Source organism: Diadema antillarum, unplaced genomic scaffold (assembly GCF_040938485.1).
Source record: "Diadema antillarum isolate AM-2024a unplaced genomic scaffold, OU_Dant_1.0 seq00000367_RagTag, whole genome shotgun sequence".
NCBI classification, from domain to species: Eukaryota; Metazoa; Echinodermata; class Echinoidea; order Diadematoida; family Diadematidae; genus Diadema; species Diadema antillarum.
The window spans coordinates 1,505,001-1,611,574 of record NW_027271368.1 but is presented as its reverse complement, the minus strand read 5'-3'; the positions used below and the strand labels follow the sequence as shown (position 1 = coordinate 1,611,574).

General features: G+C 37.9%; 4 protein-coding genes across 4 annotated transcripts; 2 read left to right on the top strand and 2 right to left on the bottom strand.

Annotated features, from left to right (window-relative positions):
* Positions 1-21,224: 21,224 nt before the first annotated feature.
* LOC139731268 (uncharacterized) lies at positions 21,225-34,383 on the bottom strand. Its single transcript, XM_071642154.1, has 6 exons — positions 34,077-34,383; positions 32,246-32,411; positions 31,510-31,965; positions 26,679-27,416; positions 25,302-25,787; positions 21,225-22,063 (listed from the first exon to the last, which is right to left on the bottom strand). Exons 2-6 carry the CDS (start codon positions 32,346-32,348, stop codon positions 21,225-21,227), a joined length of 2,622 nt encoding a protein of 873 aa, XP_071498255.1. The 5' UTR covers positions 32,349-32,411; positions 34,077-34,383.
* An 11,776-nt stretch (positions 34,384-46,159) lies between these two features.
* Positions 46,160-49,920, top strand: LOC139731266 (uncharacterized). The gene is made up of 2 exons (XM_071642153.1): positions 46,160-46,658; positions 49,880-49,920. Exons 1-2 carry the CDS (start codon positions 46,160-46,162, stop codon positions 49,918-49,920), a joined length of 540 nt encoding a protein of 179 aa, XP_071498254.1.
* Positions 49,921-51,575: 1,655 nt separating this feature from the next.
* LOC139731243 (polypeptide N-acetylgalactosaminyltransferase 1-like) lies at positions 51,576-61,337 on the top strand. Its single transcript, XM_071642128.1, has 7 exons — positions 51,576-52,404; positions 56,321-56,504; positions 57,683-57,849; positions 58,342-58,555; positions 58,974-59,052; positions 59,772-59,984; positions 60,938-61,337. Exons 1-7 carry the CDS (start codon positions 51,675-51,677, stop codon positions 61,331-61,333), a joined length of 1,983 nt encoding a protein of 660 aa, XP_071498229.1. The 5' UTR covers positions 51,576-51,674; the 3' UTR covers positions 61,334-61,337.
* Positions 61,338-66,310: 4,973 nt separating this feature from the next.
* LOC139731265 (uncharacterized) lies at positions 66,311-69,998 on the bottom strand. The gene is made up of 4 exons (XM_071642152.1): positions 69,953-69,998; positions 68,287-68,323; positions 67,904-67,952; positions 66,311-66,463 (listed from the first exon to the last, which is right to left on the bottom strand). Exons 1-4 carry the CDS (start codon positions 69,996-69,998, stop codon positions 66,311-66,313), a joined length of 285 nt encoding a protein of 94 aa, XP_071498253.1.
* Positions 69,999-106,574: the final 36,576 nt, after the last annotated feature.

Below are 106,574 nucleotides of genomic sequence, written 5' to 3'. Positions count from 1 at the left end.
AAACGCTCATGTGTACCAAATTTTGATGCCACAGGTCATTCAGAACTGAAGATATGGATCTTTGAATTTGTTTTGTGATGGCGGCCATATTGGAATTCAAAATGGCGGCCGACCCCGTGGTCAAATCTCTTGGATCCGGCAATATTTGAAATCAGCGCCCCAAAATACCCCTATATGCAAAATTTCATACTTTCCGCCGGATGTGAGCATTTCGACCAATTTTTGTTACATATCTGCCCTACTAAGGAGGTTATATTTTCGTTACCGTTGGTTTGTTCGTTCATTCATTCGTTCGTTCGTTTGTCTGTGCGCAAAATAACTCAAAAAGTAGATAACGGATTGGGATGAAACTTGCAGGAGAATGACACAAGTAACAAACGATTAACTTTTGGTAGTGATCCGAGAATTTTGGGGGAATTTATGAAGGATTTTGGATATTTCGGCAGGTAGGGTCAATGAACTTGGGAGTTCAGGCTGTGCGTATTTGAGGTTTGCATGCGCGCACTAAAGTGCGTGCTCTAGTTTCTGCTAGGGTGAGGCGCACTGTGCAGCTGAGGGTTTATGACGTAACAAAGGCTTCTATATTGGGAAATCGGGAGACTTTCAGCACACTATTATAAACACTTTCAGCATGCTATAGTATAAGTACGTATGGGTGGAAATCACTGATATATGGAAGAACAAGATCAATGATGGAAATGAGCTGCATGCTTGGCAGAGGTCTGCGCTCTCAGAGTGCTTCTCTAGTTAAGATGATGTTTCAGGTTGAAACTGCACAACTTGTAATGGTCTGATTACCCTCTAAATGAAATTCGAGTAAAATTGAAATTATGAAAATCATTTCTTACATGCTGAAAATGTCCTGGAAAGAAAAAAAAGTAGAAAGAATTAAATACTTCAACAATCCACAAAGAACAGCTGAAGTTGATTATCGAATGATCAACCTGGCATGGCCATTTGCATGTATGCTGATTCAAAGGTCAGTTTACTGTATCCCTCATGGCACAAGCATTTTGACAATTGTCTCTGCATGTCATATGATTGCATGTTTTAATGGAATGGTGATGTAATGAAAATGAGTAAACCATTTGTTTACATGAATTCCCAATAACCTTGACAATTTTGTTGACAATGTGAAGTTTATATGTTACACGTGTATGATTTATGTGGTAACGAAATTTTAATGTTCAGTGGAAAATGCTGGTACAATGTGTATTTGCCAAAACAGTTGACCACAACTCACATATTTTTGTTTACGCTTTTTTTTTCTTTTTAAGTGGTAACCCAATAAAACCGATATTACAACAAAAATGTTTGTACTTCTTTACAGTGTTTTCCACTTATCTTAATGATCTCGACAATGTACAACTGTATAAAGTTATATAATGTGCCTCATTGCAAGGAATGTTTGGTAGAGTGTCTGAATAAAAGTACTACATGTACAAGTACAGCGTATAGTGCATTCCCATTAATATAACAAGCATGCTTGTTACAAAATTCTTGTTGCAAGGAACATTGTACAAGTACATACAAGTACAGTAAACCTCGCATGAGTCGAAGCTCTCGGGACTGACAAAAATGCGTCAACTTCAGTGAATTCAGTGAACTTCGACTCTCACGAGAGTCGATTTTTTTTTCGACTCAGTTATGTACATGTATTATAGTACATTTGCATGCATGTGTGTGTGTGTGTGTGCGCGCGTGTGTGTGTTTGCATTCAAATTTGTCTGTTCTTGAAGATAATGTTCTTATTTTGTTCTAAATTGAACATGGAATTTGTATCAATACTAGTGTAGTTAAACGTAATTCTGAGAATGTCTGCGCTAATGTGGCAATGTGCATGTGCTATGTCTATGATGCAACATATAGGTAGCCATCTCTGTCAACCTACCCTGAGACAAACACTCTGCCAGGCCCATCCCACCTCCATTGAACAAAACTATACAGCCAGCCGGGCAGCGTGTTTTTTTTTAGACGGCGCAGATTGGGGAAACTAAAAATCTATAGGGGACCCTATCCCTAAACCTAACCCTAATCCTAATCCTAACCCTAACCATCAAACCCTAACCCTAACCCTAACCCTAACCGTAACCAAAAACCCTAACCCAACGTTTTTCCCATAGGTTTAACACGCGCCATGCCCCAATCTGTGGCGTCTTTAAAAAAAACGCAGCCGGGCACGCACAAACAAGTTCCGCCCACTTGGCCTGTCACTAAAATATTAAAGCAGCAATTGGTTGACCAAGGAGTTCTGGCTTGACATGGATAAAGTATGGATGTGCTGTGTGTATGGATAAAGTATGGATCGATGTGCTGTGTGTATACATGTATACATGTGTATGTATTCAACACGCGTGCGGAGCAGTACGGTGAGTGTGCATGCTTACCTGCAGCAGGTCAGGGACGGGGTTCTGCGACATGCCGATTTTTTATTCTCCTCTAAATGTAATGAGAATGCCAGAGAAATCTTCTTTGGCTCAAGTGATGTAAACTACTTGTATTTCGTACAAAAGGGACTGAATGTTTTACTTCGACACAGCCGAAATTCGACTCTCGTAATAATAATAATAATAATAATAATAATAATAATAATAATAATAATAATAATAATAATAATAATAATAATAAGGTCTTATTTACCCAGGGTAGCCTCTTCAGTGTTGCCACTGCTCTACCAGAGGGCCCTGCTATTGTTATTACCCCAGCGTTGCCAGGTACCCATTTACACACCTGGGTCGAGAGGGACATTGTGGGTAAAAACATCTTGTCCAAGGATGTAAGCACTGGGCGGGATTCGAACTCGCGGTCCTCCGTTCGGGAGTCGGGAGTCTTATCCACTATGCCACAGCGCCCCCACACCCCTCGTACTTCGGCTTATCCAAATATTTCTCAGAGAAAATACATAGGGAAAAATCGGGACTTTTTATTTTGCTTCGAGTTAAGTGATTTTTGACTCACTCGACGTCGACTTATCTGACGTTTACTGTACCGGTATATCTTTGTTTGTACATTGCACACTGCACTGTTCAGCTATAATGGAAGAAAACGCTGGTTCTGAGGACGGGTCTAGGGCAATTACCCCCTGGGCAATTACCCCGCACCCTTCCCCTGGTCCTAATCCTAATCCTAATCCTGAACCTAATCCTATCCCTAACTCAAACTCCTAACCCTAATCGTTACTCTAAGCTTACCACTAACCAGTATTTAGCCGGGGGGTAATTGCCCTCTCGGGGTAATTGCCCGGATACGCTGAGGACTAGTAAATATGAGAGTGCACAGTACACATACAAAATACCCCACAAGAAAATGTTTATACACTGATCACTGTACACTGTATTGACTTTAATCTGCACCCATCAACCAAATTCCATTGAATACATTTATTCAGTAATAACAGTTTTTTAGATCATACAATATGTGTTTACAAAATGTAACAGGTAAGATTCAGAGAAAGCTTGAGGAATGTTTTAATAAAATAGAATACATGTATACTGTACCTATCAAAAATATAATTGTAGACCCTACACATTCGTACAGTGTATTGCAGTTGAATTGGAGCAGTTTGAAACGAATGTCCGATTCCACTCTCATAGCAAATCGGTTCCTTTCAACTGACAGCATCTACAGTGTATATACAGTATTCAGTTTAAATTTCCACTGCAAAATTCTCAATCTCACCTGCATGCCCTACATGCTACAAGTCTCTGATACTTTTATGTGAAAGTGAAAGGTCTTTGCAAGGAGAATACATGTATATTATTATCATTATAATTGATGTACATTATTCAGCATTTCAGACATGTGTACACAATTTGAAAAAAAAAACACAAACAAACAAACTTTATTCAGCATAGCAAATAATCAGCCCAGTGCACTCCCATTATGAGGAACACAGTTTAAAACGAAATTCTGGTTACAACAAATAAAAAATTCAGACCATAACATTATCAGCTCTTTGTTTTCTATTACATGTATTTACTGTTCTCTTATAATGAGATTTCGGTATGATGAAAGAAAACTGCCGGTCCCCATGACTCCATTTTAATGAGAGTCCACTCTATAACACACAGGTAAGGCACAAATGGACAGTGAACCTGTGAGGTACTGGATTTACAATGCATGTAGGCCTACTTTTCTCAAATACAGTAGCATTACAACAAACCATTATGAAAATGTTTGACACCATATTTGTTCTCATAAAAAAAAGTCTGTAGAGTCACTTGATAATAGGAAAAACTAATATGATGAAATGTTTTTATAATTGAAATTACCTTTTTTTTCAGTTTACACATAGTAGTTTTGTTGTAAAGATGGATACAAAAGAGAATAAAACAGAAAATTTTCCCACAGTCCCACTAGAGAATACAGTCTGTATTTCATACAAATACAAGTACCTGAACCCATAGGCCCACACCTTAAACTGATTAACATGCAACACTATTTTGTACAATTATTTTGTAGTTTTAGTGTCATGATGCCATACACTGTATTAAATATGCCATGCTCTTCTTGCACATGGAAGACATTTAAACATTAAAAGTGTACATGTATTCTTTGCATTACAAATGTGAACACGTATTACATAGTATCTTGACAGCATAATGCACACATTTTCAAGGATACATGGGTACACATGTACCCTGCATACCGGTACTTGTTTCTATTTATTGTAATCCCTCATAAGTCAAATTTTCTCTTTTAAGTCAAAGCAACTTCTTCAGTCCAAATACATGTATATTCGACTTATCAGAGACTCCAACCCCAGGCACCTTCTGATCTGGAGATTCTCCCACCTGAAACCCCTAACAAACGGGAGACTCTAACATTGATGTGCGCGAATCGCGAAGTTCCTTACAGCTGGGGTCCAGGGAGCGTTTCATCAAAGTTGTCAGTCTCTTACAATCACCATAGTAACAGACTCGGTGACCAAAGCTTCTCAGCCAATCAAAACCAAGGATTTTACTGATATTGTCAGGGACCGACAGCTTGTCAGTGCTGACTAAATTGATGAAACACCCCCTGGTCTAGGGTTCTAGATACTCTCTCGTGCTATCTAAGGCTTATTTGTCAACATATGATGACAATAAGTAAGAAATCATTTCAAGCGGGAGACACAGAGCCAGGGCGGGAGAAATTAAATCTCAAGCGGGAGAACGGGAGATTTTGCAAGAATGGGTTTTCGGCGGGAAATATCCCGTCGAAAGCGGGAGAGTTGGAGTCTCTGCTTTATAGGCAAGGTTGATCGTAGTATACTACAATAGTATATGTAGTCAAAAAGAGAATTCCATAAAATTATTTTATCATGAAAATTACACATTAACTTCCGACTGACATGCACGTATGTTGACAGTACAAATTGTAATAGGGCCTACATGTTACATGTGTTCTGAAAGATGAGTCATGTGCTCTTTTATTATGATAGGAAAAAGAAAATACATTGTAGGTTGAAAGTTTTTCATATGAATGTGAAAGGTGAATGAGTAACAGAATGCACGCTTCTATAAAGCATGCTTGTATTGTCACTGTGGAGTGTATCTGGCAAAGGCTTGTTTACTGTGATGTCAGAGTGATGGGATGGAACAAAAACTTCCAGTCAATCACGATTCAATGGATATTGATGACATCAGCCATGTGATATCCATTTTGCTAAAAGAAAGAAAGAAAAAAGAACTGACAGCAAAGGCATGCTATGGATCAAACTTCTAACTACACATCACGTAATGGGCAATCAACCAATCATATGTCTACATGTACATTCTTTTCAAATGTACTGTATAATCAGTGATAGTTAAAGAGGACCTCCGGATGATTTTCAGACTTTTACATTTGAAGAACAATTGTATATTAAAATGCTTGGGATAAGGAATACGGTAACAATGTTTTCAAAATTTGCAATGAACAAGGATGATAGACAATGATACACATTAGCAGCCTCACTATAAGAATGTGTGAGCTGGGGCTCAAGGAAGCAGAAAAAAAAGATGAAGGCATGCACAGATTCTACACAGGTGTACTGGTTAAGCAAGCAGTATTATGGAATTACACTGCAACATTTCTAAAATACATGTATGTCAGGCTCTTACAATGTATGTTATAACACTGTTGAGTGTAATTTGTCTAAGATTTTCAGATTATTGACTTCTCTGCTCAAGGACCACAATAAATTCAACAAAAACATGCATGGAGCTGTAGATTTGTGTACTACACGATGTGAAATTATGAAAATTGTCTAGAATGCCCCATTAAATAGTTTACAGTGCACCCCCGTTATAATGAACAAGGTTATGACAAAATTTGGGTTACGACTAAGTAAAATTCAGGTTGCAACATTATCTGGTCTATGTATTATTATTGCCTATTTGTTTGGTAGAATGAAATTTCGATACAACAAAAGAAAACTCCTGGTCCCAAGGACTTCATTACAATGAAGTCCACTGTACAAGCTCAAAAATTCTGAGGGTGTGTACTCTGTGACAGCTTTAATATCTAATTCCAGAGTCTGGCCACTGAGCCCTCTCATCTCCTCTCTATTCTGATTGAGATGGTTAAGGGGCAACTCCAGAGCCATTGCTGCGTTTCAAGTCCAAGACTGCTAAAAACTTGTCCAGCTGGTCTGACTTAGAGTCCTGGTTATCCATGAGAAATATAGCTTTAAGGATTTTGCTAACTGACTTGAGAAGAGGGAACACTACCTTCAGTGCAGCTGCCTTCATGCCAACACCTTCACTACCCTCTTCATGTACTGTGAGCTTCTCAACGGCATCTTCCAGGTGCCTGATATTTGACCCCTGAAATAAGTCTGACACATTCTGGGCATTTACTGGTAAAGGTCCAAGCTTCTCCTGAGCATCCTTCATGGCAAGGTAGAGCCCTGCCAGCCGCCTCATGTAAGCCATGACACATCTTCTTGCGGAGGTTGCCTTTACTTTTCTTTCCACACGCTCTAACCACATTCTCTGTCCGATATCAAGAAGAACCGGGTCTTGCTGACATAACAGGCCAATTTCATCTTTTTTGAATTTATCCACAACTTCACTGACAAACTGGGCATCCATACTTTTCACTGTCTTCAGAAAGGATGCTGGAATGTACAGGCTAGGCGACTTTTTGCAGCGGTGCATATGTCTCCTTATGTACTCTGAAGAATATGCACCAGAGCATGAGCCACAGATCATAATGTCTTTATTGAGTGATGACGATGTCCTTTGCGTCTCATACAACTCACCATCTCTTGCTCTCTGCTTATTCACTTCCAAGGTCCCTTCTTTTCTTATGCGTTCAAATTCTTCTATTCTTTGTTTCTTTGGGAGACGAAGGGCATTTTTCACTCTCTGTTCCTTTCGGTGTTTTCTGCGAATATGCTTGGATAATTGTGTCAAGAACCGTTTGCAATAGATACAATATCTCTTTCGTTTCTTATAGGGTGCTTTCTTACCACCGCATGTTTCTTGCCGTGCAGAGCTTTCAGACGTACAACTACTGACTGTAGAAGATTTTTGTTGCAGTACTTTTTCTTCACCGCTGACATCAGAGTTCTCATGAATAGTAGAGGATTTTTTAGCAGGGAAATCATCACTTCCTTGATCGAATGAATCAGAATCAGATGGAACATAGTCTGGATCACTGTCATCTTCATCATCATCATCATCGTCGTCATCATCATCATCATCATCATCAATGCAGTATGTAGGATCATTTAATCGCCTTCTCTTGGGTTCAGTAAGTGCATGTGAATCATCCCCTTTACTGCCACTACAAGACACAGCACTAGCATCACTACACTCATTCACTGACGGAGAAGAGCTCTCCTGTGGCTGGTCGGACAATTGAGGAAGAGTAGAAGATACTGCTGCAGAGGCATCACTGACAAATTGGGCAGCTGTAGGAAGGGACGTTGGGGTGTTATAACAGCTCAATGACTTTTTACACGTGAGCAGATGCGTCTTCATGTAGCTTACACGATAAGCGCCACAACATAATTCACAGATCATAATATTTTTTTTTAGTAATGCTCTTTCCATCTCATACAAAGACTCGTCGTTCCTCACTTTCCGTTCACTGACTTCCGAGATGCCTTCTAGTCTGATGCGATAAATTTCCTCTCGTCTTTGGTTCTTCGGGAGTTGAAAGGCTTTCCCTATTCTCTCCTCATCTTTGTGTACTCTGACAAGATGATTTATTAATGCTGATGTAAACTGTTTGCAAAAGATACAATATCTCCATGGTGGCTTGTAGGCTGCTTTCTTATGACTGGACGTTTCTTGCTTTGCATACCTTTCCGATGTGCAACTACTGACCTTAAGAGAGTCTGACGGATGAGAAGAAAATCGCTGGGTGAGGGATGATGCTGGAGGCTCTTCTGGCTGGCAAGATTGAGGAAGAGTTGGAGATACTGTAGAAGAGGCACCTTGTGACTGGTTGGATGACTATGGCAGAGAGAGGAGAGTAGAAGAGTAAATTACAAAACACAAATTTTAACGAGAAATCAATCTGTCACATGAAGAGGAGTCATAGGTGGTCCTCTCTTCTTTAAAGAATTGAAAGTGTGAAAGCAGAGGAAAGAGTGAAACATGGGTGAAACATGGAAGAAGACAAAAAGGAAGAAAGAGATGTAAACACATGTAATTCTACGCTCGTGGGAGAGACATAAAGATGACAAACATTGTATATCTGGCTTGACTTTTTGAAATGAGACTAGCATCATGAAACTGGAGCAATTTGATATAAATTAAAACATGCATTGGTGACTAACCTGTGTAAGTTTAAATTAAACTTACACAGGAATTAATAATTCATAATAAGGAATCAAATTTCCAATAGGGCTGACAAAAAACTATTTAACAGTTCTTTGCCATAGATGTAACATGAAATATTGGGCATTGAAATTAATGAAATGCACTGAAATTAATGAAATGCACTGAAATTAATGAAATGCACTGAAATTAATGAATTCTTGTGCTGAGTTTTCTACTATAACTGATTGACAAATATTTTATCTCATCTTATACTTAGGGTATAAAGGTGTCCTGGGTCCAGACCAGGGACATGGTCCATCACCATAGACAGAAGCTTTATCTCTACTAATCCACTGTAGATCTGTAATTTATGCGGTCATCCTCGGGCCCTGAACACTGGCTGCAAGGCCCAAAGTTTGGCAAAGCCAAGGGTCTTTGCCCTCATTACCTTGACCCCATGTCAGAACAACCTACTGTGAATAGTAACTACATTGTACTCTGACAACGCTGATTTATTCCACATCAATTTGTAGGATTACCTAGTACACACGTAGACTACTGTCAGTACTGAGTCAAACTGTAAGACTACTAGTGATACTGAGTGATATAGACCCTACTTGAATTACCAGACGATCTAAGTATAAGTGGAAATTTTCGCAACGTTGAAAATTTCACGCATTTTGCCCAACCAGAAGATAGTTGGAATAGAAAAACATGCAAAATATTTTTCCCTCTGAGACGGTACCTATAGCTTTAGTGCCATTTATTATGTCTTGATTGCAGGTAATAAAAAAAAAACAAATAAAAATTTATCTCATGCAAAAATATCCGCTTTTACAGTATCGGAGTATAGAACTTACTGGATAGTAGCAAGTGAGCATGTCATCATGTAGCAGAGGAGCCGTGGGATATACTGTACATGACGGGTAAAAATTTTCCAGCGCAAGAGACAGCAGGCTTACACTATAATTATGAATATGTGAACATGTACAATACATGACTCTACTCCTTGCGTGATTATGAGTAAGGGAAGTCCTTCCTGTAGAGTGATTTTGTTTCTTATAGGAGGGCTCATTTTAATATAATTCTATTCAAACTAAGTCTAGATTACATTGCAAATCCAAGTAATAGCAAGAAATGTGTCTTTTTGCAAACATGCTTTATGCAAGAAAAAACAGACATATCTTCATTCACCCATTAGCTGTTTTTCATACACACAAAACTATACACACAAATTTTTGCATCACAATCTCGACTATGTAACAGTCCTCAGACTACACATATTTGACCAAACATATTTTTCCTTTTCTTGCATAGCAAACACACGCTTGACTTGCCTCTTTCAGAAGCCAGGAGGGAATATGTCAGTAACAAGTTACGGGAATGAGCACTTTCTTCAAGAAAATGAAATTTTGTGAATTCTCTTTATACAATTGTATTTTCATTAAATCACTCAACGTGTGTGGCATCATAAAATGTAGTAGTCTTCACATCTAGCAGTGACTTCACATAAACTTTTAATTCCATTAACTATTGAACAGATTGTCCGATATCCCTCCACCTTTCACTGATGTCATACAGATTGCCCGATACTCCTCAAAATTTCACTGATTTCTTCTCTGCTGCATTCACTAGATCCAAATACACAGTATTACAGTGAACTTGTCATTTAAAGGTGCATGGTCGCAGTATTTTAGTCAAATGCATACGCAGGCGCACAGTGCAAGTTTCCTATAGAGACCTGTACTATCGACTCCTCTTTGGCACTTATGCTGTGGCCCACTTCCCCGAGTCCAAAGAAGTCTGCTTCACTGTAGTCAGTGGTCTGATCGCAGTTGGGCTCATGATTCGGCTGAGGGGGATGACAGCTTTAGCAAACTTCTTTTGTGATGTCATAATAAGAAGCACATATGCACGCATCCTGGCATTACTACAGACTGCGCGATGCGCAGAGAAGACACCGAAGGCAACTTACTTAGCAACACCTACTTTTTAAGTCTTGATGACAGCTCAACTTCAGTAATCTTCGTATCACTGCTAACGGTGATCGGCAGTATCATCAACAGCGCCCTCTACACTACCGGGAACATGCACCTTTAAATGATTTCATTGCTACACATGTCTCCCACTGACAGATACACCAATCTTCACATAAAAGAACTAGAAAAGCACCCTGAGAGCGCAGACCTCTGCAAAACAGTTACTTTCCATCTATTCTTGCTCTTCCCAAAGAAATTTTTCTCCTCTCCACCACTGGGAAAAAGCTCTTTGGGCTCTTCCACAGAGATCAGTGATTTCCACCCACAGGTATACATGCTGAAAAATCACCCGACTTCCCAATATGGGAGCCTTTGTTACATGTACATGTACAATTATATGTACGTCATAAACCTTCAGCTGCGCGGCAGACGCCTCGCCGAAGCAGAAACTAGAGCACGCACTTTAGTACACGTTTGAAAATCTCAAAAATGTGCAGCTTGAACTCCCAAGTTCATTGACCCTACCTGTCATAATATAAAAGATCCTTCATAAATTCCGCAAAAATTCTCGGATCACTACCAAAATTTAATCATTTGTTACTTGTGTCATTCTCAACCTTTCCTGTAAGTTTCATCAAAATCCGTTCACTACTTGTTGAGTTATTTTGCACACGGACAAACAAACGGTAATGAAAACACAACCTCCTCCCTTGGCGGAGGTTATCATTCTACACTGTACTTTGCATGCAATCACATCAAACAAATTTGTGGCCTTCCCATGAACTGTCTTACTTTCTGCGGTATTGCAAATAAACTGTAATAATGACATTCAGAAGGCCTGCCATACTGTATATGCCATATATTTCATGAGTCTAAATTTTCGCGCATCAGGAATTCTCGACAATTTCGCAAGTGGTTAAATTTGCGATCATGGAGTCCTGTACTCAACAGAGAAGTGTGCATGCACACATCACATTCACATTGGGATCAGAGTCAATATTTTCGTGTGTCTTTAATCTAACAAATAGAACTTGACTCGCGAAATTCGAGAAAATAAAAACCTCGCGAAATATTTGGCATACAGTATACAGTAGCTGAAAGCTGCCTAGTCATTGAATAGAAACATGATTACACAAGTAGAGTGAGAGAAAGTTCAGAGTACAAGTACAGTGTACTGTATATGACGTCATCTTATGCAAAGCAAATTTGAGTTTATTGTTGTGGCCTGTGGGATTCTTCTCATCTGAATTTGGTGAAAACATGTACTGGTAACTAAATAACTTCATTGCATCCAACTTTTATGACATTATAGGGGAACTTACCCTAAATACATATGTACACCATACACGTGGAAATTGAGTGAATGCAGCATATTACATAGTACAATACATCTGTGAAAGCTTATGGAAAATCAGACTTTTTGTTCAAAAGTGATGAATTTTTACAGTTTTGGTGACAGCACCACTGGATCATGAGACTACTACAGATCACGACATCACACGTGAACTACGCACGTACATGTAGGCCTACAATATGGGTCATTCCATGAAGTTGGGTACACAATGGGCAGTACTGTTCATCATGTTATGTATCTGTTTTCAGAGGTCCCAACAAAAGTTATTTTAATCTAATATCCACATTGTCTGATTAATGAGGAGTGATAGAATATATTATCAAAAGGGCATAGTTGAGACTTTATGAAAATCCCGTTTTTTGATGATTAAAAATGTTATTTTTTTGTAATTTTTGTGTTTCTTTTGTGACATCAAAACATTGTTTGTGTTGTTTGAATATTAAATAAATACAATTTACAGTAAAGAAAAATGAGTTGTGTATTTATTCACATTATTAACTCTCATAGTCGGCACTAATAGACAATTCCCCAATGAAGAGGTTTTTCTTGGAAAATTACCTCTTATGAGATCATGTTACTATCGTAACATTTCGTGTCCGCGAAATGGTAATGAGGATTAAATATTTGCGAGTGGAAAACTGCAGAAATACGAGAGAAACATGGCAAGAAATGTCTTATATATGTTTGTTGTCAATGGATCTTTAAAACTGTGAAAAGAAACAATCGCGTTTGACTGCTTTTGGAAAATACGGAGGAATAAGGTGCTTGTATATTTTCTTCGTGTCCGTGGAAAAAGTTACGATGGGAACAATTCTCCACGATCCATTCGGCAAATGACGTACGCTCACGAGTTGACGACACATTGCCCGGGTTTCCGGATGATGCGACTTGAATGTGACGAGTGCGATCGGCTTGCAGACGACCGGTTAGAACAGCTCAAGCCGCTTTTGTGTTTCGTGGGCAGCTGTTACGATGGAAACGACGTGTCGCTTTTGACAAGGTAGGCTAGCTATCTTTCTCATGTTCTGACATGATCGTATCGTACTTATATTACACTTTATGATCGATATTTCGTAGATTATACCCACAGTTAACGAAATTGTGTGGGCAGAGCCTCGAAGAATATTTCATTAAAAAAAAACCCACAATCGGCGCGAGTAAAGTAATTCGTAATGATATTGCATCTTTAGTCCCACTCGTGTCTTTTTATGTAAGTAAATACATGTAGTTGATTACACATGGAAGTCTGGTGGTAAACGACGACATCAGCGCCCTTTAGTAGTATCGAGTCTAGACTAGTATGACCAAGGAGGTACTACGCTTGCCTAGTACCTCCTTGGGGCTTGGTATGACCTCTTGCTGTAGTATAAGACTTCCTTATTGAGTTATCACCACATAAACCAAACGTAATTTATTGGTGAGATAGTTTGCTGAGAACAAGGTTCCACAAGGACAGGCGCATGCAGAAGAACGTCGCACGCTATTCTCGACGATATTTCCGTATGGGATGACCTCATCGAGAGTGTGACAACACGATGTCAATATGCAGGATTTATAGCACATTCTGAGCTAAATTTTAGGTCATTTAGAAAATAAAATATTTCACTAAGGAGGCTGACAATCGCTAGTTTACCGAAACTAGGGGCCCTCAACCATACAAGTTACTACTAATATGACACTAGTCTCTGTCTATCTTACAAACGGCAAAATTTGCACATGAAGTTTACTTCGCTAGTGTTTCTAAGTTTAAAAATGACCATTTAATCGCAGAGGGCACCCTTCAAAATACAATTCAAATAATGCCATTAATATACAACCCAATATAAATTTGAGGTACAGTGGAAACTCGATATAAAGATCAGTGTTCTACTGTTCTTTATAACAAGATTCCCCTGTATTAAAAAATGTAGTGTTCATATTTACCTAGAAGGTTGCCAGAATATATATTGTAATCTGCAAATCATATTTGAACTACATTTCAGTTTTAATTTTATTTTAATTTTAATGTTGTCTTTTCCCCCCTACAGCCCCCCCCCCCCCCTCCTTCCAACTTATGATTACTTCAAGTTCAGGCTGGTTAAACACCGATAGACATGGCTAAGAAAAAGCCTTTCCATCTTCGGTTGCGATGTAGTATTGATTCGGAGGCCCGGAAGCCCTCAAAAAAACAGTCAACAGTAAAGTTAGTAAACAGTACTGAAGCTGCTTCCCGAACAACAAAGTGGCGACATAAGTTGAAGGCCAACAACCCACAAGAATACACAAAATTGTTGAAAAAAGCTGCGGAATATAACAAGTTACAGAGGATCGAAATGTCCCTAGCGGAGTCCACCTTAAAGAAGAGAAATATCTCCACTGAAGAGAAGGAAAAGTCTGAAAAGTTCCTAGAACAAAAGAAGCGGTGTAATGCGACTGCAGCTCTGCGAATGAGGAAAATGAGAGCAAAGAAAAAGGAGGAGCAACTACGGCTTCAATCAAACAAAATGAAACAAACACCTAGCACCAGAGCTCAAGACAAAAGGCAAAAAGAAAAATTACAAGCACAGGCAAGAAAGAAGCGAGAGAGACGAGCAGCAATGTCAAAAGAAGAACATGAGCAATACAACGCAATGCGACGAGAGAAATACAAGCAGAAAAAAGAAAAAGAAAAGCTTATGTGGATTGAATCGCAGAAGCTCAAGGCTCGAGAAGCAGAGCTAAAGAAAGAAGAGGAACGTTTGAAAGAAATTGCAGAGGCATTCGATCAGAAACATGCGGAGTTGGAAGTCACTCGCAAGAAACTCTCATCTGCAGGATGTGACGTGAGAAGTTCTTCGGCTAGAAGAAAAAGTTTGGAGAGAGTAAGGGCAGTTATGCCACAAGACCGAGAAAAGTGTGTTTCTACGATGATAGATCTATTTCAGAAGTCCTCTCCAAAAAAGCGTGCAGCACTGAAGAAGAGAGGAATGCACACTGGCCTTGAGGATGCCCATCATGAAGTCCAAAATCTCCTGACATCAAGCATTAGTGAGGAAATGGGCAGACTAAAGAGGAGCAAGAAGAAGAAAGACCTAGAAAAAAGAAGGAATATTGCTGCATCACTAAAGATCTTGAGCAAGTACCGACTTCAGAAAAAAGGATCGGCTCTCTTGCAGATGGGCCGCAAGATCATCTCCTCGGCAAGCAAGAAGAAGCAAATGCACGACAAGAGAAAGCTGTCCCCAGAGGTAGCAAGCGCAGTCATCTCGTTCTACGAAGAATCAGCCATCGACCTGCCTGATAAGAAAATGGTATCCATGAAGACCATGAAAAATATTCGATATCTTCAACAGTCAGTGGCGGCTTTGTTCTTGAAGTTCAAATCACAGAATCCAGACATGAAAGTAGGTGCAAAAACATTCTACAGCCTCCGGCCACATCATGCAAAGCTCCAAGGATCAATCAAATTCAGGGCATGTTTGTGCGAATACTGCACAAATATTGAGTTGAAGGCAACAGCAATTAATAATTTAGCACACAGTTACGGAATGAAGTCCTTCTTTGATGGCGTTCACTCAGTGAATCGCGTCACAATGTGTCCCAAGTCTGAAGGAGCGAAGACGTACATGCGACATTGCTCCGAGAGGAAATGCAAAGAATGTGGTCCCAAATTGTTGAGATCTTACCTGAGACCGCTGGTGGAAAAACACGGCCCTAAGCATATGACATGGAAGAAATGGATTCGGGTCAGAGTGGACGAGAATGGGAAGACGATCACCAAGCAACAGATTGTCACCAACGACGGGACAGTATCTCAATGTCTGGAGGAACTTGAAGGGGAGACGGTCACTATATATCTTGAAGAATAGGATTAGTAGGACAGGATGCTGCATTTTAGAACAGGAACATGTATATGTGAATTAAAACAGCCTCAGGACAGCTTTGGCATTCTTCAAATTTTCTAAAATGTTTTATTGGAAGAGTATATGTAAGGAATAAAATACAATGTTTAATGGTGAAAATTCACCTTCCGTATCTCATTCCATTGTATGTTTGCCTTTTTTCATTCTTCCCATGAAAGATATTAAAATTAGCAAATGCCGAAGCCATAGTGTAATGCTTGATACCCTTTCCCCACAGGGTGTTGTGGAACCTGATTGTGTTCTTTAGTGTTTAGACCATAGTATAATACTGGAAACTTTTTGCCCACAGGGTGTTGTGAAACCTGACATTGTGTTCTGTAGTGTTTAAACCACAGTGTAATGCTTGAAACCTTTTCCCCACAGGGTGTTGTGAAACCGGACATTGTGTTCTTTGGTGTTTAAACTATAGTGTAATGCTTGAAACCTTTTTTCCACAGGGTGTTGTGAAACCGGACATTGTGTTCTTTGGTGTTTAAACCACAGTGTAATGCTTGAAACCCTTTCCCCACAGGGTGTTGTGACTTGACATTAAGAAACTTATGTTCTTTGAAACAACGCTCATTAGGTAAAAAAACAATTGTTTTTTACCTTAATTAGTGCTGTTTCAAAAAGCAAGTTTGTTAATTAGACGCATGATCTACAAACCAATCGTTTTTTACCTTAATTAGTCAAAACTAAGAACATAAGTTTCTTAACTAGACGCAAAGAACATAACTTTCAAAGAACATTAGTTTCAAAGAACATAACTTTGGGACAAATACATTATAATTATAAGAATAAAATTCTTATATATATCTTTATATAATTATTCTCAGTCATTACTTGAAATTTAAAAATGTTGAAAGTCTTATAAATCGAGAGACAAATTTATTGTTTCACATGTAACAGGACACCATAATCTCTGTGTAATTGTTACCTGTGAAACCTTAAAATGAAGTTTGGGCAAATAGTCATTTTCTGTATGTCCGCATCTTTACTCTCCGATCTTATTTAAACATCAACCTGTCCTCTTATGCTTCACTCTATTTCCTTTATTATTCATGCTACATTTAAAAGAATATTAACAAATAGGACACTATTTTAGTGTTTCACATGTAACAGGACACCAGAAAATCTGTGTAATTGTTACATGTGAAACCGTAAATGAAGTTTTGGGCAAAGTAGTCATTTTTGTATGTCATTTTGCATATTTATTTTCTGATCTTATAAACATTAGCATGTCCCCCTATGGCTCACCATATTTCCTGAATTATTCATGCTTCATTTCAAAGAATATTAACAAAAAGGACTATGTTTCAGTGTTTCACATGTAACAGGACACCGGAATCTTTGTGTAATCGTTACATGTGAAACCTCAAACAAGGTTTTGGGAAAATAGAGTCTTTTTGTATTTGTTAACCTTTTCACTTTCTGATCCTATTTAGGCATTAGCATGTCCTCTTATACTTCACCCTGTTTCCAGTATTAGTTGTGCAGCATTTCAAAGATATATTTACATTAAGATTGAATTTCAAAATTGACCCCTAAAACTGTCTGCAGACCTTTCTAATAAGAAAATGTTGTAGGATTTTTAAAATTTTTAACTTTCGATTGGTATTTTTTGCTGTTGCTGGTGTGGAAAGAGTCACAACATACTTTCCAAATATTTCTTGATTTATAAATATCTTGTGGCAAACTAAGAGAAAAAGCAGATTTTCTTCAGATCAAATTGGAAGGTTGGTGTCCCTGTTACATGTGAAACAAGTGGGCGTTATCTTGAATGTGTGATGATGTGTAGTGGCTACGCTGCAAGATTCAAACTTCTAATAGTTTGTTTGATATACTCCATGTATCTATGTTTCTTGAGATGACAATAACTAAGCTCTGCATTAGTTTTGAAATTTTGAGCCTCATGTCACACTTTGTGTACCCAACTTCATGGAATGACCCATATAGATAGAATACATAGAAGATTCAAAATATTTTCACTTTTCTAGCATTACGAAAGAGAACTACACTTTTAAAAGCAGGGGAAATGACATAACCTTTGATATAATCTTATGTCAGTAACAATTCTAGGGAATGTGTACTTTTCATATGAAATGACATTTTGTGGAATTTTCGTTATATTTTCTCTATACCGCCGCTCATACTGTATGTGATGTCATGATCTGTGGTACAATGTTTTTTTTTTTTTTTTTTTAATCCAGTGGTCTTGTCACCAAAATTTCAAAAATTCAAAAATGTTGAACAGATAGCCTGTTTTTTTTTTGGGTCAAACATTCACTGACGTGTTTTACTATGTAATTGCTGCATTCACTCAATCCAAATATATGTATAATGGTGTAAATTCTACTTTACACTTTATACCTTTCTGTGCCAGGGATTTTGGGTACTGTTTGCAACACTATGGGGTTTATAATACAAATTAGTGAATTCTTACACCAAGGTTTGCATTATATTTTTACTGCAACTGACAAATTGCCCTACATTAATGTGTAATATGTGTAAACATGCACAGAATTTATAAGTATTTAGTTCATGTAGTAGCTATGTATAGTGAAAAAAACAAACACACACACACAAAAACCAACACTGATTAATTCTGTTCAAAATTCTGTTGAAGTAGGGTGATTTGTCAATCAGCTGCAATAAAAACAACAGGACAGGATGTAATGATTCATTAAAACGTAGAATATGCAGTACCCGCTGCATTCTATAAGGATTGCAAATAGCAATGACTGTCAGGGCGGGGTAAGCTCCAGTGGATATGAAGAGAGTCCGGTTATCAGGATACAAAGTATCATACATTCGTAAGTTTAAATCCTGTCCAGGCACTAGTTAAGTATGAGTTGAACGACCATGATCTTTTTTATCATGGCTAATACTACACAACTCAATTCGGTGCACATCTACACCAATGAACAGCAATTTGTCAATCAGTTGCAATAAAAACAACTCAACACAAGAATTCATCCCTTTGTCTCAACTCCTGTCTGGTTATCACAGATCACAGGTTAGAAACATGTCTTGTCAGTGGTATGTATGTCCACATTAAAAAAAAAAAAAAATAGTAGTTCATGCTTAATACTATAACACTTATCAATCTCATGCACATATTTACACTGATGTATTGCACTTGGTCATATCAGTTGCAACTGTATTAGAGGTTTTCTGTGTCAATTAGTGTCCCAAGCACGCAAAGAGTTTAAGCACAGTTGATTTCAGACTCTGAAGCATTTGGCAAGGAATCTGTGCATTCTCCATATTGAAATCCATGTGTGATCATGTGTCTATGAAAGTTAGACTTTGCTGCAAACTGCCGACCACAGACGAGGCATGTGTGCGGCTTTTCTCCCGTGTGTACCCTCATATGACTAGCTAGGTAGTGTGAGTAAAGGAATCTGCCGCACACTTTACACGCTACCCGTTTCCGAAAGCGCACCTTTTTTGGATTGTCGACAGCATTGGGAAGTGATGCTACATAGTGTACCTCTGTCTCACGCACATCGGGACCCTTGCCTGGGGTATGCGTGCTCCCGCCTTCAAAGGCAATGGTACTCCTTTCCGTCGTTACAAGTCCACCTCCAGTCGTGGTGGCTCCAAGAAGACACTTGCTCTCCTCTCCCTCTGGTAAAACATTACCACTAGTGGTGCCTCCTTGCATTAAGCTTGTCTGGTCTCTCATATCAGCAGGTGCCCGGCACGACTCTTCTTCACTTTCAGAAGATCTGAGCAGCTCCCTCGAAGTGGCGGTTTCTTCAGCATCACTCTCTTGAGCTGCAAAACATTATTGTTAAAGAAATAATCACTGCCAAAACATGAATAGAAGGGATAAGCATCAAAGTTTTGGGATGGGGATTATTCTTCATTGTCAAAGGATGAGGAAAGGATAAAATGATGTTCTGTTTTCATAAGCATCATTCTTTTAAATCACTTCAAGTGTTATCTATTTTCCTTTTCAGGTACAGCACTGCCACGTACAAGTGTGTGGCTGCAGAGGTGTTTCCCCTATCCTCATGACTGTGGCAAAGCAACATTCTTGTAGATGCAAAAATAACATACCCGGTACCTTTCACGATGAAAATCCACAGCAGTTTTCTTGTACATACGACTGAAGGAAATTACTCCTCTTGGAACCAGGTACAAAGGAAACTCACATAAATCGTTTTCCTCTTTTTTTAGAAATCATACTAGTGAGATTTGGAAAAAGACTGACACAGACTGACTGACAGATGAACGGACAACCAGAAAACATTACCTTTCCGCTTAAACACAAGGTGCAATTTACAGAACTTTGTATTCTACCTGCTATGTAAATTCAGTTGAAATGGTATCTTTGCTTCAACTCAGCAAACATACAAACCATGAAACACACATGTACACCTGCGTGTAGCATTACAGGGTGCCATTTCACAAAAGATCAAAAAATCTATTCAGATTCATCACAATTGATAATAGGAGCAAATTTGGGGATCAGTCAGACCTCAGAAGTTATTAGCTATTTATCCAAGCCATTTGAGATAAAAAATGTAGCTTGTAACAACTTGCCACATTCTAGAATACAATATATTGCATACACCTTGAATATGTCCTTCCCAACTGGTAGATGTGGGGGAGGGGGGGGGGGGGGGCTGGGGGCTGTTTAACAGTTATAAAATCAAAGCCATGTTGAAACTAACTAATCTTGGAAACAATTTTGATATCAATCAATCCTCAGAAATTCGGAACTGGTTCACTTATACTTGGGAACAATACTATTACAAACCCACCTTGCCATGCTCTAGAATCCTTTCTGAAAAGGTCTGATCATAATCTGTTCCAACATTGAATGGATTTACATGGCTTGATTTACAGTAAAATAGGATCCAGAACTTATACTTTGATGATAAATTTCACTCTGGTTTGTTTCTGATTTTTTTTTCTTTTGTTTGTCTGTATTTTTGTTGTTTTTTGTTTGTGTTTTTTTTAAACACTATCATGTCATGTGATCAGATCTTACAATCTTGGATTATCATTCAATTACCTTCACCAATTATCTCACACATTACCCTATAAAAATAGCAAAAACCGTAGTCATAGCCTCTGTATTAGTAGTAGACAGTGACATTGTGATGCCCGACTGAGTGGTCTCACTTGCAACAAGGCCACATTTGGAGAGGACTTTTTTGTACATTTTTGGTAACTGTATTCCAATGAACAAGCTTCAAGTTGGCAAATGCACCAGGGCAGGTAAAGTTATCAATGGGGGAACACAAGGAATCTAAGTAATACCGATCCCTCATCAAAGATTCCCCTACAATGTTGAAAATTCGATAAAAATAAAGTTGAGACAAAAATTACCACTTTTTCTCATCAGATCTGCATCATGTCCCACTGCCTGGCTAAGTTCCTCGCTACTGTGTTTCTTCATGTGGTCACTGAACTTGCTCTGCTCGCCCCACGACTTGTTGCAGATGTGGCAGGTGTACTTGGTGTAGTAGGCGTACTGGGGACCATGCACAGACATGTGTCGGTGGAGGTTTGACCGCCTTGAGAAGGACTTGGAGCAGACTTTGCACTCAAATGGCTTCTCCCCCGAGTGGATCCGCATGTGCTCACTCATATACTGCCAGTACATGGACTTGCCACACACTTTGCACTGTTCACTTCTCCCCTTGGGTCTCTTTGATCGGTGTTGGTGTGACTTCACCGTCTTCTCTGATTCAACAAGGTGGGCTGCCATCATAGTTTCACAGGAGGAATCTGAGCTGCAGGCATCACTTGTAAAAAGGCTGGTCAAATTGTTTACTTGGTAAGCTGCAGCTTGTGTCAAACTCTCTCCTCCGAGACCAAGTGCAGGGAAAATTGGTTCTTCCTTAATATCTTCTGATGGTATGGCTTCTCCTGCCGAGGTTGCTGTGTCTGTAATCGTCTTCTCACCATCCACTGATGGTGTGTCATTCATTTCATCTGCAACTGCAAGATAATTCATATCCTTCACAGCTTGCATGGAGTAGTGATGGGGAAGATCTGAACTCATTTTCTGGTCAGATTCTGCTGTAGCAAAGTCTGTCGATATTTCACTTTGCATGACTGTGTCTGTTCCAGAAGCAGAATCTACATAATCTTGGAGAGGAGGGTCTTTCGTTTCACCTGCAGAAATAATAAAACAATACCCATCTCTCTGTATTTCAACACCAAATAACAGAAGTTCTCTCAGTAAGATGTACAGAATTCTAGCATTCATGGTTATCCTCTTTGAATGTAAGAATGTCATATAGCGGGTATGTAGTATCTGAGAATGTAACTATTCATGCAATTAATTATGTAGTTTTTGTGGTTGTAAACAGGTCACATCCATAGCTATAGGTCATACAGTGAAATCCCGTTATAACGAGGTCCGTGGGACCGGCGATATTACCTCGTTATAACCGGTACCTCGTTATAACCGTACGCATCAAAAACAAAGAAAAACATAAGCACAACATCGGAATATACCCATCAATGAAACTTGAGAACATCCTTTGCGTTGTTATTACACAATTATGGATCATTATTATTGAGATAATAAAGGGAAATTATTTGTGAATTAGACGAAAAAGTAAGGGTTGAAATGAGTTCATTCTTTATTGTAATTGTTGTTTGTTAATTTTTCCTAACAGCAGCGCAAATGGAGTAAAATACAGGCGTTGTTTACCGTAACTTGTGAGGTAGTTTTACGTTATTGGTGCCCAGCGGGAATGCTATGATTTCATAAACCATTTCGGATGTAATCTTGTACAATATGATCGTTGCGCTCGAAGGGATTAAAAATGTGTTCTTTATTTTCTTCCGAAAATCTCTTCGCGTTTTGTACATCCATTCTTGAAAAATATGCGACAGGACTGAATGTGGAAGGTTACGTTGTGATCCTTTTTACGCAAATCTGTACCTAATAGACGATTCTGAAAGAAAGAAAAATCTTCAATGTGAAATGCAGTCTTAAAATTGTGATAATGAACAAACCCAGATCTACTCAAACTAATAAATGCATTTGTTTCTTTTTCTGATTTAGGTTAACATGCGTTATTCAACTATCTTTACGCTACTGTCGCCTAGCGAGATCGCGATAATTTCAGAGTAACATACATGCGTTGTTTATCATTAACTTGCGAGGTATTTTACGCTGTTGGAGCCCAGCCGGAATTCGATAATTTCATGAGTCATTTCGGCTGTAATTTTATACAATGTATTATTGTTGCGTCCGAAGGGATTAAAAATGCATTCTCTATTTTCTTTCGAAAATCTCTTCGCGTTTTGTACATCCTTGAACTGTTAAATGCGTTTGTTTCTTTTTCCGAACACCGATTAAGTAGGTTAACTTGCGTTATTCAACTATCTGTACGCTACTGTCACCCGGCGAGATCGCGATGATTTTATTAATTGTTTCGGCTTTAATCTTACACACTTATATTTAAATTATCATTTGTTAAATGATAGGCCTAATGAACAAATCCAGATCTATTCAAATTAATAAATGCGTTTGTTTCTTTTTCTGAACACCGATTAAGTAGGTTAACATGCGTTATTCAACTATTTTTACGCTACTGTCACCCGAGATCGCGATGATTTCTTTAATTATTTCGACTTTAGTCATACACACTCATATTTAACTTATCATTTGTTAAATGATAATGAACAAATCCAGATCTATTCAAATTATTAAATGCATTTGTTTCTTTTTCTGAACACCGATTAAGTAGGTTAACATGCGTTATTCAATTATTTCTACGCTACTGTCAGCCGGCGGGATCGCGATGATTTCATTAATTATTTTGGCTTTAATCATCCACGCTCATATTTGCTAAGCAGCCAAAGAAATGGAAGTCGGAACTAAAAATGGAAAGGATATAATGATGAGTTGCACACGCATTCCAATTGTCCATTTTTGGCCACAAGTGTCGCTACATGAAAAGTTTTTGAATGCGTTATCTTTTTTTTCTCTCTCTCGTTGCGGTGTGGTCTGCCCTAATATCACGCACGCGTATCTCGCGAAAAAAAAAATTGAACGATTATGTTTTATGATTTATCAGTAACATCGGAAGGCATTCCTGTGTCTTATCGCGTGATTTAGAAGAAAACATGGAAGAAACGGTTCTCTGCAAAACGGAAAAAAGACGTGGATAGCGTGAATTCTATTTTCAGTGTTTCGTTGGTCGCGTGATTGAAAGCGGCAATTTAGTCAAGAAATGGAAACTCGTTATATCCGATCAAATTGCTTATGTTTTTCTTTATCATGATGCACTGAAATTGTCCTCGTTATAACCGGAATCTCGTTATAACCGAACTCGTTATAACCGATTCATTCTGCCATAGGTTTACATGCAAAGGAAAACGGGACTGACGCGATCACCTCGTTATAAGCGGTTCCTCGTTATAACCGAACTCGTTATAACGGGGTTTCACTGTATTAGGTTGGAGCAAGCACGGTCGAGAGCAGTACAAAATAAAGTCGCAAGAACCCAACAGAAATGTAGTGATTTGTCACTCATCATGGACTATATCCAGCTTCATATGTTAGAAATGTGAACAACATAACAGGTGAGGTGGCATCATACTTCTTTTTTTTTTTTTGTTCATGGAAAACCAATTAGGCATCAAAACAGACAAGACTATTGCAATATGTGTCCATCAGCATGCATTGCCCACAGTTCAACAAAGGATGACCACAACTTGCCAACAGGTCACCCAAGACACAAGGAATCTCACACCTCTGCATATCATAGCACCTAAATGTAGCTTCAAGTAATGAATTCTTGCATCAAATTTTATTGCAACTGATTGAAAACCAGCCCTTCATGGATAGAATACAGCACCAATCATTCAGTGTTTCTAGCAGTAGCCATTGTAAAAGTCATGGGTGTACGCACTCCTGTTGGATTCAAACTATCGATTCCCCTGACTACATAGCAGACTGCCAAGCTTCTGCCGGACAGTCAGCATTGACTCTAACCCTTATTCTTATAGTGGCTATTTCTAAACAAGAATGATAATTGGTGCTTCTTTTTGTCAGTGAAGGGCAGTTTGTCAATCAGATGCAATTTACTGTAGCCTGTTAGACTCAGTGTACCAGAGAATTTTATGCCATTTCATTTTTTCTGTTACATTGTAAGTTCATGAACACCTGCTTCAGTGTCCAAGACACAGTAGAGAAAATAGCCCAGTCTCATTTCAGGTGGGAGCTGATCCACAGGACACCAAAGACAAAACAATACTAGTACAGTGAGGCGAGTCAGAAGCTGCTTATAACAATGCCATACTGTGACAGGATTAAACATTACATACCCCCACTTCCCTTGAATTCTAAACACATTCATGAAAGAACGAATATCACATAGCAAATGTCCCTTACCTTTCAGCTGCCTCATATTGGGAGGTGACCATGAAGCAGTCTCTTTCACATTTTTGTGTGTTCTCATGTGCTTCAAGAACAGATGGCGATTTGAGGACCACACCATCTTGCATATTTCGCAGGTATAAAGAGAGTAGGAGCTATGCTTGGAACGATGAACCGACACGTGTCGTTGGAGTTGAGTCCTCATGGCGAAGTGCTTGAAGCACACTTCACACTTGTATGGTTTCTCACCCTTGTGGTGGATCATGTGATCTTCCAGCTTTTGCCTGGATACCATCCTGCCACAGACACCGCACAGGCACTCCTCCATGCATCGTAAAGGATCCACCCCCTGCTTCCTGCCATCATGAGGAGTTTCCACACGAATTTCTTCCAGTGTGTTGTGGCAACTGCTAATTTGGTGGCATTCAGTTGCTATCGCTTCACGAGGTGTGGGTTGAATATTTGAGCTCACTCTGTTTGCATCAGAATTCACCCCCAGTCCTGTTGTCGAAAGAGGAATAAAAAAAAAGGATGTGCCTACTGTCATTATTTTTTAGGTTTATGTACGCTTTCACGTAGGGCATTTCAAAAACAGCTACAAAACATTTCAGTGAACAACAAAAGAGGACAATTTCCCCTTTTTTCCAATCAAACAAACATTTGAAAACCCAGTCTAATTCACCCATAGCCAAGTTTTGAGCATGCTCAAAACTTGGAACGGGTGAGTCGCGGGGATTGCCAGAAGAGGTACAAATCTGATATTTCGTTAGAACTGTACTCTTAATAACAGGAGTGCACTGTACTGTCTCGAAAAGTCCTCAGACCACCTGCAGCTTGTACACATGTACTACACACCATTAGGCCTACAGCATAAAGGCATTATTTACAATGAAACAGAAACAAAGCTTTAGTGCTTCAAAATTCTTCTGAAATGTGAATTAAGGATAGAAACAACCATTGTGAAATTGTTCATCAGTGTAATCAATGTTTAGTATTGTTAAATAGACAAAATGTGAACAATAGTTATAATAAAATTGTTCTAAGAATAAACTGTGTACAGATTAACGTTTATTGAGAAAACTGGCGATATCTCCTTAAACACTGTATTTTAGGTTTTATGGCAAATCTTTATACATAGTACAAGTAGGATGTTTTGTGATACAGCTTTAACACCAACACAATGCATCAAATGTGATAATTCAAACATTTTTTTAAAGCACTGCTCCCAGTGGCAAACAGTACCTTTACTGGTAAACAGTCATGCCATTCCATTGCCAGCCTTGTACTGTAATAAATCAGGTGTGCTGTTCATGTACACACAAAATTTAGAAACAAAATAGTACAGTTGTAGGAAAACAGAGGAGATAGCAAGATTCTTTTTTCTTTTTTTACCTGTGAGAACCTCCGAGATGTTTGGTAGACCTTTCTCAATGTGAGTGTGCATGTGCTTCCTGAGTTCATCGGGTGTTCCACAAGACTTTTTGCAGATGTAGCAGACACAATGTTTTGGAAACTGCATTGGCACACTATTATGCACATCACTCTCTTTAGGGGCATGTCCAGTACGTTTTTTGAGAACAGCGTTTTTCCTGTGTGCTTCAAGGTTCCAGTCGCTTGGATACCACTTGGAACAGCAGCTGCACTTCACTACATTTTTCGAGGTGAAAGTTGATTGTGAGTGCAGCTGTCGGTGTTCGTTAGGATCCCGTTTCTTGGCAAAGGTCTTTGGGCGCATTTCACACTTGTCGGATTGTCCATTATACACAAACGTCAATTCTCCTGGATGTACTGCCCTCACATGCTTATTCAGGTCCCACTGTGTAGGGAAGCATTTGAAACATCGCTCACATTTGAATGTCTTTCTTCCCTGATGCAGTATCATGTGTCTTGCAAGATTAAGAAAATGGCCTCCACAAATATGGCACTCTCCACTGCTTGACAAAGTCATGTTCCCATTAGACTCGGAGTTGTACTCCCCTGGATTGTCTGCTTGGTCATATACATTTAGGACTTTGGCCATCGATGGTCTACCACGTACAATGGACTGCATCTGATTGAAGGCTGCTGATGTCACACTTTCCTGAGCCACGATCCTGTTGTGATCAACATGTAGACTGTCCAGAGTATCATCTAGATTAAAAAGGAAAAGATATACTGTAAAATGAGGAATGTTCGCATGCATTTCAATTTCACGAATTTCGCTAACGCCAAGATTCGTGAAATTAAAATGCATGCAAAATTTCTTGTTTACACTATATGCATTGAATGCCAGTGGCATTTCGCAAAAATTTCATGCCACGAAAAAAGGCCGTCAGCTCCAATTCGCGAAAATATCGTGCCACGAAAATATCATGTCTTACAGTACTCAAATGCTGGCTGCTTCATTTAAGCACCTGTCCAATTGCTCGGGGCAAGTGAAAATTAAAGTCTGGCAAAGTGCTTCTAGATGGAACAATGGCAAAAAAATGCTTGCCCGAATCAGGCAAGCAAATGTTTTGAAGCCAATTTTTTTTTTTTCACTTTTCCCCCTGCAACCCATGAATTCAACAAGAAAAATGCTCAAAGATGATTGTTTAGTGATACAACACACTAAAATTCATTTTAATAATCTTGCAACACTTACACAAGCAGGAATGCCCAATGTAAAACAACACCAACTATCCATTCAAACCAAGTCACTGTAATGTGTTTAAGCCTGTGAATGAATGCGCAATGTTTATTCAAATGATTGTGTATTAAGCCCTTGACTTTCAAGTGATTTTCTTCGTCACTTTCTTATATTTTTGGACTCTTTTTCAGGGCAAGTAAAATTCATGTTCCGGCAAGTGTTCTGCAACAATTCAAAAATATGATTGCCTGACCGGGCAAGTGGTGAAAAAAATGTAGCACTTTGCAATGCTACACAAGTTGTATGAGAAATATTTTGGTGTAACATAAAAGCCCAAAACAAAGCAGTGTCCGAAGTTGACGTCAATAATATTCCTGTGAATTCTGGTGAATCATAGAGGAACTGCACTAACTGATGCCAAGTAAAACTTCTGTAAGCATGAAAATCACTTCCATTTCAATACAACGTGACTTCATTTGACAATCCACCATTCATCTGTTTTAAATTCTGCAGTTAAAGAAAGTTGACTGTGCCTACAGGCAGCCACATAGTGTACTCTAAGTTCCTTGAAGAAATTTTGGCCTTTTTGTTGGATGCAATATCTTATAACCCACAATTACCCCCCCCCCCCCATTACAAATAAAAACTAATAACATTTATTTGTGTTAATGGATACCTACAGTTATAGCAGAAATTGGTAATATGATTCTCCCCTGGCTTCCACAGATTATGTTCATCAAATGGAGGATAATTGCTTGACATGATTTCTAATGTGTAGCATACTGATTGTGCTGTTCTCTTTAAATACAATCATGTATTCTTGTCAGACTGTTTCAAAGTCACATAAAAGTTGAGGAAATTGGAAGAAAACATGGTGTAAACATGGTATGGGCCTAGGGACTATTGCTCCCCATCAATGAGCAACCTTTGAGTATACTGTAAAATCAGTAATATTCCCAACATAAAATTTCTGTGAATTGCCACTGGCATTCAGTGCATACCTAGTGTACTGAAAAAGTGGATATTTTCACTAGTTATCTTTTGCGCTCAACCAGGTAAGATGAGTTTCCTGCAGAGACTCCAACTCTCCCGTTTTCGACGGGAGATCTCCCGCCGAAAGCCCATTTTTGCAAAATCTCCCGTTCTCCCGTTTGAGATTTACAGCTCCCGCCCTGGCTCTTTGTCTCCCGTTGGAAAGGATTTCTTACTTATTTCCATCGTGTGTTGAAAAAATAAGCCTTAGATAGCACAAGAGAGCATGTAGAACCCTAGGAACTTCGTGCTTCACACACATCAAGTTGGAGTCTCCCGTTTGCTAGGGGTTTCAGGCGGGAGAATCTCCAGATCAGAAGGTGCTTTGGGTTGGAGTCTCTGTTCCTGTGCTTTTAATTCTATTGAATCAAGAAACTAAAGTGGAACATATAGCAAGGAAAAATATTCACATGCTTTTATTTTCCTGCTGGTTTCTGGCTGCGTGAATTGCAGGAAAAATTCAACACCACAAAGTTTCTACTTTTACAATAAGACAGGAGCTTTTGCATTCAGTGTAATTTCACAAATCTTGGCTCCTTGGAATATAAGCAAAATTTCCGGTTAAAAGTGCTTGATTACATGTGGTCATAAAATTGGGTACTTGTATACCCGTAACTACAAATAGGAATAAATTTGATTTTCTATGCTTTTTCTAAGCATCAAAAGTTTCTTTTGAAACCCTACATCATAAAGCAAACAGAATATCACATACTAGTAGTTTAAATTTCAAGTAAGCCTGAATAACATGCATTCTGTGTCAACCTGGATACCTGGAGAGTTCTGGGTTTGGAGTGTTTTCGGAAAGAGGTTTCTTTTCTAATGAAATTCTTCCTTGTGGAATTAAAACTTTGGAAGTCTACTATGAAGAAGTCCTACATGCATTGCTCCTTAAGGTGCCACACATCCTATACTGTCAAACAGGAAGTGAGTGTCTATTCATGTGTACATACAAGTATTTAATTTTTTTTTCTGTCATGGGTGATCACTACATGCCTTCATGTACATTTTGAGCACACATGTAATCCGACACCACAAAACCTGATTGGCGTATAAAGAAAATAAAAATAAAATATTGTTCCAAAGCTGGAGTCAAATTGTATGACCCAAAATAGTCCAAATCTGCTGTGGTGGTACAATGTATATCATGTTGTTATGCACAATTTGACACAGCATTTTTGTAAAATAATGTAAAAGTTATTTTTAATGATTACTGTAAACGTCGATATTTTCGCGCGATTAATTTTTCGCGCTGAGCGGCTCGAAAACATATTCGCGGGTTCTTAAATTCGCGCTCCGCAGCGGGTTAATACACAGTCTCTGTTTTCATCCAGCGATGCCAGCATACGATAAGCGACGTAGCGAGCGGCGCGAGTGCGAGTACAAGCGCTCAACTACGTAGTACATGTGTATTTTACTCGATACATGTACTCATGTACTGTAGTACTAGGTGTACTGTAGTCGCGGGGATGTAGCACACCAATCGGCCATGGGCTCGGTGCGTGCGATGATACTGCTATATGCGTAAACATGTCTGTACTACATAGCAGTATCATCGACGAAGCGCACACAATTCAGGCCGTTCAAAATGTGCATAGAAAATTGCGAAGATATATTCGCGCTTTTTAGAATTCGCGCTAGCCGAACGTAGCGCGAAATCCGCGAAAATTAATGTACCGTGAAAATTTCCACGTTTACAGTATTTTTGTTGTCCAATCATGCACCTGACCAGCTAATTATGTATTCGTGTCATTTAATTAATGGTCTTCTGTCTAATGTATCATAAAAACTCTGTGTCATCCTATTTAGCAGCCTGTTATCAAATTGTATTAGAAAGCAAGTCAATCCACAAAGCGTTTTAGCTTTATTAGATCAATCAAATCAATAATATAATTATCTGAAAAACAAGATTTTGAGAAAACAAAGGAAATAAAAAGAAATCACAACCCACGCCCACTGCATAAACAGTACGTGTGGAAAGTATGTTTGGTGAACAGAGGCAGTTTAGAAGCTGTGCACTGCCTTACCCCTAGATGGCAGACCAAGAGTGAGTTAGTCTGATAGCTCAGACCCTCCTCATCAATTTGATGCCTTATGTGAGGAAGTTGAATGAACAGTAATGATTTTAGAGCTTTTTGAATTCCTTATTATTCTTATTGTTTCAAACAGACTTTCGGGTCGAGAAACAATAAGAAACATAAGATTTCGATCAACTTTTGGGGCACTTGTAATAGGAATTTTGAAATGAAATTTTTTGGGCAGATCTATCAATAGTCAAAATCTAAAATTTGATATTTTGGTGATTTTAGGGCCCCACATTAGGGCATGTGGCACCTTAAGAGTGTAGCATTCTACCAGTGAAAAAAAAAAATCAGGAGGATTTTTATTCTCCTACCTGCCTTTCAATCTTCATCATAAACTGTGTAATAGTTAGAATTGCTTAATCAAAGTATCTTGTCATATGTTCATATGTAGAAACAAAACAGCTCACTTGACATGGTTCTTGCAAGCTTTGCATGCCTAAAAGATTACCTTGTACAATAGTGCCTGTGACACCAATGGCTTTCTCCTTGCTCTCTCACTTACCATCACAGTCACTGTAGTCGTCAAGGCTGACTGCTTGTGTCTGGGGGTCTCCTGGAGATGGAGGTTCAACCTTGACGATTCCCTCCATGGGATACTCTACCAGTCCAGATGGAAATTCCACCTTCACAGTTACCTCCATGGGATACTCTACCATTTTAGTTGAGATGGCCTCACCATCAGCTTGTTGACTATGCAGTTGCTCTCCTTGTGTGGTAGGAGAATGAAGTCTGTTGGATACATTCCAATCATCACCATCACCTTGTGGGGTGGGGATCTCCTGGGCGTGTCTGGATTCATGTCTTGTCATCAGGTGCTGTCTGAAATCTTTACTGCTTGTGAACGCTTCCCCACAATCTTCACATAGAGGTAGCTTGTAAGTCTTGACTGAGACTTTTCGTCCCATCTTAAGACTTGAAATGGAGGAAGATGACCACTGGCAAGTATCATCATATTCTTCTGCAATTGGGCGTGAACAGACATACATCATATAGAATCAGAAGTTAGCAGCACTAAGCATGCATCATAAAGCATTTTATTTCATTTCAGCATTGGAATACATTTTTGGGGAGATGTTAACAACAGAAATCTACAACTTTGTACAAGCACCATCGCAATGTCCATATCAATGATTTAATATAATTCGTTGACAGCTTTTCCCTCAAACATTACTATAACAGCATGCCAAAGCCAATTAAAGTTTGATAGAAACTAATCCAGTTTGACAAAATTATTTTACCTCCTTCAGTGATGTCTTCAACAAAGACCTTCCACTGTGATGCATATTCTGCTTCTTTAAAATCATCATCTTCTACCTCCACTTTAATCCATGAGACTGCCATGTTGATCTGTTGTATGATGGGAAGGGATCAAGCTGCAGCTGCAAGGAAACAAACAAACAAAAACTGAGCCTATTATCCTTTTAGCTTATCCCGTTGAGGACAAGTCCCGAGTATACTCAGGCAGGTGTGTATGGGAAATGTGTATTGTAGCAAAATCAGTCTATCCTCAATGGGTTAATGATGGCAGGTTTTCCTGAAAACACCAAGGATATGCTACATGCTATATATATGCTGTATGTTGAACCACATGGAAGTACTGCCCACTACTGCGATTTGCGAGCATATTTTGTTCTTCTTCTTCATCCGGTCCTGCGACGCGATGTCACATCACATCAAGTTGCCAGATTTTCAGAGCGAGTTTGCGCAGGCACCGGAGGATACTGCTGTATCCTCCAGTGCATTAATGCAAGCTCGCTCTGAAAATCTCACAGTTTGTCATTGTGCGCTGTCTGTAGTGCTGGATGCGTGATGTGATGTCGCGTCGCGGGATGATTCCAGAAAAAGCGCCCAACGATTAGTGAACCCGTCATACCTACAAAGTGATTAGTTTGCTACTAAACTAACTGGAGTATCTACCTACTCTATCAGTGTGGAATAGTAAATTGGACTTTGGAGTATATGCACAAGATCAGGTTAGTACTGATTTTATTTTTCTCATGCAAATTTTTGTAAAAAGATGTCAGACTTCAGTTTCACGGGGCTGATTCGTGCGCAGAGAGGTGAGAGCCACAGAAAAAAGCACCGAAAATCTTTAATTGGATCAGGCCGCTAGGCTAGGTGCGGCAACCTTGCATTTAAATGCAAACCCACTAGCACTCTTGTTTCGGTGAGTCGCTGTGCATCGGTTGATTAAAACAGACTGAATTTTTTTTTTTTTCATCATGGATAGTGGACATGTTTGTGCAACAAAAAATCACCGTGCAAAGTTGTGACAATTTGTAGATCTATTAATGTCAGATGTGAGATGAATAAAAAGTGAACAGGGAGCTTCATGAGTCTCTCTCCCCAGGAGCGTCAGGAGGCTCTACGCAGGCCTCATGAGGCAGAGGAGTGCTTGTACGGGGGAGCAGGCCTCATTTAGCCTCATGAGCGAGTTTCCGTGACTGTATTTCTACTTCTAGTGGAGACGCACACGCAGAACGAGAGGGGACTGATATCATGATTTGGCTATAGTCGGTTTCATGGATGTGGTCCGTCGCGGTCCTCTCCTGGAACCATCTGCCTGGACCCGTGGTCGCGACTACCAACCCAGGCATTAACATTCACTATTCAGAGAGGCTGCTCTTCCAGTCAATCCAGTGTCAGTGATGCAGCCTCCTGTTGGGTCGCACATGCTCTCTATAAACTAAGCAAAAACTCAGAAAGAGGCAAGTTTTTTAAACCGCAGCAGAATAGCAGCGTCCCCAACACAGTTGCACTGGTTACAGCTACAGCGCCCCGCCCCGGGGTTACAACTGTACATTATACTAATACTATAGCTGCAAATAGAACTCTTGTGTGTCTCGATTCACAGGCACAGCCATCCATCCATCATTTAGTGCCAGCACACACACACACATGGGACTGCCATCATCGCTTGGTAAACAAGCTGAAGTGGATTGTGAAGACTGCATTATACTGTCTGTCTTACAACAACAAATAATGATAATAGCAATAACTTGGTGAAGAGTGCAAGCTACAATACATACAGCAGCACAGCACTTTGTACAGTGCGACTCATGTACTCACCAATCCAAACAATGTTGGCTGCCCTGAACTCAGCCGAGAGCCGAGTGGTAGATGAAAACCGCTACCGCTTGGGTAGTAGGCCGACGCTACGTAGAAGAAAGCACTTAGATTTGCATTGACGTTGACAATGAACGGTTGATGTTCGAGTCTTGCGCAGCGAACGCAAGCTATGCGATCAATTTATCTGACCATTATTTATGGACCTACCACTGATACCTTCATCGGTATTACCTCCACCACCTATTTAGACGTTTCTCTACCAAATAGAGAACTGTTCAATCATTTTGGTCCCATTTGCCTTTTCAGACTGAACTGCGCCTTTACCTTGCAAAACAGTCTGGCTTCAAGCTGCAGGTCGTATTTTGCTATACAGGATATTGACGCCCTCAACGTTTCGTCCTTTGTTGTTAGCCTGCGGCAACAAAAAGGCGCCGCCAGGCCGCGGAGTCCAGGGTCTCAAAAACAGACCAAGGAGGTTTTATACGTGGAGTTCCAACTGGCTGTAATTATTCAAACAGATGTCAGATTTCTATTGATGTACAAAAGAATTCCATAGGTGCACTTGTGCCTTTGATGATCGATGTTCCAAGCCGCCGTCTTCGTGAGCAATCTGAAGATTCATTTCGAACGTTATCATAATGTTGGCCATATTTTGCTTATTTATAAATGAAAAGAAATTCACTTGATAATAAAGCATGTAAAACAAAAGTCAATTCCGTTCAAAAATTTGCGCAAAAAGTGTAAATCAGAGCTGTAATATGTGAAAAAATTTTAAAGCTGTACCGTCCTGGAAAGCTGGTTTTATCACTTTTCGACTTAATTTCCCCAAATGAAACTAACATGTAACAATCTTCAAGTATAATCATTGATAGATATATCAGATTAGTGCCCGCGTATGCCCAGTCGAGTAATTTTCATCTTCATTTCAGCATTTTTTCCCTCAATTTCTGTTCGTGCATCCTCGTGTCTGTACCACCTAGGTTTTATAAGAAGGGATAGCGAAAAGTAATTACCATCACAAAGACATATCTTCCTTTGAAAATGGCTGGTGATTATGCAATGAGACACGATTCAATAATCGTATCGGCGCGGCAATTCCTGTTTGGCACATGCTTCAAATATTTTTGAGCGGCGGCTTCGAACATTGTTAGATCAAAGGGAATAACTCTGTTGTTACTCCATCTCTTCCAACCTCCTTGACCAGACTAACACCAATGATGGGGAGCAGCAAACCTCCAACAAGGACAGCCATTAATTTTGCGTCACAAAATATACAGTGGTGATTGACGCTGTCGTGATCAAAGTTGTTTAACATCGACTTGGCATCACTCTTCAAATCAGGGATGTTGCTCGATCGGAGCCACAGGATTTCCACCGAAGTAAAACAGATTAACGGCGACTTACAACTTGACAACGCACCAGAGTCCTCCAAACCCATCATCGTGAAGTTCTGCTCCTACAACATCCGTCAGTCCTTCTACCAGGCCAAATCGCGCTTCAAAGGAGCTCCATTTTTGTGCAGGAAGATCTGACAGCAAAAAGGAGAGATCTGATGAAGAAAAAGCACTGGAGAAATCAAGCATCAAGCGAGTGTCGAGCCAAGACAGCTCAGGATCACAGCCCTCGAGAAGGTCCATGGATCTGAAGACCGACGAGTCAGGATAAAGAACAGCAATGACATCGAACGACTAAGCTCTCAATATCCCAAGTAAGTACATCAACAATGGCAATGTATAATACCGGCGTATTACTTGTGAGAGAGCAGTTAGGTATAAACAGGGTGCAATATGTCTGTTATAGTTGTTGTAATTGGAGCCACCTTAAATGTTCCCGAGTATATAGACAGGGCATTTTTTTCTTTCCAGCGATGACTGGATATGTGCAAACTGTTGTTTGAAAGATTTTCCATTTTATAACTTTGTGAATGACATTCATAATGAAGGATCTGAAAATAGTTGTAACTCACTTTATGTCGAACCTATAGTAGGTTTTCCTATAGGCATGATAGACGGAGAAAATACTCGAAATCATCTCGAAAATAATTACTTACCCGTTAATATCGAGTATGGTTTACAAAGTGCATTCTCTTCCCAACTCCGCATCGAAGTGTAGGAGAATCGTTTAACGTTGCTTAACTTACCTGATAATTCTCAAGAGATTGATTGGTATGGTATAAGAGGGAAATATAAACTGTAGAAGAACAACTCATGACATTTGACAAATGTAACGGTTTTAAATAAGCTCATTTGAACTGTGCTTCTCTGATGAAGAATATTTTTTTTAAAGTATTTGTTGAAACGAACACAAATATTGATGTATTGTCATTAAATGAAACCCACATGTCTGAATGCATCGGCGATTCTGAAATCTCATGCAATGGTTATTGTGTCGATCGTAAAGACAGGAATAGAGCAGGTGGTGGTGTTGTCATTTATGTGAGAATAACTTTATGTGATGATAATTTGGAAAGTATTGTCATTTAGGTCTGACGTCCGTATTCACGTCCAATGATTATTGTTAACTGATATAAACCACCAATGCTATAATGTCGCTACATTTTTAAGTCTTTTGAAATGATGTAAGAGAAAATTGATGTATTAAATAGTGAATGTGTTATTCTTGGTGATATGAATTGTGATGTTTTAAAAACACATAGAGCCCCTTGGAAGTATCTGTGTCAATCAATGGAAAGATTAAATTTTCATTAACTTATTACTTCCCCTACCAGAGTTATTGTCGATACTTCGTCAGCTATAGATTTGATTTGGACAAATATGCAAGAAAAAAAAATAGGACAGGTAAAACAATGTTATTGAAATATTGCCTAGTGATCATTATCTTGTCTACTGTACCAGAGGTAAACAACAGAAAGAGAATGAACGTAGACACAATGTTAGAAGAGATATGAAGAAAGTAAATGTTGAGAAACTTAAGGAAAATGTTGCTGCTATATCATGGGAAGAAGTACACAACAAGATTAGTGTAAACGATGCCTATGAATTTTTGTTTGAAAATACACTGATACTCTCTAAAAAATATCGAATGAAAATGTTCACTCTTGAAGGAATGAATAACAGAAAGGAGTGAATGTAGAGTGAAATCGGAGTGATTTTTGAATGAAAATATTTGTTGTCACTCGTTCTCGAGTGACCTCAGGGATCACTTCAAAATTTTCGAGTGATCCTTGAGGTCACTCCTAAATGAGTGAAAATGAACATTTTCACTCAAAATGCACTCCAATTTTACTCTTAATTCACTCTTTTTTGTATTCACTCTTTAAGTCAAGAGTAAATATTAAAAGTTTGTTGGCAAAAACCGATAAGTCTATATTGCCAAATGGAGATATTTGCGATTAAAGGTCAAGAAAAATAAAGAGAATAACAAGAAAGATTTTGCTTCTTTTGACCATAACTTCAAAAATATACCTTTATATGTAGTGACCAATATATCATTTAAAGGTATAATTTTGTACTTTATGACAGAGGCCGTACTTCAAAATCTTCAAAAATGGATTTATTGGTTTTTGCAAACAAACTCTTCAATTTTCACTCGATTTTTTAGAGAGTACGTATACTTGACAGACACGCACCTGTAAAGAAAATTCGTATTAAGAGACAAGAATCTCCATAGATTAACAATAATATCTTATTACTCATCAGAAAAGGAATGAACAAAAGAAAAAGGCAAGATGATGTGATTATGGTGACGCTGATGAATGCATGGAGATGTTATAGAGAATTCAGAAACAAGGTTACTGCATGTATTCGTCAAGCAACGAAAAATTACATTACTCGAAGTAAAAACGGTAGTCAGTCTGTAATGCTAATATCAGAATTAATGGAAATAAAAGAAAAATATGATTCTATGAAAATAATTAAAATAGAACGTGATGATGTTGATGTATAAAAAAGAAATTGCTGACTTTGTATTCTCATTTTATAGAGATCGGACGTGAAGTTCAAAGTAGTATTGCGCCCTCTGTAGGTCGAAATGAAAAGTTAGAAGATACTCACTCTTATTATTGTGAATTAAATTTTTGTTTTGATCGAGTTTATGAACATCAAGTTCTCAAAATTATAAATGATTTGGAGGAAAAGAAAGCTTGTGAGCCAGATAACATACCTGTTACATCCTGGAAAATAATTGCAAATCAAATTGCACAACCTCTTACATAATATGTCATAAATTTATCTTTGGAACAGGGAGTTGTACCTATATGCAATGGAAAAAGCCTCGTGTTATTCCTTTAAATTATAAATCAGGCAAGAAGTGTGATATGAACAATCATAGACCAATATCTATTCTGTCTGTAATAGCAAAAATTGTTGAAAATAGTATTTGATCAGCTTTACACTTATTTGGACCAGAACAAAGATATAGGTTGTCATCAATCCGATTTCAGACCGAAACATGCCACCTTGACATCACTATTGAATGTCATGGAAGACTGGCTGGATAGGTTAGACAAAGGTGAACTAGGTGGAGCGGTGACATTCGACCTAAAGAAAGCCTTTGACACAGTCGATCATTCCATTCTTTTGAATAAGCTACGGCTTGCAGGACTGGACGACTCGGTCCTACAATGGTTCCGCAGCTATAGGCGGCCTACTTAGATCTATAGGATGCAATATACTTGTGTAAATGGGGTTCAGTCCAGCTCGCAGATGATGCAATGTGGAATACCACAGGGGTGTAACCTCGGCCCACTGTTATTCGTGTTATACGTAAATGATCTACCTCAGTATGTGAATACATGACATTGTACAATGTCATTATATGCAGATGACACTTGTCTTTGTCATGTCAATGCAAATCCCAAAACATTGACGGATTCATTAAATGCAGACTTGTTATCAATTGATTCATGGTTGAAAAGGAATAGACTTGCTCTGAATGCGAAAAAACGTGAATTTCTTTTGATTACAACTAAATAACGAATTAAGTCAACTGTTACTCCAGATGTATGTATTCAGAGTATTCCTCTCAAACTCGTTACGCACTGCAAGTATCTCGGAGTTATTATTGATGAGCATTTAAATTGGGATAAACAGACTTATTTGAGAAAGAACACAACAAAAGATATTTATTTATTAAAAATATTAAGACCGTATATGCTACACAACAAACTGCTTTAACATTTTATAAATCTGTAATACAAAGTAAGTTTGATTATTGTAGTATAATATGGGGGAATGCTGGGAAAGTGTATTTGGAAAATATACAACGAATGCAAAATAGGGCACTCTGGGTGGTTCTTAATGTCGAGTGGAAATTTTTTGGTCGAGATACATTATGAATGTTTGAATATTGATAATCTGTCAGTACGGAGAAATAAAGATGTATTGTATAACTATGTATGAAATTGTCCACGAAATGATGCCTGGCGAGTTTCTGAAATATTTTGCATTCAAAGAATTTTATTATGGAATGAGAAATATATGTAAGAATCTTCGTACAAATTCTAAGAAACGGAGCTTATCAAATAGAGGAATTACATAATGGAATCAACTTCCTGTACGTATAAAAAATAAGCCATTTGCTGGGGGTAAGGTGAGTGTTGAGGTGTAAGACTGAAATGGAGTTAATTTATGAAACATATTTGATGGATAAAGATACATACTATGTGAATATTCAGTATTATGTTATGGATGGACGGGGAGATGGGAGAGGGTAAACGTTTGCCTTTGTTTTCACTTTTTATTCACAATGAATAAAAAATAAAAGTCAGACTATGCCATCATTGATTTTCTTTTCAATGAAATTTTGTATCCGTCCTGGATTTGACATCGTGATATTCAATCATAAATGACTGTAGAGTATCTTTCTTTGAATGTATCGTGTTGAATTACATGGTCATTCCGGAAAATCAATCAAACAAGCAACTACAAGTCAAAGTATTTTAGGTTTCATTTTCTGTCTTTTCTTTTTTTTTTTCCTTTTTTTTTTTAAGGTGAGATAAAGATAACAGCGAAATCAAAATTAATACCGAAAACTGAATGCAATGCCTTTCCCTTTAGAACAGTGAAAACATGATCAAAATCAGAGAAGAATTAAGAAAGTTATGACATTTTTAAATTTCTAAATTTTTAGGAAAACGGTGCTTGAACAGTCGTCATCAGTAAGTTGATGATGTCATGCTCTCACAATTTCTTATTCATTTCGTATACACAAATGGCAAAAATATCATATTTCGGCTGTACATTATGTATAAATATAAAACTGGTCTCAAATTCATCCGAAATAAAAAGAGCAAACTGTGATGTTACCTCTGATATATTCAAGTTTAGAATTTTAGAAATGTGCTTTTACCTGTATTAGCTAAAAATAACAGTTTTCGTAATTCTTTTAACATACATGAAAACTTATGTGGGCATGACATCATCAAGTCGCTCATTCGAGCCCGAAGAAATGTGAAATTTCAAAATGTCATATCTTATTTCTTATCCAAGTTTTATAATTTTCGAAACGTTTTAGAGATATTTTTGTCTCTTTCTTTTGGAATTCTTATTTTGTATATAGGGGGTGGATTTTCGCTTTAAATTTGTGTGTATAAGCTAGCAAGTGCAGTACTTTGAAATCAGGGAGCATTGCTTCTCAGCATCATGCTCTGTCGTCACGATTGGCGCATATGAATGTGCCAATATGTTGTGCTTAATAACATGAATAGTGTGACTGTGTGTGTGTGTGTGTGTATTATGTAGACACACAATTACTAGCTGGAGCACGCCAGTAGGGAGTAAGCCTTACCACTACAAAATCGATAATCGATTTTTTTTTTCTCCATTTGCTCTATTTTTCTTCACTGGACCGCGCAAGCGTTGAAGATTTTACAGTCTGTTGAAAATCTTACTTGACTTGACCTTTACGCCCAGAGAAATCAAGAAGTGTATAACATGGTGTGTCAGAAGTGGACGCTCTGCAGCAATCTAGCGGGCACCGCTCCAAACTCTTTGCTTGACCAGGGTTGAAAGTAAAAACTTCATGGAGGAAATGCAATGTGCTTTCTATATCCACTTTTCATCTCAGTGTCAAATTCTGTCCGTGAACGAATGTTCTCCTAAAGACGATTTAAATGTCACTCTAACGTACTTAATTCCTCCACTTGGTTATCCTTTTTCTGCTTAATTGAATCATGTTATTTAGGCACCTGTTTTCCGTCAGTGGCATTCCTGCTGGAATTGAGAATACCATGCGGGATAACACCACGATAATCATAGGCCTACTGAAATAAAATTGGAGCCACTGGATATAGTTTGCAGTATCAAAATGCTCTATTGGAGCCTATTATACAGGGTCAATACTTTTGGAGACCACAAACCATGCATTGCTGCACTAAGGTTTTAATTCAAGGTGCATGCATATATGTCATTTTACGTGGACTAAAACATGTCCTTCTGAATATGGACGTCCGGACCAGTTTGCGGTCTGTATAAAGCCATTGTTATCGCGACTACGATACACCGGTCCATATTATTGATCGCCTTTTTAAGTACTCCTTGGCTAAGACTGGGTCCAGCATACCGCAATGGTCGCAATGCTTCTACAGAGGTAACGGAAAATACAGTCCCATTTTATTTAAACTAGGCATAGTTACTCATTGTAAGTGCAAGAACAGGTCATCAAACAAGACTCAAAGTAAAGAGGGACTTCTTAAAAGAGAGCCTCGGGGATCATCTCGGAGGTCATCGTACTACGCCACGAATCAGCCCTGGTCATCAGCGATCGGCCATGTTGCCGTTGAAGCATTGATCATGAGGTCTCGTGTTTATGAAGAACGTGTGCAGAGATGCAAATCGGTAAGTTGCCTTTTCTGCCCCCTTTACAGGACCGTCTTTATTCGTCTATATTTATAGTGCAAATAAAGTAGCTTTTCATAACACTGTAATCCTATAAGACGACACGATGAATTCATATACTGAACATGTTGAAGATGGTAACAAAGTAAAAAGTGGTGGAAGACGGTTCATGAATGATACCTATAAGCCTGCTTCACACAATCTATCATTGTCTATCATTTCATTTCATTCCCATTATCTTCAGCATCATCACTATCACTTTCATCTTCATTATCACATTTTTCTTCATCATTACCCTGTCAACATCATCATACATCACCACCATCATCATCATATTTCACGTTACTCTTATTCGTACCTATGCACTATACATATATAAAAAACATAATGTATTTACAGTGTTTTATATTTTGTAGTATTTCTCCATTCCGCAAACAATATAATTTTTTGTGTATTATGTAGATAGGTCCCTGGGCTGCCACGTGCTCAAACTTTTGCTCATAGTGGCAGTCCTTCTTCCGCATAATTTCTCAGAAAATTATTTGGAAAATTGGTAATACGATTTATAATTTGTTAATGAAATTAATTTACACATCGATTTTCCTTCTTTGAATCATGTACTTGTAATCTGCTTACTGATATTCCATGTGATATTACTGAAAATAATTTTGATTTATGTATGAAATTGTGTTGGAAGAAAAATAAATCAAACAAAATCAAACAAAATCAAACAAACAAACAATACTGAATTACATTACAATAAGTCATGTATGTGTAGCTTTTTTGAAAGTTCAAAACGCAAACGGACATTACAATTTTGGTCACACATTTGGGTCATTATTTTACGTAATAACTTCATCTGTGCGCTTCTTCTTGATTTTGAAAGGGGGTGGATGGATGAATTTCTTTTTGTCGATTACAAATGACTTTGGAATAGGCCTAACTGCTGCCCAATGTTTAAAGTAATTATCAATAATAGTATCACATTCGTACAGTACGTTTATTGCAGTCTAATTGCATTCATTAATTACTTCATGATTTTTGCCATGGTTCAATCGCTAGCAGTAGATAACAGAAACAAATGTTTTCAGAAGTCTTAATTCGTTTTCCCCCCAAAAAACTAAGAAAATTATCAGTAGATAAAGTCGCACAACACTCTAAATTCGTTGGATCAAAAAGGAATCTAATAGACCATGAGGAGGGAAAAATCCAAATAAGATTATTAATTTCAAATCTAATGGATTTAATTTCTAAATCAATTAGACTAAAAATTGTAATCTTATGTGGATTTGTCCCTCCTCGTGGTCTCATTAGTTTACTTTTTAATCCAACGAATTTAGAGTGAACCGACCATGAAAGATAACTTCTATGCATGGGTAAATGAATAGAAAGACATGACTGCATATTATTGAATTTTGGCATGGGATTGTACAAAGATGTAGACAAGTCATGAAGTATCTGTAGGCCTATATAAAGTTATATAGTTAAGAAAAAGATAGCAACCTGACTAGGAGTAACGAAGTTCACCTAACCCACATTTCCTTTGCTGTCATTGGTAGTTTGGTAAAGACAGAGCACATTTTCATGTAAAGTGTGATTTTTAAAAGAGTACCTGTGTACTTGGCGGGCGTATGTCATGAAGGAAGTAAAAGGGTCTGTAAAACAGTTAAAATCAGATAAAAAGCACCATAGCACGATTTGTATGTGTTTGATATGTGGTATATGACAATGGGCATTACATTATTTAAAAGCTGCTGAAACCATGCAGGGAGGTGAGAAACTAGCGATCAAGCTGATGCTTTCACTGTTTAAACTGACGTATATATGCAATTAAAACTATAAATCGTCGACTTATTTCATCTACTGCTATTTAGTGTATCTGATGTGGTAAACTCTTTATCAATAAGCTAACAATGTCTTCAAATAGGTTCATCGAGTGTTTCAGGTTGTCTTGTTGATAAAACCAAGAACGTAGAAAAATAATAGTTGCAAAGTTTATCTACTTACGATATTATCATCAAAATAAAGTATAGTCTTTTGACGATTTAAATCATTCCAGCGATTTAGATTTCCACTGATGTTGCTTTGAGTAACTTTTCTATTCTTTGTTGCTATTCAGCAATTCGGTATAATCTTGATTTCGATCGCAAAATTGTTTTCCTTCTATCTGTGTCTATTTCAAGAGTAACGAGATATATTGAAAAAAACAACAACTTGAAACAAAATTACGTGATATTCTTCTGGTCGGTTCATGAGAGTGATATCAGGGCACTCTCCAAATCATTTCCTTATCATTTGTTCTATAATCTGTTACAAAATTATCATGCAAGTGTTTAAAACTGCAGGTTGCAGGCTATCGTGTCAACGTAACCTTCTCATATCCGTTTTGTTTATTTTGTTTTTGTTTGATTGTTTTTCCCCCTAGACAGAGCATAGATGAAGATAGCGCCAGCAGTATTGATCTTCTTATTCCTCTGGAGGAACAATAATAAGTCATCATGATGCAGGGAACGTCAAATAACAGACTAGTAAGTATACTCTATTAGATGGTATTCTTGGAATAACTCATGCTTATGGCAAAGTAAGACATATTCCTCCATACTCGCGGTGTCTCTTTTCTGCCCCATGTTTTCCCATATATACTCTTCTCAAGACTACTTTTTTTTTCAGCTGGATTTAAGGTGTTATCTGGTTTTAGCCTGGCATGGAGGGAGGGAAACGCATAGAATGCTTTTATAGTGGGCTTTAATGTGTTTTTATGAATAAATTAAGTTTCATCAATCAAAAAACAAAGACAAAAGCCAAAACGAAAACAAAAACCCAAGAACAAAGCGTAAGAAGAAACCCTGAAGTGAAGATTAGATTAAAACATTTGCCCATGTGATTCTAATGAAATTCAAATGAAGGCACGGCAGTAATCGGATGATGAAAATGGGATTTGAGTATATCGGAACTTTTCCCGTAAGAGGTATAGGAGGTAGGGCCTAATATACATATTTATCGTAATTGATTTTACCTATAGCTATACCAAGAGCAGAAGTATCGGAATTAAGTTCAAACCTGGAATGGATTAAGAGGTTGAATATAGTTTGATGACACTCATCCTTTAATTTGATTTCCCGCCACTGTAGCTGTGTTTCAGAACATTTTGCAGCCGCTCCCTCTTAAAAGGTACTGAAGACAAAGGTACTGAAGACCTGTCACACAAAGAAGAAGAAAGCGGTGACCGAAAGAAAGAAAGCAAATATTTTAGGGAAGGACACTATGTCTGTTGGCTAACCCTTGAGGGCGCGACTGTCACCAGACCTTTGCCAGACAAGGAAAGCGTATTTTCTAGATTGTGAGATTATACCAAAGGCATAAATTTTATATGTATTTATTAACATTCTTCACTTTTTTTTCTAATTTCCACAAAAGTTTAAAACAACGTTCATCTTTGTCAACTGCATCGTGGCAACCTTCTTCTTATGGTGGAACTCTTCATCTGGTAAGTTTTGTCAGAAATCAGATTTTTTTTTCCTCGCGGAGTGATGGTTTTCATGAACACGTAACGAAAAATAGAATGTAAAAGTTTGGAGGTTAAGCAAATTGTGGTGAAATCAAAATAGATAAATATAGAGATTGAAGGAATGCTTCTTAGGTAAAATATCTGATGTATGTGATGTATGGAATAACTTAATATTTTTTCATAAAAATTTGTAAAAAAAAATAAAGAGCAGAAAAAAAAAACTAGCAACTTATTCTGAATGAAGTTAATGATAGTTCATTTTTGTTTTGTATATTTTTATAGGACAATGAAATACTTTGAATTTTGAACTTTGAACTATGAATTTCATGAACTTATAAAATTTTACGTGGGTAACGTTACTGAAAGTAGTCATCTTGATGAATGTGATTCACTTATGTTTTACATGTATTATATTGAGCATACCAGAAGATCATGCTATTTGATTTCCTATATTGATTTTGAATAAACCTTATGTTCGCATCACTGTGGATATGATAAAGATAATAATTATATATTCCTGTCACATTTTGTGAGCATAATGGGAAAGACTGAAGATTGCACCTTTCTCCTGCATATGTAACAATGCAATTACACCTCACTGCAGATGACCAATAGAAAAATTATAAAAAGTCCATTAGACCATGACACCTGCAGAATTATATTTAAGTGTTTAATCTACATTGATTATGACGTCATATATCTGTGTCTATTGACTGATCCAAACAGCAACAGTAAGGAGCTTGGTACCGTCGAGTCAATTCCGTTTCAAAGGGGACAAGATGCATCGCTTCATCCACAATGTCAACGCATCGAAAGAGGACGAACCAATACCAACCCCATTCACTGCCAACTGGAAGAGTGTGTTCGGGGACCGTAAACCCGGCTCGTTCACGATTCTGGCGTCCACGAACAAAGCCTTTCTGGACTTCACGGATAACTGGTTGGAAAGCTTGAAGAGGTGTGGTATCAAGGAACACGTGACCATTATAGCAGAGGACGAGGAAGCCTTTCAATATCTGAGCAATCGGACGGATATGAAATTAGATGTGAGATTAACGATAAGTCAGAAATCGCCCAGCAATAATCTCAAGTTCGGCTCCAAAGACTACAAAGAACTGGTGAACAAGCGACCAAACTATATCCTCGATTATCTTAAACGAGGCATCGACGTATTTTTCAGCGACGTCGACATCGTCCTGCTCGAGAACCCATTCCCATACTTCGTTGGGGACTTCGATGTCCATCTTCAGCTGGATATTGTTAACCAGGCGGACAACCGTAAAATTATCTGTGCAGGATTTGTTTATTACTATGCCACGAATGCTACCATAAGTTTTGTTGAAAGGTGGATAAAGTACATTGAAAAGAAGCCTGCTGCACCTGATCAAACTCACCTGAATAAGCTTTTGAGGGACGAAATTGGTAAAAATCTATTGAGAAAGAATTATCTAAAGCCAAGACTCTTTCCAAACGGTAAGGATTTTTTCAACGAGAAAAGGCGGATAAGGAGCAATATCACACACCCTGTAATGGTGCACAATAACTGGATACAAGGACGCGATGTTAAGATAAAGCGATTCAAAAATGTCAGCATGTGGTACGTTTAACATCACATCATTGTATGCTTTAATGCGCCAGAGATGGAGATCAAGAGATGTTATTATGAATAGTGAAATCTGTACCATATACACATTTATGTGGAGTATACTCTTGTTTGGTAAAACTTAATGCAATGAATACCAACCATGGTGACTTGACTCAAGCATAAGAGTGAAATCAGACGAAGAGAATAGTAGAAGTCCTTTTTGAGGGGCGGGGACAAAATGATACTTGAAAAAGACATAGTATTATGAAAGCTTAATTTTCACAGAAAAATGGGACCACATGTTGTGGATGTCTGAATTGTCACCTGTTTTTGCAAACCATTATATTACTGATCATTTCACAACCAGTGATATAAGTAGTGAGCACTAGGGAATGCAAATTAGATATTAATTTGATGACATATACCCCATCATTTTTTAACAATTTTCCTAACACATTTTTTTAGCATGGAGGGGTTGTGGAACGGGGGTGGGGAGGGAGGTGGGGTGAAGAGGAATGGTACCTTTCCCCTTTTCCTTTCATGGATGTTTTGTTTTTCCACTATTCATTCCGGTGTTTGTTTTGTTGTTGTTGTTGTTGGGTTGTTGTTGTTGTTGTTGTTTTTTTTTGTTGTTGTTGTTGTTGTTGTTTTTTTTTTTTTTGGGGGGGGGGGGGTCTCAAGACCCGCAAAAAGTATAGTAAGAACTAGAAATGTTCATTAGATACGGTTTTGATGACATATACCCCGAGAATTCTTCACAATTTCAGTAATACCTGTAAGCCTATGCTGAATTTCTTTCTTAAGTGACATCATCCTCACATTATGCTAAAGCCAAACGAACCTGCTCGGAACTGATCTTAACTCTCCATGATTGTGTTGTAATCCATGGGCACCATAAAAACAAAACTGCGTCGTACAAATTAAAGACAAAGCTTTACATGTTTTTCTTTTCTGCTATTGTATAAATATATATCGGTCCTATAATTGTTATCAAAAGAACTATGAACGCAAAATTGCCAATGGCCTTGTTCTCTCCACTGTATGTTACTAAAAAAGAGTGACAAAATGAATGCACCTAATAGAGTATGGCTGAGTGATATATACTTTCATTCCTTGTAATTTTATTAAGAGTGTAGTCACGGTAGTCGTAATAAATCAAATACAGCTGTCGAAGACTTGTGGCTAAAACTCTACAAACTCTATGAATTCATAATGGACGATCCTTAATTGTCAATGACAAACAAGGGGAACTAAGAGCTTTAGAAAGGTGTCAGAATGATGATGAGTTATAGCATTAGGCATGTGTTATTATTATACACTGCAATGAAAACAGATCATTCTTTAAAGATATCAAGGAAAGCATGCCACAAAATTAAACTTCGAATGTTTTCGTTCATTTGGTTACAAAGGATTGATATCTTCATTAAATGTCATTGTTAGAGGCTATCAGTAGCGCATATATATGTACCCCTGCAACTAAACATTTTCTGGCAGTATTAATCAGTAGGGTTTTGGAAAAATCCCAGTCACCACTCTCTTGAACGAAGGTGTTATAACCGTGACAAAATTATATATAAACATCTCCAGATGATCCACTTTTTTCGTCTATGTTCTGTGATTGATAGGCCTACGATGTAGTCATAGGATTTGATGAGGCTCGAGATTAGATACATGCTTTTGGGAACTTATTCATCGTAAAATTCTTCAGTGCTTTATTTTGTAATGTCGCAAGATATTTCATGTATCTTTTGCAAGATGAGTCATAGCCAATGTTTGAGAGATAATGAATTAAAGGAAGAATAATCAAGTTATACGTCTCAAAAATAATGACAGAATGAAAAGAAACTCAATTAGTTCACCTATCTTCTGCATGCACTTTTAACGTGAATATTTCATTTCAGACGTTGTACCAGTAACACGCTGGATTGCTTCACAGCATATTAAATATTCTTTTTTTAAGGATTGCGGCATACTTTATATTTGCTGTATTCAAACAGTGTATTTTGTGAAAGTATAACAGGAATTCATTAATAAACGTAACATTCTTTCACGGTTTATACTGAATTTGTCAAGATCCATCCAACAGTGTACTCCTTCGAGTTCATAGTTCAGACCTGCCTCTGCATATTTTGGATCGCTATTTGAGAAGTTAACCGATTTTTTTCAAGTTGGCAAATACGTTATTAACGTATGGGTATATTAGTCGCACCGAGCGATCCGACTGAAGGGTAAACGATTGGTAAATATGCCCTTCGCTTGCACTTTGCATAGGAGCATGTATAGTTCCATGGTAGTAGTGGCTGCGCATGGCATTTTTTGATATGTATATGGTTGTAATTTGAGTGGTAGGAGGGAGGGGAAAAGGAAGATAGTGGAGAGAGATTGAATGAATACCAAATACATGTTCACATCATTACCCCTATGGCATATGAAATGAGAAGAAAAAACAACAACAAATGAAATCAAAACAGACAAATTAAAGTATATAGTGGTCTTAAAGAATCAGGAAAGAAATGTATAAATGTACAATTCTAAATGGGACCTTTCAAATTCCTCCTCCTCCTCCTCCTCCTTCCTAAAAAGAAAAGCCAATAAAACAAGCTCTAATCTTCACCTTCATTATCCCATCTCCTACGTATTCCCTTCGGGCTTTGCATATTTATCTATCTTGTGGGAAACAAAAATAAAAAATAAAAAAAAACCGCCAGAGTCCTTTAAACGATATTGATATCATTCACATAATTACTTCAAACAAAAAGGCAATTCCAAGAGAGCCAATTGTTGAGAACCAGCATCAGAATTCAGGACGGAGCCGTAAATCCTTTTTATTCTTGCTTTTCCGTATAAAAAAAAAGACGTGTATGAGACCAAAATCCAATCTCTACGGTTATGCCCCGTTTCATTCTGTGAGGAGCTTGGGAATCGCCTAAGGATGACACCCCCTTTTCCTTCTGATGCTTGTTGATACAATCTATCTTACACCTGGAGTTGTTGGAAGAGTTTTCCAACATCTCCTCAAACACAGCTGACATTTTACTGATAACTTTAATGATATATTAACAGTCTCTTCGTCTGCCAGGCAGTAACCTTTCTACGTCTAAAGGACTTTGTTCCAAAGAAAATGTCCGCTAGATCTAAGTCTACAAAACTATAATTAAATTGCTGCAACCTTCATTATACCTTACAGGAAGATTCACACTTTTTTAATGAACGTAAGTTTGTATCAATTGGATTGTACCTAAACAAACTGTAACTAAAACCCCTTCACTGGGGTGCTATACTTTAAGTGACACCCTATATAGATCTATGCTGATCTGCTGATAGTGTTTCCCCATATTATTTAAAACGAAAATGAGGTTGCGTATATCTTTCCAATATCTCTCTTAAGTTTGTGATCGCCATTTGATACATAGCACTTTGAGTCGTGTAAAACATGTCATTTCACACCAAGCTGCTACAATGCTAAGCAGCATCAACGCTTGTTATATCATTCATTCTCGGATACAATTTTCGGCTGGCACACGAGAACAACAACGACAACAACAACAACAACAACAACAACAACAACAACAACAACAACAACAACAAAACGTATATACTTTATGTTTATGTCACTGGCATCGTGTACAATGTATATGGTGGCTGTGATCTGCTATTATGTGGCAATAAAACAGACAACGGAAACAGACCCTGTCATGCAAAAAGAGCCAGTTTCTCTTGAAGGCACATTAGTGACAACCAATGTCATCATAATTATCTGCAGTGAGCGGGCAACATTAGCAGACTGCTACTGTGGGAAACTAACAGCCGTTGATCATTGGAACCTGTGACAGTGGTGATTTAACGATACCATCTGTTCAGAGTGACGAAACGTAGTATTGAGTGGCTGTGAGACGAGACAATGCATGTGCCGAGTGTATTAGCATTAACCCTCTGTGTGCCAGGGACTTAGGATTGTGTGCACAACAATACGAGGTCTTCTGTGCTAATCGTCACTCAAAGCGCATACGGGGTTCAATGTACTGAAGGTGTATACAAGTATATAGTAAGTGAGTAAGGCTGTTGCACTCTATATTTGCAACGACAAGAGCACAAGGTTATCCCATTGCCAGTTTCACGGCTTTAGATGTTGCTATACCTAATTAGAAAAAATATATATCAAAATCAAATATGTAAAAAAAAAATCCCTTTGAGACTGGCGTTATTTTACATTCGTGAGTGAATGGGTTCTTTATAAAACACATGGAAGCATGACGATCCCTATAATGAAATCTATGTAAGATAATGTGGTAATGATGATTCTTATAGGAAATAGATATACAGTATATATATATATATATATATATATATATATATATATATATATGGAGAGAGGGAGAGAGAGCGGGGAGAGAGGGTGAGAAGGTAAGAGAGCTAGAAAAGGATGACAGATCTGTTGATCTATGACAAATTGATTGAATTAATGTTGATAGATCAATTAGCGGGCTCGGATTGCAGCAAATACACGCCCTGCTATAATGTGATGCTGGTAAACACCGTCTGTGCTTTGGCAACACGACCACCATTTTTTTTTTTCTAATTTACTGTCGCTTGGTTGGTTTGAACGGGCAGATATCGTTTCATGCTACGCACAATATCCCGTACCAGGATTTTCAGTTACGTTTGCACTTCACCTCTGGACTTTACGTTTACGGTTTCCAACAGACAATATGAGATTTCGTCCGAGAAAACTTTTGAAATATTGCGCTTTGGCCTTCGTCATTTTTGTAATTTATTCCATTATAAAGAACGATGTAATTCCCTATTCCCACCTTACAAGCGACCTGGATCTTCCGCGGCGTGTAGGTCCAGCCAACAAAGTGGAGGAGACAGGGCCGTGGGATAAGAGGAAATTGAACCCACAGAGCCGTGTTGATGGGTCTGATATTGCCGCGGGAAATGCATTTCGTGATGAAGCGGATATTGGTAACGGCAACAAACCAAAACAAGCTTTAACGGGGCATCGTAGAAGAAATAAGGAGCATCGTGCTCTGGTCCTAGAACACAAAGCTGATAGGCAAGTTGTGAAGGAGGACAACGCCCCTCTTGCAAATCAGAGGTACTATCGTACCAGTAGGCCTAATGACAAGGCATTCGTCAAACTGGACAAGAGACAAAGAGAAAACCCGAAGAGTACGGAACGTCATCAACCAAAACCAACCTTGCCTGGAAATCAGAATGACCAGGATGTACAGGGCTCATCCAAAAAGAACTCGACGAAGGTTGGAATAGCAGACCGGGAACTGCCATGGAGAGGGATTGGGAATATGACTGGACGAATTTTCCCGAATGCTCCAGTGCAATTGGTCACAGAAAAAACAGCCCTAGATCAACCAGTCATGAAAAGTCGTGTGCCTGTAATCGTGTTTGACCCAGACAAATTCAACAAGAGCCTGTTAGGTATGTACTAAAACACTGAAATTAGAATGTGTACTTTTAAAACATGAACTTTCAATGTATGATTACAATGTTTGAATACGTTCAAAACAGAACAGGATACGAATAGAACAACGACGTCGACGAAAAATGCCAAGTAATTTTTACAAGTAGTTCATGAAGTTACACCTTATTATTTTTATTTCCACATAAGACAGTGGCTGGGGAAGAAAAGTTGGTTTGATTTGCAAAACGGCTTTCGAGCTCTTAAGGAGACAAGGACTCAGAGTAGCTGAGGTGATGTCCTCTTTTGATCAATATTTTGATTTATTCTCTGCAAGGCATGCTTTACAGTTACATTACATCATTTTAAGCAATTTGATTAACATCGTCCATGCAATTTATGGTACTACAGAATGATATGGTTCTACAGTGTATTCATTATACACGTATAGGCGGAGAGAGATAAAGATAGATATGATATATATTTATATTAGACAAATCCTCTAGAATCAACCCTCAAACAGTATTCGTAGTTACATCAGACATTACTAGGTGCATGGCTTCTCCACACGACATGTAACGTGTAACTCTGCGAGACACATCTTTAAAATCATAACTGGCTCTCAATCAAAGCGAAAAGATTCACACTCAGATGTCCCCAAACTGATAACAAAATGTGCGACTGTATATAGCTGCCGCCATCATTAACATGACGCAAAACTACCACCTGTTCCACATACCGTTTTTGTTGTTTGTTTTTATGGCAAGAGTCTCTACCCAGCCAGACTTGCAGGCTGCTAATTGAATTGGATGGCAGGGGCTCATCAGATAGCACAGATATACATTGAATATTGTGACGTGATACAACTTTATATAAATATTGATATCAGATTCTGATTTACGGCAGGAAATTCCCTTCTGTTAACGCAAGTTTCTTTTATGCTCTCTGTCTCGTATGTGAAGTGTAAAACAAATTATTGTACGAAATATTTGCTATCAGATTTTGTTGGACACTATAAATTTCGTTTTAATCATCAGAAACTTTTTTGTTTTTGTTTCGACGATGCCGCTTTGTGCTTTCACGCTATCACGACTTAAATACGATGCAAGACGCATCTGTTGTTATACTATACAGTAGACTGCTAAACATCTAATCAGCAGGACAAGTGTTTGATCAAGAAGTGGGATTTGTTTGGTTATATACTTGAACTTCTAACATTAAGTGTGCTCTCACTGCGCGATTTTAGGTGGTGTCCACAGCATAGATTGCTCTCAACGCATTATATTGTTTACCATGCAGCAAGTGTTTACACTCTGGTGAAATATAAATGTCAAGGCAGTAGTGATTGAAACGGTCTGAAAAGTTTCCGGAGATGTGTTATAGTGGCTATACAATGTGTTTTGTTTGACCGAGATGAAACAGTTAAAATATGTCAGTAATTCAGGTTCTTTCACCTAAAATTCACCATTGTCAGGAGGTGTATGGTGGCTCTGTGGTACAAGACCAAGAACTTTCACTCACAAGGTCACAGGCTCAAGTCCCCGGACTGCTTCGGTTGTGCCGCCATGACCTACTAATAGTATTCTTTAAAACACTGTAACTTATGTTGGTCATAATTGGAGGCTTCCAAAATGATCTTCTTATTATCATTTTATGAAAAAATAATAAAAAAGAGGATTCAGTATGTTATGCCATGAATCAAGTGCATTGCTATGTCTGCGCATAAATCAGCTATTGTTAGGCATACTGAAGCCCCCAGATATACCTGAAATTGATTGAATCAAACAACACTCAAACCGGACAGGTGTATATAAGCAGACATTTTATCCTTATACATTTAAACGTCAAGGGGATTTATAACCATCAATCTGTGGTTGCTGGCTTACATGCATTCATTGCTTCCCTAGTGGTCAAGTATAAACAAATCAGTTCAGGATTTATATATTATTTAATCGTGTTACGTTAATAATAAGAATAACTCATTGTTCTCATATCTCCAACTACTGCGGTGAATCCGTATTTTTATCATGGCAGTGACTTAGACTGCATGTGCTAAAGTTTTACAGCTGTTCTTCCAGTCATAACTGAGAATGTGATTTCTTGTCAATAACCGTGGTGACCACTTACTAAAAGTGTTAATATTCACTTCAGATTATGTCTGAAAGCTCATATTTGCTTCGCAAGATTCCTGAATGAAACCATTGTCTCTATTCTATCAATCTCTTCCAATGAAAACGCGACAAGGTTCACACACGTATTTGTTGGTGTTGTTGATTCTCCATTTTAAAAAAATAAATAAATATCACGCAAAACGATGAATGAGATGAACTCAGCAAAATTTTAATCAAAGGAAAATATGGAGAATGAAGCTATAAAGTTAATTAGAATGTATGTAGTGATCTTCCTAGTTTATTTTCCTTAATGTTTGTTAAAAACAGTGAAATTCATAATTACCCTACAAGACAAAGTGGATCATATCACTTTTCCCCCGTTCGTACAGTTTTAGCCCTTAAGACAATTACTTCTACGGGTCCTTCTTTCTGGAATGAGTTAGATTCTGTTCGGCTGCAATCAAGTTCTCTAAGTTCCTTTAAGCAAAATTTAAAAGCCAATTTTTTAAAATCTTATGTATAGTTACTTGCTGTGACCATTTTGATATATCTGTTCTTATTCGCAATGATGCCTTGCTCGGGTGACTTCATTTGACCACATTTCTTTGACCAATAGTGCAATTTTATGGAGCATTGCATCCCTGAGTTTTACCTTGAACATCATAAACTATTTTGTACATTCCGTAGAGTTTATTATAATCTCGACATACCGATTTTCGCTTGTGTTTCGTCATCTTTCGTAATTAGCATGTTGTACTAAACGCTTATATTATTTCTTTGGAACCTTCATCCTACAAGCATTGCTTTTTAGTAGGCTCCTCATATTTACACATCATTTTATTACATGTCCTTATACATTTGTGAAATTATGTCTAAAATTGAATGTTGTGTTATATATATTTTACTCCGAAATCAAATGAAATATGAAACCTGAATATGGAATGTGGAATATGGAACTTGAATTTAAAAAAAATTCCAGTTGTGATCCAATCTCCCAATCAGAACTGTTACCATTCTTGCACATGATAGAAGAACAAAATGTCACTGCATAACTTCGCCTAATCTTATCACTTCAAATTGCGTATGACAGCGAGGCCATTTAGAATCTAATTATCAACTAATTGATATCAGTATCAATGAAGATAGTTATAATTGTTGTGATAATCTTGCTGGTGATAGTTATCGTGTGGTTAAAACTGTAATAACAACATTCTTGTGTATTCCAACTCTTTGCAGTCAGGTGATCCCAACACTGCTATAGCCCATGAAACTCTTACGGGACACCTTCTTCTTTCACTGTATACTTCGTCTCTCTCTTTTCTTGTTTTTTTTTTGTAATCTGATTTGTTACGGCCTTGTTATGATGACCTATGTCATCCTTTCATGTGAAAAACATGAGAATCATGCTTCATTTCATCTTCTTTATACACTGTAAACGTTGAAAGACATAAAGGGGAGTTCTATGCTTTCAGTAAAATGATTATCATATCACATTATGGATACAAACAGCTATACCATCACATTGTATAATACAGCGTACAGAAACATTGATTACAATAACATTTATCGTTTTTAAACGTCATGAATTGAAAATACAAGCCATTAATGAAAACATTATGAAAGCTTTACTTTTGCGAACAATTTTATGATCTACATTCTATTCAAGGGAATGAATAACGTAGCGTTTTCCTCCACAGACACCGTTTCCGTTGATCAAAGTATTTTGATTGTAAATTTTGCAAACGCATAACAAAAGGTTTGTTCTCGCTCGTGTTTATCCTCATGACTGTGGATATTCAGATATTTCAATATTCATTGCTCCTAGCTGTTACGGTTGGGCAGAAATCATTAGACCCAGCAAACCGCCCCGGAGAGATGGGAAAACCGGTTATCCTCGAACCGCAACTCGAAGAGAAGGCCAAATTCTTGTTCCACGAAAATGCATTCAATCTGATTGCAAGCGACAGAATAGCATTCAATCGATCTCTTCCGGATTTCCGACCAGAAGCGTAAGTTACTAGTTTCGGCTTTGCTATAACACGTTTCTATCAATCTGTCTATCTATCTATCTGTCTGTCTGCCTATCTATCATCTATCTATTTGTATGATTATAGTTCATACAATTTGTATATATTCCTTTGTATATGTATAACTGATTATATGTATTTATATATTTATAGTTGTATATGATTATATTTCTGAATTGATGAGCTGATTATGTAATGACGATATTATGACGGAAAAAGTATTGCGGAAAGTGTGATCATATATACTTTATTCATTTGTTTATCCATCTATCTATTTACTTATTGGAGGAGAAGGACGTGTTTAATGCTATTTTTATTCTGCCAACGGGAGAAAGATGTTAACCAGGTAATTATATGCAGCGTAGCATATCCAGTTAACGAAAATACATTCATTATAAGAGGATGAATTATGCAGACAAGAAACCTTAAGTAACCATTAGTAACTTTCGTAATGATGTAACTTGATGAACAGAGAAGAAGAAAATCCAAAGAAATAACATCAGCACAGAAAACATGCAATTATCAAATGGAGAAAGAAATACTAGATCACGAAGGTAACTGTGCTGACGAGAAATTACGAAAATGTGACTGAAAAGTAAGAGAAGAACTAGGACAAGCGAAATGATTTGATAAAGAAAAACAGAAGAAAATGTGGAATGTGATGATGATAATCATATATATTAACGTCAACAATAAAGACGATGGAATAGTGGAGTAGACTTTAGGGAGGAAGAGAAGCTGACACAAGAAGAAAGAAAATGTCAAGGAAATGGCAGACTACGATTATAAGATAAAGCAGGATTTACTATTCAGCTCGTGAAAAGTCACTCTGTGTATGCGCAAGTTGACTTAAATGAACAGAGTAAAATCATATGATAGGAAATTTCTTTAAAAATGGATATGAGATATGCCACATAATGGAATGTTTTCACTTTATTTCGAATTTCAAAAGTGAATGCATTACGACTTACGCGTGGTAGTGTCAAAGAAAAACAATTTGTCCTATCCCTATTATTTTGATCCTGTTCTGACTCATCGTGTCTAGAGAATTCGGCATAAGAATTCCAGACTTTTGCTGTGTGTGTGGGGGGGGGGGGGGAATGTATGCGTCATGATGCTGTTTAACGAAGTGGCAATGTTGATGCCTTGTTTTCCGGTAGGTGTAAGTCCATCAACTACTCATCGTCGCTTCCAAACACCAGTGTCATCATCATATTCCATAACGAGGCGTGGAGTACCCTTCTCCGAACTGTTCACAGCGTCCTCAACCGATCCCCGCCTCATCTCCTGGCTGAGGTCATACTCGTCGACGATGCCAGCAAAAAGGGTATCCATGTCAGATGACTTTGAGAAGGGGAAATGATTGCGTTGTACCGTGACGAAATACTGCACGATTAAATACATTATGTAAAATATCATGCACATGTGCAGCAGTCACCACCTTACACTAACACTAACACTTGGCACTTCTCTTCGTTGCAATTTCTCTTTTGATATCCTCTCGATGGTGCTTCAGCTACTCCAATGCTGGTTCGCCATCTCGACCAATATTTCTTCTTTCTTTACTTCATATTCATTCTCAGTTTGCGTGTAATTTCTCCCATACTTACTCTATAGGGTTTTGTGTGTGTGTGTTTTTATACGTGTTTAGTTGGATTTTAACCTCTCTGCTACTTTATTTCAAATCATAATTATTTTTTAATAAGATCACAAACAAAGTATAAGATGCACGTGTTCCCTACCCAATGGAATTGTATTTCATGTTGTCTGAATTTCATTAATGTAAATGTAAATATTTGGAAACATGCCTTTTAAACAGACTTCCTAAAACGGAAACTTGACGACTATGTTTCCCGCCACTTCAATCCACCGAAAGTAAGAGTCGAGCGATTGCTCAATCGGTCCGGACTAATTCGTGCTCGTATCCATGGCGCCCTGGTTGCCAAGGGAACCGTGCTTACTTTCCTCGATTCTCATTGTGAAGTCACTACTGGCTGGCTGGAACCACTTCTCTCTCGTGTGCAGCAGGACAGGTACGCAGCTCATCAGGGTCTGTACCTTTTTGAGTAAAATGTTTCTGAAATTGCTTTGATTCAGATAAATCGCAATTAATTACATCTTTCATGTCTGTCTTGAGATATGACAATTTATCACCGAAATTTTCATTATATTAATGATAATGATAGATATTACAATAGCAATGATAGTAATAAGGAAAAAGGATGAAATGTGCAACGTAATCGTTGCTGATACTTTAAAGTACACTGAAGAATGAGAAGCGAATGATGATGAAGGGTTTTGGTATTTGTTTTTTTTTTTCTGGTGATGCATAAGAATAATTATTCATCACAATCTGCAGCAGACGTTTATGCATTTCTCAGAAATAATGACTCTCATCTTACAATCACGAAGTGTAACCAAGGCACCCATTAATCTTATATTTGCTTGCAGGAGAAATGTTGTGACACCAGTCATTGATGTTATCAACGACAAGACCTTTGAATATAGAGGACACACTTCCCTTCCGCAGGTGAATGGCATCATCCTTGTATTTGCTTAATGTCAAAGATGTTTACAGTATACTACTGAAATGGTTAATTTAGATCAAGGTCCTATATGTCAACGATGTTTATTTCTCCCATTTAACGCTCTTAGCTTCTTTTCAGATCCTATCAAACATATGATCTGTAGTGGGCAGTTTATAATCTCTCAAACTAAAATTAAACTCTTGATTTGTCTCATTTGTGATATGACCCCTTTCCTTCGAAAATAGTGTGTTACTACAACAGTGATTTGTATTGTTCTATTGCTTACATTTTTCTATTTGTGATTTTTTTTTGTCAAACTTTAATCTTTGCATTTGTCATTGTATGAATTATTGAAATTTGAGTTTGAATTCGCACCCGTTTGAATGCAGAAATAAACTAAATTAAACCAAGCAAAAATAACTCGTGCACTTAATTTTCAGTACTGTTATGAATCTCGGAGATTTAACGTTATTTGAAGAATTTAAGTGCTATGTCTTATTACATGTTAAAAGACTGTGATCAGTGCTACTGTTTCTTGATTTTTTTTCCCGTTTGTTTTTTACATTTTGCTAGCTTCCTTTTCGAATTTTACAGGACTGTCACTGTTTTATTCAATAACTTAACTTTCATCAATGTCAAATCGAATATGAAGAATAGTTCTTTTGATTTCATATATCACATATCTTATTGTCTGATGTAATGATATTCATCAATTTCAAAGGTTGGCAGCTTCTCGTGGAGTTTGTCATTTCGCTGGACACCCATTCAAAGGGTTGACAGGGAAGCAGCGGAAGCCGATCCAACTCTGCCGATTCGATCGCCGACGATGGCGGGCGGGCTCTTTGCAATCGACAAAAGCTTCTTCATGGACCTTGGGATGTACGATCCGGGATTTCAAATCTGGGGAGCTGAAAATCTTGAACTTTCATTCAAGGTAGGTCTATAGCAAGCATGTAGACCTATGACGGAGAAAGGACACAAAAACAGACATCATTACGTCTGTTTCCATGAAATCCATGGGATTCTGAAATACATTGTAGTATGGTCTTTAATAATTTTGCCCAAGGGGTTATATTTCGTCGCTCTTAAATCTCTTTTAAACTTCTGATCTAAAACTTTTGACTGGTATCATTTTATTTCATGACTCATTTTCTTCGAAACTTTGTGTTTGCTCTATATCATTGACACGCAAGTAATTTTAATGTGTTTATTGGTATCAAAATACTACTTTTTGCATGCTATATTTTGACCGTGTTAAAGCAGAAAATAACACTTATAGTAACGATGTTGTAATACCAAGCTTAAAGATAATATCCTCGGAAGCTCGACACAGTGGTGAGAAATAGACTACTTATTTAGTTGATATTGGAATGAAAAAGTTTTTGTGGACTGTCACTCAGAAAAACAAACAAAACACAAATTTTCAAATCAAGATCCCGGTGTCCTCATGAGTATCCAAAACAGACGCTGTAGTATTAGGTCTTTGGATTGATGCTCTCAAGCAATTTCAGAAACATTTTGTTGAATATTGTTAAACTTTTGGTCTTTTCATGATGCTCCTTTTTTATCTTTGGTTCACGTTGTTTTTTTAATCGTATTTCTGTCATAAAATCGTGAGGTGCAGCCGGAATCTTTGACGCTGTTCCAAAGTTCCACAAGACGGACTTCAAATGTATTGTATTGTAAATGTCAAAATACATTGTTATGTTTTATATGTTTAAGCTCGTATCGCATTCAGATAAGACATTACAGGTCTTTTATTTTCTTTGTAGTACGGTAGACAGCTTTCATATTGAATATAAAGTTGATTCGCCTTTCTTCAAAATCCCGTTTGCTGACACTTAACCAATATCTCTCTCACCACATTTCCTATCCTAAATTTTGAAGACTTGGATGTGTGGTGGAACGCTATCGGTGATGGTGTGCTCTCATGTCGGTCACGTGTTCAGGACTTTTGCACCTTACCAAGGGATGGGGAATGCCTTGATGAAAAACAACAAACGTCTGGCGGAAGTGTGGCTGGACGAATATCAGGACTTCTTTTACTTAATGCAACCGAGCATGCGTCATGTTCAGGGCGGAGACGTCTCCAAACAGAAAGCGCTAAGGAGTAGACTCGGATGTAAGTCGTTTCGATGGTATCTTGAGAACGTGTTTCCCGAGTCTTCCTGGCCACACCCTGGTCGGCTTTTCGGACGAGTGAGTTGGATGATAACCTCGAAGAAGAGTCTCGTATTTACTTTTAATAATTTCCTTTTCTCAACGTATGAAGCTGGCGATTAGAAAAAGAAAAGAGAAAAAGATGTCGCTATGCTGCCACAAACAGCTATTGACGCAATCCTCATTGTACAGAAGCTTGAAAAAGGCAACTTTAATTCTTAAACCCTGCAAATCACCTTCTTCAGAACGAGAAGGCGAGAGGGTGATACGAGAGTGAAAGTTAATCTAGTTGTCATGTTTAAAATAATACTATCGTTTTATTGTCATACCTCTAACTGAACATTTTCCAGAATTCTGTTGTCCATAAATGTTGCACTTTCATGCGGTTTCGAAGGATTTCTGTCAAACATTCAAAAGTATTTTCTGAGTCTGTTGTTATTGCTTCAAATGTTTAAAACTCCAAAATCTCATTTGAAAGAAAATATCTCAATTGATATGGCTTCTTAATGGCATGGAATTGAAGGCCTGTTATCAACCCGTCAGTAAATGAACATCTACCTCAGCGAAGTAATGTATATGCTCACATTTTATACAAGCAAAGCCCTCTTGTTCCATATGACATCAAGAGATGGCGGCACCAAAACTTTAAAACTGATATTGCTGCATTTCAACAATTTCCACGTAAATGTGGGTTTCATTCCCCGACAAACCTTTGAATAACATACCCACCTCCGTTTGTAAATATCAATCTTTAGAAACATTTAGGTCGGGAGTGTTTTAGAAACGCGCTCATACTTTTATATTTTCGGTTTCTTATTTGTATTACGAGTGATCTATATATGTTGTTATAAGTATTTCCATATGTTTTGTGGTTCATTGATACGTTATGACTGTAATTTTCAAGTACTAATTTTGTAAAACGATGAAACCATGTTTTAGTACCTAACGCTTTATGAGGTACTAATGCATACTATCATAATCCTTGTTATCATTTTTTCTTATTATTTCATGGTTGAAGTAGAAAAGGTTATTTAGATAAAGCTTATTATATTAAGATGTAGTAAAGCATATATTCAGAGTGTGCATATATATGCCCAATATTACGACACCAAATTTAACGACACCACACGTAATATATGTGTATATATATATATATATATATATACATGTATATATATGTGTATATATATATATATACATGTATATATATATATATATATATATATATATATATATATAAGAATGATTAGGACTTCTAAAAGTTACTTTAGTGCACGCAAACCATGACATGATTTTCTTAATTGCAAATTTACACTCGGAGTCTCGGTAAAGTAAAAAAAAAAAGATGCTGTATCGACCACAAGGACTGCTCCCCTTTCTATTCCTACTTCTTCTTTACTACTTCTCCATAGAACCACAATTTTGGAGTTTACTAGTGTACATTGATGATCACAATTATTTTTTGTATGTATTATATGCATTATCAGCAATTTTGACCTTCATATCCCTTTACAAAGTAGAAATGGATTTGAAACACAACAGTATACAGAACTACTTTGAATTTTCTACATGATATACTAAAGATACTTTAATGTTTTTTGTTCGTTCTTTCAATCCTTTTTTTTTCTTCTCAAATATACATTTTTAAAGAATATGTTTGGACAAAAGCCATGTGGAAGGGTAAAAAGATTCTAAAAATGGCATTTTATTTTGTAATTTATAGATTCGAAGTCTGGCGGACACTAACAGCTGCCTTTATGGTAGCTCTAGAAAGACAGCCGCAAAGCTTGGAAAGTGCAACAATAAGCAACTCTTTTCACAGGTAAGAGTTTGAAATGGCTTAATTATACAATGTGTAGAGGTATCAAAATCGAATGCAGACATTATTATTAAGTAGGCAAGTCAGCCAGTAGTATAACGCTTTTCCACCGACTCCTCACAGAGAGGTTGAAAGTGATAATTATTTGCAGGGTAAATACATAATGCTAAGATGAATAATTAATTTAAAATCGCACAAATTTCATTATACATAGTACAGTCATATCATAGCATTTCATCTTTATGTTTCGATAAACGAACAAGTAAGCAACTACAATTTTGTTTTCTTTTAACTGTATATGAAAAGGGGAAATCCACAAAAAGCATAGTTTGTAAATTTTGTGAATCACTCCCAAATTCTTATGATAACATGCACAATATGGCATACCTCTCAATGTCGATATCTACACCCCCCCCCCCCCGCCATCCCGTTTTATTTCGTTTTACAAAATTATGAAACACTTGACAGCTCTGGGAATACACCAACAACTCTGAGATCAGACATGACGAATTTTGCCTGGATTATGACGGATCCGCTCTCGTCACCTTCAACTGTCACGGTATGAAGGGGAACCAGTTTTGGAAATGGGACAACAAGGTGGGTACAACCAAAATCTTATTCATCATAATTCTTACAGATGTTCATGGAAAAAGTCCCTTCCAACGACAACCAAAGAAAACAGCAAACAAACAAACAAACATAGATTTTTCGACATAAGCTTGGTTAGCATTCACCAAGAAACGGTTTCAATATATTTATTTTGATATATCAGCTACAAAAAAAAAAAATCTCATTCATTTTAATTCAGACACTTGCACTTGAAAAAAAAAAAGTTCCAAGTAAAAGCAATAAAAGAAAATCACAAACAAAGAAATGTAGAAAAAAATCTTGTGAAGATGAGCTTACCTGTTAGATTGTGTAAACATTACATAGGAAAAAACGCTTTATTGCTAATTAGCGGACCTCACAGAAAATAAACAAATGGAGACAAACTTGTGAGGAAGAGCTCAGATTTGATAACTTGTTTAAATATGACATAAGAAAAGACGCCACACTGCTGATTAGCTGACCTTACAGCTTGAGAACAAAATGTGGATGATTAATGATGAGCCATTTCTGGTAAGGGTCCTTCAAAATGAGCATGATATCGCCTGGAGATTTGTTTTGCTCTTTTGCATTGCACATAGGAATTTAAGAATACCTAAACACTTGTCAATAAGAGTCTTAAATAATAGCAATGTAAAAAGATAATTCGGTGCACCATTTTCAATAAGTTTGTTACCCCAGCGTTAACCTCTGATTTACATGCGTCTTGTTTAAAATGCATGGTTGTGTTCATCCTGCTTTTCATGATATCAGTCAGACTATTGCCGTCTACCTTGCATCTATTTTTTCTTCTCCAGACAAAACTTGTGCCTCATGGCATTCATAAATCTTGCCTAACTGTCGACAAGTCGATAGGAAAAGAAGCAGGACTAGTTATGGAGGAATGCTCGGAAGCTAAGCCTGGTCAACGATGGGAGATGCCGCAAAAATTTCGACCTGAAAACATATTTCTTTGACGAACCTACTTCGTTCTCATCTTTCTTTCTCGTTTTAAGTATTGTATTCTAGTAAGGCGAAAAACAATATCGAGAGCTGCAACGGAAGATGGTCTTATTCAATTCTAAGCTCTTCTGTGGTTGCAGCTTTGCCAGGTGGTACCCCAGCATCACCACGAACATTTTAATAAATACACCTAGGTACAGAGCGACATTGTTGGTAAAATGTCTTTCCAATGAATCATTGTTCCAGGAGCGATTCGAATTCAGGACCTTTCATTTAATAGCTAGTATATCCCAACTACTACACCTCGATGCTCTGACACATGCATTATACACATCCATTACACTGACTGTCAATTACATGATGATCCGTCTAATTCTTTTTTTTTTAAAGGTTTTATGGTTATGACATTTTCAGTGTACTTTGGCATGTAATTGCGTTTTATCAGCTGGTTTGTGCTCGGTTATGTGTTTTAAAGGAGAGGTCCAGATGATAAGTATACTTTTGCATTGGAACATTAAATGGGTTATAGTAGTACTGGGTTACAGAGTTTCAGAATCTATTGTGATTTAGATATTTTCAAAAGTCATAACAAATTATGATGAACGAGAATGGTGACATAGCAGCTTTACATAAGGTATGCATGATTTGGTGTCCGAGCAAGCAGAACAATTAAAGAAAACATGCATAATGGTATTTCTTCACAGGTGAACTTGTTGAGCAAGAAGTAATGTAACGGAATGGCATTGCCACATTACTGGAATAACGTGTGAGCCTCCTATGTCATCATCACTGTTCTGTGTATTTTGTTTTGTGTCTTTCAGAGAATAATTGATGTATTTGCTCCAAGCATGACACTATTGATTGATATACTACATGATGTGAAATTATAAATGGAGTGGAATACCCCCCCCCCCTTAAGCAATGAAATTATAGCAAGTTAGCAACCCATCGACTGTGTAGGGGGTGCAAACCTTCCTTTGTGCAACGTAGCGCAAGGACCAGTGTTTGCTCCATGGCATTGGCGCCATCTACGTTGGATGTGAACTTTTGCTTCTGAACAATCTCTCTTCAAACACTTGAAGCAGACAGTGTTTGTCTGAAACCAGAGACGAAACCTTCTTTTCAATACAACATTCAGGTCCTGTTTTCACGAGAACTAAAGTTTGACAAAATGTTATTTACCACTTGGGGGGGGGGGGAGGGGTGGCTATAGGCTGCCTCTCTGCAATATCCAAGCGACTGCAAGTTTTCTCGTCAGCAATGCTTGAAAATTGTGTTATCCATGAAAAATGTAAACATAAATTCCCTCTTTTCGGAAAAGGGGTCGTTTCAATATGTATCAAAAGTCACTTCATTAATTCTACTTTAACATCTGGTACCACAAGAGAAGGGAAATGCTAAAAGAATAGCCTGCATGATAAAAAAATCAGTTACTGCCTATATATGATTAAATTTTAATTGTTAGCCTTTTTGTCTTCTATGTACTAAAACAACAATAAACTCTGCAATAAAGTCGGTTCATGAAGTGTCATTCATAAGAATAACTGCCTCTATTTTGATGATGTACACAAAAGGGCTTCTATTCATCGGCGGGTAAATCATTGGAGTTGTCATAGATGGTGTTTGGCTTATTATTTTGTCGCAGCATGTGTAAGACATAATACGTTATTATAATTGAGGCCTGTTCAAAACTTGTTATTTCTTCCTTTGTTCGGTCTGACGTCATCAATGGGCTAAAAGGCGATGCCACTTGCGTGGTATCCACCGTCGACGCAGATGTTCTCGCCCGTTATGAAGAGGCTCTCGTCAGACGCGAGAAAAGCCACTGCCTGGGTGACGTCATCCAGCGTTGGCACTTTGTGGGGCAGAATGGGCGACCGCGGTTCCTGTGTGTGGTTGCATGATATGGAAATAGCACAAAGTGAATGTAGGACCTACTGATGATACCGAAATACCACTTTCGCATTGCCTGTTGGTTTGTGATGTACGGGAAACCAGTAAATTTCGTACACGAGATATTCCGTGGAAGAGAATCCGCAAATTTAATGAATACTCACCCGCCCACACACACACACACACACACACACACACACACACACACACACACACTCAATGGGCTTTCCCACGATACAGGCTTGGATGAGGGAAGTCACTAGGAATTCGATTCCGAGCAGGAATTGCGAGCCATTTTATGGAAGATAATGATGATCGAATGGCGGCGGAATGACTTAAGTTCCGGAAAGCGTGACAAGATTATAATCAGTTTCGACCAAGATGGATGAAATTGTCTCACTGTGGACGCTTTCTCGTAACTTTATTCATCTAAATACCGTCTAGTAATGTCCTCCGGTAAGAGACTCACAACTAAGAATATTCTCCCTCATTTTCCTTACAACAGGACATACAGAAGGTGGTGAGGATATAATGTTGTCTACATTTCCCATGGGTATGCTAAAGTGTGTCAAATTATCTGACAGGCCGAATATAAATTCTTCGAGTACAAAATAACATAATCTTTAACGGGTCCTCAACGAGGTACGGTAAGGTTCCTCTCAACTGGTGTCTTAATAAAACATTTCAAGTAACATAAACAATGGAAGAAAAATAGGAATTATAACAAAGGAAATTACGGTTGTGTGAGCTCTCGAATCCCCACTGATTTGGAAGAAGTTTATAATTCCATCTCAGTATTCAAAGTAATATATATATATATATATATATATATATATATATATATATATATATATATATATATAAACAAACTATTAAATAAATAAATACTAAATAAACTATTTCATAACGCGTTCTTGGTGCTGCAGAGTTCTTTAAACTTGTTTATGATGTCTTGCACCGCTTGAACAAATTAGCTGAGAACGTGGCATATTAACAACCTCCCTTGTTACTGTCTTAGAGACGAACATGAAACCTGAGGCAACAATTCGCATTGTTTGAATCGTGTGATCACATCTAATTCTAAACGTTCCCATTGCTTTCCTCTAAGATCTTCCAGATCTAGTTAAAGTCAAAATTGTGATGATGGTGATAACGATGATGACGTCACAATCCACGGTACAGCTTTCTCCCAGGCCTCACCCCCCTCTCTATGCATAATTCATCATACTTTTAGATACATAAATTTAAACATATAAAACTATTATCTATATCTATATATATATCATATATATATACATAATTATATATATATATGTGTGTGTGTGTGTGTGTGTGTGTGTGTGTTTGTAAATATTATGTATGTGTGTGTGTTTAAATTTTGCACAGGACAGGTGACATCCAGCAAAATTAATGAGATATGATATTGTGCTTACCTTTAATGGAGGTATTCCCATCACGTCTGTGAAGACACCTGCTGACGGACTGCAGTGAATAAGGAAGGACGTGAATGAAATGGAAAGCTGTGATTATTATTGTTCTTGTTTTTACTATTTCGTTGTAATCACTGTCCTCGCTGTCTTTATCATCACGATTGTAATTAATCGTGCCCCTTTCTCACCTTCTAGAGCCATTCTCATTACACTTACAAACACTTCGTGTATGGTATGTCCTTGATCCGTCCGTGAACATGGTTTTGAAAGATTCTTACATTTTTCAATTATAGCAGTGTGTAATATTATTCAAATCATACATTATTACGACCTAAAAACAAAGCATGCTTAAATAGATATCTGTCGTGTCTGTAGGGCCTACTCACCTCACTGCGTTCACGCGGATCTTTCTCGACGCCAGATCTGTGTCAAAAAATATTTCAAACAGGAGGGCAACATATGAAAGTAGCGTCATGTTCTTGGTATAGTTCATCAATATATTAGTAGAGAATACGGAAATGAATAGGATCTTTTTCACACACGCCAAGCACCTATAATAAGATTGACTTGATTGGTAGATTGGTATTGACTCACTTTTGATATCCCACGTCATCTAATTCCACCTTGACCTCTGCTGATGAAAAAGTTTACAAATCACAAATTCTGGAACTGTTTATTTACAACAGATTTTTTCTTGTGTTACTTAATACATGTAATTTAACTATTTCCCCGCTCCCATTAGCTAAGCCCTCAAATTACCATTCTTGCTTTTTCAGATGTCATCAACAGTACACTCAGCTGACAAAAAAAAAAAAATGCAATTTCCGGTGTCATACACCTTATATTGACTAATGCAAAAAACGGGATTATATGTATTCATAACTTTTAATATTCCTTCATATGCCAGTGGGGGATGGGGGCGGGGGGAGCGCACCGGGTGCCCCCGTTATTTTTTGTTAAAACAAAAGAAATAAAAAGAAAAAATGGGAGAGGGGTGCGTGCGCCCCCCCCCCCCTTTAATTTTGTAAAGGCGCCCCCTCCTTACGGAATTCCTGGATCCGCCCCTGTATGCTATATAAGTGAAGTTTTATCGGGAAGGTTTTACCTTGCTCTATCTGATAAAGGATTTCGTTTAAAATGTTTAAAAATGGCGATTGACCCGTTTTGGAATTAGAGTCTACAATGAGAGAGATTTGCACTTGAACGTGAACTGGCTCTTCCGACCTGCTTCATTTTTTCATGCCCTAAAAAGTGATGAGCCCTTGTTACAGAAGATTATTCTTGTAGATAGGTGGCGCTCTGTTTACTTTGGCGGTGACCAGATTCTCGGTTTCTCCTCATCACTAACTGACGACGTGCGTTCTTCCACGGACTATCCCCATCAGATCTATGATATTAATCAACCCATTTCCTACGAGTTCGACAAACCGGAAATATCATACTCAAGTACACAGAACACCTTACGTCATATCCGCGTCACGATACGTCATGAAACTATCCTTTATCTATTAGAAACCGCAGAGATTTGACAGTGTCGTATACCCTATCACCTCTAAAGGGCCTTTCGCAGCATGGTTGCGACATGTATGCACTCAGTCTCTGGAATTTGTGGTGTCGGGTTTTTTTTTTTTTAGTCCTTCTTCTTCTTGCACTGTCGGTATATAAGAAGTGCTCAAAAACGACGACGACGACAACAACAACAACTATGGTTGGCAAAAATAGCAGGAGCAGAAGCCACAGTAACGACAACAGCGTGAAGGAATTTTCGACATTAAGTATAATATGGAATTATATTACGCATTGTTTTATAACATATGAAATATAATATATAATTTGCAGTATATAATAGCTAATATATAATATATAATATCGTCGGCCTCATGCCAGAAGGGCCCTAACACTGTACAAAGTCGAAGGTGTTAAGGCCCTTTTGGCATGAGGCCGACGATATTATAACTAAATGTATTTCATATACTATATACTATATAATATATAATATATGATACACGATATAAAAGATACAACAATTATAATATATAATAATTCACATACCTAACGCAGACGTCTCTGTGAAATAGTTGATGGCAGCTTGCGACATTCCGAACGCCAGAAGACTTGGTGACTGGTAAAGAGATGAGAACAGTCGATTCATTCATGTTACATAGACAAAATAGAACACGCAACGATTCATCGAATAATGGATAGTCAAGCAAATTGTGAGACAAAGAAACAATAGATCGGTAAATGAGGATTAACAGAGGATATGAAGGAAGAGAGATATGAGAATAGATATGATGTTGACATACCAGTTTGAGATATAAACTCACACTTCCCTCCAGGGATATTCATAATCCTTGTCGATTGAAGGTAAGAACGAAAACAAACAAAAAGCACAAACAATCCTCATCCTTAGGCTTACCCTAGTAACGATGACTCTCTCAATATTGAGAACGGTACGCAGTTAATATTATTTTGATTTGGTGCTTAAGATGGGAAGCCCCTTCCTTTTTGTCGGTGTCATCTATTTCTCTTCATTCAGGTACACTGCTTGAGACCATTCTGTTTGCTTTATGATTAAAAAAAAGATCTCCACCTCTAGTAAACTGAAATTTCTGTCATTTCTACATACCAGTGAAATGTGGTGAAAATTAAACTTTTTTTTGTATCTGAGAAAGATGCAAATTAACATCTCGAGACATTATCATTAGCTGGAATAATTTCTATTGATGATTGGAATACATAAAGGCGATCGTTGGTAAAAATGATAAGCAAGATCGAAGGAAAAACAAAACAACTTTCAGATGAATTTCCCATACATTAACTGTGTGTACATATTATATATTGTATATTATATGAATATATGAAATTGAGAGAGAAAAAATTGAATGAAAATGAGCAAAGAAAATGGGATTGCATAAGGATTCGAACTCGAGACCCCAAGATTGCTAGTCAGCTGCGCTCTTACTTGCTTACCGTCTGAGCTGTAGGAAAAACCCTAATCCTGTATTCATTTTCATTTCATCCTCATTTTCATTGAAAATATATATTCTGTTCCGTTCCCCTATTATATTTTTGAATAATTTATATATATATTGTCAGTTATTTAGATATATAAACATTTTATTTAGATATATAAACGTATACAGGGCGGTGAGTTGGCTCAGTTGGTAGCGCGTCTGCCTCGCGATCCTCGGGCCCGGGTTCGAACCCGAGTCTGGACTGAGCAATGTTGTGTGTAATCATACCGTCCCCTCTAGCAAGAGGCAAAACACTCTGTCCCACGGATAGGACATAAAATGGAGGTCCTGTGTATGAGAGAGTCTCAACTCATGCACGTAAAAGATCCCGCTTCATTCATTCATCGCAAAGAGCAGGGTGTTTAACCCGGTGAAGTGGTCCCACCCCACATCCAACCGGACCCCATGGAAGACCAGCTTTATTAATAGTGTAGCTGAATATGGGCTATCCAGCCATCTTCTCAGATGGAAATGAACAAACAAACAAACAGTATGTCCAAAAAGAAAATTACAATCGGATTTTCGCATTGATAACTCCCAATATGATTAAACTGTCTCAATGCTACTTCAGGGTCTTATAAATACAACATCTTACTTCTATTTCGTAGAAAACCCTACTTAATTTGGTGAAGTGGTCACAGAGAAATGTGGATTATTGTAAAGCATGTTATTAGTCTGATTCTTCCAAGTTTAGCACTTAGATGCTCTTGGAACTGTATAGATGGGCAGAACTTGGCGGGAAGGGATTCCTGACATGCTCTACAAAACTCCTCATTAATTTTCTCTTTGACCACTGAAGCAAATCAAATGGGGTTTTCTGTGAGATGTGGGCAATGAGTTATAGTTTCATACCCTGAAATTGTATTTGGATTGATTCACTATCTTAAAAGTTATAGTTGCGGAGGGTCCCGTTGTATTATTATTATTTTTTTTTTTTTGGGGGGGGGCATATGGTGTATATTATACATTTATAATGTCTGTTTGTTAATTGTTTGTTTGCTTGTTTTTTGCTCGGAGCTTTTGGAGGCGTATTAAGGCTAACCCTAATATAGTTCTATGACTGACAGACAATTATTTCACGAATCTTTGCCCATAGGGCTTTGTCAATCTGACTTAAATTCGTTAAATTCGTTAAATGTCAGTCCCTCTCGCAGTTTAAATCACGCTTGCCTCTTCGTCCGCTTTAACATTCACCGCGCAGAAAAGTTTGTGTGTATATCATAGTTATAGTTATAATAATGATAATAATAAATAGTTATTATCATGTAAATTACATATATCTATATATAATTATATTATTATAATGAACCATAAAATGATTTATTCCCACTCCAAGACAACAAAAAGGCAAGAGAGTCTTATTTTGCGTTTCTGTGGTCTTTAATTAAGTAAGAGATTTGTGTTTCACAGCTGATTGCCATAAATACAGATTTGGTTCTTTTTTCTCTATCTTACCGTTCTCTTGGCACTAGCGCAGGATACGTTTATCACACAACCTATAGAGGAATTCAAATGAAAACGAAACAGTAACGATGATAAGTAAATCCTCGATTGCTGCTTTACATAAGCTCGGGGGGTCAAACAATATTCATTCGGCAATTCCAAGATTTGTTTTGAGGGAAATGCATTGTTCTTTCAGTGGGGTATCAAGATTTCTTTTTGCAGTACATGCTCGTTTTGTACGAATGACAGGGAAAATGTATTCTTAATTTGGTTTTATTGTCACTGTCCTGCGAAGGCTGATCTTGCTATTTCATCTAGTGTTCCGTTTAATAAAATCATATACAATTTATTTTAAACTGTTGTTTCGGTCCCATGTTTAGGCGCAGATATCAAAAATGCAATAGTTGGAGTATTGCCCACGTGTAACCCCTGAATGTGATTACTGCAGGTATTGCTGGGTTAAAGCAAGGAAGGTGGTCTTTGTTCAAAGTCAGTAGGTCACAAAGTTGATGTCATATTCTCATATTTTCCTGCATTTAAATGGGATATAAGATCAATGGTTTTGGAGGTCTTACTCAGTTTATAACATGTGAGTCAGTCAAATAGCATTCCTACAACATGAATCATGCTTTGATTAGTATCATTGCATTTCTGGTGAATAGAATGATACTGTATAATTTCCTCACAAACCCGCCTGCAAAAGCCCACTTCTTTGTTCCTGTTGGCTTCAACGTAATCATCAATCCAGCGAGATTAGAATGTGATTAGAATGTCATTTCATTTATGCTCAATGAGTGATATCTCTGAGTATGTTGTGAATTTGAAGTAAAGGAGTTACTAACAGTGGTAGAAGTAATTTATCGAGTCGACATGTAATTATCATAGTAAAATACGATCGTACTAATTATACAAAGTGATGTTGAGTAAAAGAACACAGACCGTGACTGCTACATTTCAAATCATATCAGTAGTACGGTGGGTGCTTCGCATTATGTGATTGATATCTTATACTCAACAGTAAAACGCCAATAAACACACACACACACACACACACACACACGCACACACACATCACGCAACCGAGTTGAAACAGAAAAAAACCACAACAACAACATAAAAAAGCGCGTACACGAAACACCTGCAAAGATCTGAAACTACTTGTACCTTTCGTTTTCTCCAAGTATTTCGCGACAGCCTTGGTAGCAATCACCATGGGAATAACATTGGAATTCATGGCGCCATGAACCATAGAGGGCGTTGTATCAGCTAACTGCCCTGGCTCCATATTAACCATGGCGTTGACCTAAAAAAAAGAACATCGATGACAATAATTACATGACGATGGTGATAATAGAATCTTGTAATCACGATTACTCCGTTATTTGATTATTCGTTTTCACTCCCGGCATTACAAGACACATAAGCACACACCCAGAAACATATACGTACATTCTTATTCTCAATATAATAATATGGTTTTTTTTTCACATGACTTGTTACCGCCGATCTATTTGACTGATTTGTTTTCTTTGAAATATAATTTCCATTGCTTTCATTCAACGTTTTTCATTTTCCCTCTCCCTATCTACGTTTTCCATCGATGTCTCACGAACATAAGTACATATACCTTCCACAGTCAGTCCTAAGATAATCGAAACCCAGCAACAATTATATAGACATGGTGGAAGGTAGAACTGATAGCAGACAGTTGGAAGTCTTCATACAGTCATATACCATCGCCTCAAAATGTCATGAGCATTTTCATAAATGATATTATTTACTGAAGGTGATAATTTATATGAATTCAGTCAAATAAAGACTTTACCGCAGGAATGCCTTTATCTTCATGATACCTACTAGGTTGTGGGAGTATCCACTAGAATGATGAATTTCGTTTTAAGCCAAAATACGAAAGAGTTGAGAGAATATAAAAATGAAGATAACTTCGTTTCGTTCCAAACCGGTTTAGGCTTCAGCAATTTGAGAGATAACTTAGAAACTGGCTATTCCTTAATTCCATAGATCTCTAGCAACTAAAATGCCTGGAGGCACAGCATGTTTCTTGAACAGGCAATATTTATCTGTGTGCTAAAATCGAATTCAATTTCCATGCAATTCAGAGTTAATTTCATCCAACACCCAACAGTACAAACAAGAATACGTTTACAGCACTGAGAAACGTGATTGAATACGATCAGCACAATTTAACAATAATAAAAATCAAATCTTAACACAATGTTATGTTATTATGTTTTCTGATCAGATTTAAAAGATTAAAGAGAGAGAGAGAGAGAGAGGGAGAAATTGAACAACAACAACAACAACAACAACAACAAAAACAAACAAAAAGAATATAGAGAGGGATAAAGAGATACATTGACCGGTATATGAATACTGCTTAATCTGGGGATCAGAATGTGAAAGGCACTACTTGCATCATAATTATCTGATACGAATATATTCTAATATTCATTTCTCGAAGAGTGACGCACATTGACATTCTGTGAAACAGCAAAGCTCTCCCAAGTAGACAGGACAAGGCTATAATCAAATTAGTCTATAGGAGCTCTAATCACTGCTCATTGCTACGACGCTGTCTAGATATGTATTATGGAGTTGGCTGCAAACGGACATCAAATCGAACAAATCTTGAATGATTTGATGAGACAGAGTTCAATCTGTCAAGACAAATGAAATTGATAGATACAGATGTTTATTATTATGGACCATTACGACGCGTTGCCGCTGGGAATCACCTTGTTCATTGTGCTCTGCTTTTTTGGCAATATCCTTGTTCATTGTGCTATACTTTTTCTCCTGTCACGTTCACTCTGTCTGTCTGTCTGTCTGTCTGTTTGTCTGACTTACTACTTGTCTGTCTGTCTGCCTGTCTGCCTGTCTCTCTTTCTGCCCCTCTTGGTTTATGATATCCCCACCCCATTTTGTTCTTTTTCGGTTTTTCCTCTCCTCCCATCAACCGCCACCATCCCCCTTCAACCTCCACCATCCCGATTCAACCTCCACTATCCCCATTCAACCTTCACCATCCCCCTTCAACCTCCACCATCCCCCTTCAACCTCCACCATCCCGATTCAACCTCCACCATCCCCCTTCAACCTCCACCATCCCCCTTCAACCTCCACCATCCCGATTCAACCTCCACCATCCTCCTTCAACCTCCACCATCCCCATTCAACCTCACCATCCCCCTTCAACCTCCACCATCCCCCTTCAACCTCCACCATCCCCATTCAACCTCCACCATCCCCCTTCAACCTCCACCATCCCCCTTCAACCTCCACCTTCCCCATTCAACCTCCACCATCCCCCTTCAACCTCCACCATCCCCCTTCAGTAGGATTCATGTAAACTCGCAAAAACTACCTTTCTCATGGAGAGCTTTAATCCTCACCACGCTGCTGTATACATTTCGTAATTAAATCAAATTTGTTTATACCCGCATAATCCCTCGCAATGGTCGTTCTTGTTACCAATCGAACGGGAGTTAAGGAAGCACTAAGTTCCTCCTGTCTACATTGCGTTTATTTATTTCATTCACTTATTGCAAATCCTTGTAAAGAGTGGCCTGATCCGCATAAAAGATATTTATACAAAAAGCACAAGATAGACAAATATCAAACATTCTAAATATAACAAAATGATACAATCATGCAAGTCTAATTTTGCTTGTATAAATTGATGGCCTTCCTCAGGGCTATGTTATTGGCTAAAACCTATCAAACATTAAAAAAAATCAATTTGCTTAAAAAGAATACTCTTGAAAATTTGAAAACAAGGCATCAATTGAATGGACCTCTATACAAGTATTCGACTTACTGGGCGTCAGTCATCATAGGCACATAGGCAATTCTTATTCTTATTCTTATAATTATTCAGGTAATTCATCACGTAATAGTTTGTCATAGAATGAAGTGAATATACAAATACCTTGAAATACAACAAATCCAATTAAGTGGGCGTACAAACATCTAGAAAAAATGAAATAGCTCGATATCTCGTCATGGCGACTGCCACGCATCACTATGACACGAGAGATGAGAAATCTCACATAATCGCGAGACAATTACCGCAATGATAATAATAGTAATAACAATAACAATATATTTGCAAATCGCATAATAAGCACATGCTTCTCTATGCAATTAAAATGCAAAATGTAAACAAACAAACAAACGACTAGCAAGTATAACAATCAACAAAATACATACAAAAATTAACAAAAAGGGGTAATGAATGTTTATCTTGAGCAAGGAAGACGAAAAAGGTGGGTTTTAAGAATGGATTTGAAATGGCTGAAGATCTAATCCGCTTCGTTTACAGTTTCGCTGATCAGACCGACCTGAAGCGAAGAATCAGGCACATGTTACAATGATTCGTTAACCTACGATGATTTCAAGCTCTCGGGTTTTGCCCTTGCCACAGGTGTGCAATTAAAGAAGACCCCCTGCCTGCCCATCAGAATGCAAAGGGGGGGGGGGAATGTCGTTCTTCCTCGCTAGAGTAGATAAAAGACCCATTATCTTATTCGGTCACGTATGAACTATCTACAACTTGCAGACTCATCCAGATCCAGCCCCCCCCCCCCTCCCCAGAAAAAGAAGAAAAAAAAAATGTGCTTGCGGTGAATGGTGAAGCTTCATGGTGCGTTCCTGAATTACATTGAGAGTCACGTCTTCACGTCAGACGCTGCAGTGATCAGAATGATTAACAGAGAAATCTGAGGTTCATTCATGGTCTCGCAGTCTTGGTAGGGAATACTAAAATCAGGTCTTACTCAATTATTAGTGACGTTGACTGGGACTGTAGCAATAGCAACAACATTGATAACGTCTATTACAAAAACGATAATGATAATGATAATAAAGGTGATTGAAATCATGATAATCATAGTGAAAGATTCATCGATATCAAGAAAAACCATAAACATTAAGATTACTATTGTTATATTTTGTATTGTTGTTATCACCAGTATTAGTAGCAACAGTAGTAGAATGTAGTATAGTAGTAGTAGGCACTAGTTGTAGTAATAAAAGTAGTGGTAGCACTAGAAGTAGACGTAGTATAGCAGCAGCAGCACTAGTTTTAACATCATAATTAACATCATCAATATCGTGACATGATCTTATTAAGCTTATAGGTACCATCTGGCTCTGCATTTATCATAATCACAACACTACATGGCACCCCTTTGTTACACACGGGTCAAGTGGATAAAAACGGCCCGCCTTTTCATCATGTTCATGGATTATTACTCCAGAACAGGATTCGAACTCGGGAAATCAAACGCTAGATGGACCACTCAATCACTGTGCTGCAATCAAAGACAAGAATAACACTTTGACGCCATAAATGGCAGAACATGTTGAAAGAATGTTATATTGTATGTGTACAGTGAATTGTTGTGCATTGTGATCTGTTTTGTATGTGGAGTTGCGGAATGAATGAATGCTTACAAGGGCGCAACTTCGGGGCCGACGGCATCAACTCGCCTCCCCTCCTTTATTCCTTCATTCACGTACAAGCACTCATTCCTTCATTCCTTCATTCATTCATTCATTCATTCATTCATTCATTCATTCATTCATTTATACACCCATTCATTTATTCATTCATTCATTCATTCATTCATTCATTCATTCATTCATTCATTCATTCATTCATTCATTCATTAATACATAAAACTATTCATCCATTTTTGTTATTATTCAACATGTTCAAGGACATCTGCGTCTTTTCCTATATTGATCATGTTGATGATATCTAGAAGCCTGAATTTATCTATTCATCTGAGCCAATGTCTCAGAAAGCAAGGAAGAGTTCATTAAGAGAATACAGTCAAAGTAGTTAAACAGTGACCAATATAAGCACAATCGGCAAGGCGTCGTAGGAAGCCTCCTCAATCATACACAGTTTTTTTTTCGAACTGACAGCTGTCGAAACCTTCAGTTCGGCTGATCTTTTGCTTAACTGATATTCCCCTTTAAATATGTACATTCTTTCTGCAATGAAGCTAAAAATTTTTCTAAATGATCTACCTGAATGATCACTGAATTATGCTCCTTGTGCAACTTCCTTTTTAATATGAAAATATAAGACTGAATTTTCTTATGATTCAAATACCATACATTGTTCAAAATGAATCAAGATAATTTAACGAAATTGAATTTTTCACCTGTTGCTATGAAATTCAGGCGTGCATGATTCTTAAAGGACAATGCCGATTTCTGCCTAAATCTAAAAGGTTTCCGTACAAGGCTAAGTACCTGTATCGGTGTGGGGCTCTCTGCTAGAGGCTTGCGGTGGTGCATCAAAACTCTTCCCGACCAAACTGGTAGGCAAAAGGTTTTGTTAACTGGTGGTGACAAAGTCTGAAATCGGTCACCGACTGGTTGCGAACTTGTTGAGGACTGGTCTTCAGTGATTTTTAACCTTTGGCATGAAGATTTGTGAAGTGGTTACCGACCAGATTTTAACAAGGACTACTAAAAACTCTTTCTGCGTCCACGTGCCGCGTCGTTTGGGGCAAGGGTCGGGACAGATCACAGCCGAATGACAGTGACTGGAACCATTTTAATATCACCAACCAATCTGCTGTTTCTGAGACTGAGGGAGAGATAGCAATCTTTGAATTATTGCCGAACGTCAAGCAAACATCGGCAACTAATCGACTGCCAGTTTCCGATGGTCTTCAGACCAGTCGCCGATGGGTTGCCGATCGTGTGCAAACCTTTTCTGCGAACAGTTGCCTACTCATCATCAGGTTTTCTGTTGTTAGCAAAACATTCGCAAGGTGATCGCCAACCGGTGGATAAATGGTTTGCAAACAGTCGGCAACTGGTCGGTAACTGGTCTACATCAGTCCCCGACCAAAATGTCTGGGTTTGGTTGGCGATTTGCTGTGACTGGAATTGCCAGTAATCACGACCAGTCTTCACAGCTACTTCTCATCAGGCTCTTAACGCCATTAGCTATGGTGGCCCTGAAGTACGCTCGACGACAGGTCATGTGCACCGTGAATTTTGCGACCAGGTCGCACAGGACACGATTTGGGACACCAAGTTCGTGACCTGGGACACGAACTTGGCGACCGAGGACACGAATTTGGCGACCGGGGACGCAAAATTCGCGTCCAGTGGTCACGAAATTCGCGACTCAAAGTCGCGAAGTTTGCGGCTACAAGACCCGAATTTTGCGTCCCCGGTTGCCAAGTTCGTGTCCCGGGTCATGAAATTCGCGTCCCGTGTCACGAACTTGGCGTCCCAAATCGCGAATTTCGCGACCTGGTCGCAAAATTCACGGCGCACATTACCTGTTGTCGAGCATACTTCAGGGCCACCATAATTTACTTTGTTTCAAGTTAGGGAGACGATACTAACAACAGCATGGTCCCCCCCCCCCTCATTGATTAACATGGCAGACCCATTTTCAACATTAACTCTTGAAAAGGACCCTGCCATTAGTAGCACTTCACCTCTCTAAAGAACTCATTTTATAAACCGTGGTAAAGAGAGGATTGTGAATTGTAAATCTTGTATGGTAATGTAAAGCACCTGACAGAATTCGAATTCGGGACATTCTGTTTGAGATCCCAGAACCCCAACCACTACGCCACAGTACTGGGCGGCAGACAAGTAAGGAAGAAAACTGAGCAATGTCACGTACCAGTATATCAATCGATCCCAGAGACGCCTCCACTCCAGCCAGGAGCTTTTCCATTTGTTCCTCTCTCTGCACGTCGGAGACGAAAGTCAATATCTGTAGAATAAACACACACTCGGTTATAACTGCATTTTTCTACGCAGCTGCATTCAAGTGAATGCACACCACTCCTTCACGGAGTGGAGATTGTGCCTACTTTAACTGATTCGCCTGCACTTCATGGATTATCAGAAGTTGCTTCATTTTGAACGAGTGTGTTGTGATAGAATATATCTACAGAAAGCGAAGTGTTATCACGAACCTACTTTGCTTCCATGGACATATTCCTGTGATGTAGCGATGCCTGACGATGAAATGTGCTTGTTGTTTTAGATTTTCACAATATTATAATTTTGATTGATATATTTAGGATTATCTATAGTAGCATCAATATTGGCGGCAATTAATAGAGGTTATAATAATAATAATAATAATAATAATAATAAAGTACATTTATAATGCGCCGTATCTATCATTAATGATACTCTCGGCGCATGAGAGCCTGCGAGGTTATAGTAATAGTAATAGTAATAGTAGTAGTAGTAGTAGTAGTAGTCGTAGTACTAGTAGTAGTAGTAGTACAAGTTGTAGTAGAAGTAGTAGCAATAGTAGCAGATGTAGTAGTAATAGTAGTAGTAGTAGTAGTAGTAGTAGTAGTAGAAATAGCAGTATTAGTAGAACAGGTAGAAGTAGTAGTATTAGTAGTATTAATGGTAGAAGTAGTAGTAGAAGTAGTAGTAGTAGAGGTAGCAATAGTAGTAGTAGTAGTAGTAGTAGTAGTAGAAGTAGAAGTAGTAGTCATGGTAGTAGTAGTAGTAGTAGTACTACTACTACTACTACTACTACTACTACTACTACTACTAGTAGTAGTAGTAGTAGAGTAGAAGAAGTAAGAAGTAATAGTAATATCAATAGAAGCAGAAGTAGAAGTAGTAGTAATAGTAGCGGTAGTAGTAGCTGTTGATGTTATTGCGGTACTATCATATGATGAATAGAAGTTAAAGGGGTGTAGTTGGCAAACTTTCAACCGAGGAAGGTGATGCTTATGTAACAGCGGTGACTCGTGCAGAGCCAAGGCAGACCACGTAACCTGGACCTGCGTATACCTCTGGAAACCAGCCCTTATTAAACAAAGACAAGGCAATTCAATGATATTCCCCGACATGAGATTCAAAGCGTAACTATTCTCGGAGTTAACATGAATTAGGGTTATTTGCAGGTCTAAAGAGGATGTGCTCTTTGTGCTGTATCATCGCGCTCCAAGAGGGCCCCTGATATTACACTATACTTCAGCTATATTGTATCCTCTTTAACACATCGTTTTATAACTAAGACCACAGGAATAAAGTGATTTTATTTTGGGGAAAATACAGTTGTAGAGGTCTTCTTCTTGTTGCTGACTCTCAGTGTTTATATTAATGCGTATGCTCGGAGTTATTCTTGGTGTCCATGTGGCCCCACATGCATAAGAGAATGATAAAAATAAGGCGTCTATAAATCACAAAAAGCTGAGACAGATTATCAGAGAAGGCGAGTGAACGAATCCACGAAATGAAGCGTAGGTTCAGGAATTCATAAATGATATGTAGGACAGGAAGCAGTAAACGTGATCAGTGTACTATCTTGTGGGAGCGCCCTTAACAATGTGCATCAACGATATTCAACTCCAAATGATTTCCACGATGTACTTTCTGGAACTAATCAATAGACATCGAATTCCCAGTTATTTGAAGGAGAAAGGAGGTAAAAAAAATGCTCAAATCAACTAGGATAAACGAATGCACACCACGAGCTCGACATCTACGAGTCATACAGCCCACGAGTCATACTGCCTACGAGTCATACAGCTCACGAGTCATACTGCCTACGAGTCATACATCCCACGAATTATTAAACTCACGAGTCATACAGCTCAAGGGCTAGACACTGAGTGAACAATGTCTATGAGGGCGTCATCACGTAAGGTAGACCCACGAACTGTACAGTTCACGAACTAGACACCACGCAAATAAGGCCCACAAGCTCGACACTGTTAAAACGGCCCATGAGCTCGACATTACATCATGGGATTGAAATTTACGTAGTATCGAGCTCGTGGGCCTTATTTGTCTCGTGTTTAGCTGGAGGGCCTGTTTTACTTGGTGTCTAGCTCATGGGCTGTATGACTCGTGGGTAAATATGACTCATGTGGACCTTTTTTTTTCAGTGTCTAGCACGTCGGCCGTATGACTCGTGGGTGTCTAGATCGTGGGATGGCCACGAATTAACACCGTCGTGTAATGCATCTTGATCAACAAGCGCGGCAAGTGTATCGATAAGGCGTAGACACAAGTTGCGATGCTGACCCGCGGAGCCAGGAATCGACCTCATTGATGATTATAGTTTTACTGATCACGCTCACTATGTTTGTCTGTTTGGTCCTTCATTCCCTCGTAAGCACAATGACGAGAACTGAATATTAAAAACACGGAATACTGTAGTCATTTGGATCGCTGAGGACTTCCTGAATGAATGGAAATTTCCCATCTAATTATGTCGCGAATGAGAGGAAGGTTACAAAAGAATATTGGTTACCATTTTTAATCTTTGATTCGAATCAGGAAATGAAATAACTGAAGCCTGAACTCGCGACATTATAAAGTAATAAACATAGTGCATATTGTATATAGGTCCATGAGATAGTGAGAGTAGTGCTGGTGATGGTGATGTTCTTACGGATGACAGTATGATGGAGAAAATGGTGATAATGATGATAATGACGATGATGATGATGATGATAAGGATGATGATGATGATGATGATAATGATGATGATGATGAATGATACTGATAACAACGTGGAGGTAGAGGAGAATGAGGAGGAGAATTAGTAGGGGAGGAAAAGGTGAAAGATGAGGAAGGTGAGCAGAGGTAAGGGTGGAGGAGCATGGATAGTAGGAGGAGGAGGAAAAGGAGGAGGATGATAAAGAGGAGGGTGGGAAGGAGGGGGAGGAAGAGGAGGATGGGGAGAGGAGAAAGAGGAGGCAGAGAAGGAGGAAGACATGAAAGAAGAACGAAGGAGAGAAGAAGGGGAAGAGGGAGAGGAGGAAGAACAGGACAAGGAAGCGGATATGATGATGTATCAGAGATTTCCTAGCACCGCAACGTTTCTGCGAAAGGTTAACTTGAGTCACCTTCTGGATGGGAACCCCACGCTGTGTGCACTCGTCCTTTATGAGCCGTAGTCTCTCCTCGTCTGGTCCCACCAGAGCCAGGGAGCACCCTCGCTCCGCAAAGTCCTTCGCAACGGCTGCACCCACGCCCTTTCCCGCGCCTTGAATGACACGGCGGGAAATCAGATCGATAATGAATGCATGCACAACTTGTCGGAAACAAATGATTTAAGGATGTTTCCCCATCCCTCATTAATACACACGTACACGCACAAGCACATTGACATGCATGCACGCTTTGTTGCAACTGCATGTATAATGCCTGACTTGTATGCTGTCAAAAACCACTACACTAGCTCTTAAGAGGAAATCTACACACTTATTACCTATGTGATTACCAATTGAAAAGCTAAATCACTGGTTACGTTAGTCCTCATTCTTCCGTTTACTTATTATATATATATATATATATATATATATATATATATATATATATATACAGTATATATATATATATATATATATATATATCTAATATATCTAATATATATGTATATTTAACTTATATATATATATATATATATATAGAGAGAGAGAGAGAGAGAGAGACAGAGACAGAGAGAAGCAGGATATTTAATAGTCAATACGCTTGTGTGCTTCATTAGATTGGTACAATGCTGCAGGTTTCATACAAACAAATTGTAAATTCTCAATTGTTCTTGTTGACGTTACGGCATGTCTCTGCGTGAGAAGGGGAAGAGAGTATTATGAGCTTGTCAAGTCTGTGAGTACTATAAGTACGGTTCGTTGAGCACTTCAGTATCATGCTGTCATGTGAAATGCTACTCAGTGGCACTTGCACATTGTTTATAATCACTGCTTGATCATACCATATAACTTATTGTGTGAGATAGGCCTATTGTGGTGGACACATTTGTCATAAGCTTCAAGTGAAAATGGAATTGATTACTTGCATGCTAAAATCCGCACAGACGTACTGAACTAAACAGACTATTGACAACTATGATAAAGGTGATTGATGACATTGCAAGTGATAGTGACAGCCATAGTAAGAGGAATGTGAAACGCAACAATAACATCATGTTATGAAATAGTATAGTGAACAGCTTTTGGAAGTCACCTTACGGAGACAAGTTTGTGTCTCCTGAACGTATTCAACTATTTGGGATATAAGAATATAATTAAATTGTTAAATGAATAGATAGGTGAATAGATAAAAAATGAATGAATATGTAATATATATATATATATATATATATATATGTATATGTATATGTATACATATATATATATCATATATGTATATATACAGGGCGTATCAAAAAAAATCTGTTACACTTTTGCAAAAAGTGTCTATATTACATTTCAAAATATTTGGAAGATTTTTTTTCATATTTATGGCTACCCAATAGTCTCATCTATCAAGTGCACTTAGCAAAACAAATTTTTTGTTCACGCTTGGCTGAACGCTGACGCTCTTTGTCCAGAGTGTGAAAAATGACTTGTGCAAAATTAAAAGAAGACGGAAAATTGAGCCAGCAGTCCAAATAAGTGCCCCCATTCAAACAAATAATGCTCTTTTGCTTAAAGCTTTGATTATGTAATGATAGTCTGAGATTTTTTTATCAGCTTTATCGTAATTCTAATGATTTGATATCTAAATAAATTGGTGAGAATTGGAGTGTGTAATTACATCAAGATCTTTAAAGCACAATTTTCACAATACACGGACACATCAATAACGAACAACAAGGGAAGAGAGCAGTGAGCAGTGGCCATTTTGGATAAACAAAATACCAAAAACCTAAACAAAACAAGAACCGAGGCTTTAAGCGACGGGGGGTGGGGGTGGTATTCCCTATGTCGATCTGTCACTTTAAGCATGCATACAATATTGTGACTGACTGATTGATTGATTGATCGATCAAATAAATGGTTAATTGATTGATTGATTGAATGATTGGTTGATTGATTGATTGATTGATTGATTTGATTGATTTGATTGATTTGATTGATTGATTTGATTGATTTGATTGATTTGATTGATATGATTGATTTGATTGATTAATTGTATTGATTGAATGATCTGAGGATACATTAATTCAATCTGTACTTTTCTTCTTAACTGAGTGACAGGCATGTGGGTTCGATATGTCTGCGCATGATTTGTGATAACTGTGCTTAAAAGACCTTGATCAACCTTCCATAACACAATGAAATCATTTAAAACGTAACATAAAATCGCAAGAAAATTCCTAAACTATCATAACATAATCAAAACTGTGAGCAAAAGAGCAATATGTTTGAATGAGAACACTTATTTGTACTGCTGGCTGAATTTTCCATCTTCTTTCAATTTGGCGCAAGCCATTTTTCACACTCTAGACTATGAGCATCAGTGTTCAGCCAAGCGTGAACAAAAATTTGTTTTGTTGATTGCACTTGATAGATGAGACTATTGGGTATCCATAAATATGAAAAAATCTTCCAAATATTTTGAAATGTAATTTAGACAATTTTTTCAGAAGTGTATTTTTTTTTTGGATGCGCACTGTCGATATATATTTGCATATGTATTTGATTTGATTTGATTTGATTTATTGGTTTCTGTATCATCATTGTACATATACACATTCATGCACAAACATAAATATGATAATATATATAAGCATTTTCTTGTTCATTGCCTGTGTACAATGTACAGCAAAAGTACAACAAAACATACTACAATGAATAATACAGAGGGGCTACAGCATAAGCGTAGCTTGATTTGCGTGCAGCCCCCATAGCATAACCTAATTTCATGTACGTATGTGTGGATATATGCGTGTGTGGGGGTGCACGTAACAATGATGCAATGACATAAACATCACGGTCTAGTTTTAATTATGTGAGCCTTAGAAAGTACACATACGATCTTCGTTTCAATGTCAATGTTTTCGAAAAAAAAAGATACAACTTTTGTTCGACAGTGTTTTGTTCTAAAGCAACCAAATCAGTAAAACTTTTAGTCCTCATTCTCTCTTCACAGGAAAACTCGGAGAAAGTAATCAAGTGGTGGTGTGTGAATAAGCATTGTAAGTGTGAATCCAATAATTTTTGCTTAAAGAACAGGGAGTTTAATGCCTCCATGACGTACCGGATAAAAAGTGTGCCGTACTTGTTGGTGTTCATTGGTTTTTTTTATGTGTGTGTGTGAATGGATCATGATGGATGGTAAGATCCTTTACCTACACAAGTAGTCTTTACATTTTCATCTTTTTTCTTTTATATGGTGGAAGAGAGAGAGAGAGAGAGTGAGTCAGAGTAAAGATGCAGTCTTGGTTTCTCTGACAATTTGATGTCAGCCACTCTTTACCATCAGGCAAAATCATCACTTAGCTGTGGTCAGGCGATTGGTTACCGCCCATAAGTGGTAATTGTAGAGCGCCACTCACGTTCAATGGTTGACGGAAAATGCAACTAGAGAATGACAGAAATGCTCTACATTCAGTATCAAGGTGACGAAAACCAGGCACTCTGCGTGAATTCTAAGAAGTGGAGGAAATTGACTAAATTGTCACTGGTCACAGTTTGATGTTGTTCGCTTCCGGAATACAAAAAGAAAAATGAAAATTAGAGAACGAAAATTACGCGCAGAGAGGGAAATAAAAAGGAAAACACGAGAAAAGATTGGGAGGGGGGTGGTCGGCTGTGATAGAGAGAGGGGGAGGGAGAGATAGCAGACGTTTGTTTTGTCTTCATAAATTCAATGCTCACACCTCCAACATTTACGTTAATGAAAGGTGTAATCTCAACGAGCGCATTTGTACATTGACAAATTGCTAATGAAGATAAAAAAGTGTATTGTGAGATAATTATAGTTCCCTGCCAAGATGGCAAACATAAATGGTACTACAATCACGAGAGCAATCTTGCCGATATATTGCATGATATTTTTTTAGTGGATTAATTGCTTCTTTAAGGTTTGACTTTGAGATGTGATTAATCATTCTAATAAATGCATTGGATTTCAAGGTATACATGTGTGAAATGTAGAGTCAAGTTTTTGGACGAAATCTCGTCTATTTAAATCACATAAGAACGAAACGGCAAGATGGGAAACCATATCATGAACCAAACTACCTGCCGTTCTCGGAGCCAGGTGCATGACCAATAAATCGTGGGATAATGCTAATCATGCTGATGATGTTACTTGTTTCACACGGCGCCTTTCCGCCACGATGCAGCGCTCAAAGCCGTATGAAAAGTACACCACCTCACCGCCCCCCTCCCCCTTAATGATACCGAACTCGCACTTACAATGCACTCTCTCGATTCCCTCAGGACCTTTCAATTCAGATTGCCATTTTATGGTACACACGATTCAAATATAACCAAATTTTAATACGCCTAGCTTGCAAAATGAGTATCCGGTCATTCTCTCAGCACAACGTATCGTTTTCAATAAAGTATCCAGCCCATAGGATGTAACCCTGCAAAAACACAGCGTCCCACACTGTTTACGGTGTGTTCAAAGGATGTACACATAAATAGTTGACTATAATCATGTGTGCACACTGAACACAGTGTTGGACACTACTTTTGACACTGTTAAGCCGCCCGAATTTAACTCTGTACTTCACACTGTGTTCTTCCCAGCAAAGGAAGCATTATAAAAAGCTCGAACCCAGAACCTTATTAAAAACCGCAGTACACAATCCACTAGACTACTACATCTCAACAACATGTGACTCGGACGACGAAATGGTGAGAAAATGGAAGCTGACGAAAGGTATTAAGATGGAAGTCCGTGTATTGAGACGAAAGTTCGCAGAGGTACATTTTAATCCCTGTCAGCTCCTCAAAGACAAGGAACTCTTCCTAAATAATGTCAGATGTAGAGAAAAATTTAGTACAATGTAATTATTTTTCCCCCATACACATGACCTCTTTGTAAAGATTCCAATATCTTTGGTAATTGTACATTCCACTAATTGATTTGCATTGCATCAAATTTTCGGGGGGGGGGGGTGCTGTGGCATAGTGGATAAGACTCCCGACTCCCAAACGGAGGACCCGAGTTCGATTCCCGCCCAGTGCGTTATACTTCCTTGGACAAGAGGTTTTTACCCAATCTAATGTCCCTCTCGACCCAGATGTATGAATGGGTACCTGGCAACGCTAGTTTAATAAGAATGACAGGGCCCTGTGGAGGAGCAGTGGCGGCACTGAAGAGGCTACGCGGATGAATTATAGACCTTACTATTATTATAATGCTAGACACACACGTATACACACACGTATAAACACAAACACGCCCACACACACAAGAATATAAAAAAAGATGCATATGTATAAGAGAGATGAAGAAGTTCACATACGATAGATTTTGACTAAAAATATAAGAAATATACGCATTATACGTGCAAGCACTTTCGCCTGAAGGCACACTATACATGTCGTTTTTATTTGATGAAAGTCCAGTGTACAGCCCTATAGACCGTGTACATAACCTGGAAAAGTTGTTAAGCACAAGTTATTTTCCTTTGTGTAATCGTGTTCTAGAAGGGTATAAGTGTAAATCTAGGATGTCCCCTTGACAACCTTGAATTTTTTTATTTGCCTAATTAGCATAACCATGTAAATGGCATTACGCAAGAAGCAGTGTTCCTAAATAAAAAAAACAAAAAACAAACAGGAAGCCTGAAAACGCAATACGAATTTTCAAGGTTTTTTTTTTTTGTAATGGGGAATCCTTTTACAACACCAGTTTTCAGTTTCCAATGATACATTTAAATGCCTCAAATAGCATAATTACCATAATGAGCTAATTTGCATAATGTGGGCCTACGATAGTCCAGTAGGTGGTACCATATACATACCACGTATATGGCCTGGTTGTTAAGTAAAAGTTACTGAGAACAACGGTTTTTTTTCTTATTGAATCGTGTGTTAAACGGGTAAATATCGAAGAAAAGTTAGCTTGGTCGCTGCCTTTGCAGTCTAGGGCATTTATTGGCCTTGTTAGCATAAAGTAATCATTCAGCAATTAGAACAACGACTTATACATGATGTTAATTTCAACGCAGGAAGCATGAAAACAAAAAGTACGATTTTCAAGGGTTTTCTATAACGAGGAATCCATTTGTAGAATGGTACAAGTGTTTTGAATATCATAATTAGCGCCATGACCTAAATTGCACATGGCCGGCGCCACGTTTTCAAAAGTGTGTGTGTGTGGGGGGGGGGGGGGGGGTCACTTCAGACTCCTGGTGCCACTTCCGGGTTTCATCAGCTAACAAGCAAAACAAACAAGGAAACAAACAAACAAACAAACAAACAAACAAACAAACAAACAAACAAACAAAAAAGTCTCCAGCGAAAACAAAACAAAACAAAACAAAATACCCGGCCCTCCCGGTTCCGCCTGCCCTGTTGCACATGTATACAATAGCCTAATGGAAAATGCCTAATACCATGTATGTGACCTTGACAAGTTTTCAAGCACAAGTTCAATTTTTGTTATTGTTGTGGTTGTTTACTCGTGTTTTGAATGGAAAGTAAAATCGCTTAAGCCTTATAGCCACCATGGCAGACTAGGGAATTTATTTTTCATCAGCCTTATTAGCATGATTAGCTAATAGCATGTTGATGAGCTTGGATGAAGCTTGAAAACAAGGATAAACTTTTCACAGGTTTTCTACGACAAGGAATCCATTTATCATATCAGTCTGTTTGTAGAATGTAATTACAAGAGAATGGTTAGCACAATGAGTTGGTTACTATGATTATCAAGATTATGTTAAACATAGACGGCCGTGAGTTGGTTACTATGATTATCAAGATTATGTTAAACATAGACGGTACCGTCGGTACCACGCGCCATTCTTATGAATTTGAAAGAGTTTACTACAACTTTTCGTTCTTGTTATCAAACTTTTGAATCGTGATTCAGATGGGTAGAGTTGTTATCATTCAGGCAACCTGGAGCAAATTAGGCATAATTAATTATAAGCCTAATTAGCATAATCAGTTGATTGACATTCATAGAGTATATGGAATTCATTGCCATTGTTTGTCTAGAGATATAAAAAAAATAATGGTTTGGGGTCAAATGCAAGATGCAAACTACATTAAAAAAAACTGTTCTTCTCTTCATTTTTTTCTTTTTTCTTTTCCTCTTTTCTTTTTGCTTCGAACGAGCAGGGTCCGCTTGAACAACAATCTTTTTAATCATACAATAACGAAAAACTTGAGTTTGCTTTATAGGGAGATATTCCCTCCCACCCCTACAAATCCCCCTCCCTAAAAACTGGCGTCATAAATGGATTCCTGTTTATAGAAAACTGTTGAAAATTTTGTAGTATCCTTGTTTTTCAGGATTTCTTTTATTGAGCGTTAACAACATATTCGATATTAAGCTAATTAGATGATTATGCTACTTAGGCTACTAAATTGTAATTGCCTAAGGTTGCCAAGGTGGCAATCAATCCTAATTTTTACTTCAATACCCATCCCAAACACAAGTAAGCAATTAGTTTAAAAAATTGAACTTTAACAAGCTTTCCAGGTCAAATGCAAGGTATATAGTACCATCTGCTTGATTGCTGAACATATTTATGTTAGTTTATGATGCAACTTATCATTTTCTTGCGTTTTTTATTATCACACTTGCATCATTTAGAATTACAAACTGGTGTTGTATTCCTAAGGAAGCCCTTAGAAAGGTCATGAGATTTTTAACTGAGTCTTCAGGTTTCAGCATATTACATAATTATATATTATGCTAAGTATATTTCATTATTATTCATGATAATCTACAAGTGTTGATTTGATGATTATCCTCCGAACTTTTTTTTTGTGAGTGATATGCTACATGTTTTATACATCGAATACTGTCATGTTCATAGTGTGTATGTGTATATGTACCTTGAATTAATTTGTAAGACAGTATATGCTTGCTTAAATGTCGTGTAACGTGATTTCCAAATATGTGTATCTTTTGTTATGTGTGATTTGGAAGAAGGCAGACATAAAATCAATCAATCAATCAATCAATCAATCAATCAATCAATCAATCAATCAATCAATCAATCAATCAATCAATCAATCAATCAAGTATCTAGATAAGCTAATTAGGCTGATGAATATAATTTACCAAGGTCGAGAACAAAGCTGACTCTGTCAAGAAAATGTGAGACTATTATTCCTTATTTTAAAGCTAGCATAGAAAAAATAGTAAAAAAAAAAAAAAAAGAAGACTGAGATAGATAAATAAATAAACATGCTAACAGATGCAAAGATGATTATGAAAGTTCAAAGAATCTAGGTAAAATTACTGATAGGCAAAATCCAGCAGACGTCTCGTGCGGTGACAAAGTACATTACTGGCATTCAAACAGGCATGAGTTTCTTATCATTCGTTCCATATCATTCAAATCTGTTGTTTCTGTTTGACTGCTTGTATTCAAAACAACATCTAGGCGATCAAGATCTCAGCATCGCTGCACTGACGTGCGTTCATTCAAGACGAAAGATGCGAATCTCCCTAAAGGGTAAAATGTGAAAGAACAATGCAGATACACAAGAAGACGAATATTTCTGCGTGCTACTATGGTTACGCTATCATCCTATCATCGTCAACAAAGAGTATTTCTGATACTCTTTCTTGTCTCATCAATGTAAAGACAAACCTCTCGCCAAACACAAACCAATTATATCATGTGGATACGATATATGTCTCTGATAATTCTACATAGTTTCTTGAGATGATCATTTAATTTGTCTTGATTGAAAAAGACCTAAAGTTGTTTCTTTTGCGAAGGCTAAACTGTAATGACCTGTTACATCTTTGATTTTTTTTTTGTAAGTTACAAATTTGATAATCAGTTCACATACAAATGACATTGCATTCATGTGTGTGTTTGTGTGTGTGTGTGTGTGTGTGTGTGTGTCTGTCTGCTTGTGTGTCTGTTGCTTTTCATTAAAATAAGTGGTTGCAAAAGTGTCTATTTCAATTTTCTATTCCTTATCTGCCAGCGTTTTATGCCTATTATCTGAAACCATCTATTTTAACATCTATAATAATTATGTCGAAATGTCAATCTTCTTGTTTTGTTGTAAAACAAAAGTGCGCCTTGTCAATTTTAACGTGTATTCATCACAGCATCCCTTATTTCTATAGTTTCCATCTTATTTTACACAACTTGTTGAAGTATTCAAAGCATGGTACAAAATATGAAGTGAAAACACCTAACACATCACATTATATATGGCTATATTAAGACTACATAATCGACGTTTCAATATTTAGAATTGCAAGCGGCCTTATGCTGCTGGAAGCCATGTATTGTGTATTAAGGGAGAAATACTTGATACCTACGATGTCCAATTATCATTATTTTTTTTTTTTTTGGGGGGGGGGGAATTTCACACTGCTTTGTATATGGAAAGTATAATTTGTATTATCACTCTGATCACATAACAATGTGTTTCGTTAAACTATGAAAACTCTGACACTTTATTGTTCAGCGCAACCATATGCTAGTTAGAGCATCTGACCACATTTGCTCCTTCGTCAATGTAAACTCTAGTGAAACAACAGACCTCCGTGGTAACTTTCGTGGGTTACAGCTCGTTATTCCGAAGGTTCGTTATTCCGAATTTCATTTTCGGATTAACAAATCTTCGGAATAACGAACCTAATTCGGAATAACGCCACAAATGTTCGGATTAACGAACCCTTTTTCATTTTCGGATTAACGAACTTCTAGGTATAGGGAATTTGTGTGTTTCGGATTAACGAACCTTCGGAATAACGAACCTTCGAAATAGCGAACCTTCGGAATAACGAACAGCATCCACTTTCGTGACCCTTACTAGACAGGAAGCGTTTTATTGCTCATCCGTGCAGCATTTTCTCCAAGAATACCCGTCCTCGCCAAATGAACACTGAGCATTATCAATAAAGATAATTAAACTGCTTGTAATAATGAGAGTGCTAGTAAACATTATTAACCATATATATAATCAGTATTTTCATCATGATTTGCATTATCTTCATCATACTTATTACGGATACCAGAGACTCAAACTCTCCCGTTCTCGACGGGAGATCTCCCACTGAAAGCCCATTTTTGCAAAATCTCCCGTTCTCCCGCTTGAGATTTGATTTCTCCCGCCCTGGCTCTATGTCTCCCGGTGGAAAGGATTTCTTACTTATTGCTATCGTATGTTGAAAAAATAAGCCTTAGATAGCACCAGAAAACATCTAGAACCCTAGGAACTTCGTGCTTCGAACACATCAACTTGGAGTCTCCCGTTTGCTAGAGGTTTCGGGCGGGAGAATCTCCAGATAAGATGGTGCTTTGGGTTGGAGTCTCTGGGATACGACACCGGTTGCAGCGGCTGTGTCCTGTAGACAATAGGCAAGGCATTTTATCCCCATTGTCTATCGTCCTTCGGAGTGGCTTAAAGTTTTCGGCTACCTGGTTTTAACACCTATTGTTTCTTAGAGTTCACGGTGAACAAATCGATTTGAAACCAAATTAGAAAACACCAACAACTATCATTACGACTAATATCATTATCATTCAAAGAATTTGCTTTCATAAAGCAATATACTAGACTCAGCATTCTGTGTGGATAAAAGCAGTGTTGGAGGACCTCCAAGAATAACAGCGTATAAACCACTGATGGGGCTACCCTGGGTAAAGAATACTGAATGAATAAATAAAAAAACAATATCAATAAACTGCTAACAGCCCAGGAGTCTGGCTAACCCTAAACACGTACGTAAATAATCAGGATAGTTACATGTAAGTTGGAAAGCGTGAATGTAAGAGTGACACTGATACCACCAATAAAGTACATTTCAAGTAGGCCTACGTGATCCGTACGCCCTATTGAGTCTGTAGTATAGGGCCTACATGCAGTCGTTGGTAGTATATTTGTTTGTATTTTGAGTGTGTAATACTTTCTGTCCTATTTATAGTGCGTATGTACGTGTATGTTCTGCTTCTTCTTTCTCTTGCTAACATTATTTTTACACCTTAAGGACTCAGAAGATACGAGCTTTATAGTTTTCAGTCCCCACAACAGAAAGTAGCCATCTTGAATATTATCAAACGAGTATCCACTGGACCCCATGCATTATCACCCGTCACTTTTTTGCTGCTTTACTGATAAGTATTTCCCACCCCTTAATCAACGTTAATTGCTGGCTAATGTTACATAATGATTTTCCCAAGTCCTTTCTAGTGTCTGAAACTGTTGATTTACTTGTTATTAACGTATCACAACCCATGCTTCAAGTTTTAGTGCTCATTTCATGGACTTTATATTTATTTGAAACTAACAAGGAAATGCATTCGTTCTTCAAGTTTCCACGTTTTTCACAATCCATCATGTCGCATGCATGTCATCAGTTTGATTGTACCTTTATACACAATTCTTGGGTTTAATAGAAATGTCGGATAACGAATTCGAAGTCAACGTCTTGCTCGTGATAAGTAAGTAAGTCATGTACCTGTTACGACGGCAACTTTACCCTGCAGGCTAACATTCATGATGGTCTAGTTGTGGCACAGCTCTGCGTCTGTTATTGACTATCTCGAAGGCAGTAGTGTGTTTCCCGTCGCGTCTTGACCTTTGTTGTCGTCTGGTGGAGATCGTTACTTTCTTCCCCAGACTTCGCCGAACGAACGAACCCGCGGTGAAGCGCCCTGCTGTGTTCAAACAGTGTACCGAACCTTTGAAGGAAAGCGTATTTTGTTTTGTTTTTTCCAAGGGGCAAACGTGTTCATGAGGCGTCAGTAATGTGCGGAGGAGAATCCAAGATGCTAAAAGGAAAGCGGCTTGTATACCTGCGATTTGCACGAGTAGGATTCTACTTATACTGTAGGGTTCGGGGGCTTAATACCTGTTGTCATATCGTTTAGTTCAGGGCACTATCCAAAGACGTATTGAATAGCTAGGGCGGAAGAGAGTCTCCCATTTCTCGTCCATAAAAGAACCTATCAGGGAACTGATATAAAAAAGGTACCCGCAGCTTTTACAAAGACTTTGAAGATTGCAACCGGGGTCCCAGACATGCCAGTAGCATGTAGTACCTACCCTCATAATGTCACCAGACACGATTGAACGTGGTAGAAAGAAATGGTATAAAAATGACGATGGATAAACCGAGAAAATATTGTATTATGTTTTTTCTACGTATTTCATTCAAAGCTTTTGAACATGTCTTCCACAGTTATCCGTCAATTACGAAGTAGTCTGTACTCTGAACAGAGTTCGACTATTTCGGTAATTCAGTATGCCGGATAATGTTGACATGGATGCAGAAATTTTCAGTATGTTAATGTGCGTACATATACGGTACGTATGTGTGAACCAGTGAATGTTACATGAGAACGGACAGATAGGCCTACACTCAAACAAAGCTTGTGGGAGCGCCGTTGTATATGAGCCCTATAGTCTGATAATGAATATAATAGGGCTCCTTGTGCGAGGTGTAGGCCTAAATTGTCGATTGGGATGTCACATAGCATAGGTCCTACTATGCATTATGTTCATGGTTGCACCGTAATCGTGGTAATTCGCTATTATTGCAAGTCTACACATGGAACGCCCCTTGTGTAGGGATTCTCTTTGTGGCTTTACCATTACGTGATCTGACTGATACCCACATCAATAATAAGTATGTGCGGCAGTCATGAAAATGAAAAAGACTGCCAGACAAGCCATCGTACAGGGATTCGATCTCGTTTCCGTCCGTACTATCGTGAAATGCACTTGTCGTTGGAGGCGTGCTGGTTCAACGAGCATCCTCCCCCTTCGAAGTGACGGTTATGAAGCAATCCGACCGTGCACAGCCGCCACAACAAACATGAACACATCCAGTTCCCGCTGTGGCCCTTCTTAAAGCGCAGACTCTATCTCGCCGATGGCAAATCTTGTTTGGCCAAGGTTCATTAAGAAACGGCATGACATGAGAACTTCAGGCCTCTGTGGCTTCATTCTTACGTGATCGCACTGCATGGTACCTATGTTGACGATTCGTGTACGGCATCGTCTAAAAAACAAAACAAAAAAAGACACTGTTAGCATCGCCGTTTACCTCGTATTCCTAGCACACAAAGCTCATTGCACATGAATAATGTCATTGTTTCTCCACCCAAGAGGAAACACTCTCTATACCATCTTCTACATTGTTGAATTTGTTTCGTTAAATCATCATTAAGTGAAAGGGAGGCAAAACGATAATTTGGTTACAAGCTGCGAACGATTTATCACACACAGGGTTTTGAGAAGACGTACTGAATATTGTAAGAGATATCCATTAATGAGAACGTTGAGGTTCATTGGCCACTGCCAGTCAAAAAATGGGAGACGCGTTTTATGGACATGCTTCATTTGGATTCTGGTGGATGTAGGGTGGTTGTTTGTAATCAGACGCTTGCACTTCTTGTCAATGTTGTCAAGGAGATCTTCAAAAAAGGGAAAACTTTAGAGAAAAAGATGGGATGTCGCGATTTATGGCTCTCATATTCTCTTCCTCTCTTGTTTTAATGACCTCTACCTTCTCTTTGGCATGTTTATTCTAGCCCTCTCCTACTTTTTCTTTCAGTCTCTCTTCCTCCGTTATTCTTCTTCTGATCTTCTTCTTTTATCCTCTCTTCTTCTCCTTCTTCTTCTATTTCCTCTTCATTTATATACTCCTTCTTCTTCTCCTTTTCATCATCATCATCTTCTTCTTCTTCTTCTCCTCCTCCTCTTCCTCCTTCTTTCCTCTATTTCTCTTCCTTCTCCTTTTTCCTTTTCTTCTTCTCCTTAATCATCGTCATTATCTCCTCCTCCTCCTCCTCCTCCTCCTTCTTCTTCTTCTTCTTCTTCTTCTTCTTCTTCTATTTCTCCTTCATCTTCTTCTTTTTCTCTATTTATCTCACATTGTCCCTCTCTCCTTGTCTGAAAGCTGACGGACAGAACTCATTCATCACGGGATCAATTTCCTCCGAATCATCAGATGTTATGCTTGCTCCACGCGGGAGGATGCATGCATGGTGCAAGCTTTACGAGCGGCTCGTAAAACTCCACTTTCACCCATCTCGTGATGTCCACGGCCCGGCGACACTCGGGCCAAGTGATGAGGAGAGGCGAGTGTCCATCACGGAAAGACGCGATCAGACCAAATTAAGCAACGATGATGCTGCATCATCCACAGTTACCACAGCCAATCTCACTGATATTTTTTTTTTCTAATTTTGTGCCTCTCTGCTCTCTAGATCTCTGACGTATGGGTCTATCATGGAGGGATGAGGTCACAACAAGAAAAATGTCAACGCACACATCACCGACTTACATTTTCTACAAAAATGAAGCAGTAGGTCCTACGATTGGCTTGTTCATAGGGAATCATTGATATAGTTAATCAATGAATGAACTGTTCCACGAGAATGTTCATGTTTGCTCGTTTCACACATGTCGTTAGAGAAGTATCCCCTTGGTATATTCTATGCAAGAGAATAAGATACAATTCCTTGTTTTCTTAAAAAGGTCGTAGAATTGAAAGAGACGACCATATTAAATAAAACAGCGAGTAACAACTTTTTCAACCAAAACAGTATCAGATTAGGCATTTGAATTGGGCAGGGCTTGTATTATATAGAACAACAACGTACACGAGTTTCCAAACGAAAAATGCGCATGGTTTTGTGGAGCCTGGATCGTTATTACATCACAAAAAGTCACTGATACAACACTTCAAAACGTCGTTTGAAGAGTGTCTTAATGGGGTAATTTGGTACTCATTAGATTGATAATTGTTACGTAATGAACGGAATGATGTCGTGACTGTTAACCTTTCTTACAAAATCCTATATCATTGTATGCGTTACTGAGATTATCGGTAATATTTTGAATGAGTATGGAGAACCTTTCATTGTATTCATTACAACGCAAGGCAACCTTGCATGGATTCTTGTCCATATCACCTGAACAATGCGCATAATGTTATAAAAACTCGATATGCACTCTCGCAGTTGGTGTATGCTTTAATTTCTCAGTCACCATTAATATTCTAAACACGTTAACACTGAATTTATGATTTATGATCAAAGGAATGAAATTACTTTTTGATCATTTTCTGCTTTCATATGTTTGTGTTAATGAGGCATTTGGCGTGTGTATGTTCTATACATTTGTATTACTGCTTTGGAATTAGAAATTGTGCATTTTTGTACTGTTTTACATCCGTATTCGCACACATTCAACATAACTAAACACATTATGAACACACATGCACACACACACACACAACTCATACACACAATTAAGATGACTGGCACAATCACAACTGCATGACTCTTTGCACACAACCACGCATGAAATTCACTTACACGACAAAACAACTGGTCACCTTTCAGAAATGGCTTATATGTCTAATTGACCCCATTTTAGTTGGTAAATATGAATCGCTTCCCTTATGATTAGCATGTCGCCTTTTTCTCGCTCACTCTCGGCGCGTAGTTATCCACGGGGGCACACGGGAATCGATTTTGGCAATAAAACTGAGCAGACGCAATACGAGGCAAAACAACATCACATCCCAAATCTAGGCTAATTCCTCTTTGGAATATTTTTCATGTGTGGCAAACGCTTTCGGTGGGAGACTATTTCTAATTCTTCTCGTCTCAGGGACAGCGGTTCGTTGTTCTGCCATCTCTACCGAGGTCTGTTTCTCACGAAATGCTGTTTGAAAGAAACTTTTAACGTCACGCCTGAAAGGAGGAGGTCTTGGGGGAATAGGAAATAGCATCATCAGTGGCCCTCGTGACATCTGTCTCTTTTTGTGGAGGCGTTTCTATGCCTTAGATATTGGAAGATGGCCTTTAACCAATTTCAGAAGACATCTCTATATTCAAGGATAAGTTAAGGTGTCTGCTCTCGTGAATGAAATCACGTCGAATTTGCTGGGCATGTCAGAAAGAGGCGCTATCTTTTTATTTTCACCTCGTACTTCGTCAATAATAAATATACAGCACATTAAAGGAGCGCATGCAAACAATCACCTAATGCTATATGGTGCAGCTTACACACACACACACACACACACACACACACACACACACATTTTATTTTATTTACATTAGTTTAGTGTCCTGCTTTTTGAAAGTTTGTTTTCTGTTGTGGTGTACTCTTTGCGTGACTTTTACTTATTGTTGTTTGATGTACTGTCAAATCTGTATTCATGTAATGATGTGCAGTATATAATATATGTTTATTCATCTTAGGGATTGTAATGGAATTAATATTCTTTATCTTTTTTAAGGTGTAACTGCCATAATTAGTTGTTATAGTTGTCTTACATGTATTCTACTTTTGAATCTAAACTTGTTCTATGTGTCTTGTATTGTTCTATAATGTATTGCTGTGCATACATGATATATGTTTTTACTCAAGATGTATGTATTGTTTGCATTTTACCATTATGTATGTATGTATGTATGTATGTATGTATGTGGACCCCTATGGAAACCAGCTCTGCTGATCAGGGTGTTCCACCCCATGAATTGGCAATAAATTCAATCAATCAATCAATCAATCAATCAATCAATCAATCAATCAATCAATCAATCAATCATCAATCAATCAATCAATCAATCAATCAATTAATCAATCAATCAATCAATCAATCAATCAATCATCAATCAATCAATCAATCAATCAATCATCAATCAATCAATCAATCAATCAATCAATCAATCAATCAATCAATCAATCAACACATTGATCTCGTACTAATTCATTCTACAATTTCTATCTCTTTTATTAATCACATATTCAAATTTAGTGGTTACTGAGTATTTGGTCAATTAAAATGACTGTATTCAATAGGCATGCATGATAACAAATCACATTCAATACATCATCAAAAAATGTTAAAGAAAAAACAACAAAAGAAATATTAGTATGGATTCAGAACCCGTAAAAGAGTTTAAATATCGGGCCTACCTAGTAGACAATCTCCTCATGTATCAACGGCAGCGAATTGCAAGTAGGCCCTGCAGTAAATGTCATCATGGCAAATTCTAAGGAATAGACATGTTTCATCTTGGATTGATTATTAATGAGACAAACATACTCTCTGTAATGTTAGTATCTACGTCTCATTGTGAAGCGTACGTGCTAATCCACACATCTTGGAACTTACAGTAGATGCATTTATCATGCATTTAAAAAAAGACATGATTTCAAATTGTCGCCAATCAGAGGGGAGTGCAAATAGCGTGCAGCAAGAAAAAAAAATAACTGCACTGCTTATTATCCTATGATCCAGGGCTCTTCGCAGCTAGCTGCAGTGTGCGCAGCTTGGACGCAAACGTACAATCGCTGGGGTATCTCACTGAGCGGCGAACGTTTGCGAACGTAGCGAATTTGGGAATTCGCCAGGGTTCGTAAACGGTTGCAAAAGGTTCGTTAACATTCGCAAGAAAGTTCGCAAACGGTTTTTATTGTCGCAAACAGTTTTTCTTGTCGCAAAGAAATTTTGAACATGTTCAAAATTTCTTTGCGAACCTTTGCGAATTTGTATTTTCGCTAACAGTTGCAAACATTCGCAAACATTCGCAAACATTCGCAAAACACTCGTAAGAATTCGCAAACGGTCATAATACGGTGTCGCTAACATTTTTATATGATTCGCCACTGCTAGCGAACAAGTAACCACATGGTTCCTATATAAAAGCTTCTGAAACAGACAAGGTTCCACTCTAAGAAAGTTCTTGAAGCTCTTGACATCTCCATCATGATTGTAATTGCTTCAAAAGCTTTTCATATTGACTAAAGTCTGTCCTCTGCAACAAGCACTCTCTGACTCTCTTTCTTTTCTTCTTCCTTTCTTGTTTTTCTTTATTTTATATCTCTTATGCTGCACAATTATAGCTGTAGCAGCAGCCTGACAAAGCAGCTCTTCAAGGATAGCAACACCTTGAGCCTCTTCTTGGCAGAAATTTATTTCCATATCCTGGAAATCCATCTTGAACGGTTGTCACAAGAGATCTGAATTCAGTGGAAGGTTTTATGTCGTTTTATGGGTCTTACTATACACAATCGCCTGGTACTTTTAGAGGTACAAGAACATTCGCAAAATTGTCGCAAAGGATTTGCAAACAGTTGCTAATATTTGCAAAACTGTCGCTAACATTTGCAAAATTGTCGCTAACATTTGCAAAATTGTCGCTAACATTTGCAAAATTGTCGCTAACATTTGCTAACATTCGCTAATAGTCGCCACCTGTGTTCGCAAACACTTTCGCAAACATTCGCTAAAGTGTTGCTAATTGTCGCTAAACATCGCTAAAAGTCGCTAACTGTCGCTAATGGCAGAAGCGAACTTTGATTTTTCGCAAACATTCGTCAGAAAAGTTGGCGAATCTCAAATTCGCTACGTTCGCAAACGTTCGCCGCTCAGTGAGATACCAGCATGATTCGTAAAGTGTACGTCGTCTGCGCGGGTGATGCTCGTTATTCAAAAGGTTTGCTAATCCAAAAATGAAATAATGTTCGCTATTCCGAAGTTTAGTTGTTCCGAAATACACTATCTCCCTATACCTAGATGTCCATTAATCAAAACAGGGAATGGCATTCATTAATCAGAACATTTTGTGAAGTTAATTCCGAAGACTCGATATTCCGAAGATACACGACTTGTTTTACCGAAGGCTCGTTAATCAGAACATATAAAATATAAGGTTCATTAATCAGAAAACGAAAAGAAGTTGCGTACTAACGAACCTTTGGAATTTCACAAACATGTTTTTATTCGTTTTCGAATTAACGAACCTTTGGAATAACGACCTGTAACCGTCTGCACGGCCGATCGAATAGAGGCCCCATCGTGCTGAAATATAACGTTTTGCCAGCTTATATCATAGTTCATGGACCCATTTTATAAAACGAATAATGCACACTTTATATTCCTGATACTAGTTGAAATGCATCTGCACTAACGCGCTCTCATCTCTGCAATCTATGTAAAACTTTTTTTTTTTACATTTTTTTTCCCTTCCACAGGGTTCCTTTATTGAATGATATCATACACACAAATATATACAAAAAGAGATATGTATGTACATGCAGATTTAACACATGATATTCTTGGCCATTCTAAATACAGTAAGAACAGCAAACAGTTACAAAAATCAATTATAAATTGCAAATTCTTTTCAAAGTGTCAGAAAATTACCTGACAAATCATTTCGTAAGAAAACACAATCAGAAACATTTAGTAAAATGTAACCACTTTTTCATAAATTTCTTTTCTTTCAGATTTGTTTTACATATATACTTTTCCATATCATAATAACTTTTTATCGCTGACATGATTTGTTCAAAAACTGGCAAACAATTTTTGCATTTGGCTGCAAAAATTTCTTTCCTTACTATAATCATAATGCAATTGAGGGCACTGTTATTACGTCCATAAAAACCAAATAATTTATTTTGATTTGTAAGCTTAATATGAATAGCATTACGGGACAGCCAAAGCTCAAGTTTTGACCATATCTCGTTTGAATATATACAAGAACAAAATATATGCATAATTGTTTCTTCGCTGTTATTACAAAAAGTACATAAGTTATCTGTTACTAATTTAAATATCAATAAAGCGTCTTTCATATAAAGAATTCTATTTAGCATCTTGAACTGAAACCATCTCATGTTTACATCGACAGTTGAATAAAAGGGAATTTGGTAATAAAAACTCCAAATGATATTGTCAAAATCAAACTCCTGTTTCCATTTTATAAGACTTTTACATTCCTTTGTCTTATGTTTCAAGAAAGCCTGGTAGATATGTGCACAACCTTTTTTCACTTTCATTATTATTATTATTATTATTATTATTATTATTATTATTATTATTATTACTATTATTTATAGTGCGCTTTTCCCACAAGGCCCAAAGCGCTTACAATCAATTCAAAACATGTACGACAGTATGTATAATTGGATAAATGTTATATATACAGCTACGAACTAGTTGCTACTGAAAAGATGTGTTTTCAAGGCTTTTTTGAACACACTGACTGATGGAGACTGTCTAACGGTAAGTGGTAAATTGTTCCAGTGCTTTGAAGCAGACACAGTAAATGTCCTATCACCGGCTAAGGTGCGAGTAACAGAGTATGTGAGACGAAGCGGATCACTAGATGACCTCAAATTTCTAGTAGGTGTATATAAAGTCATTAAAAGCAATGTTTCAGGGATAATACATGTAGGTTCCATAATCTTAGATATAACATTTTTATCATAACCAAATCGAATAGCATTACACAAACCATAATATTGAAGAAAGTTTACTTGTACATTGTATTTACGTTGAAAATCAAAATATGAAAGAAATTTTCCATCTGTTTCTAGAACATCGTTAACAAAACGTACCCCCTTAGCACACCATGACTTATAATAAATTACATTATTATTAACTTGTATTCTAGGATTGTTCCAAAGGGGTTGACATGCGATAATATCTACAATGGACTGAGTTAAATCTGAAAAGGCTAATAATACCTCTTTCCAAAATGGGTTGCGCATTGAAATGGCTAATTCTTTGTGATGTTCAGCCCCCATGAATAAGTGGAGAGATGTGTATGATGGAGGCAAGAATGATTGGAACATGTGTAAAGTGAAATTTTCGTTACTTGGATAACAAAAGAATCTTCTTATCCATGATATTCTGAGTGATTTAGAATGTATAAACATATCTATGTAAAACAATAAAAAGAGTACATCAGCCGTTGCTTTTAATTTCATTAGGATACAATTTGTGCACACGATCACGAGACTGAAAATGCCACTGAGGGGAGAAGTTTGATTGAAATACAGAAATTACCATTTTTAGCTGATAGATGCTCCTGAAAAGATGAATGATCTAACGTGGGAGTGAAAAACAAGAGGGTTGTATTTCAGGTACATGTAACGAGATAAAAATATCACACTGATATAACGACGAAATAATGCTCGCTTTTAAACGACAATGCTCTTAATATGTACGACGTCTTTATCTGATGACCGATGGGAAGTGATGCAAGAATAGAATAGAAGCTTCTTGCAGGAGTCTTATTGAGACACACTATGTCTGTTTTTTTTTTTCCTTAGGCATGTTGAAAGTTCATTCGGTTCGTCGAGACGCATCGTCGGGTATGACGTGTGGTCTGCAGTGCCCCACTCGATTGCCCTGGTATCAGGTGGAAGTAGGATCTTGTAGTTAATATGACGAGGGAGCGTGGGGCTACTTACGATCAAATCTCTGGTTCTCTCTCAATTCGAACTCAAATCTCCCTTACCTCCTCCCCCATCTCTCTCTCTCTCTCTCTCTCTCTCTGTTTCTTTCTTTGTTTATCTGTCTATCTATCTATCTATCTATCTAACTATCTATGTATTTATCTATTTATCTATGCATCTATTAATTTATCTAGCTCATTCTTTGAGTGTCTTTACATATTTCTTGCTCTATCCACGTATATATATATATATATATATATATATATATATATATTATATATATAGTGCATGAGGCTGAATGCACTATAACAATATAAGCACCGACAAATTCTGAATTTGCCCCGAAGGCCAGTTATATTCAATGAGGCCGCAGGCCGAATTGAATATAATTGCCTGAGGGCAAATTCAGAATTTGGAGGTGCTTGGTACTTGTTATAGTGCAATAAGATGTCATGCACTATGTGATATATAAAATAGCATACATACCCAGTCAAGATAAGCCTAGATCATTTCTAACAGTTGCACGTGTCTACACAAGCAACAATACCAGTTTCTTTGAACCTGTGTAGACAAAATCCTGAAGATCCAAATTCAACTATAGAGTCTAGGGTCTACGTGGTTATATCTAAAGTTTTCTAGGCCCTACGATAGGTTAGGCCTAGGGCCCTAGGGGTCCTGGCCTAACGTTTTTATACTAGATCTACGTACACTGTGCTGTACGTCACTTACGAGCAAACAGAGCTAGTTAACACTTGACCCTACAATAGGTCAACTAACAGTAACACGTTAGACGCCCTACTTACTGCACTGTGGGTCCAGGACCATGACTAGATGATGTTTTGTAGGATTAGGGATCTACTGGATTTAAACACAAGGCTCGTGCCAGGCCCCATTGCTGCACATGCGGATTCCGAGAGTGTGTTGTGAATGTCGTAGTAAAGTTCATAGCGTAGCGTGATCAAAGAGCGCTTAGCGTATACTGTACACACCACACGCTGCCCATTTCCACGGCGCACTTCCACGTAGAATGTACGGAGAAAGCGGCACAAATCTTGGGTTGACTTGCTCAGTAGGCCTAATATCCGTCGGATTGATTCCTTTTTCAGAACAGTAGGAGTCCAAAATTCGTAGGGCGTATTTGATGGCATCCTTTGTGTCCTTATTGTCTAAGATACTGTTTATATAGATCAGTCTCTCTAAAAGTAGCGAACCTGTTCATTTCAGCTTCCATGTTTAAATCTACCGCTGAAAGTCAAGTCCCATCACACAGATAAGTACTAAGTTGCTGGCATAGCCAGCCTGCGAGAATTGAGAATAACGATAATATCGAGCAAAACATATCGCGGTTGGGGCGCAATCGCGTTGATAAGGTGCGGGATTCAAGTACTCGATGATTAAAATGAGGGAGCAAAAACCGATATCAAATCGATAGTGGGTTATCGTTTGCAATCGTTATATTTTGCGTGCACTATAACTTTTGTCGTGCACTGCCGGCCTGTATTATAAGTATGTATGCCATTTTATATATATATATATATATATGTATATATCATATATATATGTTTATATTTCGTTTTCCTCTTTATCTCTCGCTTGTGGTTAATTCTCTAAATACAGTTACAAAGTATCTCTCTTCCCCTATGTCGCTCTCTATTTTTCTCTCTCAATCTTTCCCCATATCTGTGTCTTATGATAATTCTCTTTCATTGCTTGTTTTGGAATCTTAATTTTTCTCTATTCCCCCGCCTTCTCCCCATTCTCTTCATTCATTCACTTGGATATTCTCTTACGTTCTTTTTCTTTTTTTTTTAAATAATACACAGTACAGTACTCTCCCGTTTTAACAAAGTCCCCGGGACAGGCAGTCTTCTTTCGTTATATCGACATTCCATTATATCCGAACAGTAGAGTACGTAGATGTATATAGATGATAATTTTTTGACATGAATGTTTACTTCGTTGTAACAAACATTTTGTTATAATCGTGTTCGTTATATCGGGAATGCACTGTACTTTGCATAGAGGCGGGATCATCTGTTCAGAGAGCAGCGGAGA

Excerpts from the sequence above, each read along its gene's own strand:
- LOC139731268 (XM_071642154.1), bottom strand. The coding sequence starts at position 32,348 with ATGGCAGTCTCATGGATTAAAGTGGAGGTAGAAGATGATGATTTTAAA. Across the intron at positions 27,417-31,509 it reads CGACTACAGTGACTGTGATG|ATGATACTCTGGACAGTCTA; the intron begins GTAAGTGAGAGA and ends TTTTTAATCTAG. Across the intron at positions 25,788-26,678 it reads CATCTCGGAGGTTCTCACAG|GACTGGGGGTGAATTCTGAT; the intron begins GTAAAAAAAGAA and ends TTTCGACAACAG.
- LOC139731266 (XM_071642153.1), top strand. The coding sequence starts at position 46,160 with ATGCATCGCTTCATCCACAATGTCAACGCATCGAAAGAGGACGAACCA. Across the intron at positions 46,659-49,879 it reads TGTTAACCAGGCGGACAACC|CTTGGGAATCGCCTAAGGAT; the intron begins GTAAAATTATCT and ends TTCTGTGAGGAG.
- LOC139731243 (XM_071642128.1), top strand. The coding sequence starts at position 51,675 with ATGAGATTTCGTCCGAGAAAACTTTTGAAATATTGCGCTTTGGCCTTC. Across the intron at positions 52,405-56,320 it reads ATTCAACAAGAGCCTGTTAG|CTGTTACGGTTGGGCAGAAA; the intron begins GTATGTACTAAA and ends CATTGCTCCTAG. Across the intron at positions 59,985-60,937 it reads ATCTTGAACTTTCATTCAAG|ACTTGGATGTGTGGTGGAAC; the intron begins GTAGGTCTATAG and ends TAAATTTTGAAG.
- LOC139731265 (XM_071642152.1), bottom strand. The coding sequence starts at position 69,998 with ATGTCGCAAGCTGCCATCAACTATTTCACAGAGACGTCTGCGTTAG. Across the intron at positions 68,324-69,952 it reads CACAGAGACGTCTGCGTTAG|ATCTGGCGTCGAGAAAGATC; the intron begins GTATGTGAATTA and ends TTTTTGACACAG. Across the intron at positions 66,464-67,903 it reads TGGGAATACCTCCATTAAAG|GAACCGCGGTCGCCCATTCT; the intron begins GTAAGCACAATA and ends AACCACACACAG.